The sequence below is a fragment of the Hyaena hyaena genome, unplaced genomic scaffold, assembly GCF_003009895.1.
Source record: "Hyaena hyaena isolate Hyena2069 unplaced genomic scaffold, ASM300989v1 scaffold_87, whole genome shotgun sequence".
NCBI classification, from domain to species: Eukaryota; Metazoa; Chordata; class Mammalia; order Carnivora; family Hyaenidae; genus Hyaena; species Hyaena hyaena.
This window is the reverse complement of record NW_024080718.1, coordinates 797,181-941,359: the sequence shown is the minus strand read 5'-3', so window position 1 is coordinate 941,359 and position 144,179 is coordinate 797,181. Positions and strand designations below refer to the sequence as shown.

Sequence of the window (144,179 nt, the reverse complement as noted above, 5' to 3'; positions counted from 1 at the left end):
TTTACTTCAAAGTCATGATAAAAAGTAGTGTTGTCATAAAGAAAGTTTAGTGGGAATTTTTCAAATAATAGCTGTGTTTGATCCATTTTTGCTTAAGGTCTAGGAAAAAATAACATTTTAAAGAGTGACTTATTGGGGTACCTGGGTGGCTCAGTCAGTTAAGTGTCTGACTTCAGATCAGGTCATAATCGCACAGTCTGTGAGTTCAAGCCTCACGTCGGGCTCTGTGCTGATAGCTCAGAGCCTGGAGCCTGCTTCCGATTCCGTGTCTCCATCTCTCTGTGCCCTCCCCACCCCCCTCTTTCACACACACACACACACACACACATAAACATTAAACATTTTTAATAAAAATATTATGTTTAAAAATTTTGTATTTGTAATTTGCAATATTTTTCAACTTTAAAAATCAATAATACAGGTATTTTTTTCTTAGTCTAAATAATCACTTTGCACCTAATTTTGTATTTGTAATTATTATTCTTTTTAAGGAGACACCCGTGCCAAATTGTATACATACAAGTTTCATGGCCCGCAAAACCTGGATTTGTTCCTGTTATCATCATCTCTCTCCACTGAATTGTTCTACCTTTATCCATCTTTGTCCTCTTCTAATCTGTATACCACAGCATAAAGGATCTTATAAAATTTACATATGATATTTTTTCTCTCCTACTCTTCCAGTGATTTCCCATCAGCTTTAAGCTGAAGACCAAAATCCTTTACATAGCATCTGGTTCCTGTCTACTCCTCTCCTCTCCCTCTGCTCCAACTACACTGGCATCTTTTAGTTCTTTGAATGCACCACCTCAGGACCTTTGCACATGCTGTACTGTGCCTTGGAGATGTTCTACCACCCCACTATTCCATTAACAAATCATCCCCTATTTAAACTTCACATGGCCACTGAAAGTTTACTTCCTTAGCGTATCAAAAATTCGGTCAGCCCCCCACCTCCTTAAATGCTCATTGCACTTTTTACTTTTCCTTCACAGAATGTCTCATTTGTAATATACTTCTGTGATCATTAGACTTTATCTCTCTGCAACTAGACTGCAAGTTCCAGGTGCCTAGCATCTAGAATAAAGTTGGCACCTAATCATAAAATCTCTACCATCAAACAGTTTATAATCTAAAATTGAACTAAGAACAGCGATACAATCTTACAGTTTGGGACATGAAAACAGGTTCTTTTTTTCCGTGCCAGAAGTCTTCCTGGAAATCTTGATTTCCCAGGAGTTATTGCACCAGTTTGCAAAATGAGCCCAGTTTGAGGCTGTTACCCAGTTCCATGGCCATCTGGGAATTACTTTCACCAGATTCCCAGCATTATTTTTCTTGCAGTGGAGCTTGACTTCATTTTGTAAAGATTCTCTTGCCTCCCCTAAATCTATTTAAAAGAAAAAAAAGCAACACTTCCTCTTGCATAAGCCTTATAGTTGTACACGTGACATTTCAAAGTACTTCCACAATTGTTTTTACCTCATAATAGCATAGTGCTTTCACGAGTTTTAAAACACTTTTCATGCGATGGTCCAGCTTAGAGAAAACACACTTTGTTAGGAGCCAGTTGTTCAGAGTTGGAAATAAGCCTTGACCCTTCACCTCTCCAGGGGTAATTGTGTTTTTATAGACTTCAGCAGGGGCTTGAGATAAAGCTGTTCTAGAGCTACCACAGAAATATTTAGAGCCCTCATTTCACGGAATTTTCCCCCCTAAACATTACTTAATGTGGTTGGGTGACCATGTTTCTGGGGTTTTGTTTTTGTTCAATGTGCATATCCTTCAACATCTTCTAAGAGGGCTTTCGAAAATTCACCAAGGAATACTAGGGTAAATATTCAAAAACTCGCTAAGGAATATTAGGCTGTCAGGATATCCCTAAATCGTCTGCCTGTTAGAAATCATGTTATCAGCTGAGGCTTGAAATAAAGAAAGCTAACTTGGAATCCAGCTCCAAATTTAGTAGGTGAGTGATAGAGAAAAATAGAAATGATTAGATATAAGGCCCTCAGTAAGTGTCTCCTGACTCGGAGATTAAATATGATAGAGCCGACTTCGCCCACCAGCTAATCTTACTACCTGGTAGGTACATTCCTCCCTTCTCTTAATCGCCTCCTGGGAGCTGATTCTCTCCTCCGTTTGATCTTATCTTTTCTCCATTTTAAACCTTCCACCAACCATTCAGATCCACGTCTCCCGAAAACCCAAGCCCAGCCTGAGAATGCAGCAAGAGCAGCACCCGCTCTCGAACCTGTTTTCCGTCGCCCTAAACCCACTTCCGGTTTCCGGCCGGCTGGTCCGTCCTCCCTCCCCTTCCGGCCGCAGTCGCACCGGGTCTCTCTTCACGTGACTGCTCGGCGTGCTCCGCCTCCTGGTCCCGGCTCACGTGATCGTGCTAGGGGAGAAAACGCCTGACCCCAGCCCCGGGCCCTTATCCGTGCAATCCCTTTCTTCCTGCGGGTCCTCCGCCTCTTGCCCTTCAGACACCTGCGCGTCCCTCCACTCGGTCCCGGGGCCACACCGGCGCCCTGTCCGCCATGTGGCTCCTGCCTCTGGCCCCAACTGGGCCCCGGCGGGACAACCCCCGTCACCTGCCTTCCTGCAGCCCAGCGCTGCTGCTGCTGCTGGGCAGCTGCCTGGGGGTCCCTGGGGTGGCGGCGGGCTCTCGGAGGCCCAATGTGGTGCTGCTCCTCACCGACGACCAGGACGAAGTGCTCGGCGGCATGGTAACTCTTCTATTTCTGCCCCGCCCCTCCATCTCCCGGGCTGACCCCCCGGTTCCTTGTCGTCTTTCGCCGTCCCCACCCCAGTTCCCTCCGCTGGCTGCCTTCCCCCGGGATAGGTTTGCTTCTGCCACGCCAGACCCCCTTACGCGAGTTTCGGGGCCGCAGGACTCTACTTCCTCTTTCTCCCGCGTCTCTCTCGCGTCTCGTTGAGTAGACACCTGCACGCACCGCACGGAGCTTCTAGTCTGGACCTCGGTGCTGCGGGCTTCGCGTTTATAGCTCAAAATAAACCTGTGGACGCCAGTTAGGGACGGGCTGAACCAACCCGGAGCAGGTGCTGGCCAAAAGCACACAAACTTTTATTGCTCTTCTTTTGCTTTAGAGGATCAGAACCCTCTCTGTGAAGGACCTAGGCCACCTCTGTATTTGTCCCTGTGTACAATGTCTGCGCCTGATATTTATTTCTAAAACAAATGCGGAAATGAACTAATCTGGTAGGTAGGTGGTCGAACTGCTCAGGGTGCCTTTTGCCTCACAGGAATCAAGAAAATTCAATTAGCTTAATTGAACACCTGGCTGATGCATTGGCTACTCCTGTCTGTGTTCCATTTTAAATGCGTTTTGTCACAAGACTTCGTTCTTCCCAGAGTTAATCTTGCTTCTGTAACTTAGAGATCTGGAATTTACGACCTTCAGGAGCATTCACCCAGACCCCTAGTCATTAGAGGCCCCAGAGAGTGGCTTTCCCAAGGCGCTCAGGGCAGAATCCTGATGAGTGCTCTGATCCTGGATATGGCATTTCTCTTATTTATTTATTTTTAAGATCTGCTTTATTTCTTTCTTCCTTTCAGTTCTCTTTTTGCTTTCAGCTAAATGCTGAGACTATGAGAACACTTCAGGCAAGAGGTTCCTAACTTACACTGTGTGGGAACTCCCTACCTCACTGTCCTTCGGACTGCTGACTGCAACCCATAAGTGAGTTGTGAAATCAGTTTAGTGAGTAGCTACCAGCATTTTTACTTTCCTGTGGAATAAAGTAGAATAGAAAATGTCGGTGTGGCCTGTGTGGCAAAGGTTCACAGATCTATATGTGTATTTCTGGGTTATGAATTAAGATGTTATTTCTTACCCAGGGCTGCATTCGTGACTATGAGAATCTTTCCTAGTTGATGTTTAAGATACTTGCATTTTGACTTCTACACTTCTTTCTGCCACATATGCCTCATTGCCTTTTAGTTTCCACTCAGTCACATTGACATTGAAGAGTCTTGACTTAATTGCCCTCCTGGAATTTACTTTGTTCTTTTCATTCCAACCACTGCTCTTACCGTCCTCACAAAATTCCCTTTAAAAAAAGTTTTTTGTAGCCTTGAAAAGTATTTTATCTAGGAGCACCTGTGTGGCTCAGTTGGTTAAGCGTCTGAATCTTGATTTGGGGTCACGTCACGATCTCACATTTCCTGAGATCCAGCCCCAATATCAGGTTCTGTGCTATCAGCGCTGAGCCTGCTTTGGATTCACTTTCTCCCTCTCTCTCTCTCTGCCCTTCTCATACACGCTCTTGTGTGTTTGCGTGCACATTCTCTCTCTTTCAAAATAAATAAAAATTTTTAAATGTTTTGTCTAAAAACAGCAAGCCGTCTCTATCAACAATTGGTAATAGCGTAGTGACTAAAACAATTAAAAAGTCGAGCTTTCACATCTCTTTTGAAAACAAAACTTTACCACTGAAATGTAAGGTGTTCAAAATTGAGTGTCTTAATTCTTAGGGACCACAGATATGGTCTGTATATATTTGAGTTCTCTTCAATTGTGAACTCAATTGTGTTCATTGTATTTGCTTCTTTAAACCAGTAGCAGATTCTTTTTATAGGTGTCTATACTAGAGAGACAAGCCAAAATTGAGTGGAGGGCACAAGACAAATTTAGTACTTCCAACTCCGTGGGGTTTTCTGGGTTCTTTTAGCCTTTTTTCAGGATATTCTACCACTGGTTGTCAAACAGGACTTGAAGGGAAAGCCCTAAGACAGTAGCAGCATTTGAAAATCTACCGGGAGCCAGTTAGAGTGTGAAGTATTAAACTTGTGCTTCAATCATTATAGGAATCCTCTACTGTAGGTGTTGTCCTTTCCTTAAATAAGAGGAAACTAGAACTGAGAGGGGGTTAAGTAACTTGGCCAAAGTTCATATAGCTTATAGCTAAAAAGGGGCAAAATCTGGTGTATTATCTCAGAGCCCCATTTTTCTCCTATTCTAGAACACTGTGATAATCGTGACTTACCAGATGCCCTTCGACATACCCACATCAGCATAGACACTTATACCACAGATAAGAGTTGCTTTAGATGATACTGAGGGACACCACTGGGGTCACGGAAATCCTTAATTTCCATGAAATTCGCTGTATTCTGTGGACAGAGTGAGGTCTCTGACCCAAAAACGATTATGAATTGCTGCCACGGTTGACAAAATAAACAGTAGTCCAGTCCACGAGACTAGCTCAGGTCAAAGATTATAGCACCTGTGTGATTGTTTCACGTAGAATCTTTCAGTCATCTTTGAAATCATCTTTTCTGCATCATCTGTAACATTTCACTTTATTTTTTTACAGGTGTCATCTGTGGGACTTTGGGTTTTTTGCTTAGGGAACAGTTCCTATTTCTTGATTTTACTTGGCTGTTCTTATACTGTGATGGACACACTGTTCTTCATAGAAGCACAGGTTACTCTTTAAAATCACTCACTCTAGAAAAGGTGACACTTGGTCAGCACTTCAAAGAAATCAAGGAAGGAGCCATGATGAATGTAGGAGACAACGTCACGTGTTTGAAGCAAAGTGGTCTTTAAAAGTGGTTGTTTAAAGAAAACTCAGCCACAGATTTTTTAGAATTGTTAAACCTTTATTTCAGAGCAGCTATACACAGGAACCAAGAAAGTAAATGACTCCTTGGGATTTTTATGGAAGGGATTTGCTTTGGATGAGTTAAAGTATTACACATTTACCCATATACTGGCATAAGATTGGCTGCTGCTTAAACAGTGTTGTACATCCGGGGCACCTGGGTGACTCAGTGGATTGAGCATCCGACTTTGGTTCAGGTCATTATCTCACTGTTCCTGAGTTCGAGCCCCGCATCAGGCTCTATGCTGACAGCTCAGACCCTGGAGCCTTTTTGGATTCTGTGTCTCCCTCTCTGTCTCTGCCCCTCTCCCACTTGTGTTTCTCTCTCTCTCTCTCTCTCTCTCTCTCTCTCTCTCAAAAATGAATAAACATTAAAAAAAAAAAAGTATTGTACATCCAGTACATCCGAAAATAAGTATTGACCAGCCTTCCAGCTGTCTTTTCTTACATTTTAAGGTTCTATTTTAGTATTCAGATTAGCATGGACGCACTTCTTCAATACAGTGTGGTTTCTTGTTAGGATTTGTTTGGGGCACCTGGGTGGCTTAGTTAAGTATCTGACTCTTGATTTCAGTTCAGGTCATGATACCAGTTTGTGAGTTCGAGCCCTGCATGGGGCTCTGTGGTGACTCTACAGAACCTGATTGGGATTCTTTCTCAGTCTCTCTGCCCCTCCCTGCTCACACTCTCTCTTTCAAAAAAAAAAAAAAAAAAAATTAAAAAAAAACCGCTTTGTTTGATTGAGCACAGATTATGGTTATCACTGTACTGGTGTTAGCAGTATAAAAATTATGGTCATTAATATAAATCTCTTCCACTAGAATCTGTGTTCCTGTGCAGCCCTGCATCATCCGCTGGCACTCGCCTGACGCTTTGACCTTGTCTAACATCACAGTCTCCTTCACTTGCTGTGCTGCTTCTGCCACATTCGCCTTCTTTCCATTCCTCAGTGTGCCTCTTTCCTTCTCTGGCAGCCCACATCCTTGCTATTCACTCAGCCTGGAAACACCTTCTGGAACTTTGCCTGGCTGACCTCCTTGTCATGTGACGCTGAGTACCAAAGCTACCTGCTGAATGAGGCTTCTCCTGACCACCCATCTAAAGTAGTTTCCCCTTTTCCTCCCACCAGCTGTAAGCACATCATCCTGATATATTCTGCTCGCAGTGCTTTTCACTGCGAAAAATGATTGTTTACCTGTTAGTTTAAGTCCCTGAGCACAAAGGTCATGAGGGCAAGGACCTTCTGTCTTTTATCCGTCATTGCCTAGATCAGAGCCTGACACATGTTAAGTGTTTTGAGAAGTAGGCTATAGTCACACAGTGTAGGGGCACGTGGGTGGCTCAGTTAGTTAAGCATCTGATTCAATTTCAACTCAGGTTGTGAGGTCAAGCCCTGTGTCAGGCTCTGTGCTGGGTGTGGAGCCTACTTGGGATTCTCCTTCTATCTCTGCCCCTCTGCTGTACGCACACATGTGCACTGTCTCTCAAAAAAAGTAAAATAAAATCACACAGTATAGTCTTCACTATCAATCAGATACTTTTCAGTAGTTTTGCATGTTTACCAGACAGTTTGAGGATTAAGTCCCATGTAATCAACTCACATAGTCCTTTTCCCCACTTTGTATTCTCATTTCCCCTCCCTGTGTCATCATAATGCAGATTTTTCATCAAACCCGCGTTTCATTCAGCCCAGTATTCTTTACCTAAAGGTAACACCCAGTGATGTTCTGTGGGAGACCATAATGGGTGACGTTGCCTCTGAAGATTAGTGAAGACCTTACATACCTATAACATTTTCTGGGAATCGATTATGGATCTACTCGTGAAATTATGGAAGTCTTCTTGAATAAGTTAGGATTCTCATCCTTTTGAGCTTACGGGTTCCTTAGATTTTTTACTATCTATCTAAATCAGCGGGAAAGAGTGATTAGTACAGCATTGTAAACAAGACCCTTGTTAACATATTTAGATTAAGAAATTATTACACATTAATATACTTAAAAATGCACAGAATATGGTCTTACATTTAAAAAGTACTTCAAAATCATAAACTGATTCATATAATACAACTAAATGGAGCCTCTTCAGTTGTCTTTTCCTTTTGTCTGGAATCCGAATAAAGATTGTTAGTGTTCCATTTATTTGTATTTAAATGACCTACTTTTTTTTTTTATGATTTGCCTTCATTTTATTTTTTATTTTTATTTTTTTTACAAATAGTTTATTGTCAAATTAGTTTCTACATAACACTCAGTGCTCATCCCCAAAGTGCCCTCCTCCATGCCCATCCCCCCCTCCCCCCCACATCCATCAGTCCTCAGTTTTTGTCAGCATTCAAGAGTCTCTCATGGTTTGCCTCTCTCCCTTTCCCCCACCATTATTTCCCCCTTTCTTCTCCCCCTTGTTCCTCCGTCAAGTTCCTCCTAATCCTCCTATACGTGCAAACATATGTTATTTGTAAATGACCTACTTTTATCCTCACTCTAGGATTTGAGATTAACTGTTGTCTCTACCATTTGCCACCTAGTTCAAGTCCTTACTTGGGCTCCACCACTGAATGTGTGATATTTGAGTCCTCTTCTGGGCCTCAGGGCTTTATCTGGCTTTTAGAACCTACGTGTTATTTCTCTTTTAAAGGGTGGAAGGCTCCTTTTATATCCTATCCCACAGCCTGCTTCTAAAGGTGAATTAATGGAGATCTGCCCTATCTATCTTGGAAGGGGGCTGGTAATGAATGAGAACACTGAAATTTCATCACCTTGAAATCAGCATTGTTAGGATAATGCTGTCAGCTGTGAACTTTCCCTTCCTGCAAGCATTAGGACCCTTTTGCAGGGGACGTAACTGAACCTGTTTGGTTCATCTCAAGAATCACACAGGAATCTTCTGGTGGTTTCTTAGTGTCTGATGGAGCCGATCATTGCGAGTAAGATGCAAAAACATGAGTTTTGGTCTGAGTGTTTTTGTTTATTGGAGGAAATGGTTTAACAGGTAATTATTTACTTTGCAGACACCACTAAAAAAAACCAAGGCTCTCATTGGAGAAATGGGGATGACCTTCTCCAGTGCTGTAAGTTTTGAATTTAGATTTGTGAGACTTTTTTTTCATGTTCTAAGAAGAAACACTCTCTTTTGGGAAATCTAGTGTAATCTACATGGTTTTTTTCCTAGTTAGATGCCTGATTTAAAGGGAGAACCTTATTTAATGTGACTTAAATTCTTTTAATTGAAGCATTACTTTTTACTAATTGAACATTAATTGTAGGTATTTTCTAAGCCAGTTTGGTCTGTAGCTCAGAACTAAAGAATTTCATTTTAAAACCTTACTGTTTGAAGTTTGAAAATGGATCTTAAGAATCCTGTAACATTCATGCTGCGTAAATTGCTTTGTGTTAAATGCTCGCCAGCCACATTACGAAGTCCAGTTAACCTGGATAATCAAACCTGAGAAAGATAATAGCAACCAAACCAAGCTAACATCTGTGTGTGTATGTATATTCACCTATGTGTATATGTAAAACATAAGCATATATGTATATATAAACATAGATATAAAAGTCCATAATAAAATCAAAATTCAGGAACCATGCACATAACCAAATAAGTAGTAGTCTAGCTTAACAGGAAATCCATTAAACACCAGGATAGTGTTGGGCTTAAGAGCAGAGAGTCTAGAGCTGGATCACCTAGTTTGAATGCCATCTCTGCCTGTTTTCTAACTGTGACCTTGGGCAAGGTTCTGGCCCTTGGCTTCCCCATTTGTAAATAAGGGTACTGAAACCTATCTCAGGGTCTTTGTGATGTTAAATGAGTTAGTACATGTAAAGCAAGCACTTCTGTCAGCACCCGACTCATAGGAAGTACCACAGAGTGGGGGTTATTACACTGTCCACCAACAAGACCGTCAGTTGAAAGATGAAAAATGTGATGTTCATCTTAATAGATGTTTGAAAGTCCTCTGAAATTTTAGCATCCTTTCCTGGTAGTTTATTACACTGATAAATGCATCCTTCCTATGAGGAGTATTTCGAACAAGTAGCATACCAGTTGAGGTGAAAGACTCAGGGCATTGCTGTCAGGAATGAGACAAGGGTGTACTACTTGCCACTTAATGCCGTTCTGACCTGTCTAGTCGTTGGCATCCTGCAGAATTAATTGGAAAATTGGAAAAGACAAAATTGTTATTTCCACTTTTTTGGATTTTTTACCTAGAAAACCTGGAACTGTTGGAAAACTTTTTAAATTAATAGAGTTTAGTAAAGTATAATGAAAAAATAAAAATAATTTTTCTTCCATATAACCAGTTAGAGGAGAAGTACCAAGGAGGAGAGAGAAAAGATCCCATTCATATACCAGTATCTAGGAATAGCTGGTGGTAGCCAGTAATAGTTAAGACCTATATAAATAAAGGTACAGAACTTTGTGAGTGAGTTAACAAAGATATTTAATACGTAGATACACCCCTCATTTTTGGTGGGAAGACATAAGATTAGTTTATTCTGATCCGAATCCCAACACAATTTTTTTTAGGCCGAATAATGTGATTCCAGATTTATCTGGAATTATAAGTAGGTTAGAACAATCAAGGTAATTTCTTAAAGGAAGAAATTCCTCTTCTAGATAATAAAATATGAAGTTACAATGTGACATCGGCCAAAAAATAGGTCAGCAAACAAAGATGGGAAAGGAATCCAAGGGTTGCCAATGTAAAAATTACAGAAGACAAATATCTAACAAAATTAAAAAGCAGAAGTGAAAAGTGGCCAGCTTGTAATGTGATTGAATCCTTCCTCAACTCAAATTTTTATGTAACAAGAAGCTGATGCCCCAGGAGGAAAAAAATGTACAAAGCACGTGAACAAATCGTCCACATAAACAGAGTTGGTCAGTATGTATGTGGAGAATGTTCATCCTCGCCAGTATTTAAAAATGCCAAATCCAATTTGAAAGGCCAGAGAAATTCTAAGTATTTAAAAGGGATAATATGTAATTTTGACAAGGGTGTGCTTGAATGAGCATTCCTTCCCTGCTGTTGCTAGTATAAACTAGTATTACTCTCTAAAGTGGCTTGGTGATGTGTACTAAGGCCTATACAATTATCAGGTAGAATGGGCTAAATTTATTGATGATAGAAACTAATAGAAATACAATTAGAGTAGAAAAACTATGTCCAGTGTCTTCAGTGATACAGGAAGTATATAAAACTACAGATATACTGAAAAGTAGCTGGGAGGTACAGGTTCACATTAGATTCAAGTGGTATTCTTTATCTTTGGTTAAGACCTAGCTCCAACCATGTAAATATGCCTTTGGCAGATGAGATTAGAACCACTGTTTTTCTGCAGAAAGAATCCAGTTGCAACATAAATTTGTTTTCTTGGTCTGTATTATCTGATTTACTGTCTCCACTATGTAACTTAAAGCAGCTCTGAAGTGTGTCATGTGTTTTAAAACAACAACAACAAAAAAAACCACCCTCTATTCCATGGGAAACTAGAAATTCAAAGTTAGAGTATTGAGTAGCTTTCTTTATTCTCTTTAGAAATGATGAGAAATCCATCTTTCCGGTGTAACTGGGTTTTTTGCTTCTGTTCCCTTTGTAGTATGTGCCAAGTGCTCTCTGCTGCCCGAGCAGAGCCAGCATCTTGACAGGGAAGTACCCACATAACCATCACGTTGTGAACAACACTTTGGAGGGAAACTGCAGTAGTAAGTCTTGGCAGAAGATGCAAGAACCAAATACGTTCCCAGCAATTCTCAGATCAGTTTGTGGTTATCAGACCTTTTTCGCAGGGAAGTACTTAAATGAGGTATGTTAAATAATCTGATTATTCCTCAAAAAAAAAAGCCTTACCGATGTGAATTAATGTAATTCATGTTAATTGTTTTTTAATTAGTATCCATTTTAGTCACATTGAAATGTTTTGGGTATATGTTTTCTCCTGATCTGCCCATTAAACAAGAATTTACTTACATGAACATATTTATTTGATTTAGGTTCTATAGTTATTCTTTCCTTTTTTTTTTTTCTTTTTTTAAAGTGTGTTTATTTAGAGAGAGAGCGCAGGGGTGGGGCAGAGAGGAGAGATTGAATCCCAAGCAGTCTCCACCCTGCCAGCACAGAGCCCAGTGCAGGGCTTAAACTCAAAAACCTGAAATCATGACCTGAGCTGAAATCAAGAGCCGGAGGCGTGACCAACTGAGCCACCCCGGTGCTTCAATTATTCTTCCTTTAAGTAGCCTGATAGCATTTATTTAAAAACTGTCCTATGACTGCTGCTATCTGATGCATCTTCCCCTTTTTCTTCAAGAATTTTGCTTGTCCTGTGACTGTTTGTCATCTTTGTTTACATTTTTCCTTTATCAAGATCAGAGTGAAGAATTTTTTCCTTCTGCCATTTTTCCTGCATTGTAACAACTTAAGACTTAACCCATTTTCTAACCTGAAAAAGGAACAAAATATGGAGAGATCAGTAATGAAGGGGAAGGAAGCACACAGAGCCTCGGATATTCAGGCCATGGAAGCATATGACTGTGCGGTTGTATGCTGGCCTCTTGTGTGCCTGGATGGAGAGACACCCAGTTTCTCATGGCCCCCACATTTGCCACATTGGCCGTAGCTCTATTCAGAGTTCACACTTTTTTTTTTTTAATTTTTGTAATGTTTTATTTATTTCTAGGAGAGAGAGAGAGACAGCGTGAGCAGGGGAGGGTCAGAGAGAGAGGGAGTCACAGACTGAAACAGGCTCCAGGCTCTGAGCTGGCAGTCAGCACAGAGCCCGACGCGGGGCTCGAACCCATGAACCACGAGATCATGACCTAAGCGAAAGTCGGACGCTTAACCGACTAAGCCACCCAGGCGCCCCCAGAGTTCACACTTAAAGGAAATAGTTTATGTGAGAGAGTTTGGGTTATTTTTTCTAGTAAAATTGGGGATGCGAGACAAAGAAAAAAATGTACATTTTCTTAAACACTTTATCCATGGTTGCTGGAGATCCTAATATCTTATCTGAATTTTCTCTTCATTCTTTCCCTCCCCACAATAATTTGGAGAATTTGCAACCTTGTGAGTTTGAAAGAAGAGTCAGTTTGAAAAGAACCATGATAAATAATTACAGATACCACGTTCTTGCGATAAGGCTGTGGGTCATAAACAGAAAATGTACTACTTTGCATATCTAAGATCATGAAATCTACATATAAAATTAGGAGAAATTCATTAAAATATGAAGATTTCTTGGGGCGCCTGGGTGGCTCAGTCGGTTAAGCATCTGACTCTTGGTTTTGACTCAGGTCGTGATCTCACAGTTTGTTGGATTGACTCACCAGTGCAGAGCCTGCTTGGAATATTCTCTCTCTCTCTCTCTCTCTCTCTCTCTCTCAAATAAATAAATGAACTTTTTTTTTAAAAATACAAAGATTTCTCAAGGATTCTTCCTTAAGTGGGCAATACTAAACCTTGTCGAGATTAAATAGGATGGTTCTATGGTCAGTTATTCATCTCCTCAAATCAGTTGAGCTCTGAAAGTAGATTTCATCATCAGGACGACTGAAGCTATAGGATGAGAGATCATAATATGATTCTGGCCCTTGTGAGCCACAAGGTTAGTTGGGAGTATTCAGTCTATGCCATCAGTAGCTCAGGAAATGAATCCTGTGACCTAAGCTACGTGGACTTTTTCTAGAAAGGGCCAGAAGTAAATATTTTAGGCTCTGCAGGCAATGTCTCCTTTGTGATGACATCCTTACCTATGGAGGGTACTTTTCCAGGCCCCAGGGGATGCTTGAAACTATGGGTAGTACTGAACCCTATATCTACTATGTTTTTACCCATACATATGTACCTGTGATAAAGTTTAATTTATAATTAGGCACAGTAACAGATTAGTAGCAACTAAAGTAAAATATAACAGTTGTAACAATATAACGCAATAAAAGTTATGTGAAAATGGTCTCTCTAAAAATATCTTATCACGCTGTACTTACCCTTCTGGTGATGATTTGAGATCGTAGAATACATACATGATGGGGTGAAGTGAGGTGAATGACTTAGGCATTGTGACATAGTGTTAGGCTGCTGCTGACCTTCTGATAGAAGGAGGATTATCTGCTTTGGGGCTACTGTTGGTAACAGGTAACTGAAACCACGGAAAGTGAAACTGCAAATGGAGGGGGACTTCTGTATTTGACTGTGCCGTTGTAGCATGAAAGCAGCCACAGACATTATAAAAATCAACAGTGAGTGCAGCTGTGTTCCAATAAAACTTCATTATCACTGACATTTTAGTTTCGTGTAACTCACATGTCACAGAATACTCCTTTATTCTTTGTTGTTTGTATTTTTTAATGGTTGGGGAAAACCTCTCAGTTTGCTGATCATATAAAACAGTTGGCAGGTTAGATCTGGCGTACTGGCCGTTAGTTTGCAACCTCTTGCTTCTCAAGTTCTTAGGATTCTAGTGTTTTTTACTTTTTGACTGGTTTATATGTTTGGGAAAATTGAGCATTTGCCATGTTTCAATTTTTATGTTTGTTTGTTTTTGAGAGAGAGAGAGTGTCAAGTTGGGGAGCAGCAGAGAGGGGGAGACACAGTATCCGAAACAGGCTCCAGGCTCTGAGCTGTCAGCACAGAGCCTGATGCAGGGCTTGAACTCACAAACCGTGAGATCATGACCTGAGCTGATCTGAAGTCAGACACTTAACTGACTGAGCCACCTGGGCACCTCACATCTACCATATTTCAGACACTGATCTAAAAAGATTCTAGGGACGCCTGGGTGGCTCAGGTAGTTAAGTGACCGACTTATGTCGGTCATGGCTTAAGTCGTGATCTCACGGTTCGTGAATGCAAGCCCCATATCAGGCTCTGTGCTGACAGCAGGGAGCCTGGAGCTTGTTTCAGATTCAGCGTCTCCCTCTTTCTCTGTGTCCCTCCCCTGGTGGCACACATGCACTCTCTCTAGTAAATAAACACTTAAAAAATTTAATAAAATTGAATGTGCCCATCTTCAGAAAAATTAAAATAGAATAAAAAGATTCTAAAAATGTCCTCTTTTTTTTTTAATTTTTTTAATGTTTTATTTATTTCTGAGAGAGAGACAGAGAGAGTAAGTAGGAGAGGGTCAGAGAGAGAGGGAGATACAGAACCTGAAGCAGGCTCCAGGCTCTGAGCTGTCAGCACAGAGCCCGACACGGGACTCAAACCCACGAACCGTGAGATCATGACCTGAGCTGAAGTCGGACGCTTATCCGACTGAGCCACCCAGGTGCCCTTAAAAGTGTCCTCTTTCTGATCTGGTCGTGTCTAAGGATTTCTGATGCCCTGCTTGTCTTGTGTTTTAGTATGGAGCCCCCGATGCAGGTGGACTAGAGCATGTTCCTCTGGGTTGGAGTTACTGGTATGCCTTGGTGAGTGGTTACTGACATCAGTGATGATCACACACAGCCCTACAGATGTGAAATGTATTTACTCTTTAATTTAGTTCTGATTTTTCACATGAATTGCTTTGTGTTTATGATTAGCTGTTTTATCTCCTTAAAAGAAAGTCTGTTGATTACAAGTCACTCCCTTGCAGGATATTTCTTCTGCATCACACAAAATTTAACTACATTTTGCTGTTCTGTCTGATCTACTTGTGGCATTTTAAACTACGACGTATTATTGAAACTATGTTAGTAGTTATTTAATAAAACTTCAGTCAGCGAATCCAATTCAGTATTGACTTGAGCAATTACTTTTTTTTTTTTTGATGTCTTATCGCTACTGAAACAGTATAGTTTAGCCTAACATGATTTCTGACTTTCATTTGGTGTGCTGACCTCATAACAACTTTTACTTTCCTGTCAAATAGGAAAAGAATTCTAAATACTATAATTATACCCTCTCTATCAATGGGAAGGCACGAAAGCATGGTGAAAACTACAGTGTGGACTACCTGACAGATGTCCTGGTGAGTTACTGAAGCTCTGTCCTCGCAGGTTTAGCTCACGATTGATTAAAGGTTCTGCCTAGGAAACCTTTGGATTTGGTCATATTGAGTAACGGGAATGAATAATAACTTCATTTAAAGACCAAAGAGTATTTCCAACCGATTAAAACTCCTGAGGGTATTTTTCTTTGCATATAAGCCAGGCTCAGAGCTAATGTTTTTGAAATTCCAGCAACAAATCCCTTTTCCAAAGGCTAATCTCTAAGACTATAGAGATTACTTTGAAGAGGTTTTACTTTAGAGATTTTTACTCTTGACCCCAGTTTCACTCCCAGGCTCTGAGATGGCAGTTTCACCATGAAGGTGAGCAGATAGGAATTGGGAGTTCTTAAGGCATTGTGTATGTATATATCAGAATGAAACTGGGTGAATTTAAGACTTTCCTGTCTAAGGTGTTTTTAGCGACAGCCCTCCATAGAGTATTCATTCAGCAAATATTTCAGACACTAGCATAGCAGGTGTTCAGTAGATGAAGCAGAATCCCTCTGAGTGATCCGTTAGAGAAATAAGGCAGTGTATGGGAGTTACTTAGATAACGTTGACAGAAGTGAGCGTGAGCTGTGCAGATCAGAAGAGAGGTTGCCACAGACGAGAGAACAGCAAGTGTGAGGGCACTGAGGCAGGAGTATGCTTGGCGTGTTGGGAAACCACAGGCTCCTGACACAGCAGGTAGGTGGGATGGTGAAAGGAAATCGATGCAGTCAGTATCCTTTGAGTTTACTTTGAGTTGATGGGGATAAAAGAAGATGTAACAACTAGAACAGTTTTTTTTAAGTTTATTTATTTATTTTGAGAGAGAGAGGAAGCGAGCGGGGGAGGAGCAGAGAGAGGAGAGAGAGAGAATTGCAAGCAGGTTCTGTGCTGTCAGTGCAGACCAATGCGGAGCTCGAACTCATGAATCGTGAGATCCTGAGCTGAAGGCCAGAGTTGGACGCTTAACTGACTAAGCCACGCAGATGCCCCTTGATTATAAGAATTAAAAACATAGCATGTATGTGGGATATTTTCATTTTCATGATGCATCTCCAGTAAAGAAACAAAAAATATAAGTCAATATAAATTAAAATCCTGGCGTGATGTATTTGGATTTAATGTTGTTCATTCAGCTTAGCTGCTTTTATTGGGATAACTTATGATATCTATGTTCTGTATATTTTTCATAAGATTAAGGTAATTTGATTCACCTGTCCCACTGTTGTGAATTAGGTTGACTCTTTTTATATTCTTTAAGGCATCAAAGGCAGTCTCTAAGCTATTTTAATATAAGCTAATACTTAAATGGTCAAAGTACTATTTCTTTCCTTATCGGAAGCTTAACAATCTTCAGATCATGTAAAATCATTACGGTCTTCATTCCTTTCTTAGGATGGTATAGCTTCCCATTTTTAAAGTAAGTTTTGCCTAAAAACCGAATCCAACAACACACTTCTAAGTGACATAGATTGTGTTAAGATTAACATGCAAGTTGTGTTTAGATTAAGATTGTTAAAATTCTTAAGATTGCTTAAAAGCTAATATGACCCTGTACCTCCTGTTTACCTGAGAACATGCATTTCTGAAGTCCTCAACTGTTGGGTAGGTGATGACACATTTTATATATCTCAGGCTAATATCTCCTTGGGCTTCCTGGACTCCAAGTCCAACTCTGAGCCATTCTTCATGATGATCTCCACACCAGCGCCTCATTCACCTTGGACAGCCGCACCTCAGTACCAGAAGGCCTTCCAGAACGTCTTTGCACCAAGAAATAAGAACTTCAACATCCATGGAACGGTAGCTTCCCCCAACCCTTGAATTAAACTATACTTGATATAAGTAACTTGTGAGGGAGCCTTTGAGCCAGTAGTCCATTTTCATTCCAGATCTTTTAAAGGTAATTGTACCTGTCTCAGTCAAGTGCAGTAGATAGTATAAATTTGCTTCAGAAGCACAGATGAGCTTTCTGCCACATAGGCAGTTAGCAGCCGGAGAGTCCACAGGGAATATTAAAGAAATGTCATCTTTCCTGACTGCAGGCTCTCTTGATAGTTTTTTGTTTTTTTTTAACGTTTATTTTTGAGAGACAGAGATAGAGCATGAGTGGGGTAGAAGCAGAGAGAGAGGGAGAGACAGAATCCAAAGCAGGCTCTAGGCTCTGAGCTATCTGTCAACACAGAGCCCAACGCGGGGCTCGAATCCAAGGACCATGAGATCATGACCTGAGCTGAAGTTGGACACCTAACTGCCTGAGCCACCCAGGTGCCCCCACTCTCCTAATTTCTGTGCTGGTTCTCAGTGGCTGAGGCACATCCCTTGGGGCTGAGCAAGGCCTGCAGCAGCCTTCTGTGGGTGGACCTCAGCAGGCCCGAGGCATAGGAAGAAGGGGGCGATGTAGTGCAGAATGACTGGAAGAGGAAGCTGAATGGAGAAATGAGCCAGCAGGGAATATAATTAAAGGCCACAACCTAAATGTTTGCCTTATATGCCAGTTACTTATGCTTTCCTTGCACAAGGCAGAGGCAGTTCACGGATTCAGAGGCAGAAATACTCTACTGCCTCATGCCTGTTGCCCAGATATCTTGATTGCTCGTGAAGTGGTAGACAGAATGAGTCTTAGACTCAGCACTGCCACTTTCTAGCTAAGTGACCTGACCATGAGCAAGATGCTTCACTTCTGCTTTTCTGTCTCAAGTGGGAGATCTTTACTCCTCATGCAGCTGCTATATGGATTAAAGGACCTAGAAATACGTAGTGAGTTGCCTGGCACATTGTAGGCAAGTGCCTGAGTATGATTTTTAAAGCTGAGAGAACAGAGTTTTGAACTAGAGAGCTTTTCTCAAGTTGTATTCCAAAAGAAGTTAATAGAAGTTCCCAAGAGCAAGTAAGTTTAGAAATTTTAAGTAGGCCACTGTTACAGAATTTCTCAGAGATATTCCTGTTCTAACGTGAATTTCCAACTGGAGGGTATACTCTATAGCATTTCTCAAACACGTTAACTAAGAACCTTTTGAGGATGTTAGTTTGGGAGATGGTGACTTAGGGCTTTATGAATAGGGAGGAGAGAATTAATGATGTATGGGAATTTTTTTTTGTTTGTTTTTTAGAACTGTGAGTGTCTTGTTTAAATGAGAAGAACTCTCTAGATTTGGGTTTGAAGTTTTAGGAAATTGCAATGATGAGACTTTTCCCAAGGCTCTAGGATGATTGGCATCTTGGGTAGAAAAATAGTGATAGAATGATGGCTTGTTAGGACAAAAATTAATGGAAGGTAAAATTAATCATTTACCCTTTTGTGGTTTGGGTAATAGACCCAGAGCATAGACTTAAAGTTACAAATTTAGTCTCCTTTTAGCCAATAGTTTCTCAGTATTATTATTATTATTATTTATTTATTTATTTACTTATTTATTTTTACTAAATCTCTTTAAATGCTGATTAATGCTGCTAACAAGGAGTCCAGGCCTTCTCTCATTAGGGAGGTAGTGGGAAGAAGCTAAAGAATGAGTGATAATCTATAGAGAGTGTTTTTACGAACACATGGGGCAGGGGAGAGGAAGTCTGAAATTGCTTAAATGCTCTCATAAGTTCTTCCTTTGCTGAAGTATAAAACGATCCTTTTTGTTATCTACTCTGGTAGTTTGATTGTAGTAACTTGGTATTAACGTTTTTTTTCTTTTAAATTTTAGAACAAGCACTGGTTAATTAGGCAAGCCAAGACCCCAATGACTAATTCTTCAATACAGTTTTTAGATAATGTATTTAGGAAAAGGTAAGAGCTGCTTCTTTATCAGTCTGGATGGTCTTTGAGGACCTTTCCAAATCAGCCCGTGAGCAGGGGACTGCACAGCATGGTTATCTTTGAGAGAAAATCAGGAGGTAGCGGTTGATGGGAGAAACTCTGGTTGGGGGTCGGCTGCCCCAGAAGCAGACTGAGCTTCCTTTACATTCAGCTGTGCAGGAGATGGTCTTTGGACCCCAGGACTAAGATAATTGCAAACTGGAGCCATTCGGTTAAAAAAAGAAATCCGTAAGTCTGAAGAAAATATCACTTTGTAAGAGATCAGGCTCAGTAGTGGCATAAGACCCAAAGGCTTAGACTAGAACAGAATATTTGTCTTTGCCATTTGGAATTTCAAGGAATTGCTTTAAGTCGATTCTAAAAATTCAGTTATACCCTTAAGGGTTATTTAGATTATACTAGGGATTAGCAAGCTATTTCCGTAAAGAGCCAGATAGTGAATATTATAACCTGGCAGGCCATACAGTTTTTGTTACAATTGACCAGGTTCATTGTGGAGCCCAGCTAGGCAGTATGAAGGTGCATGACTGTGTTCCAATAAAACTTTATATAAAAACAATTAGTTTAGTGGATACAGAGTTTCAGATTTACAAGATGAAAAGGTTCTGGAGACCTGTTTCACTGTGGGAATATACTTAATACTAATTATACCCTTAAAATTTGTTAAGATGGTAAATTTTTTGTCATATATTTTTTTTCTTAATATTTTTATTTATTTCTAGGAGAGAGAGAGAGAGAGACAGCGTGAGCAGGGGAGGGTCAGAGAGAGAGGGAGATACAGACTCTGAAATAGGCTCCAGGCTCTGAGCTGGCTGTCAGCACAGAGCCCGACGCAGGGCTCAAACCCACGAACCATGAGATCATGACCTAAGCGAAAGGCGGACGCTTAACCGACTAAGCCACCCAGGCGCCCCTGTGTCGTATATTTTTTACCTCAATTTAGAAACAAAAACAGTGGGCAAGCTGTGGCCCATCACCATAGTTTGCAACCCCTAGCCTAGACCCTTAAGCACTTGTAGCATAGGTCTGTCGGAATGAATCTGTATTCATCAGTATTGAATTGACAGCTTTCTCTTCCAGTTGCTTCTGCTGTCATCACCAGTGGTGATACAGCTAACTGGTTATAAAAAGCCTCATTTATTTCTTTAGAAACAGTTAAATTTGGAATGAACTTAATTATGTTCTGGAATTGGTTTTTTTCCCTTCTGGAATTTTCTAATTTGTTTTTTTCAGTGAGGGGTTTGAGGAAAGGAAGTTGGGGATTTGAGCTTTGGAGGTGTGGTTGGGGGCTTTGAATTGTTGTTTTGGACTTTGCTCCTGTTTTTTTTTTTTTTTTTTTTTTTTGGCAAGATAGCATTCCCTCAGTCATTGTTTCTGAAGTCTCATTGTCACCCTCTGTTCACATCCAGGTGGCAGACTTTACTGTCAGTTGATGACCTTGTGGAGAAACTAGTCAAGAGATTGGAGTCCAATGGGGAACTTGACAACACATACATCTTTTTTACCTCAGACAATGGCTATCACACAGGTAAGGGGAAGGTAGGGTATTCCTGTGACCTTGATGAGGTGCCTTTCTTCTTTTACCCAGTCAGCAGCACTGGCATCGGGATGGACAGGCCAGGAGGGTGTTGTCCTCAGGACTCCTCTGCTTAGAGGCTCTTCTCATTAGCACATGGGGAGATCAGGTTTCATTGTTTGCTGTTTCATATGCTAAATTACATGATATTCTAGGGGTTGGGATCAGAGAGTGAGCTTGCCCGGTTGGAGGCAGGCTTTACGAAAGAGGTCAGAAACAGAACTAGATTTAAAGGGCAGGTAGACCTTAGAGAATATAGGGTTAAGAGATTTTACGAGGAAAGACCAAGATAAGGTTGTCTTGGGGGAAAACCCCTTTCTTGTGAAATTGTGAAATAAGTTTTATTGATTTTGTGTGTGTATGGTTTGTTTTATGTTTTGTCTTTTCAAAACCGCATATGAGTCAGCCCTATATTCTTGACTTTCCTTTTCTCCCCTTAGATTTTCTTAAAAACCAGTGTCATCTTTCCCTACCTATAAATTTCACAAACTTGAAGACTGCTAACCTGAGACTCGCTTGCATAGGAGCAGATTGATTAGGCATTTAATTTCTTTTAAGTTTATTTTGAAAGAGAGAGCAGGAGAGAGGGGCAGAGAGAGAGAGAGAGAATCCCAAGCAGGCTCCACACTGTCAGCACAAAGCCCTTACTTGGGTTTGATCCCACGAACCACAAGATCATGACCTGAGCAAAGATCAAGAGTTGAATGCTTAACTGACTGAGCCACCCAGGTACCCCTAGGCACTTAATTTTTGTTATGAATATTTTTAAGCACTCAAAGGTGAGACTAGTAAAATAACCCTCATTATCTACCTTTGATTTTTAGCTACATGTGACCAGTTTTTTAAAATTCTTTCTACCTTCCCCATGCTTTTCTGTTTTAGCTCGGAAGGCTTTGTAAACACTTCAGCCATTGTGATTCTGTACACCAGTGCTTGGCTGTGCTTCTGACTGGTCCATTGTATATTGGGATCAGACAAAGCTCACATCTACCTGTATTTCTCTTGTGCCCTGAGCCTGTCATTGCCACTTACTCATTGGGAAAAAGGGCTTTTGTTCTTTAGAACATCTCATATTCTAGATTTGGCTAATTGCAGCCTTGTGAGGCCTTGTTTACCTTTAGTCAGCATTTTCCATAGATTGGTAGTTAGATCTATAGTCTTTTTTTTAAAAAATGTTTTTTAATGTTTGTTTTTGAGAGAGAAAGAGAGACAGAGTGCAAGCAGGAGAGGGACAGAGAGAGGGAGACACAGAATCCAAAGCAAGCTCCAGGCTGTGAGCCGTCAGCACAGAGTCTGACATGGGGCTTGAACATGCAGACCGCAAGATCATGACCTGAGCTGAAGTCAGATGCTTAACCGACTGAGCCACCCAGGTGCTCCAGATCTTTAGTCTTAACAGAAGTTCACATTTCCAGTGAGAATGCTTTCCTGGTGATATTGATAAGTACTTCCTGTTGCTTCACTTCGTGACGGTATCTGCTTGAGCAGACCCTCTTGACCTAAGCTCCTAACTGATGGCTCGTGCAGTATCAGCCTGGACTCTGAGCCTGTCCTGTGAACCTTTTGTGGCCAAAGCTTCCATTGATGATTGTTGCTTTCATCCATTCTCTCAAAAATTGCAAAATGTTGACTTCCTAATTCTGTCCTTTTTGCTTTTATTAATTGGAATTCCTTAGAGAAGAACTTCTCATCAACTCTTTGGTTATCTTGAAATTGATTTATTCAGGAAAGGCCAAATAAATATTTTTGTTCCTTTATTTACAGTTTTTAGAGTAACTTCATTCAGTTGTGGTCAGGTTGAGTATCATACATAAATTGTATTTGTTACAGTACTTTCCAGTCATTCTTTTTGCTGACTGTGTCTTGTGTTAGACCCCGAGTCCCTCGAGGCGTTTGTTTAAAGATGAACTCATTTCCTGCCATGTAGTAATAAGAGACCTGAGCAGTTGTAAACTTTCCATTAAAGCACCATAAATAGTAGAACAAAGTTGTTTTCATCCTTACTATCAATTAAATGAATGAATGAGTTACACATCTATCTTGGCTTCATTTTTACCCCATGTATTTTATTTTCAGGACAGTTTTCTTTGCCAATAGACAAAAGACAGCTGTATGAGTTTGATATCAAAGTTCCACTGTTGGTTCGAGGACCTGGGATCAAACCAAATCAGATAAGCAAGGTAGGTGCCTGAGAAAATGATGGTATTTACAGGAGCACTTGCCTGAGAAAAGACGGCTGTTTCTCTGGAGAGGAGGCTAATTAGATTTCTCCTACTATAAGGAGGAAGTCTAATTGGCTTACAATCTTCTGTGCGTATTTATAAGCCTTGGAAATAGTGATTCCTTTTTTTAATTTTCTGGCCACCTTCTATTAACTGTATTCCTCCCTCAGCCTCGTGTATATTATATACCATATCAGGATGAGTAACTTTTATTTGTCCTTCAAGACTGTAAATCTTTTCTTTTTGAGAGAGAGAAAGAGAGCAGGGGAGGGGCAGAGAGAGGGAGACACAGAATCCGAAACAGGCTGCACACTCTATGCTATCAGCACAGAACCCAACACAGGACTCAAACTCACGAACCGTGAGATCACAACCTGAGCTGAAGTCAGACGTTTAACCAACTGAGCCACCTGGGCGCTCCCTGCAAGACTGTAAATCTTCACCTTGTCCTAGAGTGGTGACTCTCCAGTGTGGCGCTCCTCAAGGTCACCCGCTGAAACTGTGAAAGGTTCAACATCCTGAATAGTTCTAGTGGACTCACTTGCATGGAATAGAGACCCAGCCTCTGCTTTTTCTTCTTCAGTTCACAGATGATCCTGAGAGGCAGCCCAGTTTGGGGTCCACTACCCCTCAGCAGCATTTCTCAGGCAGATCCCCCTGGGGACCTTGTTAAAATGCAGATTCTGATTCTGTATTTCTCACCTCCCAGCTGATGTCTGCTGCTGATCTGACCTCTCTTTGAGTAGAATGCTATAGAAAGCAGTCTTCTGAAGACTTCGTCCCTCTTTCTGTGAGACTTTTCCTTGCTAATGTTTCTGCTTTACTGATTCTCCTAGAACTGTCATAATGTTCCACTTTCTTTTCTTGCCATTTCCATTTGGGTTCATGGTCTTTCTCCAAGCTTGGTACCTAATACTGAGGCACTTTGTTCCTAGATCCAAAACACTTTGGTCTAACGCTTGGGAGATAAGAATTGGTAAGCTCTACCAGTTATGTCTTTTCTTTCCTGATAACACAATTTCCTGATAACAGCTCCGTGAGGCAAAAGAAAATTAGCAAATAGATCATTTAAGCTAAATTTGGAAAGTGAGCCATACTTTCTGGGTATACTAGATACTTTCATTTGGGGGTTTAACGTTTACTTTTTTTTTTTAATATTTTTATTTATTTCTGAGAGAGAGACAGCATGAGCAGGGGAGGGTCAGAGAGAGAGGGAGACACAGGATCTGAAACCGGCTCCAGGCTCAGAGCTAGCTGTCAGCACAGAGCCCGACATGTGGCCTGATCCCACAAACTGTGAGATCATGACCTGAGCCAAAGTCGGACACCCAGCCGACTGAGCCACCCAGGCGCCCCTAACGTTTACTTTTTTAAATGTCTGCAATTCACTTATTTTCTTTTGTAATGCTAGGATGGAATTCTGTTGTTCTTTCAGAAAGGTAAAATGGTCTTCATAATTTCCTTTTGAGTTTTCTTTTTCTCTTAAGACCTACAATCCTAAAGCCAGTCACTTCCCACTACAAATTCAGTACCCTCTAAATGGGCCTCCTTTCAAAGGAGATAGGCAAGTTTGGAGGACCATTAAATCTTAAAAGCATTTTATAGATCTCAGCGTTGGGAGTTGATTTGGGGGACGTATCTGCAGCTGTGCACGTTTCCAAGGAGCAGGGCTCCTAGGGCCACTTCTAACCAGTGTGTGGAAGGAGGCTGACTGAGAACAAAATGAAATGTGACAGACCACCCATTGAACAAACCATTCCTTTTGTCCTCAAGTTAACCATGGCAAGGAGAAAAGTTCACCTCCTCTAAGCAGTCTAAATGAAACTTGGTTCTAAGGAAACCATTTCAACAATAACAACTATCATTTATTGAATGCTTAGTGTGTGGTAGGTGCTGTTCTAAGTGTATTAGTCATACCAGTTCATTTAACTTTCACAGCCTTATGACATACACTGTTAGCCCCCTTTTACAGATGAGGAAATTGAGGTACAAAGTTAAATGGTTTTGCCCAGGATAATGTAGCTAAAAAGTATCAGAGTCTGGCTCCACAGTCTATACTTAACCGTTACAGTATAGCTCAGAAAATATTTTAAGTATCTCCTTACGCCAGCAGCCTTGGGTACATAGTAGTGAGAGTACCAAGCAGTCAGTGAAGATCAGTTCTTAAATCCCTGGGTGCAGGAGAACCAGATACTTTAGCTACACTTGTCAGAACCTCCGAGGTATCTGAGTGGAGACCTGGGTGTTGAGAAGGATTTGTGGGAGGGCATTCTGAGCAGAACAATAAATGCAAAGGCACAAATATGAGATTGAGCTTGGCTTGTTCAGGGGACAGAATATGGCAGTTGTACTTAATTACTTTCACTTTCTAAGTGAACCATCTCTCTCCCCTCCTTGCCTTTGTATGGCTGATTGCTCCCTATGTTTGGAAGGCCCTTCTGGTGCCCTTTCCGCCTCACCAATTGTCCTTTGGAGCTTTAGGGCTCCTGTCCGGAAAGTCACTACAGAGCCCCGCCCCCACTTGGGGTAGGTATTCTTCCCATGTTCTCAGCTGGCTTCACACTTACCACACCCTACTGGGTTTGTCTTTTATCTGAGGGGTTCCTCGGGGAGAGACACTGTCTAACCTTAGACTACCCCGCCCTTAACACACACTGGGGGACGTCTCTGGTGCTTGGATGGTTGGTTAATTACCAAGGTCACATAGTAAGTGGCAGAACCAGGACTGAAAATTAAGTCTATAGTTAAATCCGTGTGTGTGTGTGTGTGTGTGTGTGTGTGTGTGTGTGTCTCACTGCTGTGCTGACAGATGTCGTTTGAGAAGCATGAAGTGCTCAGCTTCCACTTAGCACAAAGAATGTCAGAGATGGTGAGTGACTCATCATGTGTCGACAACATAGTTGTCTCAGTGCCAGTTGTCCTGTGTGAGTGGCACAGAGTTATGAGTTGGGCATAATGAACTGAGCTGTCAGAAGCTGATGGCCAAAACAGGGCACGTCTGACCGGCAGGACTCAGCTGCTGGGCGTTCAGAAGCAGGTGGTATGTGTGGATGCCAAAGACTGGCTTATTGAGGTTTTTTTCCCCTGGCTAGAATTTAGTCTAGCTTTAGATTTGGTGGTAGAAATTCTTCAAAAGGTTTTTAAACAAGAAAAAGGTTAGTAGGAGAAAAATGACCCAGCATGATCCAGGGGAAATAGAACTCGGAGTCAAGAAGACAACATACTGGCTTTAAGACTGGACAGAATAAGTCTTGTTTCCCTACGTGAAATTGGGAGGATGGAAATCGAAAGCTTCTCAAGTGTAACTTGGTGACATCCTGGCTTCATACTTGGAGGGAAGTTGGGACTGAGGCATCAATCCAGATGCAGCAGCCCAAGGTGGGGGGAGCTCTCTGCTCTCTTACGCAGTTCCACTGCGTTTCGCTAAATGGATTTGGGGTGCTCTCCAGCATGCTTTGAGTCTTTCCTTTGATATTGCTACATGAATTCTTGACTGTTGGGATTTCCGATATCCTCCTGAGAACCCTCTTTCTTTTTTTTTTTTTTTCCTCCCTCAGTAGTTCTGTAACACTGTCGTTCTTCTAGAGCTGAAAAATAAGCAGCTGTGCAAGACATGATATCCCTTGATTTCCTGCCCCAGAATTTTCTGAGAACTTTGGCTTGATCAGCAGGTCTATATACTTTAATCTAAGAACAATCCCAAACTGTGAGGCTGTGACGTATGAAATAATTTACTTTTGGTCTCATCAGTGGTTTCTCAGTTCCAATCCATAAATGAATCTCTATATTTCCTGATAAAATCAGTACCATTTTAGGAACTTGAATTGCTGGTGTTTCTAGAAGTTATTATCATCACGGGTCCATAGTGTCCATTGTAATTCTTGTTTGTAAAAACCAGAGCTGGGTGTAGTTCTCTGTTGAAGTCTTTACTCCTACTCCCATTTCCATCAGAAGTCTACCATCTCCTGACATAGTATGCTAATTTTGAGATTCTTTACCTCTTAGTCGAACAAAAGCCTAAAAGGTAATAGAATTTGTCCATTATTTTTACGGAAAATGTGATTATTGTAGATGCCTGGGAACAGAGAGCCCTGGGATGGTGTATATGGCATGTGGGCTGAATCTTAGTGACTCTTGACTTGTACTGAAACCTTAAAGACCTTTCTCCCCAAAGAGCAGACTCCTTCAAGAGAAGCTCCCCCTCAGCCCCCATCACACAGCTGATGGCTCTTGAGGCAATTTCTGGTGAAACAGGCAGTCACCATTTTATATCTCTATGGGCTTTATTATTTTGGTGTTTACTTTTTTTCCCCCTCTTATGAAACTGCCTTGATCATGTTACTGATACCTGTGCAATTGGTTTTATGTCATTTATGTTCTAGACACGACTGAAGATCTTTTAGTCACATGCCAGGGTCTTATTCCCTTGATGTGGTTCTGGAAGTGATACCTCTGCTAGTCTTTCCTTTCCTGCCATGATCTCCTCTGTATTCATACCCAGTCTTGTTGACTGTGTTCAGAGCGGCTCAGTCTGCCTGGGAGACTTGGAATTAGGCAAGATCTCTGTTACGTTGGGTCTTGTATAATTCCTAGAGACATCATTTTTGTGGGTTTTTTCCTCAGTAACATATGGATTGCCTTTCCCATGAGTGGCATGCCACGGACTGCTAATTTCTGACAGCTGCAGCATTACACTAACCAATTCAGAGCCAAGCAAGATAAGCATACTGGTCTGCCCTACAAGAGCCGTCGTAGCTATAGGAGACCTGGCCCCTGAGGAACATCGCCCTGAAGATGTTCTTTCATGTCTACTTTTGGTTTTGTTTTTAAATTAAAAGTTCCTGAGTTGGTAGGAATCCCATTTGGCCTTTCCTTTTTTTTTTTTTTAATTTATTTCTGAGAGAGAGAGCATGAACAGGGGAGGGTCAGAGAGATAGGGAGACATAGAATCCGAAGCAGGCTCCAGCTGAGCTAGTTGTCAGCACAGAGCCCGACACGGGGCTCGAACCCACAAACCGTGAGATCCTGACCTGAGCCGAAGTCAGACACTTAACCGACTGAGACACCCAGGTGCACCCCCCCCCCAGCAATTTGGCCTTTTCTAAGATGCTGTAAGTTTTCTCAGCAATTTTGAAGACTGTTAATTTCCTTTGAGTAAATGGTAGCTTTTCCAATTATGAGCTGTTGACTTTGTTTCAGTTACTTCTCTTTGGTTTCCTCATCTGTAAAATGGGGGAAGTACTGTATCCTAAGGTTGTGATGAGGATTAATTGAGGAGAAACGGTAAGTAACATCATGGAATAGGTGCTTGGTAAACATTAGTGCCTCTAGTTTCCCTCGTGGCTTGTCTTCACCATTCTAAAAGCTTTTCCTAACCTGTGACTGAAGTGACTTCAGGTGTATGCTTCGGTCTTTTGTAGGTCTACACTGTCCACCTCAGTAGCCACCAGCCATGCATGCCTGTTAATGTCAAGTTAAATATATACAATGAATTTCCCCTTTTTCTTTTTTACTTTAATGTGGTCACTAGACCATTTTAAATTGTATATGTGGTCCCATTATATTAGACTATGCTGGTTTAAGTCCTAAAGAGGATTTGTATACAGAAGGAAAATAGTCTAATAAACCAAAGGAATAAGGCAAGGTATAAGTACAGGACAAGAACTTTAATTTTTAGACTGTTTATTTAGCACATTTAAGTTTTGTGCTCTTTAAGGAAACTTTTTTCAGTGCATTGTTGGAATAAGTTTTCTGAGGTCTCCAGCCTATTGCAAACATTTTTTAGGTGTTATCAGTTTGAGAAATGATAAGAAGGGCGAATATCCTCCTTGGTAAGAAGCACTTAACTTTTGGGACACCTGGGTGGCTCATTCCATTGAGTATCCAACTCTTGATTTTGTCTCAGGTCATGATCCCAAGGTCGTGAGGTTGAGAGTCCCATGTCGGGCTCCATGTTGAAGGCCTGGAGCCTTCTTGGGATTCTCTTTCTATCTCTCTTTCCCTCTCTCTCCCTCTCTCTCTTCTTCCTTCTCTCTCTCTCTCTCTGTCTCTTCCCCCCAATTTCTGCTCCCTTTCCTCCTCCCCCTCCCCCCTCTTCCCCACTCCTGTGTGCTCTCTTTCCAAAAATAGAAAAATTAATAAAAAGCATTTAACCTTTGAGGCTTTCAAAGCTGCCAGTCTATTTGAAATCAAATTTAGTGCTGAGGCATAGGAGCACGTGTACCCCAATGTTCATAGCAGCACTCTCCACAATAGCTAAAATATGGAAAGAGCCTAAGTGTCCATCAGCAGATGAATGGATCAAGAAGATGTGGTTTATACCATGGAATACTACATGGCAATGAGAAACAATGAAATCTGGCCACGTGTAGCAACATGGATGGACCTTGAGGGTGTTATGCTGAGCGAAATAAGTCAGGCAGAGAAGGACAAATATCATATGTTTGCACGTATAGGAGGATTAGGAGGAACTTGACGGAGGAACAAGAGGGAGAAGAAGGGCGGAAATGGTGGGGGAAAGGGAGAGGCAAACCATGAGAGACTCTTGAATGCTGACAAAAACTGAGGACTGATGGATGTGGGGGGGAGGGGAGGATGGGCATGGAGGAGGACACTTGTGGGGATGAGTACTGAGTGTTATGTGGAAACTAATTTGACAATAAACTATTTGTAAAAAAAAAAAATAAAGAAAGAAATCAAATTTAGTGAACTATAGAAATAATCAAGTTGCAAACACTTTGTATAAAATAATTAGCCCAACATTTTCACATGATTCATCAGACTGTAGGCAGTGCCAAAGAAGTTTCAAAAAATGTTTTGATCAATAACAGTTATGGGTTGAAAAAATACATAACTTCCCAGGGGCATATGTTACAAGTCTCATAAACTTATATGTTTTGCTTTGTTTTTTTCATTATTGTATTTATATTTGAATCAATGAATAAGTAAGACCTCAGTAAGTCTAGGCTATACAAAAGATAATAGTAAATGCTGTTTGTCTCATGGATGGGGTGGGGAAAGAGCTGTATTATAGGTAGAAAAGGAAATTCAGACAAACTGTGTTCTAGATTGCTTTTTTTTTCCTCATTCTCATAGATGCTCGTTGCCAACATTGATTTGGGTCCTACCATTTTGGACATTGCCGGATATAACCCAAATAAGACACAGATGGATGGGATGTCTTTATTGCCCATTTTGGTGAGTATAAAGCCTTCAATCGGGCCTGACCCAAGACTCTGAAATAAATTCCAAGTTATATAAATTTAGACTTAAAAATGTAAATCTTAAACTATTAAATTTGGGGAACAAAGAATAGAATTTTTCTCTTTTCTATGGTGGGAATGAGTTTTCTAAAAAACTGATTGGACCACATATAAACACTTCTGTATCCTCTCTTCCCTCCCCCCCCCCAAAAAAAACTCTCATAAACAAAGTTAAGACAGGTGACAAACTGAGAAAATACTTGCAACATACACGAAAAAGGGTTCTTGGTCCTACTAGAGGAATTCTTAGAAAGCAAAGATTAATATCCCAGTAGAAAAATGGGCAAAAGAAGTAACTTCTCAACTCCTGGAGAAATTAGAAATGGCCACAGTAAATGCAGAAGGATTGCTCCAGTGCTGACCAAAGAAATGTCTAACTGAAGGAGGCCTTTATTCCCTACAGAACTGGTAAAGATTAAAAAGGTTTATGCCCAGTGTTTGCAGCTATCTGAGAACATGAAAACTACTCAGACTGTGTTCATAAAAGTATAGTCAGTATGAGCGATCAGGAGGCTAAAGGTCTTTACAAGAGCTTTCATTTCAGAACCCACACATTAAAGGGCACTTGGCTGGCTCAATCAATGGAGCATATGACTCTTGATCTTGGGATTGTGAGTTTGAGCCCCAGGTTGGGTATAGAGGTTATTTAAAAATAAAATCTTAAAATATATATATATATATATATATATATTAAGCGGTTCCATCTGGGAATTTATTCTAAAGAAAACAAAATTAACTCAAGAATATTTGAGCACCTACTGTGTGTCTGGCACTGCACAGACCTAAGGATCTATGGAAAGATCAGTATTAAAATGCACTGGCTATTTTTGGTGACTCATATAGGTGAGTCTTACTCATCTGTCTGAATCTGTAATAATGTATTACTAGCATAGTAATATATGTTATTAGCATATATTAGCATATGCTTCTTACTAGAGGATACATGTCACTCACATAAATTCTGAAACATAAGAAATACCCATGAACTCATCAACTCATTTGAGAACTCACATATTCCCGGTACTGGTGCACGTCCCTGTATGCCCCTCCCCATGCTACGTATCCACCCTTTGCAGGCCCTGTGGGAGTGATCATTTTCCTGAATTTCATGGCTACCATTCTCTGGATTTTATTTTTTTAGTAGTGATGTATGTACATATTCCTAAACAGGATGCCTTAGTTTTGATACTGTTTCACACTCTCAAAATTATATCCTACTGAATGTAGTCTGGGACTTTTTTCAATTCAGCATTGTTTCCAAACTGATACATGTTGTTCATCGATGCCTAATTTCTACTGTATGAATGCATTACAAGTTAATTATCTGTTTTCTTGTCAGTCGATAAACCTTTCTGTTAGGCTAGTTTTGTTTTAGGAACAGTGCTGTTAGAGCATTTTTATACACTTCTTCCAGTGAGTGTGTGTATCCACCAAGGTATGGGAACTGCATGCTGTTTGTTTCTGTAGACATTACCAAGTTATTCTCACAAAGAGGCTATCAATTTACCATCCCATCAGCAGTGTAGGAGATTCCCCTTTGTTCTATAGGAAATTGTCAGCTTAATTTTTGCCAGTCTAATGGTTAAAAAAGACCAAAATTTTATTTGGTCTTAGTGTGTGTGCATTTCTTTGTTTATTAACGAGATGAGTCATTTTTAACGGCTTACTTGACTTAATTCGTACAGTTCACTAAAGTTTACAGTTCAATAACTCTGGTATATTCAGCGTTGTACAACCATACCATAATCTAAATTTAGAACATTCGCATCACCCCAAAGAGAAACCCCAGATATGTAAGCAGTCTCTTCCCCATCGCTCCCTCCCGCGGCACCAGGCAAGCACTGATCTACTTTCTGTTGCTATAGATTTGTCTGTGTGGCCATTTTATATAAATAGAATCATACATAGTGGTCTATGGTGACTTACTTCTTATACTGAGTATACTGTTTTCAGAAATCGTGCCACAGCATGCATCGGTATTTCATTCCTTTTGATTGCCAAATAATATTCCATTGTTTGGATATGTCACATTGGCTTATCCGTTCCTCAATTGATAGGTTGTTTTCCCTTTTTGGCTACTATGAATAACGCAGCTGTGAACATTCTGTGTACAAATTTTTGTGCAGAAAGATGTTTTCAGGTCTCTTGGGGATATACCTGTACCCCTAGGAGTAGAATTACCGTTGCATATAACCTGTTGAGGAGCTGCTGGACTGTTTCTTAAGCAACTGCACCAGCAGGCTACAAGGTTTCAGAATTTGCTACATCCTTGCCAACGCTTGCTCCTCTTTTTATTACATCGTAGCGGGTGTGAAGTGGTATCTCCTTGTGGTTTTGATATGCAGTTCCCTAATGACTAATGATGTTGAACATCTTGTTGTATGTTTATTGGACATTTGTGTATCTTCTTTAGAGAAATGTCTATTCAGACCCTTGGCCTATTTTTTAATTGGGTTTTTGATCAGTGATCATTTTTCATTTATGCTTTTTGGGTTGCTTCCCTTATGAAGTGCCTCTTTTTGCCCATGATGTTCTCCCTGTCTGTGACTTCTTCTCTCTCTGCATTAAGGTATGAGAACACAGGAGTTAAATGTATAAATCCTCTCTTTTATGGATAGTGTCCTTTGTATCTTGTTTATAAAAATGTGTCTGAACCTTGAGATAAAAAATAATCCTTCTAGGTTTTCTTGGAATAGTTTCATACTTCTGCCTCTTACACAAAAGTCTTCAGTGTATCTAGAATTGATTTTTCTGGTATGGTATGAGGAAGCCAGTTTCATTTCTTTCTCTGTAAATACTCAGTTGCCTTTTCCATTCCACAGATCTGTCTGTCCTTGTATCAGTATCATGTTGTTTTGTTATAAAGCTGTGTAATTAAATCTGTGAAAGCACACCTCTCTCATGGTCCTTGTGAGGACCTAGCTATCTCTCTTGCATATGAACTTTAAGACCACTTTTCAGATGAAGTGAAAAAATTCATATTGGATTTTTGGTTGATATTTTACTGAATCTATAGATCAGTAAGAGGAAAATTTACATCTTTTAATGTTTTCCATACAAACTTCATACTGTATGTCTCATTTCTAGTTAGGAAAAAACCACTGTGCTCTGGGGCAAAAGCAGCAGTCGACCCTTGAACGACATGGGTAGGGATTGCGTGGGTCCGCTTCCATGCAAGTTTTATCCTGTAAACATTGGAAAATATGTTGGAGATTTGTGACAATTTTTAAAAACTCGCAAACGAATCACATAGCCTAGAAGTATTGAAAAAAAATTTTTTTAAAGGCTAGGTGTGTCATGCATGTGTAATTTACGTGTAGATACTATTTTATTACTACCATAAAATATATAGATTAATCTGTTATAAAAAGTTACCATTTTTCAAAACTTACACAGGGCACCTGGATGGCTCAGTTGGTTGGGTGTCCAACTTCGGCTCAGGTCATAATCTCATGGCTCATGAGTTCAAGCCCCATGTTGGGCTCTGTGCGGACATCTCAGAGCCTGGAACCTGCTTCAGTTTCTGCATCTCCCTCTCTTTCTGCCCCTCCCCTGCTTGTGTGTGTTCTCTCTCTCTCTCTCTCAAAAATATTAAAAAAAAAAAACAAACTTACACAGAACAAACATGGCATCGTTTGAGAGAAGTGTGAACAAACTTAACAGTGCAGTATTAAATCTTAATTGCAGTACATACTGTACTTCTGTATAATCTCCTAGCTACCTCCAGTTGCTGTTACCGTGAGCTCAAGTGTCATGAGTGTCCGCTTAAAATGCCATGTGATGCTAATCATCTCTGCATGAACAGTTTGTCTCTCTAGTAAACTGGGTATGGGGTAAAAAATTATTTCGGTTCTCGGGTATTTTTCATTGCATTTAGTATTATACTCTAAGCCTTGAATAACACCTTGGGACCCTTGCCCAGTGCCACCTGGGATCCTGGAAATGCTCCCAAGAAGCTGAAAGAAGTCATGACGTCATAGGAAAAAGTTGGATTGCTTGATATGTCCTGTAGATTGAGGTCTGCCACTGTAGTTACTCACCATTTTAAGATAAATTAATCCAGCATAAACACCACTGTGGGGCAGTGGGGAGAAATTTGTGAGGCCATTACTGCAGCCATGCCAGGAGTCATAAAAACTTTACACTTTTTGCAAAATACCTTTTTATCTTGTGTTGAAAATAGTAGCTTTTATGTGGGTGCAGGATTGCTATACGAAAGGCATACCTGTAGACTCTTAATGTGATCAAGAGAAAGCAAAGTCATTATATGACAACTTAAAGCAAAAGGAAGTTGAAGGATCTAGAGCTGGAGAATTTAATGTCAGTAAAGGATGGTTTGATAATTTTAGAAAGATGTGTGGCTTAAAAATGTCAGTGTAAAAGTAACAGAAGCAGCAGCTTCTGTCGACCAAGAGGCGGCAGATAGTCTCCCAGATGCCATTAAGAAAATCATCAAGAATGTCTGCCTGAACAGATGTTCCTATTCTGGAGAAAAATGCCATGAAGGACATGTATTAGGAAGGAAGAGAAGCAAACACCCAAGGTTTAAGGCAGGAAGGGACAGGCTAACTCCTGCTGTTTTGTACAAATGAAGCTGGGTGTATGATCAGGACTTCTGAGCCTTGAAGGGAAAAGACGAACACAGCCTTTGCTGGCAGCCTTTGCACAACAAGAAGGGCTGGACATTGAGAACCCTTTTCCTAGATTGGCTCCATTGATGTTTTGTTCCTGAAGTCAGGAGACAGTACCTTGCCAGTAAGGGCCTGCCTTTTAAAGTTCTTTTGATATTGGACAATGAGGATGGCCACCCAGAACCCCATGAGCTCAACACTGAAGGCATCGAAGTGGTCTCCTTGCCCGCAAACACGGTGTCTCTAAATCAGTTTCTAGATGAAGGGGTCATAGGACCTTGACCTTCAGGACTCATTACACGCATTACTCTTCGGAGAGGATTGTCAACATTATGGAAAGGAACCCTGACAGAATGTCATTCCAAGTCTGGAAGGATTTCACCATGAAAGGTGTCGTCGTTACAGAAAAACCTCTAAAATCCATCAAGGCCAAAACAATAAATTCCTACTGGAGAAAACTGTCAAGATGTGCCTGACTTCACAAGATTTATGATAGAGGAAACTGTGAAAGAAACTGTCTATATGGCAAAAGGGGGGGCGGTGGGCGAAGGGTTTCAAGACATGGATCTTAGAAGATTGACATTAGACATCTGGCAGAAGGGTTTTGATTATTCAGGACTGCTTTTGACTTCTTTAATGCCATGGGCCCTTCTGTGGATGGGTACCAAAGCTGACGCAGACAGTGGAAGGATTGGTGCCATATGGAAACATGTTTAGAGAAATGGCAAAAAAGACAAAAATTACGCCATATTTCGTAAAGTTACACTGAGTGTGCCCACCTCCTCCACCGCGGAGACAGCAAGACCAACCCCTCCCTTCCTCCCCCTCAGCCTACTCAGCAAGATGCCAGGATGAAGACCTGTATGATGATCCACTGTACTTAAAAATAGTCATCATGCCACACAGTTGAACTTGTGTAGGCTTTTGTTTTTGTGTAAAAACCTAGTACCTGTACAGCAAGAACTGTATTAGCAACGCCACTTAAGTATTCACCGTATAGAATGTCGCATACAAGACTTGTATGGAAGTGGATGGCCTGTCCTTACATGGGCATAAAGTGAGTGGTATTTACTATAAAATTAATGTATTAGTTTTCTTACCATCTGTGCTTCCAAAGAACTATATTACCATGCAGTGTGCTTTGGTTTCTCATAATTGGAGAAACTGGGTGTCATCTGTCATCACTGGTAAGAGTTTTTTAACGTAACAGTGTTTTCACTGCTGTGTTATGAATACGACCGTGTGCCATAAATTTTTTTGTCCATAAAAATGATCCATCCTTCATTAGGCCAGGCTACTGTGGAGCATTTGTGTCAGCCACACTAGGGTACCACAGAGCAGCCACGTTACGTGTTGCCAGTGCATGCGTCGTTATACCTGTAATTATGAGTTTCCTTGTCACATTTCTTCATTTTTGTTAAACTTTATTTATTTTGAGGGAGAGAGAAAGAGAGATTGCACAAGCTGAGGAGGGGCAGAGAGAGAGAATCCCAAGCAGGCTCCATGCTGCCAATGCAGAGCCTGATGCAGGGCTCCATCTCATGAACCACGAGATGGTTACCTGAGCTGAGATCAAGGTCAGACACTTAACCTACTGAGCCTCCCAGGCGCCCCTCATTTTTTCTTTTTTGATGTCTGGTGTTGCTAATATGTATAATATGTACAGTGTGCTGTATCCCTTAAGGTACTAACAGATCATCTTGGAAACAGATGACAAACTTACAATTTGAGAAATACAGTGCCATGCATATATTTCCTCTTCCTCGCAATTTTCGTAGTATCTTCTTTTCTCTAGCTTGCTTTGCTGTAAGAATACAACATATGATACCAATATAGAGCATGTTAGTGGACTGTGGTGTTAGTAAGGCTTCCAGTTGACACCAGGCTATCAGTAGTTGAGTTTTTAAAGAGTCGGAAGTTACATGCAGATCTTCAACTGTGCAGGGTGCCCGTGCCCTTAACCCCTGTGTTGTTCGGGTGCCAGCTGTTGTTAATTTCTCTGCACACTTGCAGACGTGCCACTCAGGACTCTGCTCTCGTTCCTGTTTTGTTTTGGCAGCTACTCTGGTGAAACTACTGGTGTATGAAGGTTGCAGAGCAGTTTGCGGCTCTAGCCTGCCCTGACTTGGTAGCTGCTGGCTGCATGCAGCTATTTAACTGGAATAAAGTGAGGAATTCCATTCCTCTGTGTCACTAGCCACATATCCACTGCTCAGAAGCCATTCTGTTGAATACCACAGATATTACATTTCAGTCAGAAAGTTCTGGATGGTGCTGCTAGAGATCGAAGGTTGGCACACCCCTGTGAGCCAAATTTAGCCCACCCCCATTTTCCGTAAATAGTGCTGTATTAGAACACAGCCACGCTCATCCATGTATATATTGTCTAGGCCTGCTTTCCTGTACAACAGCAAGATCGAGTAGTTGCAGCAGAAACTACATAACCATAGATGGTAAACATTTAGTATCTGGCCTTTGACAGAATGTTTAATAATGCTTCCAGACCATTAGCATCACCTGGAGACTAAAATACAGTACTCACCCCTTATCCTTGGTTTCCCCTTCCATGGTTTCAGTCATCCGTGGTCAGCCACGGCCTGGAACCAGATGATCTTCTGATGTGTTCACAGAAGATCAGGAGTAGCCTAATGTTAGGTCACAGTGCCTGTGTCATCCCCCTCGGTTCATCTCCTCACATAGGAGTTTTACTTCAAATTGTCACAAGAAGGCTAAGCACAGTACAATAGATATTTCAGGAGAGAGACACCACATTCACATAAATTGTATTACAGTATATTGTAATTGTTCTGTTATTGTTAATCTCACTGTGCCTTATTTATAAGTTATATTTTATCATAGATGTCTATGTAATAGGAATAAACAGTATTTATAGGGCTCAGCACTATCCACAGTTTCTGGCATCCATAGTGGGGGAGGATCTTAGAATGTACCCCCCACAGATGGTGGGGGGGAACTCTTTACTTTTGCTTGGGTCCCCTCCCCAAGTTTCTGATTGACTGGCATGATACAACATGGCCCTTGGGATTTTTAAAGCTCTCCTCGTGATTTTAACATTCAGCAAAGTTTGAGATGACTGATGTAGACTTCCCAGATACTCTTTTCTCGTCTCCATATTTGGGGTTTTAGAGTCCACTCAAAAGTTTGACAGATAAGTTCTTCCCCTGACTCCCAGCTTTCATAGCTCAGAGTTGGTATAGTGGGTACCTACAGAGGAGTTCGTGGCTTCTGAAATCCTGTGACTTAGGATTTCTGAGACCTTAACCTGCGTGGGATTGTTCAGGTCTCAGAATAGTGGGTTAGGATGCACATTCCTGTCTGTGTGTCCCCCTTTCCAGGCAGCTGTGGCGTTCTGAGGCCTTGCACAGGCTATCCTCCTTCCCACTGTGGTCACCAGGTTAAGTGGGTGCACTGCAGTCCTTAGAGGAGCAGGTCTCACGCTCACATTCATCAGGAATGGTTTCCCACCCTGACTAGGAATGAAGACCTTGGCATTTGCAGTTAAGTTCCCACCTGATGCTATTGCTGGGGGAGCACACCTTGAGAACCACCGTTTCCGAGTGTGCTTCTCCAGTTTCACCATGCATATGAATCACTGGTGGATCTTACTAAATACAGACCATAGCTCATTAAGGATAGACTAGGGCCTGAGATTGTGCGTTTCCAACAAGCTCCCAGGTGTTAGTGATAGACTACTGTTAAACAAAAATTCACCTGAGTAAAGGTAAAGATCAAATTCGCTTCATTTAGTGATTTTTTACTTGGGCAGCAGCTCATCTGGTAATAGAAGGGAGCTCCACCAAACTACAGAAAAAGATTTTTAAAGGCAGAAAGAGAGCAGAAAAAAAATCATTAGCAAAGAATACATCGTTTCAGGCATGGTAGAATTGCTAAGGGGAATGGAAGGGCTCAATGGGCAGTTTACCTCACTACTACTGACAAGGTAATTCCAGGTCGGCTGCTTACGAGGGGGAATATAATTAGGTATTCAGTCTTGGTTTGCTGACATGGGGCTTAGCACAATTTTTGATGACAGCAGTTTCAGAGAGTAAAAGAATGGCAGTAAGAAGTTTGTTGTCCATTTTTTATTGGGGTCCCAGTGGACGTAAGAAAACTCCTTTGTTTCCAAAACATCCCCAAATCACAGGCCTGTTGGTGATCAGTGTAATGCGCATGCATAGTATAGAGCTCTGCTTACTGGGCTGAGTTTGTGGGAGATTAACAGCATAACCTGCTGGGAAGTTCTCTTTTTCGTGTTTATAGTGTGACCCATCAGTAAATAAAACTAGCTCAGGATTAGTCAAAGTAGGGATGTCTTGTAAGTCAGGACGCAGTGTCACAGAATGGGACATTACTACCTTACAGTCCCGGGCTCCCTAGCTCAGGCCGGGGCAGTAAGGGAGCAGGATTAAGAATGTTGTGACATTTGAGATGCAGATGAGGTAGGTGGTGGGAGTGGAATGAGTTCATAGGAGGTTAGTCTGCTTGCAGAAGTGTTGGAATTATAAATCCATTTGGAATTATGAAGTCTTCAAGCTGTGTTTGTAGTGTAAAGAAATGTCATTTCCTAAGGTTAAATTCACGGAGGATGCTGGGTTTTTTTTGTTGTTGTTTTTTTTTTTGAGAGACTGAGACAGTGTGATCAGGGGAGGAGGGGAGATAGAAGGAGAGAGAGAAGGAGAGGAGGAGAGAGAGAATCCCAAGCAGGCTCCACACTGTCAGTGCAGAGCCAGATTTGGGGCTCAAACTCCCGAAACTATGAGATCATGACCTGAGCTGAAACCAAGAGTTGGATGCTCAACCAGCTGAGCCACCCAGGTGCCCCAATTCACTGAGGCGTCTCACTGCGGCTGGAGCCTACGGTGGCTAGCACAGGCTCTTGTGGTGCAATCAAGTTGTATGCTGTAATAGGCAGTAACAGGCCTGTATTTATTGCCAGGTCTTTGCATCAGCATTTCTTGTGCTTAATTATCTTTTTCATGGACAAATAAGGTGAAACATTTTTGTTTGATATCTCTAGGGTGGGAGTTCTTCTAGTGCTTATTTTAGTCTTAAAAAGCCCTGTTCATGTTAATCTTCCCATGCAGGAGGTTCAGGGATTGAGATTTTGGTAAATTCATAAAGTGGGGAGGCCAACGGAGAAAAATTAGGAATGCATACCGTGCAATAGCCAGCTAGGTTAGAAATCCACAAAGCTAGGCTTAGCTTAATCTTGTTTGGACATAACTGGTTTCCTTTAGCGCTTAGATTATGATCTAGGGTAATCAACAGTGTCTAGGAATAGATTTTTCCTCAGAGACTTTATGTCCCCTTTCACCTAACTGCTACATCAAGTCAATGGAACTCTTTATGGACACCTCTTTGGTAACAGCATAGAAAGAGATGGTCTGCATATTGTAAAAGGATTGATTTCCCAGGGAACTTGAGGAGAATGAAATCTTGGTGGAGTACATGGGGAAATAAGGGACTCCATGAATCCTTGAGGCCTGACTGTCCAGTATATTACTGATTGTTCCAAGTAAAAGCAAATGGATGTTGGCTGTTGGAGTCCACAGAGATGCTGGAAAAGGCTGAATGTGTCTATAAAAGTGAACCATTTGAGTCTGGTAAAACTTGGGTATTTGAATTTGGAACAACTGAGAAATGGGGGAAAACTTGTTAATACCTCTTAGGTTCTGGACAAGTCACTGTCCATCCCATTGGGTTTCCTGACTGGCAAAATCTGCGTGTTGCAGGGGCTGGAATGGAATGCTACCCCTCGGCAAGGTGTGAGTCCTGTATGGTTTCATGCTTTAATGGCTATTGGGGCACTAGAGAAAGAAGTTTCGTCCTCTCTGTGAATTTCTGTGGGCTCTGCCCTTGTTATCTTCCCAATGTCAGAATTAGAAGTGGCCCACAGATTTTGAGGCATCTCAATTAAATTAGGGGATTTTTGTTGGAAGTCTTCCTCATTTATATCAAGGACAAATTATAAAGAACGGAAGATCAAGTTCAGGTTGGTCAGGAAATTCTAGGGTGAGATCTCATTAGAAGCAAAACTTATTAGCCCTTTAAATTTAGAAATGAGATCTCTACCTAATAGATTGGGACTGTATCACAGAGCCGAAAGGAAGGTGCTTTAGTAAAATGTCATAAAGTCATTTGTACTGGTTTGAGATAGAAATTCTGTCTGAACTTTGTTAGATACCTCTAGTATGTGAACGTTCTTTTCACTCTGAGGGATTTGATGTCCTGTGAGAGTGGGGTTTAAAGTAGAAAGTGTAGGGGCACCTGGGTGGCTCAGTCGGTAGAGCATCCAATTTTGGCTCCGGTCATAATCTTGAGGTTAATGGGTTTAAGCCCTGTGTCAGGATTAGTAAGACATCAGTACTCACGTAAAGAAGGATGGAAGTGTGGGAATCAGGTCATTTGTGATGTCTTTTATTTTAGTGCTTCTGTGTCTTTAATTTTTCCTTGACCTTTTGAAATGAATCTTTCAGTGAGGCTGTTTTGGAATCTTGAAGCATTTTGGAAACCTCTATTTATCAATTAAAATAGGTATCCCATTTTCGTTTAATTCAGAAACCCTTTCAAGTGCATTTCTTTTTTTAATTGAAATGTAGTTGAGGCATAAAATATTAGTTTTAGGTGTTCAACATTTATATACATACAAAGTGATCACCACAATTCATCTTAGCCACCTTGTTACCATACAAAGTTATTGTTATTAACTATATTCCCTACGCTGTACGTTGCATCTCTGTGCTTAATAACCTGTAGTTTGTACCTTGTAATCTTCTCCCCTCTGACAGCCACCAAATTGTTCTCTGTATCTTTGAGTGTATTTCTGTTTTGCTCATTTGGTTTTTATTAAGATTTTACATATAAGTGAAATCATATGGTATTTGTCTTTCTCTTATTTCACTTAGCATAATACCTTCTAGGTCCACCCATGTTGTCTTAAATGGCAAGATTTCATCTTTTTGTGGCTGAGTAGTAGTCCTTTACATAATATAAATGCATAATCCATTCATCTATCAATGAACAGTTAGGTTGCTTTCATATCTTGGCAATTGTAAATACTGCAGTGAACATAGGGGTGCATATATCTTTTCAAATTGGGTCTTTTAATTTTCTTCACCTAAATACCCTGAAGTGGGATTACTGGCTCATAGAGTAGTTCTGTTTTCCTTTTTGTTTTTTTTTTTTTTTTAATGTTTTATTTATTTTTGAGAGAGAGATAGAGACAGCATGAGCAGGGGGGTCAGAGAGAGAGGAAGACAGAATTTGAAGCAGGCTCCAGGCTCTGAGCTAGCTGTCAGCTCAGAGCCCAACACAGGGCTTGAACCCACGAACCGTGAGATCATGACCTGAGCCAAAGTCGGACGCTTAACTGACTGAGCCACCCAGGTGCCCCGAGTAGTTCTGTTTTCCATACTAGCTGTACCATTTTATATTTCCGCCAACAGTGCACAAAGGTTCCCTTTTCTCCGCATCCTCACCAGTACTTATTATTTCTTGTCTTTTGAACACTAGCCATTCTGACGATCATGTGGTATCTCATTGTGATTTTCTCTTGAATTTTTCCGATGATGAGTGATGTGAGCATCTTTCATGTGTCTGTTGGCCATCTGTTGTCTTTGCAGAAATGTCTGTTCAAGCCCTCTGCCCATTTCTTTTTTTGTTTTGAAAGAAAGCATGAGCGCAAGCAAGGGAGGGGCAGAGATAGAGGGAAAGAGAATCCCAAGCAGGCTCAATGTTGTCAGCACAGAGGGGCTCTAACGGACTGACCGTGAAACCCTGACCTGAGCCGGAACCAAGGGTTGGATGCCTAAAAGTGACTAAGATACCCAGGCTCCTCTGCCCAATTTTTAATTGGATTTTTTTTTTTTTAAAATACTAAGTTGTGTGAGTTCTCTGTGCATTCTGGACATTGACCCCTTATCAGTTATATCATTTGCAAACATCTCCCATTTAGTAGTTTGCCTTTTCAGTTTGTGGATGGTTTCCCTCACTGTGCAGAAGCTTTAAAAATTTGATGTAGTCCCTCTGTTATTTTTGCCTCATTGTCCTCACCTGAGGAGACTGATCCAAAAAAAAATATATCCGTTTGTGTTTCTGTAGAATGTTTTATGTCCAGTTTTCCCAGACCATATATTAAAGAGACCAGCTTTTCCCTATTGTATATTCTTGCCTCCTTTGTCAAATATTAACTGCCCATTTGAGCATTTATTTCTGGACTGTCCTATGCCGTTGATCTGTGTATCTGTTTTTGTGCCAGTACAATGCTGTATTGATTACTATAGCTTTGTAGCATAGTTGGAAATCAGGGAGCACAATACCTCTCGCTTTGTTCTTTCTCAACATTGCTTTGACTATTTGGGGTCTTTTGTGGTTCCATAAAATTGTAGGACTATTTATTCTTGTGAAATGACGTTGGTATTTTGGTAGGGACTGCATTGAAGCTATGGATTCCTCTGTGTAGTGTGGACATTTTAACAATATTAACTCTTCCAGTTCATGGGCAGAGTGTGTCTTTCCATTTATTTGGGTCATCTTTGATTTCTTTTTATCATTGTCTTAGTTTTCAGAGTATAGATCTTTCTCCTCCTTGGTTAAATTTATTCCTAGGTATTTAATTCTTTTTTATACAGTTGTAAATGGCATTTTCTCAATTTCTTTTTTATAGTTCATTACGAATGAACAGATTTATGTATATTAATTTTGTATCCATCAACTTTACTGAATTCATTTATTCTAATACTTCCAAACTGGAGTCTTGAGAGTTTTCTATACTCTGTTGCCTGCAAGTAGAGACAGTTTTACTTCTTTTTTTTTTTTTTTAATGTTTTATTTATCTCTAGGAGAGAGAGAGAGAGACAGCGTGAGCAGGGGAGGGTCTGAGAGAGAGGGAGTCACAGACTCTGAAGCAGGCTCCAGGCTCCGAGCTGGCAGTCAGCACAGAGCCCGACGCGGGGCTCGAACCCACGAACCGCGAGATCATGACCTAAGCGAAAGTCGGACGCTTAACCGACTAAGCCACCCAGGCGCCCCGAGACAGTTTTACTTCTAATTTGGATGTCCTTTTGCTTGTCTGATTGATGTGGCTAGGACTTCCAGTCCTATGTTGAATAAAACTGGCAAGTAGAGGCATCATGGTCTTCTCTAGTGCATGTATTTTTTCGTTTCATTTAGTGTATTCACCTCTGATTGGTTCTTGATTATATGTTCAGTCTCTTTGCTGAAGTTCTCACTATTCATTCTTCTCCCTACTTTGGTGAGCATCTTTATGACCATTACTGTCAACTCTTTCTCTGGTAGATTATTTACCTCTATCTTCTTTATTTCTTTTTCTAAGATTTTGTCTTGTTCTTTTCTTTGGAACATATTCTTTTGTCTCACTTTGCCTGTTTCCACGTATTCGTTCTATGTATTAAGTAGATTAGTTACATCTCCCAGTCTTGAAGAAGTGGCTTTATGACAGAGGTATCCTGTGGGGCCCAGTAGTATGGACTCCTAATGGTCACCCACGCCGTGTGTCCCAGGGATGTCACCTACATGGGCTGCATGCACTCTCCTGTTACGGCTTCACTGCAGTTGACGTGAACTCACTGGTGTGCAAGGCAGCCTTCAGGTGCTGCTGGCACCAGAGCTAGTCCCACCAAGGCAGGGGTGCTCATGGGGGGCACCAGTACCAGACAAGGCAGCCCACTGCGTGGGGGGTGGCAAAAGGTCACCGGGGAAAGGTTCTGGTGCTGGCTGCCAGGTGTGGCAGAGTCAAGTGTGCTTCTTAAATGAGTGATCTTGTTTACTAGTCCACATAAGGGACATTCTAACTCTGGGCTCTGGGTTGTTTCTAGTAAGATTTTGCTATTTTTGTAGATTTTTATTACCTCAGGTACCATAGTTGTTAGATATAAAGTAAGCAGATGTGCCAGAAAGTGGTGCACTTGACTCTTTAAAGGTTCCCTTTGGCTTTGGATTTTTCAGAGCCAATCCAAATACCTAAACGGGATGTGCCACTGGGTTGGGGATTGGTGTTTTACAGTGCATCTCATTGGATAGAAGTTGGTGGGTGACCAGCTGTCCATCTAACCCGTTCCGTGACCAGTTCATCCTATCACAGGAGTCTTCTTAAGGTGGCAAGCACTCAAATACTCGTGTCCACTATATTTTTGAGGCTGTTTGGCTTTGCGGATGATCCCCATTAGCAGTAGTTTTTATCTACACAAAAGACAACAAATATGCACATATAATGGAACCACGAGATATTTACTGCAGACTGGCCAAGAAAGCTGTGTGTACCACCAGCGGTTCCCACCATGGACTCAACCAGTAAACAACAGTAAATGGGGATTGTTGACAGGAAAGAGCTTCCAAATAACTAGGGAACTCAGATTGAACCAAGAGCTGGTGTGTCAGGTTCTGAATGGAATATTCTGCCAGCTCAAGGTGACCAGCTAAGCCCTGGACTGGAAAGTCAGTTAGACCAGCAGGTTGACTCAAAACCCACAGCCCTCAGAAATGGTAAAAAGATTATGAACTCAAAAATGGATTTGCGATTATCATACCTATGTCCCTCATAGTCCCAAAATGCTGTCAGAAGTTTGCTTCAGTGCCTGGCACTACCACCCAATCTCTTAAAAATTGACTCAGTGATTCATGATTCAGGCAACAACTCTTCTACAATAGAAGGGAGCTCTGCAGAGTTGTAGAAAAGGAAAGGGTTTTTTAAGGCAGAAAGGAGGCAGATAAAGGAAATTATTAGCAAAGAATGCATCGTTTCAAACATGGTCACCCTCCTGAGGGAAGTAGAAAGGCCCGTTGGGCAGATTACCTCCCTAGTGCTAACCAGGTAATTTCAAGTTGACTGGTTAAAGGGTACATTCCTGGAGGGTTGAAACTCAACTGGGTTAGGTTAGGTATTAAGTCTAGGTTTGTTGATACTGGGTTTAGCATAAGTGACTCCATTTTGGGTCTGCTGTCTCCTCTTTAACACCACAAAACAGACTCTGATTAGTAAGGCTGTAGACCATCATAAGAGCACCTTCTAGCCTAATCTCTGTATCTCCATCTCTCCACTCCGTCTCTAGACTCTGCTACTGGGATGACTTTTCTAAAGGACAGCCTTGATTGTGTTACTTTCCTGCTTGAAAACCACCCATTGCTTCCCAGCACCTGCTGCTCTTTACAGAACAAGTGGGCAGCCTCCTGTCCATGCCATTTTCTGTGTGGTTGCCACCCTTGCCTGAAAGCTGGATTTGGGGAGACCTTACTACCCCTACCTCGTGTTCCTCCTCCTAGTACTCATGTTGTCCTTTTGATCCAAGACTTTTTTACTTCTGTTGCCTTCCTCCTCTCACCTGTCTTCAGCACTCCTGTTTCAAATGCTGGTGCTTCTTTCCTTTCACTCTCCCCACGTGCAGTGAAGACTCAATGAGTTCATTTATATACGGTAGATGCATTCTAACCAAGAAGAATTTTGAACCTGTTATAGTCCTTAGCACACAAGCTGTGTTTAATATTGTCCTTGTATGCGTTAGCCTGTAAATTTCTTCAGATGAGGTGAGAATTCTTAGATATTGGTTATAGTTGCCATTCCTGACTACCAAGAAGTAGTCTTGGGAAGTAACTACTAAATGCTCAAAGCATTTGACCATCACTTGCAAGGGCTCTGTAAATACGAAACATGATACTCAGAAGTCTTCATCTGTGTTAGTTTTTGTCATTCTCTTTAGGTGCTGAATAATAGTCCAACCAGTTTTGACTCCCATGTCCCCTTAAGTAGTAGGATAAAACTTTGTGATCCTTATCACATTCTGTATGCCTCACAGAAACCATTTTTGTTCTTCCTTCCAGAAAGGTGCCCGTAATCTGACGTGGCGGTCAGATGTCTTGGTGGAATATCAAGGAGAAGGCCGTAATGTCCCCGACCCAACATGTCCTTCCCTGAGTCCTGGAGTATCTGTGAGTTGGCTTAGACGGTTTTCTTACCAATAGCTCAGCAAGGCTTTGGTTCAGCTGTGTCAAGTACTAAAACCCTTAATCTGAGTCTTGCTCCTCTTTCACTTAACTTTGTCACTTGACTGTGGAGATTATTAGATAAACAGAGTAAATTTGCTAGTCCTGAAGATGCTGCTTCAGACCTGTTGGTAGAATATGCTCCTTGAATTCTTGCAGTTTTTGTAACAAGTGCATGTATTTGCCCATATTCTTGTCTTTACCCCTTCCGGTTATCTTGCCCTTCCCAAAAGCAGTACCATTTTTTATGAGGTAAGCTATCAGTGGCACTCAGTAGGGAAGTGAGGTTGCCACAGTTCTGTGCCACTGCCATCATAAAGTGTCTTGCAATGGTGGCAGCCAGGCTGGTCACGGAGGTGGTAAGAGCACACTGGCCTCACTTTGGAGAGTGGGAAGTAGGAGAGAGGACTCCAGATACCAAAGTGTAGGATATAGTGAAGATCCAACCACAAGTTGGTGAGGAAAACAGGAAGAAAAACCTTACCTGCAGCTGGTTCCACAAAGCTCGTTTTAGCCTTTTGATGCAAATGTTTTAGGGACCGCTCCTTAATGTACCTTAGACACGACTCCTAGGCGATTGATTCTGTCTCCTTACCATCCAGCCTACTCATTTTACAGTTGCTCACTACCACGAATTCTTGTCAGGAGATTAGCAGACAGTGATGGCAAGAGTCTGCGAACACAACTACTGCCAACACATGTTCCTCAGTCAGGTTGGCCAAAAGTACGAAACCGCCCCGTATCTATTTTTGATTTATGTCTCCATGAAAGGCTGCCTGATTTCAGTCCAGTGGTAGGTCTGGCTTGAGCCAGCGTGGTTGCCCTGTAGGCCAGTAGTAGTAGATATTAGAAGAACTGTCTTCATTTAATTCTTTAAATCTCCCTACAGCAATGTTTCCCAGACTGCGTCTGTGAAGATGCTTACAATAACACCTACGCCTGTGTGAGGACCATGTCAACACAGTGGAATTTGCAGTATTGTGAGTTTGATGACCAGGAGGTAAGAAGACACCCACCTCCCCCACCCCCTTGTGTCTAGTGCCAGTGCTTTGTTGGCTGGACTGGGTAGCAGAAGAGCAATGCCAAGGAATGTTCCCTAGGGAAGATGGGTCTCTTATCTGTGCCTCCATTTAGGCTTCCTTCAGTGAAGAACATGGAATTCCACGAGGCCATACTGCGCCTCTCTAACTGCGATCTTTCTGGATGGGATTCTCTCCACTCCCATCACCCAGATACACTTTAAATGCATAGTCTACTTTTTCAGATTGCTGCATGCCTAGGCTTTTTGCTGCTTTGATGGTTTGGGGTGAGAATAAGACACCTTGACTTCTGTGGAGCTGAAAGGAGTTGGGACATTTCCTAGAAGGCTTACTGGCAGCCAGCTTGTTCAGAAACTTCTTTCCCCACAACAGCACAGTCCAGCTGCTCATTTAAATAGATGAGCCATAAGGGGCAAGACCAGGAAGTCCCATCCTTGTAAGAAGGTGGCTTTTAGCGGCACATGGGTGGCCCAGTTGGTTAAGTGTCCGACTTTGGTCAGGTCATGATCTCGTGGCTCATGAACTCAAGCCCCCCCGCCGTCAGGCTCTGTGCTGATGGCTTGGAGCCTGCTTCAGATACTGTGTCTCCCTCTCTCTCTGTCCCTCCCTGCTTGCACACACTCTCTCTCTTAAAAATAAAAACATTAAAAAATTAAAAGGGCAGTGGCTTTTAGCCAGCACGGATCAGGGTGGGTCATCTGAGGACCCCCTGCACCGCGGTCCCTGGTGCCTTCACGCTCCAAGCGCCTGTGCTCACCCACCTCGTCTGGCAGCCCACATCCTGCCATATGGAGCCGGGGCTCAGTGTGCGTCTCAGAAATGGACTTGCTCACCCTTTGTTTGTAGCTCGTGAGCACTTTGAAAGAAGCTCTGTTGCCTGTTGTCCGAGGTCCATTCTGGTTTCTCCTTCCCCCACGATGTTTACCTGTCCTCTTCCTAACCTGTTGCTTAACTCCACTTTGGAGAACGGGGGGGGGGGGGGGGGGGGGGGGGGTGCGGTATAGTGATATTAGATAGAGCTGACATTAGAAACAACAGGATTATATCCTTCCCCACTTGGGAAGACATCCAAAACTGCTTTTAAAACAGGAAACCTTAGCATCTATATAGCACAAGTGAGAGTACTTTCAGATCTGTTCTCATTTGAATCTTAACAGTTCTAAAGCAAAACCTTCAAATGTCAACTCTTACTTCTCTGACAATATTACTATTAAGTCTAGTGTCTGCAGCCTTGCTATTGGAGGGTTCTGCCTTCTGTTCTTCTATTACAGAAGGTCATAAATTTCTCCCCTGCCTCTTTCTGAAGGCATAGGGTGTGCTGCAGGCCCCTCTCCTGAGTGGGCCACAGACCTGAAGCATTTTAACATGGTCTCATGTTACCTCTGGGCTCCTTCAGGATCCTGAGACCAGAAAATGTTCTCCTGGGCACTGCTTTTCCCTTCCCACTTAGAAATAATTCCCATGAGGGGCACCTGGGTGGCTCGGTTGGTTAAGCGTCCAACTTCAGCTCAGGTCATGATCTCACAGTTTGTGAGTTCGTGCCCAGCGTCAGGCTCTGTGCTGACCGCTCAGGGCCTGGAGCCTACTTTGGCTTCTATGTGTTTGTCTCTCTCTCTACCCCTACCCTTTCCTCCCTTGCTCTCTCTGAAAAATATTTTTAAAAAGAAAAAAAAAAGAATTCGCATGAGGAATAGTTCCAATATAACGTTTGCTCTTTTCTTTCCTCCATCTTCGTTCTTGTAGGTGTTTGTAGAAGTCTACAACCTGACTGCAGACCCAGACCAAATCACGAACATTGCTAAAAGTATAGACCCAGAGCTTTTAGGGAAAATGAACTACCGGCTGATGATGTTACAGTCCTGTTCTGGACCAACCTGTCGCACTCCAGGGGTTTTTGACCCGGGGTAAGTTTCCATTTTCTTCGATGGCTTTGCCAAGTTGTCTGTAGCAGTCATGTCGTGCTTAAAGGCAGAGGGAACCTGAGAGGTCCTCTGAGCTAAGCTCAGACCCCTGAGGTCGGCTTTGAGCTAAGCTCTGTTTCTCATTCTTCTGCGTTCTAGTAGGAGCACTGTGTGTTAGTGCATTTGCCTATTGTGCTGGGAAAATGAGCTCTTTGAAACTTCTGCTCTCTGGTGCCGGTGGCAGCGTTAGCTGGAGGCCTAGCCCTGTTCCCTGCCACATGGGGCTCTTCTTCCTCCCCTTCCTCCTATGACTCTTCATGGCACCAACTTGACTGCACTGGTGACAGGTGGAGTTTCTTTAAACTGAGCTGACCACGGCTACCCTGTTCCCTAGCGCCTCCAGGAGGGTGTGTGTGCCTTCATTTCATTTCTCAGAAGCTCTGATTAGAGAAACTTGAATGCCTGCCCGTAAATGTACTGGGCTGAACACACAAAATCAGTTAGAAGGTACAAACTCTCAGGTGTAAGCCCACGGTAGTACGTGAAGGCAGCAAAGGGGATCACCTCCTCAGCACCTCCTGTTCATTCCTCTGGAACAGTTGCTCTTCACCAGTGACGTGGGGTCTCGGGACACCATGCATGTGAGCTGCCTGGAGCAAGAAACCTGTTTCTTTGGGCTTAAGATTATGAACTTTAAAGTTGAATTTTCACTGGGAAAGGATTATTTCAGTTCTTACATTGATTGTAGGAAAGCTGCTGGAAGGCTGATGTCCCAAGCTGAGGGAGAGGAGTAACTTACTTGCCAGCCTTCTGTGAAATATTTTCAGTACACATTAGAGAGGAATACATGGGAATGAGTAGAGAAAGTGAATGATAGACTTTTGATGAAAAGATGTGGAACGCTTTTGCTTCTAAATACTGTATAAATACTTCTAAATCCATGTCGGCCAAAGACACATGGATGCCAGCAAATTAAAAGTAGTAGGTAATGGTAGAAAAAGACAGTATTCATAATTTTATATTACTTAAGTCTTCTCTTTATATGGGTAATTCTGTTAATGGAATCATTGGTCAGGCATTCTGACTGCCCGGCTTGGAGCTCTCCTCCAAAGTAGTGAAGTGTATCCTCCCTGACACCAGTTCCTGGGAGTAGGATGGACATTCAGTCTCTAAAGTAAAAGGCACAAGACTTCTAGTTGACACATGCGGATTTTGCAGTTTCCAATAACAGCTGTGCTCAGAATGGTTTATCAAATCAAATAAAATTGGAGGTCTAGGGGTACTTGCCTGGCTTCGGAGGTAGAGCATGTAACTCTTCATCTTAGGGTCATGAGTTCAATCACCATGTTGAGTATAGAGATTACTGAAAAAAATAAAATCTTGGTAAAATAACAAAAAAATTAGATGTTTGTAGCAGCAGTCTCTAGATGACTTGCAAACTTAAATCATCTAATCTTTCTTTTAATTTTTTTAATGTTTGAGAGAGATGGAGCACAAGCAAGGGAGGGGCAGTGAGAGAGGGAGACACAGAAGCAAAAGCAGGCTCTGAGCTGTCAGCACAGAGTCCGGTGCAGGGCTCAAACCCACGAAGCAGGAGATCATGACCAGAGTCAGACCCAGGTGCCCCATCATCTAATTAATTAAATCTTGGAGAGTCAGGAACTAACACCTCTTGGAGAATGGTGTTTGGCCAGACGGTCCCTGGCCCTGCTGCTGCTAGAGCGTGGACCTGCTGTGCTGACAGCTGCTGCGCCAATATGGCAGATACCTTGGGTCTTCTGAGCATCGACCGTAAGGGTTAGGACTTAACCATAGAATTTCCAGTCTTTAGAGCCCAGAGGTAGATGTGCCCAAGGGTCACCCTGTTAGAACTGCTAAGCAAGATCTCCTGACTCCCAGGCAGGCTGTTTTATAACTGTAATTGAATTGTCTTGTTCACATTCTAAGAGCTTATAACCAAAACTCCAGATGCTTGCTTTACTAATGTGAGCCTCAGCTATTTCTTTTTAAATTCCTCAGCAGTAGCATATTCCTTCCCACTAAATATTTAGGCTATAGACTCTCTGAAAAATGGAGGTCAGCAGACTAGGTCCTACAGGCCCAATCCAGCCACCACCCTTTGAAAATAGCCACAAACATTGATTCACATACAGCAACAAGGTTGAGTAGTAGTTAGGACAGAAACTGTACAGCCCACCCTTGTTTTAAAATAATGCTAAGTGAGAATTAGCTTATCCCTAAAGATTGCAGGTAAAAGCAGAATAGGACGTTATTTCTAGCCTGCCTGGGTAAAATGTCTTTCCAGCCAAACTACCTCCTTTAATTTTCGCACCCAGGGGGGAAGTAAATGCTGAATGGTAGTGTGGAGCGTGGCCAACTAATATTACGTACCAGACATATTACGTGAATTGAACTGCCTTACTATTTTATCGGTAGCCAGAGAAGTTAATGACTTACCTGAGTTCGTAATAAGCCAGATGGAAACTTCTGAGGTTCAGGCCTGTGTTCATGCCTGCCAGTCTCCCTGAACTGTGAGAGAAGGAAGGGCTCTCGGGCTGCTGGTCGGGCTCCAGCAGGGGGAGGCCGCCTCCCCCACCCCCCAAAAAAACAAAACCCAGCTCCTATCTTGCCTCCTCCCACTGCCTCTCAAGATTAACCTTGTTTTTCTCCTCTGTGTTTTACATTATTTTGTGCTTGCTTCCTTGTGATGGGAATGCTCTTAATTATTAAATACTTGCGCTTTGTACTACAGACTTTGCCACGAGATTCCTTTCTGGTGATCTCATTGTTCCTTTTATCTTCCTTCCTGCCGTCCTTTCCACGGAACATTCTGGAGAAGGAACACGCTGGCTAACTGGGGTTGATGTAACTTCCTCTCTTTCCTCCACAGATACAGGTTTGACCCTCGTCTCATGTTCAGCAATCACTGCAGTGTCAGGACTCGAAGGTTTTCCAAACATCCTCTGTAGCAACCTCTGCAGCTGGGTCCCAGCACACCTCTGTCTGATGAAGTGATTGTAGTAGGAATCTGTAGCTTGTCCTCAAGACCACGCCCGGAAGAGTCTCTGGACTGGCTCTAAGTCCTGTTTGAAAAAGCAACCCAATCAGCTGACTTCTTGTGCAATGTGTTAAACTGTGAACTCCGCCCACACGGCAGGAATGGCTGTCCCTGGTCCCTTCATTCACCACATACCGAATGCTCCTGAGGTCTTTATCCTCACCACACCCTTTCTGTCCTGGGGTTACAGTGCTTGATTATTCCCCAGGGGGTCATAGTCTGAACTTATAAGTCCCATTCAGATAAATGGCAATACTTGGGGGTGGGGAAATGGGGTGGTTTACAGCTTGACCACTTCACCATCAAAAACACCAAGATCACATAGTTTGAAGAATAACCCTCAGAGCTGAGTCATCAAAGCAAGAACAAATACCACTATTTTCAGATTAGTAGAAATACATTGTTTATAATATCACAATGTGATAAGGTCACAAGCTCAAAACCTGTCAGCCAGCAAAGCACGTCTGTGTTGTTTTTGGGGTTTTTTGTTGTTTTCCATGTTCTGGGCTGTTGCTACACTGAAGTAGAAGAGTAAGTTTTTGGTACAGGCTAGTAATTCAAGGTAGTTATAAAAGGTGATAGCCATCGACTTCCTGATGGCCGCTAACCACATGGAGTGCCAGTCAACAACAGAGGTATCAGGGGAATGTCTCTTCTCTTGATAATTACTTCTCTGAGATCTGAAAAACAAAGTGGCTTAGGTAGCTTAGTATTTCTCAGTAGAGAAAAAAAACTTGCAAGGGTTGATGAAGGTTGCCTTTTCTGAGGACCTTCTGTAGACAGGGCCCTTGGGTTGACAGGTTGAAGGGCTATTGTTGGGATTTAGTAAGTGCCTGTCTAGCAGGGAGCCTGGCTTTCAATTTTGACTCTCTGCATTTTGTTGACATTCTCTTCATTTGTTACCGTTTTTGCAAAGGTCTGGCTGCTTTACCCTACCTACCTTCTTCCCTTTTAGAGAAGTTCTTCTAGAGTGTTTGGAGTCTAGCATAATTCAGGCTGCATTCACTGTTCCCCTGGCAAAGCCAGATCTTGTTGAGGTTTCCTGTGTAGAACACCTACATTTGTATGTTTCTGGACTCAAAGACCAATCCCGTTTCTATTGTTTTCTTCACAAGACAGTTCTCTGTAGGGGGTCAGCGGGGTGGGGGGAGGAAGAGCTGTGGTTTATAACCTGTTCAACTCAGGCAGTAGTGATTTTAGCTTTATGTACGGTCTTAGGTTGAGCTTTAAGCACTTTGTAAGACATGGCTGTAAGCAACTTCTCTGTCAGAACTCGAGAGAGCCATGTTGGGTCAATAGCCATTGGGTTTATTCCTTTACCTCATGCAATCCCAGCGACTGTGGGGGTATTTAGAGGTGAAAGAGGCAAGTGAAACGAACACCTCTGCTGTGAATGTTTTAGGGAGAGAAATTCTCAATATTTTGTAACTAAAAGCAAACTACAATGTTAAATATGGGTATTAGCTTTATTCTACACTTTGATTCTTAACATTATCAGTCAACTTCTACCTTAATGAAAGTTGACCTTAGTTATTCCCGAATAAAAAGAAACCAATACTTACCAGGTCTTATATTGTGATGTCCTATTATTCCATTTTAGGATGCTGGTCCCTGAGAGCAGGTAGAGTCCTAAGAGCGACACAAATCAGCTGCCCAGTGTCCCTGCCACATTGTTCTCACATTCAGCGATTTCTGTTCGGGTGGCAGGATGGGGTGCCCGCCTGTGTCCCTCTCCTGTATGTGGTATGCTTCCTGCTAACCTTGAAGTGGCCTCTAACTTCACCTTCTCTCAGCCTCGCTTCATTCTGGATCTGTGCTAAACTCCCCTTTCATAAAGAGGCCTCCTTTTATAGCCTAGCAGACAAAATGCACTGAACTTTTGGCAATGCCTGTGTACAAGGAACCCACGGCAAGAGGCTTGGCTTGTTTCTCAATTATATGAATTTGAATTATTTTATCTTTTAAAGAAGGCCAGGTCGGGACTCGTTGGTACCCTTCAGAGTAGAAAACTAACCATTAGGAGGGATCCAAAGCCCTAAGAATTCATAGAGATTCTGCCTTAAAAAATTTCCTTCAGGGGCCTCCCTCGGACACAGAGTGGGGAACCCCTGTGTCTCTGAATTTGAGCAATGGTACTGTTGCAAAATACATTTTTAATTCACAATACTATGGCTTTTGTACAAAATCGTAACGGTAGCCATGGAAATTATACCTTCGTCTGTGAGAAGCGTTCTTAAATTTATTTTTAGCATCTAAAGATCGATGCTTTAAAGCACTAAAGGATTTTTCCAGGGTCCTTTTGAAGAGGAAGCGAAGGGTACTCTGATCCACCAGAGACTGATAGAGGAGTATTTGCTTCTCTACTTTTCACCACCACTCGGGTCCCACACAGACTGTTGTGAATTCGTGCGTTTGCATCTTCTGTTCCCAGAAGTCACTCTGCCTTGGCTTTGTGTCATCTCGGTCACCTGACTTAGAAAGTGCCCTTCCAAAGACCCTGTTCACTGCTGCACTTTTCAACGAATTAAAATCTATTTCTGTTCTAGTGGGAACGTGTCCTTTGTTTTAGTCCTCAAGTCGTAATTCTGACAAGTTTTTTTTTTTTCTTTTTTTTGTCCTGCTGGTTAACGTTTTCATCACTCACCTAGGACTGGAGAGGGAGCAGTTTCCTCACTAGCACCGTAGTCTCTGCCTCCAAAGCTCTTTGACACGTGCTCTCCCGCTGACCAGGACCCCTGGATAAGCACCGTGGAGAAAAATGATAAATCTTTGTGCGTTTACAGCTTTGCATGGAAAAAAAGCGCCTTATCTTGGCAGACCTTAAGTTAAAAAAAACTCAGCTTAATTTTCAGGGTGCTTGCCCTTGATGTCCACTCGTGTGACCCATTGTCCTAAATGAAGGACTTTATACAGGGGTTGACATTAACTTAAACGGAGGTCTCTGTCACAACTACCTACCGCTGATGTAACACAAAACAGTAGCTCGAGTCAATACTTTATGTAATGAGTGACTATGTTCTGACAAAACTTTACTTCTCAGAACAGGCCAGGATTTGCCAACCCGAGACCTAGTCGGTTGCCTTGCATATTCCAAATCATGAAAACCAGCACCACCTGGGTGGCTCTGTCAGTCGAGCAAGGACTGATTTCAGCTCAGGTCATAATCTCACAGTTCATGAAATCAAGCCCTGTGTTGGGCTCTATGCTAACAGCATAGAGCCTGTTTAGGATTCTCTCTCTCTCTCTCTCTCTCTCTGCCCCTCCCCTGCTCATGTGTGTGCTTTCAAACATTCTTTTTAAAAGATGAAAACCAAGTAGAAAAAGACATTAGAGGACGTCCACAAAGTTAGCAGATCACAATACAGAAAGTAATTTGAAGGGCACCTGGCTGGCTCAGTGGACAGAGTATGCCACTCTTGATCTCAGGGTTGTGAGTTTGAGCCCTATGTTGGGTCTAGAGATTACTAAAAATCTAAAAAAAAAAAAAAAAGTGTCCAAATAAAAATATATTTCTATATGCTTTCCTAATGCTTAGCTAAATCACAAAAAGGTAGTTTGTATCAAAAGGTGAGACCAACAAAAAACATTTATTTGTACGAAGCAAGGCTAAGTACAGACTCTACCAGATCATTTTTCTACCTTACCCCACCTGGTCCACGGAGACTGTACCCTGCTCTGTAGAACCAGACTCCCTACAGAATTGGTCTTCGTTTCAGTCTCTTCCTCCAGCAGCAATGGGCTTGAAAGCCAGGTTATGTGTGTGCCTTGAAGTCTGTTGGGGGAACAGCAGACCCAGAGACCCCGAAGGCCCCGAGTTGGGGCCTCTGGAGGAGGCCTAGGAATTCCCACAGAAGACAAGCTTGCGATGTGGGACTTGGGAGCCTGCTCCTAGCCTAGCATACAGCACATGACCGTGCCAGCACTTCATCTTTCAGAGGAAACTTCATGACCACCTTCTGCCCAGGAGAACTGAGATCCACAAATAGTCTCTCACCCTGCAAGTCTCACTGATGCTCACAGGACAGAGATACATTGGATGCTTGTAATCTGTACTTACTGTAATAAAGCACGACTGCAGAGTAGGTTTTTTCCTTCAGCTGAATGTACCCAAGCTCACATAGCTAATTAAAGAATCAAGATTTCAAAGAAGTTCTGGCTTCAAAGCCAACTTGTCTCTGATCGAAGAAGGATTTTTCCCTCCTCTATTATACATCTGAGTGCCTACCCTCTCTGCCTGGCAGTGAACTTGGTTATGAAATGGAATTATCCTATTCCTGACCTCTAGAACAGTATATAGATTGAAAAAAGAACTTCCAACCAAGCATCCTCTATCTAGCAAAGTCATTCAGAATTGGAAGGAGAGTTTTCCAGACAAAAGCTGAAGGAGTTCATCACTAAACTGGCCTTATAAGAAATGTTAAAGGAGGGGCGCCTGGGTGGCTCAGTCGGTTAAGCATCCTGACTTCGGCTCAGGTCATGATCTCACAGTTTGCGGGTTTGAGCCCCGTGTCGGGCTCTGTGCTGACAGCTCAGAGCCTGGAGCCTGTTTCAGATTCTGTGCCTCCCTATCTCTCTGATCCTGCCCTGTTCACGCTCGCTCGCTCGCTCTCTCTCTCTCTCTCTCTTTCAGAAATAAATAAAACACTTAAAAATTTTTAAAGGAACTTTTTTAAGCTGAAAAGAAAAGGGTGCTTGCTAATTAGCAACAAGATCTATGAAAGCATAAATCACACTGGTAAAGGTAAATATATAGTAAATGTAGACTCATAAAGCTAATTTAAGGTTAAAAGGCAAATGTAGTAAAAATAGAAGTATAATACTTAAGGGATGCACCAAAATAAAAGCTGTAAAATGTGAGTGACATCAAAAACATTAAAAAGTTGGCGAGGAGGGGGCAAAAATTTGTTCAACCTATCCACTTGAAATAGACTGGTTTAAGTTCCTTATAAGCCTCATGTTAACCACAAGGCAAAAACCAATAGTAGTTACACATCCTGCTATAGAAAGTCATCAAACCATCAGAGAAGAAAGCAGCGAGAAACAGCCAGAAGACAGGCCAGAAAATAATTAACAAATGGCAATAAAGATAAGCACAAAAAAGATTTTAACAGCAATAAGTACATACCTACCAATAACTTTTAAATATAAATGAACTAAATTCTCCATTCACAGGACACAGAATAGCTAAGTGGATTTAAAAACAAACTAACCTAAAAACCAGGCGCCTGGGTGGCTCAGTCAAGGTAACATGACTTCGGCTCAGGTCATGATCTCCCAGATCATGGATTTGAGCCTGGTGTCAGGCTCTGTGCTTACGGCTCGGAGCCTGTAGACTGCTTTGGATTCTGTGTCTTCCTCTCTCCCTGCCCCTCTTCCACTTGCACACTCTCTCTCAAAAATAAACATTTAAAATATTAAAAATAAAACACAAGATCTATCTACATGCTGAGAAGGGACTCACTTCAGCTCTAAGGATACGTACAGCTGAAAAGTGAATGGCTGAAAAAAGATACTCCATGCAAACCACAACCAAAAGGCCCTGGCACTGGCTCCATGCTCAGCAGGGAGCCTGCTTGAGATTCTCCCTCCTCCCTCTCCCTCTCCCTCTCTCCCCCCTCCCTCCCTCCCTCCACCCCACTTCTTGCTTTCTCTCTCTAAAATAAAGCAGCGGCAGCTGTATGTATGCTTTGTTTCAAAGTCTGTTTTGTCTAATAAGAAACAAAATAGTGCATTACCGAAGGAGCCAACAGGAAGATCTGTTTCTAATCATTTCTACACCATTCATGCCCCCAACATAGGAGCATCTACATACATAAAACAAATATTAACGGACTGCAGAAAAGAGGGAACTTGTCCCTGATACCTGTGTCTACAGGGAAACGAAGTTCAGACTACGACGGGGAGGCGCCCCTACCGCGCAGGCGGCTTCTTACCCCGCTCCGCAGCACGGCTGCTGGGAAAGACGTCAACACAGAGCTCTTTTCACACCTCACGTAGCTATTTGCAGAATGGCTGTGGGAAGCCAGCAGCCGAGATGGTTCCCAACGATCCTGCATAGTATCTTTAAATGGTGCGTCAGGGCTGGGCCAGGTGACCAGCAGGATGGGGCATATGCGACATCATGTGACTTCGAGCCTGGATCATAAAAGACACGGCCGCTTGCCCTTGCTCTCTCTCCGCTGATGCTGGAGGAAGCCTGCTGCCACATCATGAAGGCGCCCAAGCAGCCCTATGGTTAGATCTGTGTGGGGCGGCCCCAAGCCCTCCTGCAAATGCCCGGCCCCAGCCTGCCAGCCAGCCCTGTGACAGAGCCACCCCAGAAGCATGTCCTCCAGCCCCAGCCAAGACGTACGCTGTTGGCCTGGGCGGCAGTCATCTGCAGTGCCATCTCCTGAAGAGACGCTCAAGCAAGAACCAGCCAGCAAAGCTGCTCCCAAACCCCCGATGCACAGAAACCGTGTAATAGAATAATGTTGAATGGTTGAATGTGGCTTTAAGCTCATTTTGAAGTAATTTGTTGTGCAGGAATATAGCACTAATATAAGGACAAAAAAAAAAAAAAAAGCTGGCTTATCAAGAGAGAAACTGAGGCAAGCCTTTTGCCAAAACCTGTTCAATTCAAAACCTATTCAGCCCAGGCCCAGGCAAAGCTGCCTCATGGTAGAGGCTCATCTGGTCTCCACAGTGCGAAAAAGTCTTATGTGTGTTACGTACGTGAAGAATATAAACCAACACTGGCTCGCAGCTATCGTTCCAAAACCAAGTAGAAGTTTCTCTGTTGGAATGATTGCTTACATGTCCTCACGTGTTGTTAAAGTCTTCAATGGATTCTCTTGGCTGGCGGGCTCCGGTCACAAATCCAAGCCTCTCTCCAGCAGGTGTCCGTAACTTCCAGAAGCTGGCGTGGGGGAGAGCGCTGCACAGGGGCAGAGCAGCTCCCTCGGCTACAGCCGCGAGCTGCTATTCCGACTGGATGCGGGAAGCGCCTGTTGTCAAACCCAGGTCAGCACGCACCACTCCCGGGCCTCGTCCCAACGCTAGTGAAGTAGCTCAGAGGCAAAACGCATTCTGTTCCCGCTAAGGTGTCTGAGAACGCGGCTCCTCCATGCACTTCTCTCCCTCATTACCCCCCCCCCACCCCACCCCCGTCTCTCCCAGCACCTCCCAGATTAGGTGAGCCGCACTTCCTTAGGCCTGAGAGCAACACGACAGCCTGGATTCTTTTAGCGAACTTCGTCATCTATCCGAGTAGCCTTCAGCCTTTGACGATGCCTCTAGAGATGCTCCCGGGGAAGAGGAAGCCGGGGGTGCCAAGTCTGGGCCTCTGCGCAGCCCAGGACAGAACCTGGGGCCCCAGTCATCCCGCCCCATGTAGTGGGATGCATCCCGCAGTGCTGCGGGAGGCCCGGCCGACTTCCGCCGCGGGTGAACACGGCAGCTCACAGTCAGCCTGCAGAGGATCACCGGCCCGTCTCCAAGCTGCCCGAGCGGCCGTTTGCCGACAAGACTACGAAACGCCGAGTCTTCCGAATGCGGTGCCCTGCAGCTGGGAGAGATGCACGCGGCGCGGGCGATACGGTCCCGCCCCCGCGTGGGAGGGCGTTCACATGTGTGACCACGCTGGCCAGAAACAAGAAGCCCCAGACTGCAACCTGCCTGTGGCCCTCTGGTCAGGGTGTCTCGGCCTCAGTCGCCCGACGGTGATGGGAGAGCACAGGTGTCCCTAGTCCCAGCTGCTGAGCGTTGTCGCTCTGTCGCTGAATTTATGGGGAGCTCAAGGGAAGGCAACGAATGTTCATTTCATGGTCTACCAACCGCCCTAGAATCTTGAGTGGTTTGCTGAGTTTTGCTTTAACTGTTGCCTTTCCTAAGCAGGAGTTTCAAAAACAAACCAAAAAAATGTTTCTAGGTGGGAAAAACGTCCCTTTTGGAAACGGCATCCTAGGTGATGTTTCTAGATGAATTTTGTGTCAACACCATAGGTAAGCATCTTAACCTGGCGGTAAAGCAACCATGAACACCACTGTAGGAACGAGAAGTTGGAAAATAATACCACCCTGACAGGACATTAGGCTTAACCGCCTACAGGGTACCTTCGCAGGTACCATTGTAGCTGGTCTTCACAGCAGCCCTCGGGGGAAGCAAACAGGTGATGCTCTCTCCACTTTACACGAGGGGGGTGGGGGTGGGGGGATTTGATCCAAAGGAACAGCCACTGTAAATTGTAACTGCCCTCGCCAAACAGAATTATTTAACACTAAAGTTCGTGTCTCATAAGAAAGGAAAAACAGCAAGAGTGACGCTGATAGAACGGCAACCCCTCCTCATCCGTCAGATCTCAGCCCTCGCGCCCGCTCACAAGGCAGCCTTCTCCAGCCATGGAACCACTCACAACAGTCTGCACTTTGCCATCGCGGCACTTACCTGTCTGTGCTACACGCGGCCTCTGGGTTCCAGGAAGTGAGGGCCCGTGAGGTTCTCACCACAGTCCACCCTGTACCTACCACCTTCAGGGAGATTCACACACGTACATTGAATGAAAGAGTTGAAAACAGGGGCACGTGGGTGGCTAAGTCGGTTAAGCGTCTGACTTTTGACTTCAGCTCAGGTCATGATCTCACTCTTCGGGGGTTTGAGCTCCACATTGGGCTCTGTACTGAGACCACAAGGCTTGCTTGAGATTCTCTCTCTCTCTGTACCTCCCCCACTTGTATGCATGCACGCTTTCTCCCCCAAAATAAATAAAACTTTTTAAAAAATGGAAACATTTCATGTTCTATTCAAGTTTCTTTTTCTGCAAAGAACAGAATATATAAAGTGAAAAGTTAAAAAAAGTTATAAGAATACAGATATCACAGAACCCAACAGTAAACCAGATTTTTTTAAAAAATCATTTTTTTGTAATTGTTTTATTTTTTTAAGTAACCTCTACACTCAGGGTGGGGCTGGAACTCACAACCCCAGGTCACATGCTCCACTCACTAAGGCAGCCAGGCATCACAAACTGACTCACTTTCCAAATATAATTACAATTAATTCCAAGCGCTGGTTGGGAAAGGAAAAAGGGAGGAAGAGGAGGGACGAATGGAAGACAGAGGAGGGATGGGAGAAGTGAGGGGTAGAAGGGATGAAGGGAAGGAAGGAACTATAATCATAATTCTCATTTTAATAAGCATAAACCCTACTGTACTTCGAATAATATGAAAGTAAGTTTAAATGTTAAATTAGAAAATTATCGGGGCACCTGGGTGGTTAAGCATCCGACTCTTGATCTTGTTCAGGTGACGATCTCGCAGTTCATGAGTTCGAGTCTCACATCAGGCCCTACACTGACAGTACAGAGCCTGCTTGGAATTCTCTCCCCCTCTCTCTCTCTGCTCCTCCCCTTAGTCCACTCTCACAATAAATAAACTTAAAAAAAAAGAAAACTGTTGGTCACATGCATAAAGTCACATATTGCAGATAATTCCCAAAGAACCAACATGTTGGTAGCAGTAGCAATATCTGCACTTGTCATTTGGCAAGCATTTCAGAAACTAGGCAAAACTGGGAATGTATAGAACTCACGTTGTTGGGTTTTGTTTTTGTTTTTTTTTTTTTGCACACAATAACAGTAATTTTTTTAAGTTTATTTATTTTGAGAGAGAGACAGAGCGAGTTGGAGAGGGAAAGAAGGAGAAGGAGAGAAAGAACCCCAAGCAGGCTCCACACAGTCAGTGTAAAACCCAATGCAGGGCTCAAACTCACAAACTGTGAGATCATGACCTGAGCTGAAGAGTTGGACACAACCAACCGAGCCACCCAGGCGCCCCAGAAAAACAGTAATTTTTAAGGAAACATCTCAATGAAAGGACCTAAAATATGAACATCTCAAGCAGATCTGTACCATTTGTAGTGATGTCTGTCACCTCTTCTTCCTGATACTGGTAACTTGCATCTTTCTTTCCTGACCAGTCTGGTTAGAGAACATTAACTCTGCTGATCTTCTCAAAGAACTGGCTTTTGGTTTCACTGGTTTTCTGTTTCCTACTCCACTAATAACCACTCCTTAGTACTTCCCTTTTCCTGCTTACTTTGGGTTTGCTTTCCTTCGTCTAGTTCTTAGGGTGGAAGCTGAGGTCTATTTGAGCCCTTTCGTCTTTTCTAGCAGAAATTTAGTGCTAACAATTTCCCTGTGTCCACTCTTGATCCCATTGTAGAAATTGGCACATTCGTACAGAGTTCATGTAAACAATGCCTGTTTACTGGAAGAAGAGGGGAACATGAGCAAGTGACAGCTAAAAACATCTCAGGTAGCTTCTGGATTTACTCTCCACCTCTCAAAGCCTACAGAGCCTCTCCTCTGCTTCCCTCCGCTCCGCTCTCGTGCTTTCTCTGGAGTCTCTCTCCCTGCCGACACCAGGACCATGAGGTCCACGTACCCATTGCTGACTCCCCAGAATCCCTTTGTTTGGTTTATTTTAAAATTTGAGAAAGTCTAATTGATCAACAGCTTACATCAGAGGTCCAAGTAGCCACCGTCAGGGGCCAGGGTCATACTGCATGTGAAACTGTCCTTTCTAGGGCTTGGGGAGGCGGGTCAAGGAGCCTCCTTGCAGGCTACCCATTACTCTCAATTGAAAATTAATTTCTTTAAACAAGTGCCACGTGATTTCACATCTATGTGGAATTTAAAACACAATATAAATGAAAGAAAGCAGAAACAGACTCATAAATACAGAGAACGGAAGGTTGCTATGAGCGGAGGTAGATGGGAGATTGAGCAAAGCGAGTGAAGGGGATCCAGGCTTCCAGGTATGAAATGAGTATGTCGGGGGAGAAAGGAGACAGCACAAGGGATACAGTGAATGGCACTGTAGCGTTATATGGGGACAGAGGACTGCGATGTTTGGGGTGAGCATAGCTCAACTATAGACTCGTTGAACCACTGTGTTGTGTACATCTGAAACTAATGTGACACTGTGTCAACGATACTAAGTGTTGTGTTTTGGGGCGGGGGGGTGACGCCTGGGTGGTTCAGTCAGTTTAGGCGTCCAACTCTTGATTTTGGCTCAGGTCATGATCTTACAGGTCGTGAGTTCAAACCTAGCTCGGGATTCTCTCTTCTTCGCGCACGCGCTCTCTCTCTCTCTCTTTCTCTCTCTCCAAATAAATAAATATTTAAATGAACTTTAAAAAACAGTTCATCCAGAAGACAGACGGACACTGGAACTTGGAATTTTCTGAAAGCTGACACCTAAGTTCCCTGATCACGGTAGCTGCCCTTATATTCTCAGACGAGCATCTTTTATTGACATGGCATTAGATATGCCTGATTTTACCTAAAAATCATGGACTCTCAACATTTTTCTTGAGAGAGTACACATGCAAGAAAAAATATTTGAAAGGTTTGCCATTTTGAAAAGAATCTGAAGACACCATTTACATACAGCTCAGAAGCAAACATCTGAATTTAAGCTGTTGCCTTCCTACCTGCCACAGTAATTCAGATTGTACCGTATGTTTGCTGCTCCAGAATTCCTAGAATTTAAGCAAATCTTAATTGCACCTGAAAATCAGAAAGCTCTGGAGAGTAAAGCCCCTTAGAACTCCACTTCAGAGAAGAGGAAACACAACAGCATTTAATTAATCCCTCTTGCCAGGAAAGGTGGTAAAAACAAGGCGAGGCTGCAAACACCCCCAGTCTGAGCCATTAAAGATGCATTAAAGGTAAGACTCATTTACAAAGATCCAAAGGAACTACTCTGGTTGAAATAAGTCCGTTCCAAAAACAAAGCCAAAACCCCAACATCCTTTGAGGTTACAAAGAGCCCTGGTGTTCTGCTATTTGTGTGTAAACATTTAAAAATTCCAACCTTCCTGCTGCCGAGTGGAGCTTTTGGGGTTCAGCTGCTGCCAAGTGCTACCTCAGCCAAAGAGGAGTCCTAAGAGTCTTTGAAAACTGTTATTTAAGATCAAAAGGGTCCATCCTCTACCCTGCCATTCTCACCTTGTAGAATTATAGGGAAAGGTCTGCCAAAAAGCAAAATGAAACCCAAAGGCACCAACCAAAACACCCAACCAAAACAAAACACCACCCTGCAGATGACATTTCACCTGAAGGCTGTTATTTAAGGCTGCCCACTCCCACCCCTCCCCCATTTCCTCCTCTCATCCTTGTACAGCCCTGATCTTCTGCACACTTAATTAGGCATGTGGTGATTCGCACCAGACAAGAGTGTGCTTTAAAGACTTTGAAGAATACTTAGTTTCCCGGGTTCCTTTGGACAGGCTCATCTATCCTTGATGGGGGAGTGAAGCTCCAGCAATTGCCAAGGGGAACCGGGGATTCTCCCTGAAGCTATTCTTCTGGGTTCCAGGGAATTACTGTACTAATTGCAGTGAGAATGCAGGCCTGGCTACCTGCCCTGTCAGTCTCTAGCGCGCAACAGAACCTGCAAATGAAAACACAGGTAGCTGGTTCATTCTGTGTAACTTATAATCCCCTCAATGGAATGCTAAATGCACAACAACAACAAAGGAGGCAAAAGCACGCTGACCTCAAGGCTGTCCTTTCATTTCCCACAAATCCCAACTGCACCAGGGCGTGCCTGCGATCCGAGGAATTGCCCGCTACAAGCAACATAAGAGGCTTCTAATTGGCAGCTGAACTGGAAAACTGGATAGAACTTACGGGAAGACTGGAGAGGCCAGACAGCTCTGCCTCTCACTCAGAGTAGCCCTGGGCAAGTTGCGGGACCTCAGTGCAGTTCTTCGTCTGTAAAATGGGAATGTTGTCAACACCCACCTCACAGAGAAGAGGAGTTCGTTCATTCATATTAAGGGTTTTTAGTATAACGCCTGACACATTATAAACACTTTGTTTCAATTTGCTATTATAGTATAGTGACTTTCCCCTTTCTGTTTATTTCTTAATGTTTATTTTTGAGAGAAAGAGAGCGCACTTGCATGCACGACTGCAGCAGGTGAGGGGCAGAGAGAGAATCCCGAGCAGGCTCTGCACTGTCAGCACAGAACCCAATGTGGGGCTCAAACTCACGAACCATGGGATAATGACCTGAGCTGAAACCAAGAGATGGAGGCTTAACCTACCCCTCCCCCTTCTTTCAAACACAAAATGGAGTATTTACAGTTCTTGAGGATTTTTCAAAATAAGAAAATTTAGACAAGTAATCAATTGGTAGGTAACTAATTCGGGGCGGGGGAAGCCTAGTGCAGGAAGCTAACTCCCTTTAAGATAAAAGTTTCAAAAAAATTCCCCCTGCACTTCAAGGTCGTAACCTAGGCTGAACCCCTAAGCTAGATTCCTTTGGATATTTCATCCAAAAAGCCCCTTTATTTGAAGCCATCATCTTCTTTTTATTTGGGAGAGAACATGAGCAGGGGAGAGGGGAAGAGGGAGAAAGAGAATCTTAAGCAGGCTCGGCACAGAGCCCAACGCAGGCCTCAATCCCACAACCCTGGGCTCATGACCTGAGCCGAAATCAAGTCTGACGCTCGACTGAGCCACCCCAGCACCCCTAGCCATCATTTTCCCTCATAATATTTTCACTTATATATCAACTATGGTACTTGAAATGTTTCCCCCTCACCAGTGGGTGCGGCCTTGCTCCTACTTCACCAACGCCTCTAGGGGGCAGTGCAGCAGAAAAAAACACTTGCCTAGAGCGGGCAGGGAGGTCGGCACCCAGAGCACATCACTCAGTCCCCACTGGCCACCAAACCACGCACCATCCCACCATACCGCGTGAGACAGTCATGCTGACAGAAAAACACAAGTGCTTTTAATGTTAAAAGTGGTCTGTTTCAAGGAGAGAAACACAGTAAGTGAACAAAGAATGAACAGAATTAATTTCTATGCTTTTGTGTCTTGTGTTTTTTTTTTTTTGTTTTGTTTTGTTTTGTTTTTTTCTTGAGAGAGAGCAAGAACGCATGCACGTGAGCCAAGAAGGGCAGAGAGAGACGGAGACAGTGAATCCCCAGCAGGCTCCCACCCGGGGCTCAAACTCGCGAATCATTGAGGCGAAGACCAAGGAAACACAACACTTGTGAGACCCAACGTGCCCCACTCAAACCTGATAAATCACTGCATTTCCGCACGGGTCCTCCCTCCGGATCCGCAGGAGCAGCTGGCCCCGCTCCCCAGCCCTTCTTTTACCTGCCATGTTATGAGCCATAAATAAAAACACACGAACAGGCATCAGCTAAAAACTTCGACTTTTAATAATGGAAACAATTTGCCATTCCAGAAACTGTAGGGAAGAAAAACCTTCCCTATAAAAATAAACTCATCAAAATTATAAATATTATAACTTTTTTACTTCTGCGATTTAAAATGCTCCCCCGTAGTACTCCGCCCTTCATTTAACAACATTCCTGTACCATCGCATGCTGCAGAGAAAACAGTATTACAGCAAAGCTCAGTTTAACGTTAGAATTTGTACAATGATTTTTTTTAAATCTTTGGCCTTGGTGGCCTTTCTTCTTTCACCCACGAAAATGCTGCTGCGGGACCCACTGTTTGGGAGAAAACATCAGTATTCAAAGAGCTGCGTACGGACAGAATTTCAACACAGCAAGTCTTCCAAATTGCAAATGGTAGTGCGCACAACAATGAGCGAGGTTCTGGGTCCTACAATAAGGATGTCTGTTTTAGACAATCTACTTCAAGTTTAAAAAAAAAAAAAAAAAAAGGGAAAAAAAATCCCCCCACCCCCCACAGATAGCCATCCGCTACTACTTTAGGTTCTAACAGTGTCTTAATCTGAGAAACAGAAGCTTCACAAACTATAAGCTTACGGGATGGGCGATTAAAAGACCAGGTGGTTGATAACAGCACACTCCCACCCAAGCCACAGTCTGAATAGTAAAACCAGTATAAAACTCATGACGGCGTTCCCTGAACAACAAAGGTAAAAGTGTTGGATGACAGTGTCACTAAAACCTCATCGATGCACTAAAAAGAAGTTACATGCAAAATTCAACAAGACGTGCCATACATATTTTATAGCTAGTTCTACTCCCCCACCTCTCCTTACAAAGCGCAGGAAGATATGATTGTCTCAGTAGCACGCGTGGCCCCGGCATAACCGCCACCTACGCCCGCCTCTAACAGGACGGGTGTTCCCTCAGAAGTCACAAGTGCCACACCAAGAGGGGAACCGAAATGCAATCGAAGGCACAGTTCACTTAAGAGGCAAAGAAATGAAGCACCTTGGAATTTCAAAAAGAATCCATTAGGTGTCACCAAAGTGTTGACAATTCCTTGGGAATTTATAAACAAAACACATCTAGACTAAAAATAGACTATAAGGCCCCTCAAGAACCACAGCGCGCCCTTCCCATTGTTTTCAGATTGACTGCTGGCAAAAAAACAAAACAAAACAAAACTGAGGTTACTTAGCCTGCTTTAAGGAAGGTTCCTATTGCACATACCTTTCTTTGGTTGGTAGGAACATGCACTTTTGTTAAAGCATTTCCAAAAAGAACCCCTCTTGTGTGATCAGCTGGGGGGAGGGGCTCCCTTTCTTGCCACCCTCCTCCTTACAGCCAAGCAGTCCTACGGAAGGAGGGTCTGATGGCGCTGGGTCTATGTAATCCACATCCCTATTCTACCTTAGGTCAGAACAGACTGTAAGAGGAAGCGGGAAGGAAAAAAGAGGGGAGAATGGAGGAGGAGGAAGGGACGGGAAAGGGAGGAAAAGGGGGAGACAGGGGACTGATTGTCACGAAAGTATGCTTTGAGCTCTCTACCTGCCAAGCGGCCCCCACCCAGACTCTTTTTCAACCCAGAAAACAGCTGGGGAGGGGGAGGGGGAACCACAACATAACAAGAGTTAGCAAATGGTCCCACCGCCCTGAGGAGAGAGCACTGGACCGTCCACAGGGAGGGCAGCCCCAGCGGCATGACTCCTGTCTGTCTGGGTCTGCAAGGTCCACTTGCCGGAATGTTCTGCTCAGCTGCAGACTTCCCAGTCCCTCCTTTTGGTCTAGCTCCTACTTTCTTTGGCTCTGTTCCTATACTTGACTCACCAGGAAATCAAGCAGTACTACCATGGGTTTAACATCTCAGAACTGAATGCGTTCACCTCATCAGCAAATACATCTTTCTCCCCTACCACCAACTCGTCACCCAAATCACGTTCCTATAGAGCTCCCCAACTTCCACTCCTGCCTTCTTCCAAACTTGCTCTTCACTTTCTTTGTCAAACTCCTACAAAACCCTTCACACAAAGCCTTCAGAGTTCCTAGCTTCCTGTGCCTTACAGTTCACATGGATCACTTCCTCTGACATTTAAAAACAAAAACAAAAAAACAAAAACAAAAACAAAAAACAAACAGGTAGTTTCGACACAGGACAAGTATTCAGATAGATTCCTTGTTAAGCTTTTAAAAAATCATTTGCACATCCTTCAGCTTAACATCATCACATAATTAAAGTAACTAAAAGAAAGTAAGGAATTAAAAAAAAAAAAAATCAAAAAAACAAAACCCAGAGTCCATGCTTTGAAGCAGTCTAGATGGCTCCAGATGAGACTACAGATTCACAGCTTGCCGAGAGGTAACACCACAGTGCTGTAACAGAACAAGCTTGCAGGATCCCTTACAGAACATGCCGAAGGTGCGTGATGCCGTGGGACCAGGTTTTGGGAACTAGATCTAGAGATCAAAGAGGGAAGACCCTAGCGTCACGGGGCGAGAAGACAGCCCTCCATCGAGGAGACACTTGTGCCGGCTTGTAGGCTTGTACACAGGTCATGCGCCTTTCCTTCCCGAGCGGCAGGGAGCCCCGCACCTTAGTCAGGTTTCCACACCTCACCGAGCGCTTCTTCCAGCTTGTGTCTGTAGGCGGCATAGCGCCTCTTCAGGTTCTGCAGTTGCTCATCTTCCTCCTTGTCCAAGATCCGCAAGAAATTCTGCAGTTCTGGAAGGCTGAAGGCTTCCCACTGGGAAAGAACACAAAAGAAAAAATGCCAGGTGTTGAAGTCAGAGCTCAGGAATGCTGGTCCAGAGCGGGCGGGGGTGTGGCTGCCCCTCCCCGCTCCGGACAGCGTTTCCAAAGCCCTGTTTTACAAGGTTGCAAGGTTTTAAGGAGGCCTCCCACGGAGCCCTGCCCCTGCCCTCCACCCCTTCCCCCTGCTCCTCCCCCTGGCCCTCCAGATAGTAGCCAAGCAAACTCCCACACTCTCACCCACCTCCTTCCCTCCTCCCACTGACCTCCACAATGGCTCTCACAAGGGCCACAGTGCACCAGACACTTTCACTGCTGATTTGGCCCTTCTTTACCTGACTGAAGAGGCTCCACTACCCGCTTCCTCTCCCTGGAGTCACCCCTGCCACTGCCTTCTTCCTCACCTCCCACAATCTTACCAGCTCTGAAAGCAGCTGTCCAACTGGCCTGTTTTTCTCTACCTTTACTGCCCCCTATTTATCCACCACCCTTTTCTCCATCCCTGGGAGAGACTCGCCCATGGCCTCCTTACTATAGCCTTCTGTTCCCCAACAGCGAGCCTGAATACTCTGCAAAATGGAAATCTAGGCCTGACCCTCCCCTGCTAGAATCATTCAGTGGCTTCCACTTGCTCTTGCTAAGTCTGAAAGACCCTTACTCCTCTCCTCTAGCACCTTCCTCCCCCCACCCGGCCAACCCCCCTCTCCATGCTGTGGCCCTCACTCATTACATTACCCTCCGAGGCTGCACACACGTTCTCTACTCTGCATGGCGAACTTCTAACTCAACCTTCAAGTCTCAGCTTAAATGCCGCTTCCTGTAAGAAGTCTTCCATAATTTCCTCCCATCCTTCCCACCCAGAACTATGTCCATTAGAAGTGCTCACTGAGCAATAACAGCCATGATCACAAAAGATTTCAAAATTTTGACAATGATTTGCTTAGTATCTCCCTTGCCTACACTTTACCTACACTACAGCTGCTGCACCTGTCACTACTTGAGCTTTGCCTCTTGACCTTTGAGTCTCAAGTTCTGTTTCCCCAACAGCACCTGGTATCTCGCAGGCACAAAAAAACACTGATGGGGTGTTATATTTTTATTATTATTATTATTTTTTTAATTAAAGCAGTAAAGGCAAGAAAGGTACTTGGCATCACAGGGGAGTTTTTGTTTGTTTTTCAACACATTGTCCCCCGCCAAAAAGGGGCCTTGGGTCTTCTGCTGAGAGTCACTGCCTCGTTCTGGAACAATTTCTGATGGGGAACTCACAGGGGTGTGGGGAGGGAGAAGACTGGAGAGAACCTACTACAAGGGTAACAGATGGACTAAAACCACCAAGTGGGCACATGGTAGAAGACTTTCTGAAGAGGGATTCTGACCTGGTTATTAAAGAGATTAAGAAACATGAAACAGGAGAACAAAACTTCCTACATTAGCACACTCCACTTATTACAACAACACTGTCAGGAAAAGAAGGGGGGGCACCTGGGTGGTTCAGTCAGGTAAGCGTCTGACTTTTTTTTTTTTTTTTAATGTTTGTTTATTTTTGGTAGACAGAACACAAGCAGGAGAGAAGAGACAGAGGGAGAGACAGAATCCGAAGCAAGCTCCAGGCTCTGAGTTGTCAGCACAGAGCCCGATGCGGGGCTCGAACTCACAGATGGTGAGATCATGACCTGAGCCAAAGTCGGATGCTTAACCGACTGAGCCACCCAGGCGCCCCATCATCTGACTCTTGATTTCTGACTCAGGTCATGATCTCACAGTTGTAAGAGGGAGCCCAGCAGTCGGCTCTGCACTAAGAGTGGAGCCTGCTTGGGATTCTCTCTCTTTCTCTTCTTCTTCTCCTCTCCCTTACTTGTACTTTCTCTAAAATAGATCAAATGGAATTTAAAAATTCTTTAATAAAATTAAACGGGGGCACCTGGGTGGCTCAGTTGGTTAAGTGTCTGACTTCAGCTCAGATCATGATCTCACAATGTGTGAGTTCAAGTCGCACATCAGGCTCTCTGCTGACAGCATGGAGTCCACTTTGGATCTTTCGTCTTCCTCTCTTTACTCCTCTCTCCTGCTCTTGTGTACACTCTCTCAGTCCCTCTCTCTCTTCCCTCTCTCTCAAAAATAAATATTTTTTTACATAAATAATAAAAACAAATAAAATAAAATCTTTAAAAGGACTCCTGGGTGGCTCAGTGGGTTGAGTGTCCCTCTTTTAATCTTGGCTCAGGTCATGGTCTCACAGTTGTGAGATCGAGCCCATCCTCAGGCTCTGCACTGAGCAGAGAGCCTGCTTGGGATTCTCTTTCTCCCTGTCTCTCTGCCCCACCCCTGCTCACACTCTGTCTCAAAATAAATTTAAATAAAAATAAACACAACTTTAAAAATAAAAAAATTAAAGAAACAGCATTGTCTTCCTAAAACTCCCCAAATAAAGTTCCAATTTAGACATATAAACATAATTTACAAGGCATGTTTACATACATTTTCAATTTGTGACTCAAAACCACCTTTCAAAATCTTTACTCCCACTCTACAGATTTTAAAACTGAGGACTGAAAAAGACTGGAAGATTTACACAAGCTCATGCTCCTAATCTAACAAGAGGAACAGTAGGAATCTGAGACTTGGCTTCCTAACTTTTCTTTTATAAAATTTTTTTTTAATGTTTATTTATTTTGGAGAGAGCGAGCAAGCAGGGGAGGGACAGCAAGAGAGGGAGACACAGAATCAGGCTCCAAGCTCTGAGCTGTCAGCACAGAGCCTGATGCGGGGCTCGAACTCAAGAACCATGAGATCATGACCAGAGTCCAAGTCAGACACTTAACCGACTGAACCACCCAGGTGCCCCACTGGTTTCCTAACTTTTAACCTGGAAACTATTCTCATTGCATCACATGATGTTCTACCCAGACAACTCACGCCATTTCCTGTTCCAGACAGAAGATGGAGACCCAGGCCTTGCACGATTTACTCAAGCATCATTTTAAAGCCGACATTTGATCTAGAAGAATGATATAACATGCTTTTTCCTTCAACTGAACTAGCCTAAATTCAATCCTCCCTGGAGAGAAAATGGCAAATGATGCTTATACAAACATAATTTCTAAATCTTCTGGCTGAGGCAAAAAAGATTCTAGGAAGTTAAAGGTCTTTCATGGTAAGGAAATTCCATTTTCTTTTATTTCTCTTTAAACACATAAACCTGCAGATGTTTGTTAGTGACAAACATGGAGTGTCGACTTTCATAGTTTAACCGAATCGGGGCAATTTGGAGGTAGAAGGAGGGATAAGGGCTCTTTAAGTGGGAGGAAGATTTCCCTTCCTTACTCTCCCCCCACCTCTGAAAACTACACACCAAGAGAATGGATGCCATCAACAATTATATTGTAAGCCAACTTGGGGTTTATTTCTGACAAGTGAAGAACACAGGGACGCCTGGGCGGCTCAGTCGGTTAAGTGTCTGAGTCTTGCTTTCAGCTCAAGTCATGATCTCGCGGTTTGTGTAATCAAGCCATGCGTCAGGCTCCACACTGACAGCATCAGCCCGTTTGGGATTTTCTCTGTCTACCTGTCCCCACCCTCTCTCAAAAATAAATAAATAAGAACTTTAAAACAAACAAAGAAACAAAAAACACACAGAAAGGTAAGGTCCACAGACCAGCTCTTCCCCTCCCAAGAGACTCAGCCAGCCAGACACTCGGCGCACACACAGCCTCTCCCTGTGCCCCCCTCCCATGTGAAAGTACAGTCACTGGGCTACAGCAGTAAACCAGGACCAGCTGCTCTGTACAGTGTAAAGCAAGAATGAAGCATCACTCACCTCTCCGATCTCATGTTCACGAAGAACAAAACTAAGTGTGTCCGTCCTGGGCCCGGCCACCAAACGCAGGAAGAGCGGATGTTCCCGGTCTGAGAGCTTACAGGCGTAGACTGGGGAGGGAGACGAGCGGCATGTGACAGAGTACAGGACCGTTCCCTGGACCTACGGCTCGCTTAGCATTCCTCTTCCAGATCAACGCAACCGCCCACATCACCCAGCCCCCACTCACCATCCTCTTCCTGTCGCCATAAACAGCCTACAGTGGGATAAAATCTACACTAGTTCCAGTACAGACAGCTGCACGATATACACTGTGCCTTGATCAAAAAGGAAAGAATTCTCAAGAATGAATTCTAATGGGTCTTAGCCCCCAGATGGGCTTAGAATTCATTCTGCTCCTCCTTTCAGAAAGCAAGATAATCCATGTACAAAAGCATGTGCAACCCCTTTTCAGAAACAGTAAAAGTATACCATGCAAAGAACACAAAATCGGAGCACGGAGCAAATCTGTCTACAGATTTAGAATTTTAACAGCTGCAAATAAACCAAGGGGTCAGGATGCAAGCTCTGGTGGCTTCAGGACCACAGATGTATGAGTCTCCTGCCACACACACACACACACACACACACCCATCCCGAGGGTACTAGCACCACCTGCAGTGCTGAAGGATCCTGCCAGCGTGATGCCAGAGTGAGGTTCATATGCCAACAGGGCACTATCACTGCCCACCTGTGCCGCTCACCCCCAGGTGGGCAGGCACAGCAGGTGGGGAGATAAAATGCCATCTGAGCGTGTCCACATGATTTTGGCACTTCTGGCTACAAGTGCACCACAGGCACGGATCTCCCTGTGGATGCAAACCTCCACACCTCTGGGCCTGGGGCCTCTCGAAGGTAGGAATCTCAGCCTACCCATCTTCATACTCTGCCAGTGGTCTGCGCTCAAAACAGTGCACGCACACCCAGCAGCCAGCTGGGTTCCGTCCCCAAGCAGTCAAGAGAGGTTCTCCCGGGTCAAGTTAATATATTTTCCTCTGTGGCTGCTGGCGGCTTTACCCCCACAAAGCACAGCATGCGCAGTTGACTGCCCACACCAATTTACCACGTGTAATCGGGCACTTGGTGAATCACAGTATCACAGTCACCTACCACTGGGATCGGCCTGTGCTCGAGCACCTGACCCCAACTACTATGTCCAGCTTCATGCCGTTCTTTCACGTTCTCTTTCTATCCATTGAATGTGGGTATCACATTCAGACAAGCAGACCCCAGATCTGAATGCCGTTCATCCAGCGTATAGGACTTGGGGAGCTAGGGGCCGAAATGCCCCCGCATAGAGGCCAGTGTGGCAGACTAGAGAAACAGAACCCATGCTGTCCCATCTCATCTGAAACATTCAGTAATGCGTGTGCCTCCCCAGCCTCAAAGTCTCCGAGAATGCATGCCCCCCTCCGCCAAGCCACTCCGTGTTCAGATGCACCTCAAACGTGCAATGAATGTGCTAATGAAGCCTTCAAGCACAGAGGCATTCTTTGTTGTTGTGAAGAGCATCAAAATCAAGGCAAACAAAAAAAAACAAAACAAAAAAAACAAATTAAAGCATTCCCCTGTGCACACATGACAGAATCCTCCATCAGATCAGACCCACAACCGTCCAACTCAAAACTATGCAACACCAGCAAACCTTAGGGGTAAGCCATGATCACCATGGCTTCCAGAAGCCATCCCAGGACTCTGACACAACTGAGGGACATACACCCAGCAGTGTCCTTTCTGCTAACAAGGACAAAGACTTAAGGGCAGAGGCATTTCCAGCTCACGCATGGCAGCGTACCTTGGTCTTCCCTGTGACAACGCTTATAAAGTGCAAACTTGGCAGGGCTCTCGGTCACGAGAAACTTCTTGAGCAGGGCCTCGATCACTTCCCCGACGGTGTTCATGCTGCTGATGTGAAGCGTGTTCGTACAGCCATTGCTAGTAGGAGCAAGCTTTCCGAGGCTCGGAGACGTCTGGGGGGGTCTGCAGAGTTCCATGTGCACTTTGATGAAGCCAGTGTAAATCCCATTTGAATTCTGAAGTGGGAAGAGAAGCACAGGCTTAGTTGGGTGGACGGTGGCATTCAAGGAAAGGAGACCAGCAAGAGCAAGAGCATCTCGCCTTCTCTCTCCGGCTGTGTTTTTCCTGCTCATGGCAGAACTGCAGGAAAGATCGCCCTCAAGGGAATGATCTCAGAAGGAGAGTAACACCCCCAACAACCTTCCAGAGGCAAGGTCTGGCGGACAGATGTGGCTTCCCCCTGCTGTGGGGAGCCCGGTCGGACACTGATGTGCCTGAAGCTGCATGTGAAAGGTCCAGGTCCCCTGGAGAGGTCACGACCCGCTGGAGCAGAGGCAAGCCAGATCCCAAGATGCGCTGGCACACGGGGGGACATGTCTGCAGCTGATGACCAGCTATTACACACATAGGCAAGACAAGGAAGGTCGGGGCGGGGCGGGGGGGGGTGTCTTGAAAACGCCCAAGCGAACCTAGAGTGGATGGTAAGCAAACAAGCTATTTCATTCCCAGTGGCTATTACGGTATGTGCTTGATTACCAGTTTTTCTGAAACTTTTGCACACGGCACGTATGCCATATGGCATGGGGTGCATGATGATGTGATTCCCATACCTCAAGCGGCGAGATGTGTAAAACAAATAGAAGCTACAATGTGAACTCTAGAGATTATAAGGATTTGTCTTTTTGGTCTTATTTATACCTCCATGTATATACTATTTCCTCACAGTTTTACTGAGGTATAATTTTTATACAAAAAAAAAAAAATCACACATATTTATATACACAACTTGCTGAGTTTAGCATTTACCTGATGGCAGAATTACTATGTCTTCATTGCCAAAAATAGTAATAATGGTCTGGTCTTCACTTTTTCTTTTTACAGCCAGTATATTTACAAAAAGTTCATTCTAACGTTTTATTAAAGCAAATCATCAGGTGTTATATATAAATGAGACAGTTAAAGTAAAACATTCAAAAAAAATCTCCTTTTGGGTCCATATTTTTCTTCGTTTCGGCAAGATCAACTTACAATGCTAATTTGCTTGTTCGTTCCTGTGGAAAGTATTACACAACACTTAACATTTCTATCTATGAAATGAATGGAAACCTGCATGTTTTAATCTCCACGATGGGGAGGGAAGAAGGAATCATCGCAAGTGGAATATTTCTCCTCTGATGAAAAATGCGTTTGAAAACAGAAATATCAGTGTTAGAATGACGAAGTTAGGGGAGTTGGAGTCATCTGTCTCCCCTCCCCCCCAGGGGAGTCTGCGGGGGAGGGATTCTTCATCACAAGGACTTAGATTTAAAGGCTCCTCCCCACCGTGGGGGAGAAGAAGGGGGGAAATAGTGGGGGAGAGGGAGGGAGGCAAGCCATGAGAGACTCTTGAATGCTGAGAACTGAGGGACTGATGGGGGGGGATGGGCATGGAGGAGGGCACTTGTGGGGATGAGCACTGGGTGTCATATGGAAACCAACTTGACAATAAACTATTTTTTAAAAAATAAATAAATAAAGGCACCTTCCCAAAGGTCAAAGAACTCAGTAGGGCCTGTTTTAAATGAGTCACCCCTTCCTTCGCTCAACTGTCAGGTCACAGTCAACAGATTCACAGGCACAAGTCCAAGGGCCCTGGAAACCGGCAAAGGGATGGCAGGTGCCTCAAGGAAAGTCCCCAAATGGGAGGACGAGGCACAGATGTCAATCCAGGAAGCACGTGAATATTGTGGCTTTGTTGCTGGCCCTCCCTGCACCGTCACCAAGCCCGGGGCATCCCTTGCTCCTAAACCCTCACTCCCCCCACGTGTCAGCATTCGGTGCCACACTGCTGAAGCCCGAGGAAGCTGAGCACCGCATCCCTCATCTTCCCCAACAACCAGCTGAGAGAAACCTTCGGGAGCCACAGGCATGAAATTATATCCTGGAGCCACAGGTATGAAATCCTTTTCCCCGACACTTCCAAACTTATCTACACAAGACAAAATGTATCTAAAGCCTTATTAGAATCGGAGTTACCACCTACACGTTAAATAGGCAATTCTTCTACTCAATGCTAAAAATCCTTTGGAGGCCGTCACAAAAACTTTTACAATAAAACTGTAAAGTGTTTACCGATGTTGAGATACTTCGATATTTAACTTTACCTTGAAAGCTGCAAAAAACACTCCACTTTACTGCTCTGCACACTTTTTTTTTTTAAACGTTTATTTTTGTGAGAAAGAGAGAGAGCGTGAGCAGTGGAGGGACAGAGAGGGAGATACAGAATCCAAAGCAGGCTCCAGGCTCTGAGCTAGCTGTCAGCACAGAGCCCAATGTGGGGCCCGAACCCACGAACCGTGAGATCATGACCTGAGCCGAAATTGGATGCTTAACCAACTGAGCCACCTAGGCGCCCCTACTGCCCTGCACACCTTGACCATTCAACATCTGCACATGCTATTCAGAGATTTTAAAACATACAGACTGCAGTACCAACAATTTATATCTGTCTTTCAACATATGTCAACGTAAACAGTACTGTGGATGCTTACCAAGGTCATCTTCAGCTTGTCTGTGACTGCTAAGTTGTACTTGTGAACTTTCTCTTTGATTTCCTCTTTGCTGAGGTAATTGTGGGTTTCCTTCTCTTTCTCCACATCCTAGAAGGAAAAAAAACAAGCCATGCCACACATGAAAAATCATAGAAAAAAATGCAGATACGCCAGGATTCTTTTTACATTCCACATGAGAATTCTGGAGCGCTTCACCTTGAAACACACACGCAGATAGCAACACATACATACGCCCTCTCACTTTCAAACTCTCAGGGTCATCCACCAAATACGGCTCTTATTCCTTCGGACTACGGTCTTCTTGAGGGCTACAACTAATTTGTCAGTGGCTAAAAGTAACACTTTATTAATTATTATTTTGTAAAACTGTCTTTGCTAAATTTTCCTTCTGCACAAACACCATTCTCTAAGAATGCCTGCAAGATTGGCTACTTCCATTTATTTTATTTTATTTTTTGAGGGAAAGAGCGCACGCATGCACAAGTAGGAGAAAGGGCCAGCAGGAAAGAGAGAATCTCAAGCAGGCTCCACACTCAGCAAGAAGTCTGACATGGGGGCTCGATCCCGCAACTCTGGGATCACGACCTGGGCCGAAATCCAGAGTCAGATGCTCAGTCTCAACCAACGGAGCCACCCAAGTGCCCCAGGCTATTCCCATTTTAACAATATTTCAAGACACACACCAAGAGCTTCTCATTAGCAAATTCTATGGACTTTATGGTCTTTACAGCTTTACTATATTTATAAGCAAAAAGCATGGTAGTTAATGTTAACTGGCACTAATCAATGACCTAATTATACACAACTACCAGAGGGTAGTTTTATCTTCCAAACAAATCCTTGTTTCAAGATATAAGTAGCCAGATCCAGATTGCCGCTACCAACCCACTCTCACCCACCCGCACCCCATCCAGTCTCAACCCCAGTTTGGACTCTCCATACTGTGGATGGGACAATAACATTTAAGCCCTCTTTCCACTGAAGAATTCAGTAATGGTTTCTTGTCTAAAGAGCTCAACTAGTGCATGACATGATGTAATGGCTAAATGCAATTACAGACGGCCAAACTTCAGTGTGCTCTGACCGCATGAAGCCAAGCATACAAGACACTTGGCTTGTGTTGCACTTAATTCTCCTGACAACCTAACCAGGTAGGCATTATTATTCCAGTTTCCAAAGGAGATCAAGTTCTGAGTAAATTCACCTGCTGATAGAAACTCAGCAGTTCTGTGGCAGTGACAGAATTTCCCGGAAGCCTGGTCTCAAAGCCCACCAACTCTCAGTAACTCCAGTTCCTGAGATCCCTCGGGAAGTGTGTGGTTTGTCCAGGGACAACTCAGCTAGTTAAAAGACCAAATTCTATTTTAATCTGGGTCCTCTATGTTGTTTCCACTAACAACAATAGGGGGCGCTCGGGTGGCGCAGTCTGTGAAGCGTGAGACTTCAGCTCAGGTCATGATCTCATGGTTCTTGAGTCTGAGCCTTGCATCAGGCTCTCTGCTGTCAGCATCAGAACCCACTTTGGATCCTGTCTCCCTCTGTCCCTGTCCCCCCCCCAGGGCACACTCGGGCACACAAGCTTTCTTTCTGTCTCTCTCAAAAATCAACTTAAAAAAAAAAAAGAATTAAAAAAATAAAATAAAAAATAACATTTCAGAAGCTTCAATGACTATTTCTTTTTTTTCTTTTTTTTTTTATTTTTTATTTCTAGGAGAGAGAGAGAGAGACAGCGTGAACAGGGGAGGGTCAGAGAGAGAGGGAGACACAGACCCTGAAACAGGCTCCAGGCTCTGAGCTGGCAGTCAGCACAGAGCCCGACGCGGGGCTCGAACCCACGAACCGCGAGATCATGACCTAAGCGAAAGTCGGACGCTTAACCGACTAAGCCACCCAGGCGCCCCTTCAATGACTATTTCTAAGGAAATTCAAAACATACATTGTAACTCTCTGCTTGGGGCTGCTCTTTCCAATCCACAATTAGCTGGCCACCGGCCACAGCTGAAAAAGATGGAGTCTTTGTTTCGACTTTGATTGTTCAGTACAGACTGTCCAAAGACTCTTCAAAGCAAATACTAAAAAGTGGACGTAAGAGATTCCCGCTTCCTAGGGGTGAGATGTGGCCCTGGCAGGGCGAGAGGGAGCTGTGAAAACCGTGCCCAACTGCAGCAAGACGGGGCTCTGGTCCAGAGTCTGTCACCAACTAATCCCGTGCCCTCAACTCAATGACCTGAGTCCACTCCCTCATTTCCTATGAAATAAAGGAAACAGAGTGAATCATCTCCAAGGTGCTTCTTGGCCATAATAGAGCGATTTTGCAAAACTCTGATGCTGTTCTCACTGGTGTGACCTGGGGGGCAAAATGGTTCCATTTGAGGAAACAAGGCAACCAAAGGCCCACCACTAAAAGTGTATAAAACAGCTAAGTGCACAAATACTGTAGCATATGTCCACCCTGGGGGCTTACCACCTAAATAAGAGGTGAGGAGTCTAAGAATGAAAAGAAGGGGTAGAGTGATTATGAACAATGAGCAGGGTCCAGTCAATTTAGAATTTAGTGAGTTTTGGTTTTTTTTAAGAATTTGTGTGATTTTTGGGGTGCCTGGGTGGCTTAGGCGGTTAAGCGTCCGACTTTCGCTTAGGTCATGATCTCGCGGTTCGTGGGTTCAAGCCCCGCGTCGGGCTCTGTGCTGACTGCCAGCTCAGAGCCTGGAGCCTGTTTCAGTCTGTGACTCCCTCTCTCTCTGACCCTCCCATGCTCACGCTGTCTCTCTCTCTCTCTCTCTCTCTCTCCTAGAAATGAATAAAACATTTTTTTAAAAAAATTAAAATAAAGAATTTGTGTGATTTTTTTAAAAGAATTTTTTTTAACTTTATTTTTGAGGGGGGGAAGAGCAGAGTGGGGGGGAGGGAGAGAGAGAGAGAATCCCAAGCAGTTACCATATTGTCACCACTGAGCCCAACTCAGGGCTCAAACCCATGAACTGGGAGATCATGACCTGAGCCCAAACCAAGAAGTTGCTCAACTGACTGAGCCACCCAGGCTTTCTACACCCAATGTAGGGCTCAAACTCACAACCCCCAAGATCAAGAGTAGTTTGCTCTACTGACGGAGACAGCCAATCGCTCCTAGTGAGTTCTTAATCGGCCCTAGGCCACCTTACGGCAGCATTCCCAGAAGCCTGAGGAAAACCGGGGGCACTAGCTGGCCTGCAAATAGAAACTCATGCTGGCTTGCCCACAAGGGCACAGCTGAGACATACTTGTGCACCAACAACCCTCCTTCCTTCTCAGAGATTAAAAACCAAGGAAACCAAAAGGAGCGATAACAGAAAAGAGTTGGGCCCAAGGACCTCCGTGATCCTTCCAAGGCAAAACACCTTGTTATTAAAAGATTAATTCGAGAGTAAATCCCAGAGAAGCAGCTATTCCCTAAACGTCTGGGACCCTGAATTGTTTATTGAGCTATAACTCACATGGAACACTGTTTGTCTTAGGTGTACAGTGTAAGGATGTGATACACGTATGTACTTCAAAACCATTAGCCAAAGTTTAGTTAACACGCATCATCACCTCACAGCATTAGGATTTTTTTCCTGTAAGAATGGTTATAATCTACACTGTATTTTTAAGTCAACTGACGTAGCAACTGCCCACAAAGGCCACAGACCAAGGTCTGCTCACTGAGCAAATATTTACTGATCTCCTGCTGTGTGCCAAGCGCTCGCCTGGGCGTGGGGACCTGGGCGCAGAGACGTCAGGCACCACACCTCCACCTTCACGGGACGGTCCGGCGAAGCTTGAGTCTCACTGAGGAATGTCAAGGAAAAAAAAGCTTCTGAAATGATAAGAGCAAGACTCTGAGTGGAGCGGTGTGGAAGCAGGGGGAAGGGCTCAGAAGTCACGAGCTCAGGCCCTGGAGCGGAGGCCGCCGGTTTCTGTCAGTATCAGAATGGGAGGAAGTTTCTAGAGCTGGAAAACTTCCAAACTGATATCCCTTTAAGAGACCCCCCCCTTCCTCTCACATAGGGAAGGATCCCCCTTGCCCTTCCTCCAAATTCAATGCCTTTGGGAGGGGCGCCTGGGTGGCTCAGTCTGCTAAACGTCTGACTTCAGCTCAGGTCATGATCTCACGGTTCGTGGGTTCGAACCCTGCCTTGGGCTCTGTGCTGACAGCTCAGAGCCTGGAGCCTGCTTCAGATTCTGTATCTCCTTCCCTCTCTGACCCTCCCCTGCTCACGCTGCCTCCTTCTCTCTCTCTCTCTCTCTCTCTCAGAAATAAATAAAACATGAAAAAAAAAACAAACCCAGTGCCTTTGGGAAGATGGCCTTCTGAGCAGAAAGAAGGGGGAAAACACGCAACCTTAAAGGGACAAAGTAGGCACAAGGCTGCAAAAGGTGAAAAGAAGGAAGAGTTTTTAAAAACCTGTGTGGCAAGTGCAGAACACATTAAACAGTATAGACGTTAACCTTCAACTGTGATGGCAAGAACAGGAAATGGCACAGGGCGCAGCAGTCTGAATGTATCCTTATTGTTCCTGGCGGCCAGAGGCGGTGACACCACACCCAAGTGCATCTGTCTGGGCTGTCACAGGTCCTCTTTTTTATAAGCCACTTTTCTTTCATAACCTCCCAGCCCTCCAGGTTCTCGGTTCTTCCATGGAAAATTAGAAGCCCTAGACTCTTCTCCAGGGTGTTTGTCCTGCAAGCCTGAGGGCTGCTCTGGGGCTTGCTTTGGGCCCTGCGTGGGGTCACAGAGTTGTTTCTCCACCAGTGAACTTTTAAATTCTTTTTTTTTTTTTTAACATTTTATTTATTTTTGAGAGAGAGAGACAGCGTGAGCAGGGGAGGGTCAGAGAGAGAGGGAGACACAGAATCTGAAGCAGGCTCCAGGGTCTGAGCTGTCAGCACAGAGCCCGACGCAGGGCTCGAACCCACAAACTGTGAGATCACGACCTGAGCTGAAGTCGGATGCTTAACTGACTGAGCCACCCAGACGCCCCTACACCGGTGAACTTTCCCACGGGGACACGCCCTGCCTCCCAGTGCGTGGGGGTCCTCGGGCAGGTGGCCCCATCCCATTTCAAGTTAAGACTGTCTAAGAACACACTGCTTTACGAACCTGGGCAAAGGGTCTGAGAACTGTTCGTACTCTTCCTTGCTAACTTCGGTGTAATTTGAAATTTCATCTCTACTTAAACTTTTAAGTCTGAAATATAAAGACAACAAAACAGAAAGCGTCCAGGAGGCCTGTGTTGGCGAGGGGCTGGGCCCCCTACCTTGGGGAAGGTATGTGGCCTCAGGTGTGGGCATACAGAGGTCTGAATCACAGCCTGGCCACGTCCTGGCTGTGTGACACCAGGCAAGCCATTTAACCTCTCAGACGCAGTTTTCTCATCTCTGTAAAATGTGCAAATCAACACGTGCTTGACAGAGCCACTGTGAAAATAAAGTACAGCTCATTATGCGACAAGTCTGTTGAACTCCTGCCGGCGCCCCGGTCAGTACCATGCACGGAAAGCTAGGACTGACAGCTGTGGCCGCTGCCTTTCCACCTTTCCGTGGCGGACAGCCTAGTCAAGTTTGACCCGCTCTCACCCCACTCCCTCACGTGTCTCCTTTAAAAAAATTAAACTACTGACCCTTTAAAAAAAAAAAAAAAAAAGAAAGAAAGTAACTAGTTGGGGCGCCTGGGTGGTTCAGTCGGTTAAACATCCGACTTCGGCTCAGGTCATGATCTCACGGTTCGTGGGTTCGAGCCCCGCGTCAGGCTCTGTGCTGACAGCCAGCTCAGAGCCGGGAGCCTGTTTCAGATTCTGTGTCTCCCTCTCTCTGACCCTCCCCAGCTCATGCTGCCTCTCTTCCTCTCTCAGAAATAAATAAAACACTAAAAAAAAAAAAAAAAAATTAACTACCACATAGTCTCTGATTGGGTAGGGGACCACAGAGGCACAGCACCTGATGCCAGAGTCAGTAAATCGTGTCAACACCTTGCTGGTCCCAAGGCTCTCTGGTGGAGCTGCCCTGACTCCTGGCCGGGTTTGGGGGCTAGCCCTTGTCAGTGGGAAAGGGAAACCTTACCAGGCCAGCAGGCGCTTACTCTAAGTGAGACTAGATTCCAAACTCATGAATCCCTACATTAAAAACAAATTTTTTTAATGTTTATTTTTGAGAGAAAGAGATAGAAAGAGCACAAGCAGGGGAAAAGCAGAGAGAGGGGGAGACATAGAATCCGAAGCAGGCTCCAGCCTCTGAGCTGTCAGCACAGAGCCCAACACAGGGCTCGAGCCCACGAACCGTGAGATCATGACCTGAGCGCAAGTTGGACGCTTAACCAACTGAGCCACGCAGGCTCCCCAATGAATTACTACTTTTAATCTCATCTTCCAGTTGTGGAAACGGGCAGTCACGTAGTGATGTCCCAAACAGACGGGGATCCCGGTGCACTACACACGTACCAAGTGCAGTCTTATGTGCGGAATAAAGCACTGAGCCCGCATCCCAGGACCACACTGTCCGGGAGCAATGGGCCCCTGCTCTAAATGGAACGCAGGGGTGGCTCGAGTGGAATGGAGTCTTGGTAATGACTTCAAATGTCCTCCCTTCCAGGCTCTATTCCAACAAACAGAGCAAATAAAGTGCTGTGGACCTAACTGAAACAGAAAAAAATCTTCTCTGGGAGACATCTTCCACTGCCGTCAAAGACAGACCTAAAAGCAAACCAAAGCAGGCATGCACTGAAGCACCAGTATAAGTGACTTCCAGCAGCTGGTGAGCAAGCAGCGAGGGGACTCAAAAGAAATTTTCAGCTAGTCCAGTTAGATGCTCCTGAGCTAGATTTTAAAGTATAATTAGCAGGGGGCACCTGAGTGGCTTGGTTGGTTAAGCATCCAACTCTTGTTCTCAGCTCAGGTCTTGAACTCGAGGTCGTGAGTTCAGGCCTCACGCTAGGCTCCACACCGGGCATGGAGCCTACTTAAGAATTTTCAGAATAAAAAAATAAAGGGGCACCTGAGTGGCTCAGTCGGTTAAACGTCCAACTGTTGATTTCAGCTCAGGTCATCATCTCACGGGTCGTGACAGCAAGCCCCACAATGGACTCTGCACTGGTAGTATGGAGCCTGCTTGGGATTCTCTCTCCCTCTCCCTCCCCCCCAGCTCCTGCTGCCTCTCTCTGCCCCTCTCTGCCCCTCTCTCACTCCAATCCTCTCTCTCTCTCTCAAAATACACTTAGAAAAAATAAATATAATTAGCAGGAGAAAAACTGTTCTGAAATGTCCCCTAGGTGTGCAGGAGAGAAACCCTCTGAGGAACAGGAGAAAGGTGGTCACACAGAGCTAAACCCGCCAGGTCCTTAGAGGGTCTTTTAGGTTACCATGCCCCGTGAGAAGGGTCGCAGGGGACAGTTTTGTACTTACATTAGATGCCTGCTGGACGTTCTTCACTTTTGGTACCACAACCTCTAAGACATAAATGTAGGTAGAGTGGACAGAGGAGCTGAGGGAGCCCAGAAAGTTCTCTCAGGTAAGGAGCAGCACTGCTGCTAGACCCCCGCATTGTCCAACAGTGCTTCCTACCACGAGGGAGATGTCCTGTGACTGCCGTCAGAACACCGCTCACCAGCCACATGTGGCATCTGAGCACGTAAAACCAGAGGATGGATTTTCACTTGAATTTGAAATGCTTTAAGCGTGAGGGGTTATGTGTGGCCATGGGACTCCACCCGACAACGGGAACCTGGGCCAGAGGGTGACAAGGGTAAAGGAAGAACAAGGTGAGGAAACCCCAGGAGAACGCAACGTCAGCGAATGCGTGTGAGTAAAAAGACAACTGTTCAGAACAAGTGAAACTCTCTTCCTGAAGGAAAGATCAGGAGCACTGTTTCCGGGGTGCCTGGTGCTGCTGCTCTTGACCTTAAAAGTACAGGGCGCTGCCTGCAGCCCCGTTCTCACGGCACCAGTGCCGGCAATCGGCTGGGTGCCACATCGAGACTCACGCTTATCTTGGTGAACGGCCATGGCGTGTGGATTCACCCTGGCCGGTTTTCCCCTGCCGGATGGGAGGGTTTTTTTTTTTTAAATAGCGGGATACAGAGCTGGGGCGCTAGCTCCCTTCAGGTGAGGTTCGGGGATCCATCATGCCCGTGGCAGCTTTCTCTGTACCCATGCACGACGCTCGCTGTTCAGGGGTCCGACAGCCAAGAAAAAGGAAGGGAAAGATGCCCTAGCCCCCTCCATGCTCCCGTCAAGGAGAAACGCATCTCCTTTATCTCAGGGGAGGAAAAGCAGATGGAGAGACGCGAGGGCGGCTAGGAGGGCAAGGGCAATGCTCACAGCGCTGCTCACAGTCCTCCCCAAGAGGGCCCCACGGAACACCAATCCTCAGCATGTTCTGTGGACAGAAAGGGTGCTGCGCTGCTCCTCGGCCCCCTCTCCCACCCCCCAGAGGGTCCCAGAGGGACTGAGATCTGAGAAGACCCGAAGGTTTAAAACAAAACAAAACAAAACCCCATATCAGCACACAGCAAGGAAACTTTTAAGAAAACAGACCCGTAATAATGATGTAAGTGGGACATTCATTAATTATGAGCAAATGGACACGTTATACAAAAAACAGATATTTCTTTTATTAATTATTCACTTAGCAAGTAGGTTCTGTATTCATTCAGGGATATTCGCACACACAAACCACATCTGTTGAACTTGGCAATTTTACACAACTTCTTTGTCACAGGCTACTTGCTAAAACAAGAGAATAGCACGAGGAAGTCTAGGTGGGCATTTCAGAGAACTTTTTTTAAAAATGGACTTCAAAAATAGAAGCAGGCAGCAACCTTATAAGGACGGGAACACGGTACTAGGCTTCTCTTCCATGCACTTGAGGGAGAGGTCAATGTGTGCCACCCACTGCCTTTAAATTCTCCCAGCCTCACCCCTACCACTCGGGCCAGGAGTCACTCTGCCCTGAGGGTACCATGTGCTCACAGCACCCTCCCCCTCACCTGGTGAGCCTCCTCCTCACGGCCCACCCCACCCAGAGAAGCCATCCTAACCACAAGAGCCCTCCCTTACCCCTCTATTTTAGGAACCCTCCAGGGTACCCCATCCTTGCTGACTTTGCAGCCACCACACCTCTACAGTTTGTGGTTTCCTGTGTTTGCTCCTGCCTCTCCATAACCTGATGGCATTTTTAAATCTTCCACTCACTCTGGAATACCGTGCTGGAATTAGCTTGATGCAGGGGGGAAGGAGAGGGTATTCATTTTCAGTGATTGATTCTATCTGGTCACAGAGCCCGCATCTACAAGATTGCATTTTGTAACCCAGGCTCGCTTTTGTATATCTTATCTGCCCGAGGTTTTCTGTTTGCTTCTCCAAACTAAATGAATCTGCAAGGGCACACAAAAGGCCTTTATAACACCAGATACAACATTTTATACGCTTCTGTTATCCATCTGCACCATCAAAGGAGACAGTCCTTCAAAGCATGCCCCTTAAATACCCTCACACACCCCAGGCAGTGAGAGCAGGCGCGGGCCCAGGATGTTAATAAGATTAATTGCAGTTGCTATCCACACGAAAGAGAGTTTCATCTGGGCCTTCTATGACCTCACTTTTCAAACCCCCTGGTTCCCAGTCCGCAATACCCTATATGGCTGTACTTTCAAAACCCGGGTCGCGTGCCAATCGTCAAACAGCCACTCGTTTGTTTGGAGCCAGAAAACAAACTTGGAGGTGGACCAGTCTCCTGAGAGTGCCCCCGCCGAGCACCCAACCTCCAGGCATACCAGATTACACTCAAACTCCGAAATCCCAGTTTGACATGTTTTCAAAGGGAATCAATTAAGATGCTATTCATTTCTGAAAGGTGATACATTTTCACAACTGGTTTAACTTTCTCAAATTCGAGGTGAGCTAGGTAAGAGAGAAAGGAAAGATTATCACAGCCCTCCCAGCCGAGCACTTCATTTCCAGCTAACCAGCTGTGATAATTAGAAAAACAAAGGGGCCAGAGGTGAGTCACAGGCCTGCCTCGGGCCTACCTCTCCTCTCTCCGAGGTCTGGGTCAGAAAGGAAGCAGCAGAGGGTTCTCGGGTTCCACAGGAAGGCGTGTCCTCAAGGACAGTTTCCCTGATTATTAAGAGAACATTGGACTGTGATCCCTGTCCTTTTCAGCGGTGAGTTTTCTAATATTCTTTTTTGTTGTTGTTTATGTAAGTAATCTCTACACCCAACGTGGGGCTTGAACTCACGACCCTGAGATCAAAGGCTGCACACTTTTCTGATGGAGCCAGCTGAGTGCCCCTGTTTTCTAATATTCTATATTAGCTACACCACTGCCCTCATCAAGTACCTACAAAGTAAGTCCAGTGAGCATTAGGAAAATTAACTGGAAAAATAATATAAGCGATCACTGAGAAGCCAGGAGAGAAGACAGACACTATGTTGGCAAATGGCGACACAACATCCACCCTAAATTCTAGATTAAAACATCTCCCTGCCCAAGGCTCTCAGGGTCACCCAGCAGCCAGCCACCTCCTTTGGCTAAGAGCAAGTAAAACTGTGGCTCTGGAGCCCACTGTCCGCTAGGTCAGGTTAGCCCAGGGACACCAGAGGCTCTTATAAAGGTCAGATCTCCACATCCTTTGATTGGCGATGGTACCTTTGTGCCTTGGCTGTAAGGGGCGGGAGGTTGCGCAGAAAGGAAAGAAGTGGGCTCCTCTGGAGGTGGGCCAGACAGGAAGCGAGAAGGAATGCCGAAAACCACCAGGCCGGGCAGGTGGAGCCCATCTGGGACACCTAGCCTGGGCCGGCTCTAGGCTGCTCCAGCTCCACCCACAGCAATCTGAAAGTCAAGGGCAGAGGCTTACACACAAACAGGAGTCATCACCTAATTTGAACAGCAGACAGAGTGTCAAGAAAATAAGAAGTGCCTATAGGCCAGCACCCCAAGAATTACCTGAAGCAAGCTTATGTGAAAGATATCTGGTGTTCTTCCATGCCATTTATAATATGGAGTCTAAGTTGCCACCACATGAAAGATTTGAAAGCAACTTAAAGTCCTATGTTTTCAGGTAATGCAGAGTAAAAAAGTGTGGATGACGACAACTTATTGAGGTGGAGAATGTCCAGGAAGTCACATTTAACTCCTTCAGGTCTGAACCTGCAAATCCTCCATTCTTGCACCCTGCAGCCTTACTAACGCACTCGGCCAAACACACTTGTAAATGCACTCCACCCTCTTTCCAGGTCTCCTTCCCTATTCTCCACTCAAGGCGGCTCTTTTGATTAAGTCTGTTCATAGTCCTTAGAAGGCTTAGCTGAAGTACTACGTGCATGAGGACTCCCTCTTCTACACCACAGGTAATACATGAGGGACAAAGAAAGACACTCCACTGCTGCCCTCCATTCTCAGAAAGACACCTGTACACCCAGCCCCACCTTAGCAACCTTTCTTTTACAGGTGCAGCCCCGGGTGTTGGTTTATCTGAGGAATCACCTTCCACCTTCCTACCAGGGAGGGGAAAGTACTCTGTAGTAAGTAAAAGATGTCAGGGCAATTCAAATAAAAATCTGGTGGGTTATTACCTCAAAGCGATTCACGTGAGGAATTCGTAAAGACCCTCTTTTCTATAGAGATCCGCGCCTGCCCTGGTTGTAGATTAGGTGAGAGACACGAAAGTCACAGAAGTGTGTCGGGGACGCAAGGCTGGTCACAGAGGCATGGGGTGAGTTAGGGCACCCAAAGAATGACAAGAAGAGAGACCAGGGAGGCGGAACCCCGTGTAAGAATGCCCAGGGGCCTGTCGCTCGCTCGCTCGGGGCCCACCTCACTGAACCCAACCCCACCTACCGCCTTTCAGGCTTCTAGCAATCTCTGAAACAAACAGCTGAACTTTCCCTAAACTTAGAAGGTCAGGGAGGGAAGGTCTTCTCAATACACCTCCCCATTCTCCTGCTCCTTCCTTTCTGGCCACTCCTCCAACACAGAACAGCAGCATTAGCCCACCCAGATCCCCGGGAGGCGCTGAGAAGAGGAAGGTGACCAGCAGATGCCCTTAGTGAATCTTACACAACACTTCAGACACTGTGCCACCTTCTTCACAACCTGACTTAGAATTCTTAAGAATAAACCCCAAATTGGGTGCCACTACCAAGAGAGAGGGTTGGGGGGAGGGAGGAGAGGAGAGAATCCTAAGGAGCCTCCACACTGCTAGCACCCTCATGCAGGGCTCAAACTCCCAAACTGTGAGATCATAACCTGAGCTGAGATCAAGAATTAGATAGACACTTAACCAACTGAGCCACCCGGGGAACACCTGTTTAGTTGTTCTGATACAACTGTATTCAACTTGAATTTTGGAGGTGGGGGCGGGTACCAATACAACCCAGACATTTATCAGGGAATTAGCAATCTGGCCAGAACCACAGAGAATTAGTTTAAAACTTAAAAACTGTATTCCCAGCATTAAGGAAATAGCTAAATAATACTTTCAAAAATCTCAAGAGGGACCATACAAGAAGAGCGATTAACATGAAGTCTACAGAAGAGTTTTTAATGGGAGAATGAGGGGGGGAAAAATCAGAGACACTGCATCCGGTATGGCAAACTATGTGCCTGTTGGACAACAAGCCCAAAGTGGGAGTTGCTTATGCTAAGCCCAAGTCACCAAACTAAGATTTCATACCTAACTTACAATTTCAGCCTGCTCCCTCCCCACCCCGCAGTGGAACCTCAAACTAGTCAATTTGGAATTATTCAGGCAGCACTAATGAGGTCAGCAGCCTGACAGATCCCTGCGTCCCCTAAAGGAAGGTGACTTTACCACAATCTGCTTTTTGTTTTCATAACTTCCTCGTTACTGTCCCCTGTGCCCTGCGTGCCCCCAACCCCTGAAAACCTCTCAGTTTGTACAGCTCTTTGGAGCCCCTTTCTATCTGCCAGATGGGATGTTGCCCAATTCATGAATCATTGAACAAAATCAAAAAGATCTTATAAGATTTACTCTGTTGAACTTTGTTTTTGAACATGCCTCAAAGGCTGGAAAAAAAAATACCCCAAAATGTTAACGGTCCTTATGCCAGATTGGTAAGATTTGAGACGGTTTCTTCTTTTTGCAGAAAACTTTCACAAAATTTTCAAAAACTTCTCTGAAGTCTACATGACTGTTGGGGGAGGAGGGGGAGTGGAATCTAGTGAGGAAATAAAAGACTTTTACGTATTAAAAAAATTTTTTTAAATAGCCTTAAAAACAAAAGTAAACACAATGCAATTCAGCCCTTTATCAGCAAAAGTGGACACACTTTGATGTGCTGACTCCGCCTCAAGGGGCAAGCCACCTCCAGATAAACCCGGAGGTTGAGAACAGAGGCACCCAGTGGCAAGGCTATTATCCATTCTCCCCAATGTTGACAGCCAGCTGCATCGACACCAACCTAGGAAGTTGCTGGAGACAAACCAGATATCTCCTAGGTAAAAACCTGGCTTGTGGTCTGGGGAATAAAAAAGCCCCTCCAGCCATTCAAAAACAAAAACGAAAACCGACTATAGCCAAAAACTGTCAAAAAGAAAGATAGGTTTTTCACATCACTGTACCAAGTCGACAATTTAGAAATTAAAAGCTACCCTGCAAAAAATTGCCCCCGGGGAGATTGAGCTGCCAGTAATGGGGGGCAAAGGGGGACTCAGCATTTTCTATTGTCTTCATTGTGGAGGAGTGTTTGTGCTGGAGGCATAACCTGAAGGTTCACACGCCCTCTGGCTCTGTTTTCCTCCAGCCTTGCACAGGAAGCCAGAGGCCCGGAGGAAGTGCCCTCCCGCCCCACCTTTCCTGACCCGCTGGCTCCACCGCCCCCCAGCCTGGGCCCGGTTGGCTTAGCCTGCAGGGGCGCACGCAGGCAGGGAGCTCTGCCTGTAAAGTGTGAGCTGTTAACACACAAAAAGCAGAAAGCAGACTTGAAGCGGAAGGAGAGAAACTGAATGTAACCTAATGTATGGTGAGCGCCAGGGGCTAAGACAGATCACAGTTGTGATTCCTGCTGTGTGGATCACAGATGCGTGGACAGTTTCAGAGCAGGACTTCACTAACCTGCGGATCTGGACAGGAAGCAAGGAGCAGACGCGGAAAGAGGAGGTCAACACACAGGGTTCAACCCCGGATGTGCGCCTGCGTAGAGCCGCGTTCTTCTCCCTGCGTGTGGCAAATCCAGGACACAGGGAGACAGGACTCCATCACAGTCCACGTGTTCTAGATCAGGTCCCTTGCACAAAAATCCGAATGTTTCCCCTTCTCACCCTTTCACCTAGCCCACCAATCCCCCCCAACCAGGAACTGTTTAATAGTCCACTCGTGTTTAACAAAACAACTTTTTAAAAAGCCACTTAAAGAATGTCCTAGAAGAGAAATAAGAATATTTAATACTTGGGGCACCTGGGTGGCTCAGTCATTGGGCATACGACTTTGGCTCAGGTCATGATCTCACAGCTCATGGGTTTGAGCCCCGCGTCGGGCTCTGTGCTGACTGCCAGCTCAGAGCCTGGAGCCTGTTTCAGACTCTGTGTCTCCCTCTCTCTCTGACCCTCCCCTGTTCATGCTGTCTCTCTCTGTCTCTCAGAAATAAATAAAACATTAAAAAAAATTTTTTTTAAGAATATTTAAGACTTGAATGGCATTTGTTCCCCTGAGTTAAACAGGCCACACTTCAATTCCTGACTACAAAATCAATTCCAGGTGCGACACATGTTCTTCTCCCGTGTGTAGGACATGGTAAATTCTTTCCAATGTAACACTTTACTTACTTAGGAACAACTGTTTTCCTCCCCAAATATCAAAATTAAAATGCTCAATGTCCAGGACGCCTGGGTGGCTCAGTCAGTTGGGCACCTGACTTGATTTTGGCTCAGGCCATGATCTCAAGGTTTCCAGAGTTAGAGCCCTGTATAGGCTCTGAAGGCTGCTGGAGATTCTCCCTCTTTCTCTGCCCCTCCCCCACCTTTCCCTCGGCCTCTCAAAAATGAGTAAGTTTAAAAAAACTCAATTTCCAAGTCCCACCCTGAGAACCACCTTCCCATTACCAAGTTTCCTGAGGCTCTAGGCCAGGATTAAAAAGAAAAAAACACATGGATTTGCATTGCTGATTAGGAGGAAATGAGTACCAACCCAGGTTATTAAACATGGATTAGATCTACTGTAACCCTCCCAAGAGGCCTTGAGGTAGGAAGTTTAATCCCATTGTTCAGATGTGTAAACCAATGCAGAGGTCACAGAGGTAGAGCACATGAACATGAGGCCTGCCCAACTCCAAAATCCGTGCCCTTTCTATGCATTCCAAATGGCTTCTAGAGCCCTCGAGAAAAAGGTGTTGCCAACTAGCTGTGCGACTTTAAGAAAGGACATCACCTCTAGAATAGGTGTCATTTTCTTACCTCTTAAAGGAAAAGAAGGCCTCAGCTCCCCACCTGGGAGTCCGCCTCCTCAACGAGGAAGGAGAGAGGAGGCCTGCATGCACAGTCCTCTCCTTCTGTCCTCGCCTGAGAGCTAACATTCTGCTCTCACCCTGGGGGGCGGAGGGGGGCTATCCCCAGCGCAGCACTGGCGGTCACCCTTGGGAAGGCCACCTGCCCACAAGAATAGGCCACATTCTGCATATCGGCGTCCACTATGGTCAGCAATAAAGGTAAACTTTGGCCTCCAGTCTTCCTTCTCAACTATCGGATCCAGAACTCAGGCAGGGAAATGGGATCCAGATGGGTAGTCCTCCCTCCTTGAATATCCCAACATCTGTAAAATGAGAACATTTCTAAGAGAGAAATTCTACTCACCTAAAAGGGAAGCTAGGACCCCCTTCTTTTCAAGGAATTTGTAATACAAAGAACACACATTCCAAAACAACTGGAAAACATTTTCAGAAACTGACAAATGCCAACCGCTGACTAAGTAGACCTAACATTCACAAAGTCAATGTTTACCCAATGAGGCAGGTAAACCACATTTATTTTTTTTTAAACCACACTTTGTAAAAGCAGACAGTATTTTTAAAACATACACACACACACACCTTAGGAAGGTACAGTGCTATCTAGGGCTGAGGCAGAGGAAAGGCGGGCATGGAGATGTTCTCACGAGCCTCTCTGCTAGGCAATGGGCTTCTACCACCACACCCTGACCCTGCCCACACATCGGAGCCACTCCCAACCCAACTAGTTTATCTCCCCCCCTTTCTCTCCCGCTTCCGTAATTTTCATGTGAACAGATAGGTCTCTTTGTCAACACCACCAACAAATAACATTTCCTTTCCTTTCTGCTCAGTAAATGGACCAATTTTAACAGTGGACAAATATTTGTTAAGCACCTAAATATTAAGCAAATAGTTGTGTGAGGCACTGGGATAGGACAGCGAGCAGAGCACAGGTTCTGCCCTTCGGGACTGAGGTGGGACGTGGAAAGCTGTGCTACTAAGAATGACAGGTGATAGAGAAGAGAGCACAGGAGGGGCGCCTGAGTGGCTCAGTCTGTTGCTTAAGCATCCAACTCTTGATTTCGGCTCAGGTCCTGATCTCACAGTCCTAGGATTGAGCCATGCGTAGGGGTCCGTGCTGAATGTAGCCAGCTTGGGACTCATTCATTCATTCATTCATTCATTCATACATTCTCTCTCTCTTTCTGCCTCACTTCCCCCCACCTCATCAATCTCTCTTAAAAAAGAGAACACAGTAAACACCTTGGGAAGGCTTCCTGGAAGAGGTGAAACCTAAGCTTGGAACTCACCTAACTGTAAATTCTTCTATAAAATATAATAAAGTCATTCCTAGTTTGCTTCCCCCATCATACATGCTAGCCAGAGCTCGTAAAACTAGAGAGAGAAGCAGCTAGAGCACCTAATGGAAGGATTTAGAAAACCAGACTACATAGCTCAAATCAGCTAATTTTAGACAGAGAAAATACTTGTTATGCTAACGGCTATTTTTAGAAGGCTGTTTCAGTTAACCACTCTGAACGTCTCAGAAGACAGCAAAAATAAAGGAAGAAATTTCAAATTTATAAAGCAAGTAAATGGTCTTCCTTCCTTTGTGCTCCATCTCTTTCCTCCTAAACAGAAAATAAACAGCATTCTGTAACTAATGCCATTCCATGCCTAAACTCAGAGTATTTGCTTAGCACTTAGGGAAGAAAATTCACCACAGCTGTTATTTCACGTTGCATTTCTTGAGAAAAAAAGTATCAAACAATGTAAAAGACTGTGAGCTATAGGCAATAAATTAGCACAAAATGCTAAGTTTTCCTGCCCTACCCCCAATCGCCCAATGCGTCATAACCTGACAGCAACCCCAAGCCTACCCACCAGCCTCTTAAAACCTCTCTGACTAGCCCTGCCCAACAGCAAACCAGATTCCAAAGTTTGGGATGGGAAGTTACAGAAAGCTCGGCTTTCACTACACACAGTGGCACCTGCTTATTTTCTGCAAAAATACATGGATCTCGGAGATCTGGACTGGACCACCCAATGCCCTGCCACTCCCTTTTCGGGTCTGTTACAAACTCAGCCTAATTTTCTGAAAATACCCAAGAGGAACCAGACAGACAGACTGCCTCTCATTCTTGGATTCCTGCCAGTCAGTAAGTCTGCAAGGAAAAGAGAAACAGCTCACTTTGAAATGGCCACTGCTATTTCTTTCAAATGGTGGTGCTATCCATATGTTTCCCATTTGTTCAACAGAGATTAAGGAGTACCCAGCACTGAGCAAGGTGCATTGGGAAGTTTCAAAGATAGACGCTGCTCTTGAGGAGCTGAGGAAGCTGAGAAGCAGCAGGCGGAAGGCATGGTTGCTGGGGAACGGCTTCCCACCCAGCAAATACTATGCATGCTACTATGTGTCAGGCACTAGGGCAGACGTGGTCCCGGCCTCAGAGCATTTAATTCCAGCCCTCTGTAGGGGGTGAGCTTTACATATTTTTGCAGAACCATTTCTCCACTGCAGACACATTCTTAAGCATGAATCGCTGAAGAAGGCCATTCTCCTTCATAATCAAAAACACCTTCATCATACCCAAGAAAATCGATAAGAACTTCTCAATATCCATTTCATAGTAAGAGTTCCCCATCTGTTCCAGAAATATCTTTTACAGCCATTTTTCTCAAATCAAGGTACTCATATTGGTTTGTTAGGTCTCTTTGGTCTTATTTTAAGAAAAACTGTTAAGTCAACTTCTCTCCATATCCACTAAAATGTCACCAAATTAGCTAACATTCTAAAACTTGGAATTTTCCTTTCCAGATAACTAGAGAATTAGGTATATCAAAAGTTCTAAACTGCTAGGCCTAAGGACGGCCGATTGCTGATTCACCCCAAGTTCCCAGCTGCCTGGGGAACCCCAACATCAGGAATCCCGAAGAGGGAGAATGTGACACTCATCACGACCGTCCCAGGCCTGCCCAGAGCGTCTGGTGACCAAGCTGTCTGCTGTCATTTTCCAGCTTACTTCCTTCCCTGCAGAACAGAGATTAGAGGCTGGCTCTCATGCCTGTGGGAACTAATAGTCATCAGCGCTAAGCCAGTTAGTTCCCAGGTGGGCAGATCAATTAGAAGAAAACACAGTGAGAAACTTGCCGGGGAATTTTCAGGGACACCACGCAACTACACCCAACCTGCGGGGTTCTGTTCAACGGGTATCTGAAGCACCCAATACCGCGTGCACGAAGCATGGCTAGATGTCATAGTGGCAGAGCAGAGGCCTGGTTTCCGGCCTGCAAAACACGGAACTGCGTCCAAAAGAAATTTCTTGCTGCCAACTGTTATCAGCAACCTCCCGTGACTTTTTAACTCATGTTGTCTGGACCAACAAAAAGGGATCTTTTCACATTTTTCTTTCCTTACTAAATCTAAATCTCTTAATCTGCCTCTTGTCAGCAAAAAGATCATCATAGAAATCCATGCCCTCAGAGCGTCCCTGTTCCGAGCAACTGAGGTAACACACATGAAGCCCTGCACAATGTCAGGCCGTCTACGGGCATCGTCATCACCACCGCTACCATTAGCAGCATCTCTCTTTGTTAAGATTTTATTTTTCTAAGTAAGCTCTATACCCAACACAGGCTGGGACTCACTACCCCGAGATAGAGAGTCACACGCTCTACCGACTGAGCCAGCCAGGTGCCCCCACTTAGCAGAATTATTAAAGCCAGGGTTTCATAGCAACATCAGATTAAAATTGAACATTAAAGGGGCATCTGGGTGGCTCAGTCAGTTGAACGTCCAACTGTTGACTTCGGCTCAGGTCATGATCCCAGGGTCATGGGATTGAGCCCCGTGTTGGGCTCCATGTAGAGTGAGGAGCCTGCTTAAGATTCACTTGCTCTCTCCCATTGTCTCTCGCCCCGATCTCTCTCTCTCTCTCTCAAAAAAAATAAATAAATAAAATCTAACATTAAAAATTATTGTTTATCAACTGGGCAATTTGAGGGCTTTCAAAGTCAACATCAGGAATGGACAAACTTCCTCACAAAAGCCAAATCAACCAGGTTTAATTTTAACATCCACCCTGTGTCTGATACTTACACCTATATTAATCCATTAAATCAATTAATCACAACCACTGTTTGCGATCATTACATTTACCTCACATGTGAGAACACAGAGACAGACTAAGACTGCTCTTGAATTTTATACAATGGTTAAAGAGGTTGACATCCGGATCCATACTGAACTTTCCACTGTACTTCATTGCTTTTCTAATTTTAGAGGATACTTTAGCTCAGAAAATACCATAACCAACAGAGAACACTGTATCTTTTCATTCTGGGCCTCCAATTATTTTTAGGGAGAGGGGATTCTTCTAATATTTTTTTTAAGTTTATTTATTTTGTGATAGTGAGACAGAGATCATGGGGGAGCCGGGGGCGGTGCAGAAAGCAAGAGGGAGAGAGAGAATCCCAAGGAGGTTCTGTGCGGTCATCACAGAGCCTGACACAGGGCTGGAACTTACAAATCATGATCGTGACCTGAACCAAGATCAAGAGTCAGACGCTTAACCAAGTGAGCCACCCAGGTGCCCCTATAATATTTTCAGTGTACATTCATTTACTATTAAAACTGACCTGATGACCACTACTAAACTGGGGAGGACATGATGTATAGAGAACTGAAAGAATTAGCAGTGGGCTTCAGTAAAGTTTAACTTTTTAATACTAGTAATAGAAATCCTTATTTCTTAAACTAAAAAAGCATCACTGAAACAATGAGAAATTGAAGGTATACCATCACACAGAATAAGCTCACATCCCTGAATGGAATTCTGTTACTCTCCAAAACTAGTATTCAGTCACTCAATAAGATATAGCTCAAGTTTAGGAAAAGTGCTGTTCTGGTCTTTCCATCAGTCAGCATGCACCACACCTTTACTAGTCTTCTATCCTCATCCCTTTAACAAAGTACATTTTTAGAAACTTAACTATGCTTTGAGAATGTGCTTCTTCTTCCTTTTGCCTATTGATTCAATAGATAGTAACACACGGCCTCTGTTACATACAGTAACCATGGCTTCTGCCTTAAAAAATCTGTTCCTCAAAGTGGCCGCAGGAGCTGAAAGGGAAAAAAAAAAACTGAGAGAAGTTACCAGCGTGGGAAGTCAGGAGGAGGAGGGTCCACATTATATCTGTGCTCCAAATGTAACACTTACGTAATTACTGCTTCTAGCGCCGGGCACTTTTTCCAAGAAAGTGGCCTCGCTGGTTTCTATTTAAAACTTTTGAGTTTTATAACAGGGGACAATAGTTAAACAGTGTTAACATATAATAGCTAAAATTTATTGAATGCTTGACACTTTCTAAGCACTTTCCAGGATAGATGCAAACACCACACATACACACACCTAGCAAACCCTGCGCTCCTGGAGCCTGCGCTCCCAGCCAGGCAGGATCCGAACCCACCACTTCCTCCGGACAGCACCATGCCAGGGGCAGCAAGCAAGTTCCACCTCAACAGAGGGCCAAGTTCTTGCCTCCAACTGCAGTATAAAGACCCATTACACATGGAAACAACACGCAACTACATTACAGGTTAAATAACTCAGTATTTCCTCCTTTCCCCTAACACCCATGCTTTTACTCTTTTCTCCTTAGGATCTATCACTGCTTAATATATCATACATTTCAGGCATTTATCTTGTTTATTACTGCTTTCTGAGCTTCCTGTAGACAGGGTATTTTTTCTCTGTTTTGGGGTCCAGTACCCAGAGCAAAGCCTCGCATATAGGTGATGCTCAATAAACATTGCTGAATGAAAAAAACAGGTTTTGGTGGGCATAACATCAATGGAGGGAACGCTTTCTGAGAGCCTGCTATGCATCACATCAATCATATACTATTACCTAAGAAACATTATTACCCTTACACATGAGAAAACTGAGTTGAGCTGGTCTGTCACGGCTACAGTTCCACTGCACAGTGGAGCCAGAATCTGAACCCAATGCCTGTATAGCTCTTTCCCTGTACAGATTACCCCGGACTTAGCAAACCCCGAGAATACACATTCACAAGCACAGGGTTGCTGCAGTATGTTCTGTTGACTTTAATGGGGTTTTTTGTTTGTTTTTAAGATCTTTTAAGTAAGCACTACCCTCAAATGGGGCTCAAAAACTCACAACCCGGAGATCAAGAGTCCCATGTTCCAGTGACAGGGGCAAATGCAAAATAAAGCTGAGGCCAGGGGACTGCCTCCCAAATCCTCCACATTCGAGACCAGAAAGGAGGCAGGGAAAGCACAGTGGTGTGCCCTGCTGAGCCCTCACAAAGGCATCCCCCAAAGCAGAAGGCGTGGCTAGGCTGGATAAAAGCAAACCATCAGGGAAGAAGCTTGCTGGAAATACAACCAACAGTTATCCTGAAATGGACTGCCTGAAAGGAAGAGATTTTCCAGAAACTTCTCCATTTTTTTCCTAACTTCCAAGTATTGTGCATTGAGCCTGTATTATCTTAGTCACCACGGAAAACATATTTTAAAGAAGTTTCCCTGCATTTAAAAGAGAAAATAAATGACAGTATCATCGCCTATTTAAAAAAAGAAATGATTTGTGACCTACTCTTTAAAGGTCAAGTAATCAGGTCAATGACCAAGTAGTAAACTTTACTTATGAAATATGAAGTTGTATTTGTCCCTAACAGTACCTAGCTGGGTTTAGGCAACAGTTTCCTTATAATACAAGCCAACATAAACTCAGTATTCATACCCTTAAACCCAGTGAGATAGCTCTTAACAATTTCCTTTTAAATGCCTACTACAACAGCTTCTAAATGTAAGTGGTGAATGATAACGGAATCAACAAGTGGAAAGAAGTATTGCTTTTAGTGTAATTATTTTCCATTGTCCCTTTTCTAGGGGGAAAAAACAGGATTTGTTTACAGAAGCATTATTAGTAATTCTTAGCACTTTTTCTTTTCTTTTCTTTTTTTAAAGTTTCTTTATTTTGAGAGAGAAAGCAAGCGTGATGGCAGAGGGGAAGAGACAGACGGACAGAGAATCTCAAGCAGGCTCCACAGAGCCCCACACAGAGCTCAATCTCATGACCATGAGATCATGACCTGAGCCCAAGTCGACGCCTCACCAACTGATCCACCCATGCACCCTAGCATTGATTTTTCTATACTTCCTTTCAAAATTTGCTCTGAATAAGTGCTTTTCCATATGGAAACATGACAGGGAAATAAAGACTGATTTACTTATGAAAGACCCAAACAATCAAATCAAAATAAAGTACTCCACAAAAACTGATGCCTCCCTGATCCTGAAGTGAACTTCAAGTGGGCGAAGGACACGGCCTGGGAGTTCAGCACAAGAGCTAGGGACCCAGTTTTTCTAAGCTTCTCCAGTTTGCTTGGACTTCTTCATTACTAAGAGAATGACCACAGTTGGGACTTCACTTAAGAGGAACTCATCTTATCAGGAAATTACTTCGTATTTCAAACTGTTCCAAAAATATCACATCCTTGCCTCACTTCACCTCCCTCCCTCCTCTCTCACCCCCTCCTCCCCAGTAAAGAATTTATTTAACAGATGAAGACCGCTGCTGAGAATGAGCTCTCCCTAAAAACATTAACAGCATATAAAAGGTGTTTTGAAACTAGACTGCCCAAGCTCATGATTGCTGACCCATCAGACTTTCATGCTTCCCTTCCACAGTTTGTTCTTAGCAAATTAATTTTCAATGAATTATGTGTTGCTTCCGTGCTACAGACAGAAGGTCTGCATCCTCCTGATATTTGTATGTTGACAGTATGAGATGTTATGAGGAGGTGGCATTCTGGGACTTGCTTGGGTTCCTGAGGGATTTGTGCCCTCAGAAGAGACACTCCGGAGAGTTCCGCCATCCCCGTCACCACTATGTGAGGACACAGCAAAATACTGCCATGAAGCAGGAAGCAGGCCCTCACCAGACCCCAATCTGCATGGCCCTGGTCTTGGCCTTCTAAGGCACTAGAACTGTTGAGACACAATTTCCTGTGGTTTGTATGCCCCCCAGTCTACGGTATTTTGTTACAGGACACGCTGTAAACGTGTTTTGTCTCACATCTGTATTCTTGTGTCCTCCACTGACTAGCCCATCGGGTTCCTTAAGGATCTAGCCGTGGGTCTGCCTTGTGTTGCCCCAAGAAACGGGAGCCAGCAGGTAAGTCGGCCTCAGCCTCAGCCTCCTGGTGGCTCCTCACGAAAAGCGTTCGGCTCCTCTGGCACCATGAGGATATCTTTTTTCCATGATGAGTTTTCAGGCTATAAACAGGTCTTCTTCTACAGACACGGTCTTTTTTAAGAGTGCATCTGTGGGCATCGAATTTCAGCTACATACTGATTTGACTACTTTAAACTAGATTCCAGACATTTCACTGCCACCAACTCCCCCAAATACTACCTAAATAGTGCCACCCACACTTACTACCACAGAGGAGCACTACACAACATGACACTATTTAAAAAGCAAGTGCGTCTCTCCCAACCTCCCTCAGGATGATCAATGCCTTGGGGTGCACTTTTATCTTTCTGCAGGGCAGAGCTCAATTTCTGGGGCACAGGAGATGGTCCAGGAATGACAGGTGGAAGGATCAGAAGGAAGGAAGGTACAGCAGGTGGAGACCACGCTGAGCATCTGGTTCGTCCCTCACACATACTTGGGACAGCAGCAAAAGCTAAAGCTCGCGGAAGCAGTGCCCGGTCTGGTAGAGAATCCAGACACCGCATCCCACCCTCTTTTCTTCTAAAGTGATTTTACTCTTAATTAATTTGTGTGGGTGTGTGCATGGTTAGATATACATAACATAGATTTTAACATTTTAGGGGCACCTGGCTGGCTCGGTCAGTAGAACATGGGACTCCTGATCTGGAGGTTGTAAGTTTGAGTCCCATGCTGAATGTAGAGATTACTTAAAAGTAAGTCTTAGGGACGCCTGGGCGGCTCAGTGAGTTAAGCCTCAGACTCTTGGTTTCCGCTCTGGTCATGATCTCACGGTACAGGAGTTCGAGCCCCGCATCAGGCTCTGTGCTGACAGCATGAAACTTGCGATTCTCTCTCTCCATCTCTCTGCCCCTCCCCTGCTCTCACACACACACACACACACACACACACACACACACACACACACACTCAAAATAAACATTTAAAAAAGACAAATGAAAAAGAAATACTTTATTAAATAAAAAGAATTTAACATTTTACCCATTTTTTAAATTTTAGGTAAGCTCTCCACCCAATGTGGCACTTGAACTCATGACCCCAAGATCAAGAGTCGCATGCTCTACTGACTGAGCTAGGCAGGCACCCCACATTTTGCCCATTTAAAAAAATTTTTTTGATGTTTTTATTTTATTATTGAGACAGAAACAGAGCATGTGGGGGGGGGGGGCAGAGAGAGGGGAAGACATGGAACCCGAAACAGGCTCCATGCTCTGAGCTGTCAGCACAGAGCACGACGCAGGGCTTGAACCCACGAACTGTGAAATCATGACCTGAGCCGAAGTCGGATGCTTAACCAACTGAGCCACCCAGGCACCCCTTACCCATTTTTCTTGAGTAAGCTCCACACCCAACGTGGGGCTCAAACCGACCCTGAGATCAAGAGTCACACACTCTAGGGGCGTCTGGGTGGCTTAGTCGGTTAAGCGTCTGACTTTCGCTTAGGTCATGATCTCACGGTTCGTGGGTTCGAGCCCCGCGTCGGGCTCTGTGCTGACTGACAGCTCAGAGCCTGGAACCTATTTCAGAGTCTGCGTCTCCCTCTCTCTCTCTGACCCTCCCCTGCTCACGCTGTCTCTCTCTCTCTCCTAGAAATAAATAAAAATATTAAAAAAAAAAAAAAGTCACACACTACTAGGCCAGCCAGACGCCCCTCATTTTACTCATTTTTAAGTGTACAGTTCAGTGGCATTAAGCACAGTTTCACAGCATAGTTCTGCAGCCATTACCAACATCCATCTCCAGGCTGGTTCGGCTTCCCTAACTGGAAGTCTGTATCTGTTACACCTCCCATTTTCTTCTCCCCCAGCCTCTGACAACCCCACCACTCTACTTTCTCTCTATAAATCTCACTATGTTAGGTAGCTCTTGTTAAGTGGAATCCTGTACTATTTGTCTTTTTGGAGACCTTCATTCACATTATAGCATGAGCCAGAATTTTCCTTAGACAACCACTTTGTTGACAGCCTGGAATGGTCTGTAAATTAAGGGCCCAATATCAGGAAGTCCCAGATTTTCCATCAGGCAGACAGCCCCCGTTTCTCTGGTCACTTTTTGCTCGCGTGAGCCTTGAGCCTGATTTTTCTTATCTCGGCGCTTACAGACACAGGCTTGTGTAAACAACTTTCACTGCACAAATTCAGGGCCACTCAGCATTTCCCCACCACCAGAAGATAAGAGTGTTTTAAGGTTCTTTATCTTTCATTTCAACTACTTAGGAGACCTGGAAAATGGAATGAGGGAAGCAGGAAATCACAAGCAATTTTGGGGATCTTCTCTGCCCTAAAAATGTATTAATAATATCTCTTTTTTAAAGTTATTTAGCTATAATTCACATAACCATAAAACTCACCCATGTGAATGAAGCATGCAAGTCAGCGGCTTTAGTATACTCACAATGTATATATACAACCATCCCCAAGATCTACATTTACAACATTTGCAGCCCCAGGAAGAAACCTTGTCCCCATTAGTACTTGGACCCCACTCCTTTCCACTATGCCATCTCAAAGTTAATATCTAGTTAACAGTCTTATATTCCAGGGGCACCTGGCTGGCTCAGTGGAGTGTGGGACCCTCCATCTCAGGGTTGTGGGCTCAGGCCCCACGTTGGATGTAGAAACTACTTTAAAATCTTTTTTTTTTTTTTAAGTCTTACATTCCTTCTATATCTCACAAAGCACTTAGCAAGTACTTAAAAGTCCAGTACATACCTGTTTGCCACCATCAGATGTGTGTATATACATATGCCACAAATCACCTCCAAAATAATTCTGTCTAGGGGCGCCTGGGTGGCTCAGTCGGTTAAGCGTCTGACTTCAGCTCAGGTCATGATCTCACAGTTTGTGGGTTCGAGCCCCAAGTCGGGCTCTGCGCTGACAGCTAGCTCAGAGCCTGGAGCCTATTTCAGACTCTGTATCTCCCTCTCTCTCTGACCCTCCGCTGCTCACGCTGCCTCTCTCTCTCTCAGAAATAAATAAAACATTTTAAAAAATAATCTGTCTAGTAAACATTACATTCCGAAATTTTATAACTAGGCATATCCCAAGACCTCCTCCTCTGACAATCTGAGATTCCAGTTAAAAATAGAAAAATCTGGGGGGTGCCTGGGTAGCTCAGTCAGTTAAGTGTCTGACTTCAGCTCCAGTCATGATCTCACAGTTTATGGGTTCAAGCCCCGCGTCAAGTTCTGTGCTGTCAGCTCAGAGCCTGGAGCCTACTTTGGATGCTGTGTCTCTCTCTCCCTCTGCCCCCCTCTAACTCACGTGCACATGTGCGCACACTCTCTCAAAATTAAAAAAAAAAATTTAAATTTTTTTAAAAATAAAGTTTTTAAGCTAGATGTATATTCCTAAATATATACATTTTTGTTTGTTTTCTACAATTAAATAATTTTAGAAGACATAACAACAGCGAAAACAAGTATTTCAGGAATGGACTCTTCTCCGTAACATCTAGGACTCTCTTCTCAGTCCCCTGTCTCACAACCACCACAGGAAACTAGATCTGTCCCCCTGTTCCATAAAGATTCCTGCCTCATTCCCTCCAAAAACAATGCATACAGGCCACTGAATGATACTTCATTTGGTAATGTGCATTTTTTTAAATTTTGATACAGGATTCTCTTAAATGAAGAAGCAATATATCAAGAAATGGGACATTGCAGGGTATCTGGGAGGCTCAGTTGTTAAGCATCTGACTTCAACTCAGGTCACAATCTCATGGTTCCTGAGTTTGCACCCCGCTTTGGGGGAGCATGAGCCCTGCTTTGAGTGAGCTTGTGCCCTGCTTCGGGTTAACACACACACACACACACACACACACACACACACATTTTCTCTCTCTCCTCCCTCCCCCTGCCTTTCACTCACCTGCACCCTCTCTCTCTCTCTCAAAAACACACAAAACACACACACACACACACACACACACATTTTCTCTCTCTCTCTCCTCCCTCCCCCTGCCTTTCACTCACCTGCACCCTCTCTCTCTCTCTCTCAAAAAAGAAAAAAAAAGAAGAAGAAGAAAGGAGACATCACAAGCTTTTCTTTTATTTTTTTTTAAGGTAAATTACTTAACCACAGAAAGCTAAATACTAAATAAAACACCTGTGAGCCCTGTGTATATTTGAAACCTTCTACAGATTTATACCAATGTTGCTTAGAAGGAAGCGTGTGCTGTGTCCACAAACCAGTTTGTTAAACAGGGAGCTCATTCCAGATCTGTAGGTCCTCCTTGCGCAGGGGCCATCCCAATCCTCTCTGCATCATTCCAAGTTTAGGCTTACGTTCTGAAGTGAGCATGTCCACACACCATTTTTGAAGGAAAGATCTCCCCTTGCTCTCACTTCACTCTGGCGTGGATTTCTACTGGGATGGAGATTGGTGGTGTCAGTTCTTAAGAGTAAGTCATGGCATATTAAGTAGTTTTGTTTTCTGAATAGCATCCATGGAAGTTAATGCAAAAACAAAGGTACACATGACTGAAATCATTTGCTTGGAAAGGAGAAAAGGGAACCTTGGTGAATTCGTTTCAGATGGGAGACAGAGTTTTAATTAAAAATTAGACTAGTGGTGGGGCGCCTGGGTGGCTCAGTCAGTTAAGTGTCCAATTCTTAATTTCAGCTTAGGTCATGATCTCAGGGTTCATGGGTTCAACCCCTGCATCGGGCTCTGCGCGGACAGTGCACAGCCTGCCTAGGATTCTCTCTCTCCCTCTTTTTGCCCCTCCCCGATTCGTGTGCACACTCTCTCTCTCAAAATAAATAAAACTTGTTTAAAAAAAAAAATTAGACTGGTGGCCAGATGATTATTCCCAGGTAGAAAATACTCCTCCTAGTGCTACTCAAGTGATTTTAGTGGAAGTTAGAATTGAGAGAACAGGGGGGAAACGGGTGATCTGACACTGGAGCGATAATATCCTTCTCCAACATGAATTTGCTCTTGGTCCAGAGGAGCTCCACTAACAACTGCCCTCTACCAGCCTGGTGGTCTTGGAGGGTGAACCTGACTTAGGGTCCATGGTCATCATCCTCAGGCATCACTCCACAGACATGCTTCTGGCTAGTTACTGAAGACACCGAGACTTTAAAGAGAATTTGGGGCCCCTGGGTGACTCAGTTGGTTAGGCATCCAACTCTTTGATTTTGGCTCAGGTCATGATCTCATGGTCATGGGGTGGAGCCCGGCATTGGGCTCTGCGCTGGGATTCTCTCCCCCCACCTCTGCCCCTCCCCCATGGGTGCTGTGCACTCTCTCTCAAAACAAAAAGTCTGAGCACCTGCCATGAAGCAAGCACTGTGCTACAGCATACCCTGCAAGACAGAGAAAGTTTAAACACAGTACTTTTAACAAAGTGACAGATCTGGTTGTACAAAGCAAAAAAAACGATAGGTCATCTATTCAGAAAATTATATTATTCAAGAAACCTTAAGATTACAATGTTTATTCTGCCATTAGAACCTCAGCTCTCTAATTTGTAGCTATAATACCACACCTCCTTCATCCCTATTCAAAAAGGAGATTGCGGACACTGAAAAGCATGATACTCTAATGTCTAACCGCCAACTAGTCTGTTGTAAATCTCAAGTTACTGCCTTAGCACTTTCAATAATTCAAGATAAAATAAGAATGTTTGGGGGTGCCTGGCTGACTCAGTCAGTACTATGTGCAAGCCCAAGTCATAGAGTTTACAGGACTCAAAGTAAATACTCAGAGCAGGGACTTTCCAAGGAGTGTGATTTACTGTAAGCAAATACCTGTAAGAATCAATAGGAAACCTCCCAAACAGCAAATCACTTTGGGGCAAGTTTAGTGCAACGGCTTCTACTGGGGTAAAGGAAGAGGCAAGACTCCCTAGTAAACACCTCCTGGGGTGCAAGGGCAACTTTATTTTAGCCACAGAGGACAACTCATCAGCCAAGGACCGATTAAATATTTGAATTTGAGCTTCTCTGCCAGCTCAGCACAGAGCTCATTATGGGAGTCGTGAGGTAAGGACACAGCGAGGCGCTGCTCAGCCTGGCTCGGAGGCTCCGCTTCCTCTTCTCCTTGGAGAGGATCAAATTTGCTCATCTCACTGGCCACATGACAGCTGGGGGGGGTGGGCCAGATCAAAGTTAGCATCCAGGGGCTCAAAAAACAGGAGGAATCCACGATGAACTTAAGGTACATATAAGGCCTACGATTGTGATCCCTCCACGCCCCCTCAAAGACAGGAGTATATTACTATCTACGTAACAAGAGAAGCATAAATGGTCCTGCTCTACTTCATGCTCATCAATAAACGCCTGATTTGGGGGATGTCTTATTTGAAGAGCAATAGTGGAAAGAGCACCCATTTAAAGATGACGGCAACAAAAACTCTGAAAACTGCACAGGAGGAGGAAGCGCTGGGGAGGCTCGGCATGGGAAAAGGAAACAGGGGAGGCTGGAAAGCCACCATTATAACCATGAGGGGTATCACACGCACGGTGGACTGGCCTTGAGCTCCTTGCCAAGCCCACTCTGTGAAAGCTACACAAGGAGATTGTCTGGCTTATTTTTTTACCAAAAAGCTTTTCTAGTCTTCCAAAAACGGCTGCCTGGGAAATTGGCAAGCTCTCTGTTCTGGAAGTGTTTCAGCAGGGACACTATGACCACTTTGGAAACCAGACCTTTGGGGACACATTTAAGACTGGTCTCTTGCCCAGCCAGGTATTAAAATTTCTGTCTCCGGACTCTTCTGGGATTTGAGTGTGCCCTAGAGGAGAGCTCAAGACCCATTTTCCTTACTGATTCTAACCAGCACCATGGGGAGGGAAAGTACATTAGAATAAATAAAGGCATTTTTTAAAATCCAAGGAGCAGGGCGCCTGGGTGGCTTAGCCGGTTACGCATCCAAGTCATAATTTCAGGTCACGGTCTCCTGGTTTGTGAGCTTGGGCCCCACATTAGGCAGATCCTCTCTCTCCTCTCTCTGCCCCTCCCCAGCTCTCTCTCTCTCTCTCAAAATAAACAAACATTAAAAACAAAAACCCAAGTGACTGCTGTGAGCCCAGAACAACAATCAAAGCCTCCCAGGTAGGCCCAGTCATGCATTTTCCAAGAGTCTGATGAGCGAATCTGACAAGCGTCCTGGGTGAAGCGCACCACCCTAGAGCTCCGGCAAGGCGCCTCAGTCCACTCCCACAGCTACATCCAGTTTTGTGTTCATCTTCCCCAGCCCAGATCTCCTGCCTGACCTGCAGGGCTACACGGCCGGCATCCTACTGCCATGCCAAATACCCACAGCCCAGTGAATCTTTCCCAAGGGGGAAATACCTCAAGGTGGCAGGGCCAGATGTTCAGGAAACTGCCTCTGACCACTCCAGGTTCGGGGGCCATATGTCTGCCTGCCATACATCTCACGCACGCATCAAACACAGACACCTGCTGGGAATACAGATTCCATCCCCTGGCCCAGCCTCTAGGTCCCATCTGCCTGAGGTCCAGCCACTTTCCCAAGTACAGGTCTCATTCCTTCTACACAAAGCCCAGTCCCAGGACAGCCACAGCACATCATCGGGACTTTTCCTCTGCACTTTCTGGTCATGGTCAGCCATATGCATCTCCTACCTTGGGTTCCTCATACAGGACTCTTGAAACTGGGCTGACTTCCCATGTACTGCTTAATACTGCTAAAAGGACCTAAAAACCATGTGAATAAAGCAAATATGGGTTGCATTTTTTTAAGTCATTTGTTGAGAGCGAAAGAGAGAACGGGCAGGGGAGTGGCAGAGAAAGGGAGAGAAAGAATCCTAAGCAGGCTCCACACTCAGTGCAGAGCTCGATGTGAGGCTCCATGCTACAATCCTGAGATCCCGACCTGAGCCAAAATTAAGAGTCAGCCGCTTAACCCACTGAGCCACCCAGGTGCCCCGGATTTCATTCATTGTTTTGTTTTGTTTTGTTTTTTAAGTTTTATTTATTTCTAGGAGAGAGAGAGAGACACAGCGTGAGCAGGGGAGGGCCAGAGAGAGAGGGAGTCACAGACTGAAACAGGCTCCAGGCTCCGAGCTGGCAGTCAGCACAGAGCCCGACGCGGGGCTCGAACCCACGAACCGTGAGATCATGACCTAAGCGAAAGTCGGACGCTTAACCGACTAAGCCACCCGACGCTTAACCGACTAAGCCACCCAGGCGCCCCGGATTTCATTCATTGTTGATGAATGATAAATCACACGTGGATGAATCATAGGACACTGCATTGGGCAAAAGCTGTCAGCTACAGAGAGTATATACACCACATGTCATTTATATGAAGCACAGAGCCTGCTTTAGATCTTCTGTCCCCTCTCCTCCTGGCCCTCCCTCACTTGCATTCTCTCTCTTAAAAAATAAAGAAATAATTTTTTTTAAAAGAGTATAGTCGTTCTGGCTGAGAGGTGAAAATATTACTAATTACGAATGGACACAAAGTGCTTGCTTCAACAGCACATATACTGGGGGGGGGGGGGAAGGAACGGACACAAAAGAACTTTCTGGGGTACTAGAAGCATACTCTATTTTGAGCTGGAAAGAGGTAGTTGGGAGGGGGGAGAGGGGAGAGAAATTGAGGGGAAGAGACACTCATTAAGCTGTACAATTAAGATTTATACATTTTACTTTATACTAGTTACACCTTAATTTTCCAAATTCAAATATTTACAGAAATAAAGATGAAGATCCTGCGTCTGAAGATAAACCAACATTCCATTCTTAACCTCAGGAACAAAATATTTTGTTTTGGGGAGGGGTTTTATTTTGGTAAAAGATGACAGAAGGCTAGTAGTAAAAGTTTTACTTAATATAACATATAGCTAAAGAACACAAAAACTTTCAAAATGACAATAGTTTTTAAAATTATTTTAATGTTTCATTTCTGAGAGAGAGACAGAGGGAGAGGGAGAGAGATAGTGCGTGTGCAGGGGAGGGGCAGGGAGAGAGAGGGAGGCAGAGTATCTGAGGCAGGCCCCAGGCTCTGAGCTAGCTGTCAGCACAGAGCCCAACGTGGAGCTCAAACCCACAGACTGCAAGATCATGACCTGAGCTGAAGTTGGACGCTTAACCGACTGAGCCACCCAGGCGCCCCTGATTTTTTTAAATGTTTAGTTTTGAAAGAGAGAGACAGACAGAGACAGAGCTCAAGCAAGGGAGGGGCAGAGAGACAGGGAGACACAGAATCCAAAGCAGGCTCCATCCAGGCTGAGTGGTCAGCACAGAGCCAAATGCAGGGTTCGAACTCACAAACTGTGAGATTATTACCTGAGCCAAAGAGGGATGCCTAACCGACGGAGCCACCCTGGAGACCCATCAAAATGACAGTATTTTTTAAGAAAGGATAAATTCAGGGGCGCCAGGCTGGCTCAGCTCTGGGTAGGTATCCAACTCTTGATTTTGGCTCAGGTCACGATTTCACAGTTCATGAAGATCAAGCCCCACGTAGGGCTCCACACTCAGTGCAAAACCTGCTTATAAATCTCTCTCTCTCTCCTCTCTGTCCCTCTGCCTGCTCACATGCTAGTTCTCTCTCTCTTTCTCTCAAAATAAACATTTAAAATAAATTTGTTAACGTTGCTTCATTTTTGAGAGGCAGAGATCGCACAAGTGGGGGAGGGGCAGAGAGAGAGGGAGACAGAGAATGTGAAGCAGGCGCCAGGCACACAGCCTGACCTGGGGCTCGAACCCACAAACCGTGAGATCAATACCTGACCCTAAGTCAGACGCTTAACTGACTGAGCCACCAAGGTGCCCCAATAAACATTTTTTAAAAAGGATAAATTCATCTGTAATATACTGTCCTGTAAATGGTGGGTAATATTACCTATCTCAACGGGGTTGCTGATAGTTAACTGAGGAGATAACACAATAAAGCACTTAACACAGTAGCTATTCATCAACAGGGCACATACTCCTCACCACCGGTTTGCCAGAATTACCTGCCCATCTCCTTCAGTCCCTTTCAGCCCGTCCCTCAAAACTTCAGCAGGCATTCGGTTTGGGTAAAATAAACTCGGAAGGTCTCTCCAAACATGCTACCCTTCCACAGTCTCCACCTGACTCGACAAGAAAATACAAAGCTGCCGAGGCTGTGCTTCTGATGCCAGGGTCCATACAAACCTCGGGGCACACCGAGGTGTCCTGGAGGTCGGGCAAATATGGCACGGATCCGTGAAGCGGCCTCACGTAAAGCTGAGAAGCAAGCGGAGGTGTTTTCCAGCAGACAGTCAGGCGCACGCTGGCGTCTCAGCCCGGAGCCGGCCCTCGCCCCTGCCCGCCCTCGCCCCTGCCCGCCCTCGCCCCTGCCCGCGTGCTCGCCGGCTCTCCCCATCTCCACTTCAGCAACAGTGCTAAGGGTTCGGGCACCCGGGAGTTAGAATGTTCCTGGCTCTCTACCTTAGAAAACTCTAATCAAAGTACTCCTGGCTTTTTAACTGATGATGGCTTGGCCTCTTTCCTTGAGCTATCAACACCACTCGGCCTGGCTTACTAACCCTGCGAAGCAAAATATTTATTTTCAGCAGCGTCAACATGCAAAAAGCAAAAATCGAAAGAACAGGAAACTACAGTTAAGAGAAACAAAATACCACAATAAGATTAACAAAGGATATGCAATTTTAAGGATACCCTTAAGAAGTCGCCATTGTATGAAAGCATATTTTGGACACAACCGTATGCATGCCACAGTGAATCTTAACTTCATTTAAATAATTAGTCAAGCAAGGGAACAAATGAAACTCTGAGGGAAACTGAAAAATCAAACTGTCCTTTTTAGGATTAACCTGCAGGAACCTCTGACTGTTTCTACTCAGACCCCAGAATTAAATTCATACGCAAACTTTTTCTATTACAAAAGAAAAAACAAGACAATTATAGGAGGAAAAGGAAAAAAACCACAGAAGCCAAATGAAATTTATCCTATCACCCAGAGAGGTAAATCCTTTGGGTTTTGTTTTTTCCCCTCTCTATTCTTGTACTTAAACTATACATGCCATTTTTATTTTTTTTATTTCTCTTATGTTTGTTTTATTCTTGAGAGATCGAGAGAGACAGAGCACAAGCCAGGGAGGGGCAGAAAGTGGGGGAGACACAGAATCCAAAGTAGGTTCTGGGCTCTGAGCTGTCAGCACAGAGCCCTATGCGGGGCTCCAACTCACAAACTGCAACATCATGACCTGAGACTGAAGTCAGATGCTCAACCGACTGAGCCACCCAGGCCATTTTATTTTTTTAATTTTTTACACGTTTATTCATTGTTTGAGAGAGAGAAAGAGACAGTGCGTGAATGTGAGAAGGGCACAGAGAGGGGGTGACACAGAATCCAAAGTAGGCTCCTGGCTCTGAGCTGTCAGCACAGAGCCCTATGCGGGGCTCGAACTCACGGACTGTGAGATCATGACCTGAGCCAAAGTCAATGTTTAACCAACTGAGCCACCCAGTCGCCCCTACGTGCCGTTTTAAAATTCTTTTCCAATTAAAAAATTTTTGTGAAGATCTGTGTACTGAACACTTTAACAGCTGTTAATGTTTGTTGGTCAAAGAGCACAAAGTTTCAGTTCTGCAGAATGAGTGAGCTTAAAGAGCTAAGGCACAGGCAGGAGAACTATAGCTAATATCATACAGAACACAGGAAATATGCTACAACAGATTTCAGGGTGCACTCATCACAAAAATAATGGTTAACTGTGAGGAAAGGACACAGTAATAAGCTTGACTGTAATAATTCACTATATGTATCAAGTCATGATGTTGTAGGTCTAAAATATGTAACAATTTTTATTTAAATAAAACTACATATGTAATATTTAGACATTTCAGTATTTCTAAGGACCAGGACCCATCTATGCATTTCACATGCATCAACTTCTCTGACATTCAAAACAACCTCAAGAAAGCTATGATTACAATGATCAATTCTATTAAGAAACCTGCCCAGACAACGTGAATACACTTAATGCCACTTAATTATACACTTAGACAGTGTTATAATGGTAAAAGTTATGTTATGTATATTTTACCACAATTTTTAAGAGAGAAAGAGACTCGCCCAAGGTCACACAGGTCTAAGCGGCAGACCCAGAATCAGAATTCACAGCGTCTGGCTGTAGAACCTGTACTTCTAACCACTGCAGCCTACAAATCTTTTTTCCTTGTATAAATATTTTCAAATAGTTGAAGGTCTATATATCAGACAGGTTTGATGTTGGGCCTTTACTCTGTTTCCAAATTTCCCACCATTAAAAACAGTGCTTTGATGAGCCTTCTTATAACAGATATCTTCATATCTCCTTGGGTTTCAGAGGGGATGTTGATTTTTTGTTTTTTTGTTTGGTCTTCTTGTTTTTTAATTTAAGGGTACACTTTTAGAAGTAGAACTGCTAGGTGAGAGCAGAAAGCAAACAATTTAAATAACCAGATGAGTAAGCTGTCCACCAAGAGCTCACTTTGATCAGCTTACAAGGAAGCCTAATAGAGAAGATAATTTGCAACAAGTAACTGTAATTCAATGGCTCTAAGTCTCATGTTAAGAATCAGTGGGTACTTCAGGGGCGCCTGGGTGGCTCAGTTGGTTGAGCATCTGACTTTGTCTCTGGGTCATGATCTCATAGTTCATGGGTTCAAACCCCACATCAGGCTCTGGGCTGACAGCTCAGAGCCTGGAGACTCCTTCAAATTCCTGTCTCCCTCCCTCCCTCCCTCCCTTCTTCTTCTTCGTCGTCTTCGTCGTCTTCGTCGTCTTCGTCGTCTTCGTCGTCTTCTTCATCGTCTTCGTCTTGGTCTTCTTCGTCGTCTTGGTCTTCTTCGTCGTCTTGGTCTTCTTCGTCGTCTTGGTCTTCTTCGTCTTCGTCATCTTCGTCTTCTTCTTCTTCTTCGTCTTCTTCTCTCTCTCTCTCTCTCTCTTTCTCTCCCCCCCTCCCCCACTAGCACTCTCTGTCCCTCAAAAATGAATAAACGTTGGGTGGCTCGGTTGGGTAAGCATTTGACACTTCATCTCAAGTCATGATCTCACAATTGGTGAGTTTGAGCCCTGCATCGGGCTCTGTGCTGACAGCTAGAGCCTGGAGCCTGCTTCAGATTCTGTGTCTCCCTCTCTGTCCCTCCCCTGCTCATGGTCATGCGCTCGCTTGCTCTCTCTCTCTCAAAAATAAACATTTTTAAAAAATGAATAAACGTTAAAAAAGTATTTAAAAAAGAATCACTAGATTCAGAGAGTCACAAAGAGGCTGTCCATGACTAAAGAAATGCTGCTATTCAAGAACATAATTAACTGCCCAGGAAAAGTCCCTTGGAGTCATTATTTATCAAACTCCACCTCGACAGCTGTGTAGACTTGGGGGACCCCAGAGCCACAGGGGTTCCCATTTGTTCTTTAATTTGATCATCACCTGCTTTAAAGTTCTTAGTCCAAACTAGCAGGAGAGTGGAGAATATGTAAGAGGCCCTCAGATGAATCAGTTGGTGATCTGATTGACATTAAATCCGCATAAATGCAAAGCTCACGCTGCATCCCCTCTCCTACATCCAACAGCAGGGAGACCTTTCATGTTGTATTCTGGCAAAAGTTTGTCAATAATGACTCATCACAGACCTTGCAGCCAAGATCCATGAGAAATAGCTCTCTTATTGATTCCTGCCAGAAGGAAATAAATGTTTAGAGAAACAACTAAACCGTAATAGCAAATGGTTTTAGGATCTTACTGAAGAGAAGAGTTACATAAAAGTTCCTTCAAAGGCCGTGGGGAAAACATGAAGAAACTGATATTATCAGCCTAAAGCCTGTTCAACGGGTCTCTTGGAAACCACAAACTAAATCTAGGCAGCTTGAGGAAGACTATAAGAAAACTGACCCTCATTCACTCAAAGGGAGCGATATTCCAAACAGGAATTATGCATCAGGATTTATGCCATTCGTCATTCCCTTCTACTTGATCACTTTGAGAGAGAATTAGAGCTGAAGAAGAGGTTTTCTGTACAGCATGGACACGAAAGTTACTAACACTGTAGCCCATATTTGAAAGTGGCTCAGAGAGGACCTGTGAAGGTACTTCAGTTCTCCAGACAAGAGAAAAACAAACAAACAAACAAACAAAAAACCTCTGTAATAAGCTATGGCGATTTGACGATCATTTTGCAACATATACAGTGAATCATTACTGTTGTACAACTGAAACTTTTCCATGTCAATTACACCTCAAGCATGTTTTTTAATTTAAAAGGACAATTTCAAATAAATTACAGAAACTTTAACCACCACAAAAAATATTATCTACTCAAAAGTCGCCCCCGCCCCAGCAAGCCATTCTCCCTGTAACTTCAGGTGAGCAGAGATAACCAAAGAAATACAGCTTAGGAATTTCTTTTTTATAGTCCATTGTGATTTTAAGTGAAGATGTGCAACCATATTATTCAATTAAGTGGAAATGGGGGGTATAGCTCGGGGTAGAGCATTTGACTGCAATTAAGTAGAACTCTACACAAATCACTGTGGTTTTTCCCAAAACCACAAGTTTCCACAGGTCCATTACAGTTTCAAGAAAATGGAAGCATACAAGTTAAAAAGAAATAAGTCCTCAAGCTTCTCAATTCAAAGATGGAACTGAAGAACTAACCATACAAACATGAAGATACACATTCCCTTCCCTGTGACTAAGCAATTCCACTCCTGGGATTATAACCTACAGAAAAGTTTCCCGTACACATGAAAGGAGGCACGTAAAGAAGTGTATTGCAATGTCACTTGTAATAGAGAAAAATGGGAGGAAATAATACTTAAACGTCCATCAACAGGAAAATGGACACACTATAGTGGTACAGCAATTAAAAGAATGAACTAGAGTAGCAAGAATCTCAAAAACAAAGTTGAACAATAGACGTTGAGCCACAGAAGAAAATATGCAATATGACACCACATCCACAAGTTTAAAAAAAAAAGCAGATAAAGTAACACTTAACTATTTATTGATCATTAATACTTAGACACCAGTAATTAAAGTATTGAATACATGGATGGCAATGATAAACAACTGGAGAGAAAGGGAGGGGAGGAAAAAATGGAGCTAGGAATATGCAGGGGCTTCAACTACATCTGCAATGTGTTATTTTTAAAGTTCGATGATCAATGGGGCCGCCTAGGTGGCTCATTTGGTTGAGCATCTAATTTCAGCTCAGGTCATGATCTCACGATTGAGTTTGAGCCCCATGTCGGCCTCTGTGCTGACAGTTCAGAGCCTGGAGTCTGCTTCAGATTCTGCATCTCTCTCTCTCTCTCTCTGCCCCTCCCCTGCTCATACACTGTCTCTCTGTCTCAAAAATAAAATAAACTTTAAAAAAAATTTTAAGTTGGATGATCAGCTCTGAAGGCATTCATATACTTTTATATAGTTACTGTACTCTGAATAACTGTATTGTGAATTACTATACTATGTATTACTGTATTCTGCATGGCGGGGGGGTGGTATTTATTTATTTATTTATTTACTTTGAGTGAGAGAAAGACAGCTGGGGAGGGGCAGAGAGAGGGGGAGGGACAGAGAAAGAGAGAGAGAAAAGAGAATCCCAAGCAGGCTCCTACTCTCAGCATTGCAGAACCCCTCCCCCACCACCCCCCGGCACGGAGCTCAAATCCATGAACCACAAGATCATGACTGAAGATCTATCCCAATCTCACAGATATGCTTTGTAGTGTTTCTAGAAAGTCACTACGCATTCTATGCACCTATCCTTGGAGATCACCCCTATTAGAAACACACATGCCATTTTTGGTGACATTTTTTTTTTTTTTTAATGTTTTATTTATTTCTAGGAGAGAGATAGAGACAGCATGAGCAGGGGAGGGTCAGAGAGAGAGGGAGTCACAGACTGAAACAGGCTCCAGGCTCTGAGCTGGCAGTCAGCACAGAGCCCGACGCGGGGCTCGAACCCACGAACCGCGAGATCATGACCCAAGCGAAAGTCGGACGCTTAACCGACTAAGCCACCCAGGCGCCCCACACATGCCATTTTTGAAAATTCATGTTTCTGAGGCAAATCTAAACCGTCTCCAAACACACATCAGTGCTGCTTCTACAGAAAAATAAGTTACACGTCCAGTCACTGTTTGAGTTTCTGTCCTTCCAAAACCCAAATCCAAGTGTCTACAACTTCAAGAAGTACTCCTAATTAGGTCTGCCCTTTTCTATTCAGTCTCCTGGTGCCACTTGCTCAACAAGAATTGTACAAAACGAATAAATCAAGGGTCTTATTGTATTTATTTTAAATGTCTCTTAAATGTATTTATTTTAATCTCTTCTGGGTTCTTCTACGTTCATTTATCACAGCTGTTACCATTCACAAACTGCATATTATATGTTTGTCTCCTCATATAATTCCAGAGAGTTCCTTATAAGGAAGGGAGACTCATAATAACCCAATTGTATGTAGTACTAAACTCTGTGCATGATCCATGCCCAATAATACTTACTGCAAACATCTGAGCAATCTCAGTGTGCCAATAAGGATGTGAATGACTCAGTTTCTGGGACTCACCCAGATCCTTTACATTTTCCTTTCTGAGGCTATACAGCAATATAGAACCAGCCTCTAGAACTTCCTCATTTTCCACTCCTTGAAACAAATTTCCAAAGCTTATTAATTACAGAGTGCTGTTTCAATTACAACAAACCAGGCAAGGGGCGTCTGGGTGGCTCAGTCGGTTAAGTGTCTGACTTCAGCTCAGGTCATGATCTCACCATTCATGGGTTCCAGCCCCGCATCAGGCTCTGTGCTGACAGCTCAGAGCCGGCAGCCTGTTTCAGATTCTGTATCTCCCTCTCTCTCTGACCCGCCCCTGTTCATGCTGTCTCTCTCTCTCAGAATAAAACATTAAAAAAAAAAAAAAAAAAAACAGGCAGAAACCCCCAATTTCTCAGCAGTTGTGACTTTCATCACAATCATTTTCATTCACACCTGCGTAATGCATATGTATGTACTGTTAGAGGACAACGAATGTAATCGGTATGAAAACAAGAATGCTAGATATTCAAAAGGTCCCGGGCTTCTTATGAATATCTACAGTAAATGTACAATATATGCAAATCTATACACACATGTGTAAGGATTTCACAGTAAACCTTGATATGCAACGGGACACTGCCTTATCTGGTTCCCATCCCCCTCTCCCATTCCACTACTTGAGATTAGTCTACCCAGGCTTAATTTAGCCATAACCCTACGCTTTCCCTTCCCATTGTCCCCCCCTCAAGCCCAAGCTCCAGGCACTGACTTTTGCTAACATGGCAGATTCACCGCAACGAGACTGCTACTTGCCCTAACCCTTGTCACTGTTTTAAAGCGTGGGTTCCCACACCAGACGGCCCATTTTCTAACCCGAATTTCTGTTTACCAGCTACTATTTAAGCTCTCTGTGCCTCTTCTATACAAAAGAGATTATCCACGCTTACCTCACTGGGTTAGTGTGAGGATGAAATGAACCAATAAAGGTAAAATGCATTGAGCCATCGTTGTTATTAACAAACAGTAAGAGTATCCCTTCCATATGCATCAACAATGGTCTCTTTAGAGATAAAAAGAAAAACTGGACTGTCTACTCCACTACTCACAACACTTCGCTTCGGACACCAGAGATGGTGGGATTTTCCCTCACACCAAGCAAGCAATTCTCCGGTTCTCTGCAGACGCCAACCGGGTGTCTATCCTACAATTTAACTCCATTTTGACACCATCCACCTGGGGTCAGCATAGACGCCACAAGAGCTTAGTCCCAGCAGACACCTTCTACACACACACTTCACGTGCAATTGCAAATTTAATTATCTATGCTTATAATTGACCAGTTGTATATAAGTCAGGGATTCCCATGATGCCCTTGTCACGTTCAATCATTTGCTAGGATGCCCCACAGAACTCAGGTAAGTTCTCTAATTACTTACTATTACCTGCGTTTTTACAAAGGATATAATTCATGAACAGCCAAATGAAGAGATGCATAAGATGAGGTAGGTGGGAAGGGGTCCAGAGCTTTCATGCCCTCCCCACAAGCGCCACTCCCCCAGCACTTCCCATGTTCACCACCAGAAGCTCTTCCAAACTCCTTCCGTTATATATACTGCACATCACAATCTCACAATGGCTCTTTATGACTTTGTACTAGACTGCATGCTCCTGAGACAGGATACTGGTCTTCCTCCTCTTTAAATCCCAGAGCCAAGCACAACACCAGCCATTAAACAGGCACTCAATAAATGTTTATCGATACCATAGAAGCAGGAAAGTAATCTCTCTGCTACAGCATAAATCATACTGCAGTGCAGACAGTTCAGAAAAGAGTAGCAGGGGGTTAGGAGACCAACTCGAACCACCCACATCCCTGTACAAATTCTAGAGCCCCCACCACTGTCAGAACTTCCAAAGGATCTAAAAAGTTTACTTCTGGGAGCCTGATGGCTCAGCCAGTTGAGTGTGTCGGACTTTTTTGATTTTGTCTCAGGTCATGGTCCCAGGCATGTGTCTGGCTCCATGCTGAGCATGCAGCCTACTTAAGGTCCTCTCTTTCTCTCCCTCTGCCCCTTTCCAGTGGCTTGTGAGCTCTCTAAAATTAATAATAAAGACTTTACTTCCCCCTCCCTCCCAAAAAAAGGGGGTTGCCTGGCTGGTTCAGCCGAAAGAGCCAGCAACTTTTGACCTCAGGGTCATGAGTTTGAGCCTCGTGTTGGATATAAAGATCACTTAAATAAAAATGAAACTAAAAGAAAAAAATAACGACTTTACTTCTGCATAGTTAACCTTTCCACCGACCAACAGTTTTACTTGCTTCTACTTTTGGGGAAGGAAAACAGAAAAATATGGATTTTATGGAAGATTCAAAGTAAGGCTCTACAAACCAGTACTGAGCTAAATTTTATAAATTGTAATCAATATATTTCCCGAAAACCACTTTATTTGTTTTTTCAAATTCATCTATGGGCACTACATTAGGATATTAATTATTAGGAATCCACGTGTGCCAAACCTGAGAAATAAAGTGCAGTGATGCCACACAAGATAGATTTCATATTCAAAGATGTTTCAAAAATACAACCAGCAGCCCTCATCAGTTTGCTCAAGTTTCTCACCCAAAAAAAAAAACAACACCCCACAGATTAAGGGAGTTTAACCTGATAGGAAAAAAAAAAAAAAAAACCTACCAAGATAAAACATTTCTATCAAAACTTCTTGAATTTGTTTCCTAACATCTTTTTGTCACTAATTTTGAGCTATTTGGGGGAGGGGGGGTCACATCCACATTCTGGTCATGAAAGGCTTTATTCTAAGAGAGTTAATAATATACTGAAACGGTCTAAGAAGTTTGCTTTTACAGTCCATATCCACATCAGGATTTATTTTTCTCTTGTTCCTTCAAATAAATCTTAACCACTTCCAATTCAAGGATGATGACCTCATGCTTCCGAATCTCTCTTGTAGAGACCTCAGTCTTGAGCTTCAGAGCTCTGATTAGCGTAGCCAGCTGGGTGCTTCACAAACGATCTGTACGTGTGCCCGAAACTGAACTATCGCACCACCTAGCCAGACCCACTTACCTTCCGCCTGTGTTCTCCAGGTCCCCCTGGGCAGGGCCATCCTCTCAGCCGCCCCCTCCACCTCCCTCCACACGCACACTTTTTCACTCCCCTCTTTCCCCGCCCTGTCAATCAGGTGCCAATCTACCTAGTCAACCTCAGGAGTCTGTGCAACTGCCCCATTTCACACCCTAATGAGCGTCATCCAGGTAACTGCAATGGCCTCCCAAACAATGCCCCTGTCTCTCTCTAAACTCTCCCATAAACTGCTCTCAGCTGCAAAAGCATAGATCTGATCCCATTACTTCTCCCTAAGTGGCTCCTCCTCACCAGGAAATAAAATTTGAAGTCCTGAGCCTGGCAAACAAGGCCCCTTTAGAGCCTGCTTCCTTTCCCACTCATTCACCACACCCGTAGGTGTGTCTTTCCCTGTCTGCTCCACTCGCAAGGCCACCTGGTCCTCCAGACACACCTGGCTTTCTCTCCACACACGGCGTCCATACACGCACACCCACCTGCTCCACCTGCTCCGTCAGTGCCCATCGGCCGACTCACACTTCTAGTCACTACCCCCTGCATCAGGTACAAGTTTACCAGACTTGACTCTGTCCCTCTTCTCCAAGGGGACCCATATTCTTTCTAAGCAGTCCTCCACATCTGATCCAAACACCATCCATTCCGCTGTGCAGGCAGCCATCTCCTTAAGGGACCTTAGTGCCTCACCTGTATCCTCCACTCCCCATGCGCTTTCTTCCTACTCAAGTCTCTCATCTAAAAATGATGACAACACGCCGACGACTCCCTCCATACCATGGCCTCCTCATTTTAGGGCACTGTCCTTTCCCTCCAGCCAAACCATGGAAGAGCAAGCAGCTTGCACCCATTTTTCCTGGCTCCTCCCCAGCTATTCAGTCCTCCTCCCTCTGCAGCCGGACTGCCTCTCCAGTTGTCCGAAGAGTCTCTCCCCAAGGTCTCCAGAGACTCGTACTGGCTCAACTTCAGTCCCTGGCTTTTCTGCGTGCTGCACTTGCCCTACTGACCATGCCCCTGTGCTCGAGGTGGGCTCATCCCTGGACTCCCACAACACCAGGCTCCTAGCTTTCTTCACCTCCCTAGTCACTCTGGTTATCTCTAGACACATGCCCTTCCTCTTGGCCTACCCTTTAAATGCAAGGGGCACCTGAAAGACTCAGGTGGCTGAACATAGGACCTTGACTCAACTCAAGATCTCACTGTTGGTGGGTTCCACCCCGCCTCCAGCTCACCACTGGCAGTGGGAGCCTGCTTGGGATTCTCTCTCCACCACCTCTCTCTCTCTCTCTCTCTCTCTCTCTCTCTCTCTGCGTCCCTCCCCCACTTGCATGCTCTTTCAAAATAAATAAGTCTATAAGCAAACCTATGAATGAATGAATGCATGCATGCATGCTGGTGAATCCTCCTTGCTTGGGCTCCCTCCTCCCACAGCTTCAACAAATCCCAGAGCTCTCTCCCCAGATCAGGTATACCTCCAATAAGCCCAGGAAATGCTGACATCCTACCGACAGCCCAAAAAAATACACCCAGATTCATTCATTGATTCATTCATTATTTACTGACCTGGAGTCACTAACACACGGTCTGAACTTATCCTCTCTCCCAAATCACATCTTTCGTCTATATTCCCTTAATTGGCAAGTGACAGCATCACCTTCCCAGTCACCCAAGCCAAGGAACCCATGACTCATCCCTGTCTTCTTTCTCACCACCCCAATACCCACATACAGACCCACCACATCCCCCCAATTCACCCATATCTGCAACCTGGCCATCTTCCACTTCATCCCCACTCTCACTGCCTTCCTTCCACCTCAATAACTGGACAGCCACTGAGGCCTGGGGAGAAGTCACTCCTGCAACTCCTGATAGCCACAAAGAACAGGTTAGTACTTTGGATGGTTTTTTGGCTTTATAAGTCTACCTTTTTTGAGGGACATAAATTATGCAGCTGGGGTAATCCACTGCTGCACACTTCAGCCCACGTTTTCCCTTCTGATCACTAAAATTGTTAAAGTCAATCACTGCCTAAATAAATGTAATGCCTATATGCATATTCAGAGATACTTCAAATAATGTTTAATAACTGTAACATTAAGGGTCTGGAGCCTTGGTACTCTGCTTGCCACAAATGGTAATGCAACATTTTAGTTCACCTAAACCATTTTAACAATTCTCATTTCCATAAAGCCAACATTTCAAATTAAAATGAACACAAAACGTGAGCAGCTACTAAATCTGCCATCTCCTCGTATTATCGTATCACACATTTTCCAAATCTAAAATGCACCACAGAAAAAATAAAATGCAACACAGAATTTCAGGGACACTATGATGTGCTTAATGAAAAAATCAGGAGTCACTGCAAAAATAAGTTTTGTGATTTCTGTAACTAAAAGCAAAACTTCTTATAATTGTGTATTTAGGCATGTTCCTTTCTAGCTAATAGCAGAAAACTCAGACTCTTCACATTAAAAGGAACCATTCCATCCAGTCCATTCCTTTGGAGTTACAGTTACGTCTTCCTCAATTATCAATAACCCCTCAAATGTTTAAAAGTCAAATTTTAAAGAAATATCTTTCCCCATGGGGTCTTGCTGAACTATCTCAAGTCTTTGTGAAATTAGAAACAGATGACAATTCTAAATAAACTGCTCAGATTGAAGATAATTCTTCTTGGGAACGACAATGTCTCAATAATGAATCAAGTTAATCATCACACTCACGAAGCATTCACTATGGCCTCTGTGAAGCAAAGATCCCTAGCCCTCAAGGGTTTTCATTCTTGTCAGGAGGCAATACTTTAAATGTGCCTGTAGCAATCACAGGACAAGACATTTGTAAGAAATGAGCCTTGAACTGGATGATACCCATGGGTCAGTGAATGGAGAAGCTGAGTAAAGCACGCTGCACAGGGTGGGCAAGGGGACAGAAGCCTCTGGAAGCCTCACACTTGGATATACCATATTAGATAAAAGCCTCTCATGTTTTATAATAGAATTTAAAAGAAACTGGTTTGGAACATTTACCTGGCCAGGGTAAACGCAGACCAACTGGAATACAAGAGCCTCTGGAAACAAAAGACCACATTTAATCTTCCAAAGGAAACGAATGCACTTCCCTCACTCCCAAATGGGACCTGCGCATAAAGCACTCATCCCTCAGCAAGCACATGGCTAATCTACCCGCACTGGCCTAGCATTCTCCAGAAGCACAGGACTCTCCTACATTCATCCTGCCCAGTTTCTCAGGAATGTAGCATTGCTGGTGGGCTCTTCCTTAAGTAGTTTTTGACACCATGTTGGGGCACCTGGGTGGCTCAGTCGGTTAAGCGTCCGACTTCGGCTCAGGTCATGATCTCACAGTTTGTGGGTTCAAGCCCCGCATCAGGCTCTGTGCTGACAGCTAGCTCAGAGCCTGGAGCCTCTCTTCGGATTCTGTGTGTGTGTCTCTCTCTGACCCTCCCCCGCTTGCACTGTCTCTCTCTCTCTCTCTCTCTCTCTCTCTCTCTAAAATAAATAAAACATAAAAAAAAATTTTAAATAGTTTTTTTGACACCATTTTTACAACTCCTGCAATAATTAACTGCTTCCTTTGGCTTGCATGAGACCCATTCTTGTTGGAACTACATAGGGATGAATTTCATAAACCACCCAGGACCCCCTTGATGTCTTTCCCAAGACATTCCCTCTTAGGAAAAGAATTCATATTCTACTCATATTCCACACAGTCTACTCATTTCTCAAACACCCATGACTAACCAAATCACTTAAGTTCAACCTCACCCAACCAGATATGACCTAATACAGTTATTTCCTAACAAATTCATTTGGCATCGTAATACATTTCCTGGAATCCCTTTCAAGCCTTTTATCACTGTTACTTTCCCCCCAATCAAGAATTTACCTCCAGAATAAATTAGCCATTAACTTCCAAAGCTACTTTTTTGGAACAAAGTATAGGCCTAAGACCCACGTCTCCACATCCCCACCCCATATATGTTCCATTTCACCTAAATGGCTCACTTTCACATGATACAGAATCTATTTCCATTGTTTGCTTTATGATTGCCCTCCTTGAAAGAAAAGAAACATGTTTCACTGCCTTCGCCCAACTTCTCTTTCTTGATTAGGATTCTGACACAAATCTGATAAAATGAAAACCAGGTGGTCAATTAACAAATAATGATAGGGTGCTGGGCTGGCTAACTCAGAGGAACATACGACTCGGTTTCAGTATGCGGGGAGCCCCACACTGGCTGTAGAGATTACTTAAAAAGAAAATCCTTAAAAAATAAATAAAAACAAATAACAGTAGACCGCACTCGGTGTCCTGTGCCAAGTACCGCGCTAGCAATGAACATCTAGTGGTGAACAAGACAGAAATGGCCTGCCGTCATGAAGCTCACAGACATACAATCTGGAAAGCTTAAAACTAAATTTACTCAAAGTCCGATCCATTCATTCAATAATAAGAATTAAATATCATTCTTTCTCCAAAGCATCAGAGTGCTTCATAAACACAATTCATTCCTAATGTAATTTAAACTTGCTGCTTAGATATAAAATGCTCAGGTCATCCAGGGTGCCTGGATGGCTCCGTGAGTTGAGAGTGTGACACCTGATTTCAGCTCAGGTCATGATCCCCGGGTCATGGGATCAAGCCCCGCATCAAGTTCCATGCTGAACATGGAGCCTATTTGGGATTCTCTTTCTCTCTCTGCTCCTCTCCCTGGCTCCTGCTGTCTCTCCAAAAATTAAAAAAAAAAATTTTTTTTTAATGTTCAGGTCCCCAAATACAAATCACTATTTTGCAGATAAAAAAAGACATACATGGGGGTGTCTGGGGGGCTCAGATGCTTAAGCAACCGACTTCAACTCAAGTCATTATCTCTCAGTTTGGGAGTTCGAGCCCCACGTTGGGCTCTGTGCTGACAGCTCGGAGCCTGGAGCCTGCTTTGGATTTTGTGTCTCCCTCTCTCTCTGCCCCTCCCCTGCTCACACTCTGTCTCTCTCTCAAAAATAAACATTAAAAAAATGTTAATTAAAATTCAAAATAGGCATACATGAATGAGATGGGAGAATAAATTAATTTTTCAATAACCATTTATCAAGTATCATACTACCATAGGTTGAGAATTTAAAATCAATTTATAAGACATAATATAGTTAACAATTTTATAGTAGTCTCCAAACACATTAATATTTGCAATTATGTAACAACTTATAACAATTTATATAATGTAACAATTTATAATTTAGGAATACTTGCACACACATTATCTTATTTAACCCTTCTAGAATATCTGTTTTAAAGATTAGCAAGCTGATACTCAAAACGTTAAGAAACCTCTTCAAAGCTCCCAGAACCAGTAAATGACAGATTCAAAATTAAGATGATTTCCCAATTCTAGATCCCTAGACTTTTTCTACCACATCATGCTATCTTGGTAAGAGCTCTCACCAAATTGCTTTTAATGAATAATGCTAATATGCCTAGAAATAATAGTTAATGTGTACTGAACATGTACTCACATGCTGGATAACATCCCAAGTCTTTTACGTGAATGAGAATCAGTAGCAGTATCAGTAAAATTTACGGTTCAAATTTACAATTCAAGTGATTAAAAATATTCACAATGGCATTCATAAGATAAAGCCAGTTTTAGACAACCAATTTATTGTAAGAAACACAAGCAAAAGAAGGAGGGATGGGGGACAGAGAGGGAACAGCAAACCCCAAGAGGCTCACGTGGTCTGAAGGGAAGAGGTTTCCCACCAGATTCCAAAACCCATGCCAGTTTGACAGAGCACAAATGAACTCTGAAGGGTCAGCCAAACAGATCACGTGTCTCCCCGAGCTTCGTTAATGCCTGTGTTCAAAACGTGCATAAGCGAGCTTACTTGCGCGCGGTCGATGCGTCCAGCAATGCTCAAACACCATGAATGGGAGACCAGAGGGCTGGGAACCCAGCCACAGCGCGTGGAAATGGATTCAAAGGACAGCCACACACCCCTTTTGCAGTGAGTTACTCAGTTCACATACTACCTCATCCAGTTTGATCTCACAAAAACCAGAAACAAGACAGTGACTCAGTCCCTAAACAAGGAGCACAAGGCAATTTACACCTTCTGGATGGAGGAAAAAGGAAAGGCCCCAGGAAGAAGCAAAACTGTCACCAGGTCAAGCTAGTAGCCTTGAGAAGTACTCTGCAGCCAGAATCCTGCAGCCAGGGGCAGTTAAGAGCGGGAGAACAAAAAGAAGTTGAAAGAAAAAAGGAGAAAAGAAAAAACTTCAGTGTGTCAACCTATACATCAACTCTTGAGCAAAAGAACCGCACTGTCATATGTCTGATCTCATTCCACTGGGGTGGCTAACCTTAAGGGGAAAAAAGAAGTTAGTGAAGACTTTGATAGCTGGCCTCAGGCTTGGTCAGGAGACAGCTCCTTTACTAGAAAACAAAAGCACTACAGTGAGACTAAAAGTGGTTTAAAAAAAAAAAAAAAAAAAACAGTAAGCCTCCGGGAATGATTGAAGCTTCTTCCTGATCAAGGACATTGAGATTCCCAATTCATTTTGGTCAATAAATCCAAAGTGACACACCTAATTTCCCTTCATTCTTTGGCTTCAACTCTCCCAGGCATGGTCAGTTCTCCATGCAGCCCCAAAACTCAAATGAGATACATGACCATATATGGGAGAACTTTTTAAAAATATAAGGTAATTTTTTTATTGCTCATACTTATTACTGTTTTTATGTGCTAGGCATGCTGCTACTTTACAGATGAGGAAATCGAGGCTCAAAGAGGTGCAAGGACTTAATAGTCCTTGCTAGATAACAGTAGGCAGATTTAAACCCAGGCTGCCTTACACAGCTGCTTGTAATTAATCAAGAACACATACCCTTATAGCCCATGACAAAATCCAGTTCCCCCCTCTTTTTTTTTTTTTTAAAATAGCCCTCACCTCAAAAGATCAAGATCCACTGTTAATTAAAACTGTTCAGGGGCGCCTGGGTGGCTCAGTCCATTAAGCATATGACTTCGTTCAGGTCATGATCTCACTGTGAGTTCAAGCCCCATGTCGGGTTCTGTGCTGACAGCTCAGAGCCTGGAGCCTGTTTCAGATTCTGTGTCTTCCTCTCTCTCTCTCTCTCTCTCTCTCTCTGCTCCTTCCCCCTGCGCTCACTCGCTTGCTCTCTCTCAAAAATAAACAAACATTAAAAATTTAAAAATTTAGAAAACTGTTCAGAACTACTTCCAGGGTGAATGAATTTTAAGCTGATTTGCTGATTGGGGTGCCATGTTTGCCTTTTTGAAAGGTATTACTTTCCCCTACATGACCTACCTCCAATCCTCTGCACCAAATGGCAGGAATAATTATACTGTGGGTACAGTTCCTCTCGCAGAGGCCAGCAGGACAGCCAAAGATCAAGCCCCACACCTCAGCACAGCACCCCACCACCACACCCCTTCCAACCGAGGGCACCACGTGGCCAACGCTGGTCACTGGAGAGGGCAAGAAAGCAATTTTCAAACTTCAGAAAGATCTGAAAGGGCAGGAACTTCCCCCCAAAGGAATACTGGCGAGAAAAAGCTATCCACGATCCTGTTTAAACAAACAGAAACAGACCTTAAATGGACCAAAGCAATATTATTGTTTCTCTAAACCACCTACATAATATTTACATTTTCCCAGAGCTGGGAAATCATAGACTACAGTCAAATACCTCTGAATTCACCTCGGCAGTGCCATTAAAACCTGGAACTGCTGAAGGTCTAAACCAATAAAACTTCTGTTGGTTTAATTTCTCATTTCCAAGTTCCACTGAAATTAGAGTCCAAATAAATCAACTGAATTTTAATTCTCTTGGAAAGCTCCATTAACTGTAAAACACGATGGAATGTTAAACTTCATTTTTAGTACTGCTATTTTTTTCCCTCCTATGTACTGCATACAGCTATTTTATATTTTCACAAGAGTTTTTGGTTTTGTTTTGCTGTTCAAGAACTGTATCAGATACATATAAATCTCTAGGACTTCACTGGCAAAATATCAAAAAACTATTCCTCGAAACAAGCATTTGTAGGAAATTTTCAGAGTAAACTTGTTTGGCTTAAGAATATGAGGATTAAGGAGGACTCATAGTCCCCCCTAAAGTCAGAAATAATTCTTTACATCTCTTTAAAAGATTCACTTAATTAAAATATCCTGAATGAAGAAAAAAGTAAATGAGGACAAACTACGGGTTCATCAGAATATAAAGAGATCTAGCAAAAACTCTGATCACAAGCAAGCCTTTTAAAGTAGACAGCAATGCCAGATTCTAACTGCAATGTTTCAACAAAAGACAATAAGCCCCTAAGTAAACACTATAAAAACCCTCTTTGGTAGGTGGGGTTTTTTAGCAGTTTGTCCTACAATCCTTTTTTCAAAATCTGGTCTATGGATAAAACTTAGGTTCCTCTGAATTCTACCAGATGCTTGGAAAACTCCCACTAAATGTACTGAAATTCAAAGATAAACAGGCACTTTCAGTCCTTTTTTTTTTTTTTAAACCTGCTTAGTAAACGGCAGCACATCGTCCAGCTCCCACCCTCTGTATTCCACAACGTATTCACAGGACCTGATGCTTTCTTGGTAATGCCTTTCCTGGGTCATAATTATAGGAGTAAAATGGGGGGGTCTTGTTGTTGTTGGGTTTTTTTTTTTTTTTGCTCAGAGTTTCAGTGATGTCAGCCTGAGACAGACTCTAAAGGATTTCAAAATGCCAGAGTATGTAATGTCCCTCTGGTCCAAACAGAGTAAGTCAAAAAATAACCTGAAGTTTAGCTGACCACAAAAAAGGGGAACCATCTCCCCAGCTAAATATGCACACGACTCAACAACAGTGTTCTCTGGAGATTTCCGGCCTAACAAATGGTCAAAGGCCATGAACAAGGCTCACACCAAGAGGAAGATCTATTGAGAAGTACAGAAGCATATAAAACTTACTGTTAAAGGAATGCAAATTAAATAACAATGAGTTATTTTTTGTTTGTCCTCAGAGTCCCCATGCTCTACTAACTGAGCCACCACCCAGGCACCCCACGTTTTCCTCTACTTTAATGAATATGCCCAGTGGAGCTAAGGGCACAATGAAACTAGTTAAAAATACAGCCTTCAGGGGCACCTGGGTGGCTCAGTTAAGCATCCAATTCCGGCTCATGTCATGCTCTCACATTTTCTGGGTTCAAGCTCCACATCCACGTCTGTGCTGACAGCTCAGAGCCTGGGGCCTGCTTTGGATTCTGTGTCTCCCTCTCTCTCTGCCCCTCCCCTGCTCATGCTCTGTCTCTCAAAAATAAATAAATGTTAAAAAAAATTATTTTAATATAGCCTTCAACTGGTGATATATAACTAGAGGAATGAAAAATGGCCATACCTTCACTGCTAAGTAAAATTGCATTTTGTACATCTATTCTAAAAAGCTATTCCATAATGGAAAAGGTGTTTTTAATACTTTTAAATGGTTATTTTTGAGAGAGAGACAGATGGACAGAGCATGAGCAGGGGAGGGGGGAGAGAGGGAGCCAGAGTCCCAAGGAGGTTCTATGCTGACAGTAGAGAGCCCAACACAGGGCTCAAACCCACGAATCACGAGATCATGACCTGAGCCAAAGTCGGACACTTAACTGACTGAGCCATGTTTATTTTTGAGAGAGAGAAAGAGAGATAGGGGAAGGGGCAGACAGAGACGGACAGAGGACCTGAAGCAGGGTCCGTGCTGGCAATAGAGAGTCCGATGCGGGGCTCAAACCTGTAAACTGTGAGATCATGACCTGAGCTGCAGTCAGACGCTTAACAGACTGAGCCACCCCGGCGCCCCTCATAATTCTAAGTTTAAATAGCAAGACTCAAATTTGTCAATGCAGAATTCCTTTAAAATTCTGGGACGCCTGGGTGGCTCAGTCAGTTAAGCATCCAGTTCCAGCTCAAGTCATGATCTTGCGGCTCATGAGTTCAAGCCCCACATCGGGCTCTGTGCTAACACCTCAGAGCCCAGAGCCTCCTTTGGATTCTGTGTCTCCCTCTCTCTCTGCCCTCCCCTGCTCATGCTCTGTGTCTCTGTCTCTCTCAAAAATAAACATTTATCTTAAAATTTTTAAAAATTTTACCAATATGATTCAGCAAAGCCACTTCTGGGTACATGCCTGAAAGAACTGAAAAGCTGTTTCAGTAAGACATATCTGTGTACCCATGTTCACTGCAGCATTAGCCACCAGAGCCAGGAGTTAGAAGCACCCAACCAGCAAATGACTGATGAATGGATAAACAAAACGAGGTACATAAATGAAATGCACTATTATTCAGGCTTGAAGAAAACTCTAACACGTTACAGCACAGATGAACCTTAAGGACGTTATACTGAGTGAAATAAGCCAGTCACAAAAAGAGACAACTATTGTAGGATTTCACTTATATGAGATATCTAGATGAGTCAAACTCATAGAAACAGAAATAGAATGCTGACTACCAAGAGTATGGTGGGGATGGCGTTGCAGTTTCCGAGGTGAAAAAGTTCAGGCAGGGGCGCCTGGGTGGCTCAGTTGGTTAAGTGTCCAACTTCAGCTCAGGTCACAATCTCACGGTTCGTGGGTTCAAGCCTCGCATCGGACTCCATGCTGTCAGCTAGCTCAGAGCCTGGAGCCTGTTTCAGATTCTGTGTCTCCCTCTCTCTCTGACCCTCCCCTGCTCACGCTCTCTTCCTCTCAGAAATAAAACATTAAAAAAAAAAAGTTTAAAAAAAAGAAAAAGTTCCAGCAATTGGAGACATAACAATGTAAATATGCTTAACACTAGATGGCAAATTTTAGGTGTATTATCACAAATTTTTTTAAGTCAGTACAATATGATTATATGTATGTAAAAAGACAAATGAGGAGCACCTGGCTGGTTCAGTCAGTTAAGCATATGACTCTTGATCTAAGTTCGAGCCCTACATTGGGTGTAGGGATTACTTAAAAAATAAAAAAGACAGACACCTGAGTGGCTCAGTCAGTTAAGCGTCTGACTTCGGCTCAGGTTATGATCTCGCAATTCATGCGTTCGAGCCCCACATGGGGCTCTGTGCTGACAGCTCAGAGCCTGGAGCCTGCTTCAGATTCTATGTTTCCTTCTCTCTGTGCTCCTCCCCTACTCGCACTCTTTCTCTCTCTCTGTCTCAAAAATAAAGATTTTTTCAAAGATTTTTATTCAGTAAAAATAAAAGAATAAAAAAGACAAATGAAAAAACTAGGAAACAATTCTGCAAAATAATATTTGGATTAGGATAGTAAAATAATGGATCATTTTCCCCCAAACTGTATGATGGGATTTTTATAGCACTCTTATTATCAAAAAAAAAAAAAAAAAAAAAAAAAAGCTTGGGGCGCCTGGGTGGCTCAGTTAGTTAAGCATCCGATTTTGGATGCTGGAAAGCATGACTCAGGTCATGATCTCACAACCTATGAGTTTGAGTCCCGTGTCGGGCTCTGTGAAGACAGCTCAGAGCCTGGAGCCCACTTCAGATTCTATCTGTGTCTCCCTCTCCCTCTGTCCCTCTTCCATTCATGCCCTATCTTGCTCTCTCAAAAATAAACTTAAAACTTTGGGGTTAAAAATTTTTAAACATATTGCTTCAGCTATCCATAAAACCTTAATATCCTTTGAATAAAACCGGCATGCTTATGAAAAAGTACTTTCTTGGCATGTACGAAACAAAGATGGAGCCAAGTTTTGAACCAAGATCTTCCTCTTTACCATGGACGGGAAATGATCTATACAGACTACAAACTAAACCTTAAGATTTTATTTTTAAGTAATCTCTGCACCCAAAGTGGGGTTTGAGATCAAGAACCACATGCTCCATCCACCGAGCTAGCCAAGTGCAGAAAGACTCCGAACTAAACTTTCGAGCAAGTTTCCATCTGTTTTGTTCATCAAAACCCTAGCACCAGTCTACCACATTGCCAACATTCCATGAACACTTGGGAATGAACATAGAAAGCTACCTTCACAATCTTGACACACACAAACATTGCCTGACCTGCATTAATTTCATGAAAAACAGTTTGCTGACTGCATTCTAAACCTCTTAAATCTAGATCTTCTGAATCTATTCTCCTGGTCTCCAATTCCCAAATTCACCCTTCTTCCTCCTCTAATTATCTCACTTTGTTTAGCATCTGGAAAAAGAACTGAGTGCTGCAATATATAATTAGTAAATTATTCTTAGCTGACTGAATCATGTAGCAGCAGTTAGCAATTACAGTCCATAAAATGTGTATTACTCTTGCTGTTTTAATACCCTATGAAATAATGAGCACCATTCTCTGTAAATTCAAGGCAGAGGTGCAGTTTGAATGCCATTAGGACAGTTTTTATCCTATCACCTCAAATGTCAGAAAAAAGGGGAAGTTGCCCACACAAAAGTTTCACAACCTCAAAATGCTGGTATGCATGACCCACGATAGGCTGAGAAAAAACAAACGATTCCCAACAGTAAAGGCCAAGTTCCCCTTCACAAAGAAAAATCTTCCCAGGGCGCCCAGCTGGCATCCCATCCATCCATGTGCAGCCACTAGAGGATGGAGATCCAAACCCCTGGCAAGAGTTAGTAGCTCTGTTCTAGCAAACAGCATTGCCCAGCAGAAATAGAATGTGAGCCACATACCGAACTCTAAATTTTCCAGTAGCCAAGTTAAAAAACAAACAGGTAAAAATCAATTTTATTTAACTCAGTACACCCCAAGTATTCAACATGTAACCAATATTAAACAATCAATCATTGTTTACATTTTATATTCTTTCCTTGGTCATAGAAATCCGTGTATGTTTCAGACTTCCAGCACCTCTGAGTTCAGGCCAGCCACATTTCAAGTAAGAGCCAGTGTGATCAGGAACTACTGTATTTGACAGTACAGTTTTAGAATGATGGTTCCTTCTCTTGATAACATTTTTACACGAATACCACATCTTAATCATCTTTTATGGGCTCTGACATCCTTCCTACTGCATATCTGGCCCTCTCCATTAAAAAAATAACAAGTTAGGGGTGCCTAGGTGACTCATCAGTTAAGCATCCGACTCTTGATTTCAGCTCAGGTCACGATCTCAGGGTTCATGGGATCAAGACCCACATCAGGCACTGAGTAGAGGGATTCTCTCTCTCTCCCTTTCTCTCTGCCCCTCCCTGTCTCTCTCAAAAATAACTGTAAAAAAAATAAAAATAATGACGATAATAATAAGTAAACAAAACCATCTGACTAGCCACTGAGAGCCAAACCAGAACTATTAAGAAAAACCTGGAAAACTAACCTGTTTTGGAGAGTTTGATAAACTCTCGTTAGCATTATCAGTATTAACTCTGTTTAACGCATTTCATATCCTTGAGGATGATGACGTTTCTGCTGGAACACAATCATCTACAGTTTCTGGACAGATGTCAATGGGAAAACGTGGCTTGTTTTACAGGGATATACTTCTCAGTAAGCCTTTCCATCTAAACTGCTGTATAGCTTTACCACACTTTACACAACACAAATGTTCTTAAAAACTGTCAGCAGGTACAAGTCTCCTTTACACTAAAGGAACATGCTCCTTAAGGAAAAGTTAGAGAGATGTTCTATTTGGTGAGCTTTTACAAAATATTACTCAATGGAGGCACCTGAGATTACTCAGTCGGTTGAAATCCAACTCTTGACTTCAGCTTAGGTCGTGATCCCAAGGTCATGCATGGGATAGAGCCCCACATCAGACTCCACACCTCTAAGCACGAGCATGGAGCCTGCTTAAGATTCTCTCTCTTTGCCCCTCTCCCTGCTTGCTCATGCTCTCGCTCTCTCAAATAAATAAATAAATAAAACCTTTTTTAAAAAAGGCAAAATAAGGTAGGTACCCCTCCCCTCTTAAACCCTCTGCTCTTTCCCTTCAGAGCAAAAATAAACTGTTGGCAAATTAAATTCAATAAATGCTGAATGAACGAATAATGGGCTATCTCAAAATAAGGGGGAAATATAAAGTGAATTATACCTACCCCAGTAATAGCACTGATTACCAATATCATCTACTTTTAAATGACTATTAATGTGTAAGATACTTTACAAACTTTTGGTCTAGCTGGGAGAAGAAAAATTGTGTACACTTGTATATGAAGGAAAACTCCGGGTATCAAGGGCTGGAACTTCCATCCAAAATCAGTACGTTTTAATTCCTTCAAAAAATACTAGGTACAGAGCATTTATTTTATATGCTAGGTCAACATGGTAGTCTATGTCCTCATTAAACTAAATATAACAAATTATAATTTTTGCTATGAAAGGCAAGAGCAGAGGGCTTTAAGAGGAGAGGGTGCCTACTTCGGAGCGGAGATTCAGGCAGACTTCTCTGAGGGGACGGAGAAGGAGGAGGGAGGGAAGCAATCCCAGGCCAAAGTTCTGTAATGACAAATCACATGGCTCCAGAAAGGAAGTGAAGACTAGTAGGGCCAGAACCCTAGTTACATGCAGGTATTAAAAAGTTGTTGCAGGAGCACCTCAGTGGCTCAGTTGGGGAAGCATCCGACTCTTGATTTCAACTCAGATCATGATCTCAACAGTTCCTGAGTTCAAACCCTACATCAGGCTCTGCGCTGACAGTGTGGAGCCTGCTTGGGACTCTCTCTTTCTTCCTCTCCTCTGCCCCTCTCTGCCTCTCACTTTCTAAATAAAAAAATAAAAATAAAATAAACAATAAAAATTGCTGCATCGGGGCGCCTGGGTGGCTCAGTCAGTGAAGCGTCCAACTTCAGCTCTGGTTATGATCTCACGGGTCGTGAGTTTGAGCCCTCACCAGGTTCTCTCCTGACAGCACAGAGCCCACTTGGGATCTTCTGTCTCCCCGTCTCTCTGCCCCTCCTCCACTCACGCTCTCACTCTCAAAAATAAAGAAACATTTAAATAGGGGCGCCTGGGAGGCTTAGTCGGTTAAGCGTCCGACTTTCGCTTAGGTCATGATCTCGCGGTTCGTGGGTTCGAGCCCCGTGTCGGGCCCTGTGCTGACTGCCAGCTCAGAGCCTGGAGCCTGTTTCAGTCTGTGACTCCCTCTCTCTCTGACCCTCCCCTGCTCACGCTGTCTCTCTCTCTCTCCTAGAAATAAATAGAACATTAAAAAAAAAGAAACATTTAAATAAATAGATAAAAGTTGTTGCATCAGAGAGTGAACAAGAAGCAGGGCCTCGTCACAGAGCTAATGTTTGTTCAGAATTAAACCTCTTACTAGGCAGTGTACATAGCTCTTCAGTGAGACAAGGATACAAACAGGTGAATTTAGCCAAGATACATTATAGAAAAGCAGCCCCTTCCCAGGCATCTATCTCCTATCTTATTCTCTCTCCACCAGCACTTCTGAACCAGGGCCCCAACTAGATAATGGCCTCAAGCCAAATCAGAAGCGAAAAGCAAAAGCCTCAAACAGGGGCCTTTATCAAAGACAGCTACTTCTGTGGGCAGCTGGGGGTAAGCAAGAGCTGATGCTCAGGGCTAAGACTTGGGGCCCACGCCACACTAAAAAGTACTCGCTCTGCCTCGTTGTTTTTTTTCTCCTAGAAAATGAATGTTTACAGTATGACATGCACTGACTGCCAAAGGAAGTCTAAAAAGAATAAGCACACTATTGGATATTTTTAGCTTTTCTTTTCATAAATGTTTTGTGTCACTGCTTTCCAAATAACCCCAAATCTTTTGCAAGTCAGCCAGAAGAAATGGGGGAGAGAATGTATTTTCATGTAAGAGGTGACTAATGTTCTCTTGAAAGTGAACTCGTCAGTCATGCTCACACAAACACAAAATTCCAGGGGATTAATATGTACCGTGTAAGAACGGGGCATACCAGACATGGAGAAGAAACGTGCCAGTCACCACGCACCAGGCAGAAGGACTGGTAGCAGCATTTATGTCTGACAACATAGGGATTAAAAATTAGTGTAGAAAGTTAATACAGTCAGAATACTTTGGAGGTTGTAAACCATTCTTCTTGTATCCCCAGGGATCTGCCGCCAAAGCTCCTAATGGAAACACTGAATAAAAACAGTGTGCCTCGTTACTGGTGATTCTAACAATATGACCCAGAACCAAACAACAAATCCAAAAAAACTTTAATAAGGAGAGAACTCATAGGGCCAACTTGAGGCCTGTTATATGGGGTCTCACGGGCTCGCCTTATTAAACAATTCTTCAGGGTACCTTCTTTTAGAAGTGTGACTGATTCAAAGACAATTTTTTAGACCTGTTGACTATTCTGGGGCACCTGGGAGGCTCAGTCAGCTAAGCATCCAACTTCAGCTCAGTTCGTGATCACATGGTTCGTGGGTTCGAGCCCCTTGTCGGCTCTGTGCAGACAGCTAGATCAGAGCCTAGAGCCTATCTCAGATTCTGTATCTCCCTCTCTCTCTGACCCTCCCCAGCTCATGCTGCCTCTCTCTCTCAGAAATAAATAAAACATTTAAAAAAAATTTTTTAATAAAGACTTGACTCTTCTGCTAAAGCAAAACCAGGGTCTCCTTTCCTTATTCCTATTAAATTACCAAAGGCTCAGAAAGAAAAGTGATTACCTTAGCTACAGGGAAAGATATGCTCCAATAGACTACATGAATAACCTTAGTCCATTTCTACTCTTGGAAGTATGAATGTGTAGGAGAGGAGAATTATGAATAACGGAATTGCTCACATTTTTGGTCCTTCACGAAACAAGAGTGAATCCACAATCATAAACTGCGAACACAGTAATGAAGATATATGCAGAATTGGTGTGTGTGGGCGGGGGGGGGGGGGTAGGTCAACATTTTAAGAAGCTCCTGAACTACAGATGTCCATATTTGCAAAGAGAAAACTGAATTTTAAATTTTTTTGGGCTGAGAATTAACAAAAACGGAAAGTTTGTGGGCCCTTTGGTGAATCACTTAACAAAGCCTTACCTTTCATTAAGAGTTAATTCTCCAGGGGGTTCTTGGGGAAATCATAAAATAGGGTACATCTGAAAACCTATAAAGAGCCAAGCATTATCAGGGCCCCTGGGTGGCTCAGTCGGTTATGCATCTTTTTTTTTTTTTTATGTTTTTATTTATTTTAGAGAGAGAGAGAGAGAGAGAGCGTGAGGAGCGGAGGGTAAGAGAGAGAGGGAGACACAGAATCTGAAGACGGACTCCAGGTTCTGAGCTAGCTGTCAGCACAGAGCCCAACCCAGGGCTCGAACCCACGAACCATGAGATCATGACCTTAGCTGAGGTCAGGTCTGACTCTGACTTGAGTCAGATGCTTAACCAACTGAGCCACCCAAGCATCCCACATCTGCCTCTTGATTTCCACTCAGATCATGATCTCACGATCCATGGGATCAAACCCTGTGGAGCCTGTTGGGGATTCTCCCTCTCTCTCAAATAAATAAACTTAAAAAAAAAAAAAAAAAAAAAGAGCCAATTATCATCAAACCAGGAAAGCATTCATATAACTAATATTCGCTGAGCAGCCATGGTGTATCAGGTACCAATGGAGACCCCAGAGATGCAGCAAGACATCCAAACCAGCACAGAAAGTCCATGTGTTCGTTCTTGTTAATATCCTCCAGACAGGTTTTTAAGCCTTTTCCTTTTTTCCAGCATAATATAAGAAAGAAAATGGTAACATTTCCTTTATATCCATAAGATTTTTGTTTTTGTTGGAGACAGAAGTTGGGCTATATTCCTTTGCCTGGCAGAAGAAGAAAAGAAATTCCTCATCCCCTTTCCCCTTTTTCTCCATCCTGCATTTACCACGAACATCTTGCTTTCGCTGGATATTTTCAAGAGTCCTAGAAACCAGATCTTCTTGGCTTTTTCACCAGGTGGTTCAGCACCAAAAAACAAAACAAAACAAAAAACAAAAACAAAAAACCCAATTACCATTATCAATAACAGAGTTAATTGTTGTTGCCTATGGCAACATCTCTCTTTGCACCTCTCTAAAGAAAGGATAAATTCCACTTTTACACTGTCATAAATGCTTATCTTATTGTTATAATCACCAACATTGTAAAAATGAAAAAGGTGGGGTGGCTCGCTGACTCAGCCAATATAGCGAGGGACTCTTGATCTCAGGGTCATGAGTTCAAGCCCCACGTTGGGCACAGAGATTCCTTAAATAATAATAAATAAAATGAAAAAGGTTTATGTACCATCTAACCATAGGTAAAACAAATGCTCCATATTTAGAGTGCCTTGCTTTTTATAAACTCGCAAATCTTAGCAGGAATTTAACAGACTTATTCAGGCACTTTAACCAAAATGCCCACAAAAATTCAGTTTGAAACACTTTTTCCACCTGGCAAGAAAGTTCCATAACTCAGCACCTTCCACGTGTTACATGAGAAGGGTAAATGCACGGGCAGTAAGGCTTCAGAATATACAAAACACGATCTTCAAGCCAAGAACTAAATCTTACTGTCCTGGTTTTCAGCACAATACTTCAAAACACGTATGAATGGCAGACAAATCCTAAATGCTAAACAAGTATTATATAAAATGTATGCCAGACTAATGAGCAAAAACACTGTATGTGTAAACCCCGAAAAAAAAAAGAGATGTTTTTACTTTTTAAAGCCCTGAAACAGTCTCACTCCATTCTAACCCGGATATTCTGGTCCCTGTGAAGGAGCACCACACACCTGGAGAGCCTGAGAACCAGCACTTTTTGTGAAGATTAACAGCCGCCTCTGGAATAGACTTCAACCTACCACACAACCACCTCTGTCAAATTCTAGCCAAAGTGTCAAGCAGCGACAACATTAAGTAGCAGGAGAAAATAAAAAGTAGATAAGAGAAACAAAGGAGAGGTCAAGAAAGACAGAAGGGCCAAGCGAAAGAAGCATAAGGAAAAGCAATTAATTCTTTCCTCAGACAAGTATTTCTGCCTTCCAAACTTCACAGGAACGCATGCCCTTAAAATACACTCCACTCAGGGGCGCCTGGGTGGCTCAGTCGGTTAAGCGTCCGGCTTCAGCTCAGGTCATGATCTCACGTCACGGTTCGTGGGTTCGAGCCCCTCATCGGGCTCTGTGCTGACAGCTAGCTCAGAGCCTGGAGCCTGTTTCAGAGTCTGTGTGTCCCTCTCTCTCTGACCCTCCCCTGCCCATGCTGTCTCTCTCTCTCAGAAATAAATAAAATATTAAAAAAAAAAATACACTCCACTCAAAAAGAGGGATCAATTGGCATGAACTGCACGTGTACTCCAAAATTCATATGATGAAGACCTAAATGTGACAGGACTGGGGGGGGGGGGGTGCTGTGGGAGGTAATGAGGGCATCAGAGGCCCCCTTCTAAGAGGAAGAAAGCTAGCCCTTTCTCCACAAGAGGTCACACACAGCAAGAAGTCAGGCCTCTCCAAGCCTGGAAGCCTGAGCCACGCACCCAGATGCACCTCCAGCCTCCAGAACTGTGAGAAATATTCGTGTTTAAGTCACCTAGTCTACGGTATTTGTTACAGCAGCCTGAGCTAAGCCATCGCTCAAAGTGACTAGTAAATAGTGCAGCCCTAAGCCTTAGAAACAATAAAGAGGGCGGACTGCCGCCCCAGGACTTCACTCAGGATTACCTGCTACTGAATGAGGGCACTTGACTTCACTCTTGCCCTTCACCATCGTCTCCCCCCCCCCCCACCTCCCGTCCCCTCCCTCTGGTTTGGGGGTTAAGAGGTTGGGAAGACTAGAACTTCCGAATCATAAAAAGAAATCTGACCTCAGAAAGTGGTTCAATAAACCTAAAAGGTCTGGCAAGGAAACCCTGACACATTACTCCGTCCTCACCCCTCCTATAACTCATCATCCGGCCCTGAACGATTTTCCTTGCCTCCAGTCTCCAAGACTGTCTAACAGCAAAATTTGGGGAGCGCCTGATATTTTTTAAGAGCAACAAATTTGTTCCATTACAGCCTTCACTAATCTGATGTGAGCACGGCTAGGTTGGCGGGGCTCCCTGGTGTGGCTCCCAGGGCCAGGAGGCCTCGAGTTCACGCTCAGGACTGAGAAGTCCACGCCAAGTGGCCCGTTTCTGGAAAGCCTCCCTGAAAAACACGGTCACGGTCGGCGAAGCCGGCCCAAGTTCCCTTCCCATCTTTTCCTAGGTCCTACTTCCCACGGCATGCTTCCTCCAAAAAAGGAAGAAACCAGCCTAAAGCTCAGCTCACGCCGGCTGGTATTTACCTAGCACCGGAACTTGTTTGCAAAACATTGGAGGCACTCACAAACTTGACTTTGCAGGAAACGCACAACCTTGACTCCCGCAACCAAGATCTGGCGAGCGCCTGCTACCGTCCCTGCCCCCACCCCCAAAGTCCTGGACCCGGAAGGTAGAGGAAGCCAGGTCATCACCGCCACCCCTGGCTATTACACGGTGCCCATGCCACTCAGGGGACCAGTGCCCACTGGACCGACTCACAGTGAGGGCCGGAGCCAAGACCCGACCACTAACTGCTGGGGCGCAGAGGAAACGCCGGGAGAGGCGGGGGCCGCCTCCACGCTCAGAACTGCTTCCCCGAAGCCCGCAGCCCGCAGCTGGGCCGCAGAGGCCAGGCGGCGAGGAAGGCAGGAGCCGGCCCCCGGTCTCCCGCCCTGCCTCCTCTTCCCCTAGCCCGAGCCGCCCGCCTCGCGCGCACGCCCGCACGCCCATGTGCACGAGCTCCAAGTACGACCCTGGGATCCCCAAGGGCAGAAGCCCCTTCTCAACCGCCCCTCCTCCTTCCCAGCCGGCATCCCCGACGAGCCTCGCAGACAACACGTGGGTTCGGGAATCCTGGGAGCGAGGGGCGCGGGCTGCGGCGCCCACGGCGCGTGCCACTCACTTGCTGGCCGGTGCGGGGCTTGCCCTGGGGCGCTCTCCTGAAGAAGGAGGTCCTGGCGGTGAAGAAGAAGTCCTCGGAGTCCTCCTCCAGGCTGCTGTAGCCGCTGCTCATGCTGCTGGTCCCGTCGCGCGTGGGCCGCCTCCCCCGGGCACAGGCGGCCAGGCAGGGGGTGCCGCGCCCGCCCGCCCCGCGAGGTTCCAGGCGCGCGGCCCCGAGCCGCCCGCGGGCTGTCCAGCTGCAGCTGCGGCCGCCGCTCACTCGGCCGTCCCGGCCCCTCCCGCCGCCTCCCCGCCCGCTCCGGGCGCGGCTTTAGCCTCCGAGAGTCTTGCGACCCCGCCCCCCGGGGCCCCGCCCTCTCGCGCTGCCCCGCCCCGGGAGGCTCGCGACTGTGCCCACGCGGTCGGGGCGCTCCGCGCGCGGCCGCAGGTGGGGGCGGTGCGGCCGGCCGGCCCGGGCGCCTGCTCTTCCCCGCGGCGTCTGTGCAACCCGGGGCGTCCGCTTCGGGAACTGCGTCTGGCCGGGCTGTGCTCGGGGTCGCTTCCCCAACCTCCCGGAAACTGCCGAGTCCTCCGTGATCCGGCTACCCGCCCCCCACCCCGCGAGCTCGGGTTTGGGGGAAGACCCGGGCGGAGCAGGGAACTTTCTCCGCTGTCTCCGCCCTTCTCGCCGCCCCCGGGGTCCCGCGGGCGACTTCGGAGATTGCCTAGCCCAGGAGCCCCCAGACCGTCGGGCCTCCAGCAGCCCTTCCGCCGCGTCCTCAACCGGCATCTCGCCCTTGCAGGAGGGTTAACAGTTAGCCGAGAGGAGTTGGGAGGCAACAACTGGGTAGTTTATTCAAATGAAAACATCCTTTCTGGTAACTGGGTTGAGCTCCGGTCTTTCCTTCCCGCCTCTCTCTTGAGAAGGTTCATTCGCCTAGAATGACTGAAGGACGGCCAAGGTCGTTACGTACGGTCTTAGAGGCCACTTGGTGAAGGGGGTGGGAGTGAATTAGTTCGAGTGCATATTAATTAAACGTGTGTTTTAGAAGTCCCCTTCCACAATCCTATAGTTTTCAGTGATGGGGCTCAGGGAATTCTATCCACCCTCCAACCTAAAAATAAAACATAAAAATCCATCCCTATGATCTGAAACCCTTCCAGTCAATTAGTCCTCTTTTAGAATGCAAAGTTTTCCTTCAAGCTACCTGCGGGTACCATTTACACCTTGGTGTTATTGAACTGATTTGAATCATACTAACTTCCTTGCTGTCGACCTGGCTGAAAGGAGGTTTTGAGGTTTCCCCACAGCCTCAGAGCAGTGGTAAGCAGGCTTTAGGAGAGGAAGAGGAGGGTTAGAAAAGTAAGTTTTCACCCATTATCGCTAAACTCTCTTGCATTATCTCCTTTAATCCTGAAAACTTTGTAAAATAGTTATTAATGCTCATTTTACACTCAGCAGCTGAGGTTTAAAAAGGGAAGTAGCTATGGGGAGGGTGGGCAGGGGTGGGGCTATTCTGATCTGCTTTCTCTTTATCTGAAGGTCTG

General features: G+C 44.1%; 2 protein-coding genes and 1 non-coding gene across 3 annotated transcripts; 1 reads left to right on the top strand and 2 right to left on the bottom strand.

Moving 5' to 3' along the window:
- Positions 1–2,382: 2,382 nt before the first annotated feature.
- On the top strand, positions 2,383–55,651 carry GNS (glucosamine (N-acetyl)-6-sulfatase). Its single transcript, XM_039234280.1, has 14 exons — positions 2,383–2,729; positions 8,642–8,701; positions 11,235–11,441; positions 14,974–15,039; positions 15,483–15,581; positions 17,226–17,393; positions 19,286–19,368; positions 20,808–20,926; positions 23,051–23,154; positions 30,292–30,393; positions 46,946–47,053; positions 47,997–48,107; positions 49,891–50,051; positions 52,939–55,651. The coding sequence occupies exons 1-14, from the start codon at positions 2,541–2,543 to the stop codon at positions 53,015–53,017; spliced, it is 1,656 nt and encodes a 551-aa protein (XP_039090211.1). The 5' UTR covers positions 2,383–2,540; the 3' UTR covers positions 53,018–55,651.
- Positions 55,652–67,306: 11,655 nt separating this feature from the next.
- On the bottom strand, positions 67,307–142,931 carry RASSF3 (Ras association domain family member 3). Its single transcript, XM_039234286.1, has 5 exons — positions 142,654–142,931; positions 78,464–78,571; positions 75,712–75,949; positions 73,878–73,987; positions 67,307–70,052 (listed from the first exon to the last, which is right to left on the bottom strand). The coding sequence occupies exons 1-5, from the start codon at positions 142,762–142,764 to the stop codon at positions 69,903–69,905; spliced, it is 717 nt and encodes a 238-aa protein (XP_039090217.1). The 5' UTR covers positions 142,765–142,931; the 3' UTR covers positions 67,307–69,902.
- Positions 106,400–106,503, bottom strand: LOC120233190. The gene has a single exon (XR_005528744.1). It is a non-coding gene; the product is annotated as a U6 spliceosomal RNA (small nuclear RNA).
- Positions 142,932–144,179: the final 1,248 nt, after the last annotated feature.

What these genes read in the sequence shown, in the direction of transcription:
- GNS (XM_039234280.1), top strand. Translation starts at nt 2,541, where the DNA reads ATGTGGCTCCTGCCTCTGGCCCCAACTGGGCCCCGGCGGGACAACCCC. An exon ending in ACGAAGTGCTCGGCGGCATG is followed by an intron (nt 2,730 to 8,641) that starts GTAACTCTTCTA and finishes TTTACTTTGCAG; the next exon opens with ACACCACTAAAAAAAACCAA. An exon ending in ACTTCAACATCCATGGAACG is followed by an intron (nt 17,394 to 19,285) that starts GTAGCTTCCCCC and finishes TTTAAATTTTAG; the next exon opens with AACAAGCACTGGTTAATTAG.
- RASSF3 (XM_039234286.1), bottom strand. Translation starts at nt 142,764, where the DNA reads ATGAGCAGCGGCTACAGCAGCCTGGAGGAGGACTCCGAGGACTTCTTC. An exon ending in ACAAGCTGAAGATGACCTTG is followed by an intron (nt 75,950 to 78,463) that starts GTAAGCATCCAC and finishes TTCCCACTTCAG; the next exon opens with AATTCAAATGGGATTTACAC. An exon ending in TTGTCACAGGGAAGACCAAG is followed by an intron (nt 73,988 to 75,711) that starts GTACGCTGCCAT and finishes CTCCCTCCCCAG; the next exon opens with TCTACGCCTGTAAGCTCTCA.